The sequence below is a fragment of the Mesoplodon densirostris genome, chromosome 16, assembly GCF_025265405.1.
Source record: "Mesoplodon densirostris isolate mMesDen1 chromosome 16, mMesDen1 primary haplotype, whole genome shotgun sequence".
Lineage (NCBI taxonomy): Eukaryota > Metazoa > Chordata > Mammalia > Artiodactyla > Ziphiidae > Mesoplodon > Mesoplodon densirostris.
In genome coordinates, this window is record NC_082676.1 from 4,334,546 (window position 1) to 4,478,724 (window position 144,179).

The following is a 144,179-nucleotide window of genomic DNA, read 5'->3' on the forward strand; positions in this document are numbered from 1 at the left end:
ATGATAACACAATTTGTACTATCATTATCCTCATTTTACAGATGAAAAAATGAAGGCTCAGAGAGGTTAAAGTGAATGTTCTACAATCACAAAGCTGTTAAGTGACAGAGTCAGTATTCAACTTCAGTTCTACCCAATATCAGAGACACAGTTCATAACCATTAGGCAGCGCTGCTTCTAGACCTCATGCCCTGTGTTTATAATCACACCCATTTTCCTCTGTGTGTCATTGACGAGTCATTGCTTCTCCATTTGTCTTGTTTCTTTATTCCCATAATCTCTGATGAAAGGTCATGGGAAGGAATGGTGACCGCATGTCTCCCCCGCAGAGGACCCTAAGGAAGGGTCCTTCTCCCCTTCTCGAGTGTCCATCCCTCCTTAGTCACCCTTTGCGGTCTCTGCCATCAAATGCCCCCCTAAGAGAAGTGATATATCAGGACACTTCTACAACTCAGCCAACTGCATGGCTAGGGTCCTTCTGTTTATTTTTCATTAACATTTTCTAAGCTGGTAGATGTGTGGATGTATCTTTGAGACTGTACCTCTCGCTTAAATTTTGACTAGAAATCCAGCTGTTAAGAATATTGTGATTTATCTAGATAAGCATCCCCTCAAGATGCCTCTTCATGTGCTTTATGACTCTTTTGAAGATTGTTTTCCCTTAAAATTAGGGGATTTAAGTGAGAGTAACATAATACGTTATGTAGTTTTCCACTATCCTGGAGTTTCTTCCTCTCGCCTGGCCTCATCAGTGGAAACCCTGAACTTGCCCAGAAATCAGATAATTAAGTGCTTTTCCATGCTGCCCAGGTCTTAGCTGTGCACCTCCCCATCTTCCTGTGGTCACTGGGATCCACTGGAGGAGGTACCAGGCTCCAAATTCCTTGCTTTAAAAGCGACATAAATTTTTTATCAAGTTCTCAGTGAAATAAAATTACCACAATGCATTCCAAACTTCAGCCCTGCCAATTCCGTGTGCTCAAGGGCTAAAAGAAATTAGTCAATCCCCAAAAGAAATCTGACAGCGAGTCTAAAAAAGTTTGTTTAAAAGAGTTTTTTCCTGTGTTTTCTGTTATGGATGCTTGCTGTTGCTGCCCCTTGGGCATTCCGTTCCTCCAGCTCTGGTTTGGACTACATCTTCCCCTGGAAAACAGCTTCTCCACACACTATATGGTTTGGGTGGGGCTGTAAGACCAGGCTTGTGTCTCTGGATTATCCAATCAGAGCATCACATCATATTTGAGATAGGTAGGCCTCCAGAATTATAAGATAATAAACTTGCTTTGTTTTAAGCCACTATATTTGTGGTCATTTGTTATAGCAGCAAGAGGAAATTAACACAATCTTGAATACAGTGATTGGTTCGGATATAAGCCCGTGAGCTAAGCCCAGCCCTATCAGAGCCAATGGGATTCAGTTCTAGGACTTTGAGTGGGTCACTCTTCTCTTTTTCCATGGAGGTGCTGAGAGCACCAGAGAGAAGCTTGGAGGTGCTGGCAGCCATCTTGTCACCATGAGGGAAAAAGTCTGTCCAAGAATGGAGCCAATATGGAAAGAGCAGAAGTACAAAGTGGAAGTAGGGAGATGAGACTAAGTCTTGAGCCCCGGATCCAACATGGTACACTAAACTTTTCACCTACATCAGCCACTACTTTCCCATCTTTGTTTAAGCCAGTTCAAATTAGGTTTCTGCCACTGGCAGTCAAAATCATACTGATATATATATATATATATATATATATATATTTTTTTTTTTTTTTTCCTTTTGCGGTATGCGGGCCTCTCACTGTTGTGGCCTCCCCCGTCGCGGAGCACAGGCTCCGGACGCGCAGGCTCCGGACGCGCAGGCTCAGCGGCCATGGCTCACGGGCCCAGCCGCTCCGCGGCATATGGGATCCTCCCAGACCGGGGCACGAACCCGTATCCCCTGCATCGGCAGGCGGACTCTCAACCACTTGCGCCACCAGGGAGGCCCCATACTGATATATTTTGTCTTAACTCATTGTGAAATGGGAGTCAGTTGTCAAGACAACTGATTCAGGGGTGAGGCATCAGTGGGTAGCAACTGGCTGTAGATGTGGCTACTGGTGGTTGCCTCAAGAAAGAGTAGCAAGATGTCATGCTGGTTGACTTGGCTGGGAATGAGAAGGGCTACCAAAATAAATATTTTAAACTTTTTAGAACATCTGAGGTTCCATACTTCTAGCAGGCGAAAGACATGAGTGCCTGTTCAAAAGCCATTTCTTGTGGTAGCAGGAACTATACAGGAGGGGCTGGGAGAGCTAGCTGAACCGTGAAGCAGCATGTTATACAACCATCAAATGCAGTGCCAGCCCAGAGCCTCGTGGCTGCCTGTCACAAGCATCAAACCATAGAGAGACCATTGCCTGATGGAAGGGCACAAAGACTCCACCTTTTCCAGCTTCAGCCTTTGGCAGAAGCAGATTTAGTATGGGAATCTCTGGTCTACATTTCAGTGTCTGTTTTCCTTCAGCAATGCCTCCAACTCATACCTTTCCCACCCCCTCCTAAGAGCCTCCACCCAGACCACTGTCTCACATACCCACTCTCAACCTACCTCCAATGCTTTACCTAAAGGTGGGAATTTCAGGCATCCCATCAGATTAATGGGCGAGATACTTTTGAACAAGTTAAGTCAACATGCCACAAACACACCTGCCCCTTTTACCTGCCTTGAAGTAGCCTTGACTTTTATCAGAGGAATTTCTCACAACCTGTATCCTTCTAAAGCTCACGGAGGGGTAAGGTCCCATGTCCACCAAAGGCAACCAATCACTGCATTTGGGAAGCTTGATTCCAGCAGCTGTCAGAGGCCTTGATCTGTATGCAGAATAAAAATATTCGCAAAACTTTCCTCCATTCCCTTCACCTCACGGCACGAATCTTGCCCAAAGCCGCTTTAAAGCCCAAATGCTGCCCCTTCTAGAAAGTTCTACCTGATTTGCGTGTTTAAAGGGAATACCTTCTGAATCTCTTAGAGCTGCTGAAACATTTAGACTTGCAGTCAAGCCAAATGGTAACACTTGCGGGTCTTGGAACTGAACGGCACCTAACTGAAATCTTGACACCCCCTAACCTTGCCTAGCTGTGTGACCTTGGCCAGGTCACTCCATCTCTCTGAGTCTCAGCTTCCTCATCTTTGAAATGGGGATAATAGTAGTAGTCACCTAGTAGGGTTGCTCTATGGATTCAATGAGAGACCATAGGTAAAGCATTGAATATAGGGCCTGGCACAAAATAAATAAGCATTTCATACATGTTATCCAGCTGTAGTAGTAGTTGTAATAATTACCGTTGTGTGCAGACTTTACTGATCGATTGGAAGTCCTTTGAGGGTGGCGTTTTCATTACCTAGTGACACAATAGTATGTGTAGTAACGGTAACAATTGGTCAACAAAGCACTCATTGGCTAAGCAGCTCTTCAATCTTGCTGATCTCACTCATCTATCCGGTGGTCATCTGACTGCTGGGGAGCCAGGCTGACCTTCACTGAGACGACAAAAAATGACTCAGCTCTGCTCGCATGATTCTTACCCTCCGGCAGACCAGCCCAGCCATGTCCTTCCTATGGCAGTAGAAGGGGCTCCAGAGAGAGAAAACCCGATGCACTGACCCTTCTCAAGCCTCTGTTGTTGCCACATCTGTGGGCATCTCATTGGCCAAAGCCACTCCCTTGGCAAGCCCAAGACTGGGGAGGACACTACAAGGTTTACAGGGTCAAGGGCATGGTAAGGGAGGCATGAAGAATTGGACCCCTTAGCAACCAACCACAGGCAGGAACTTAAATCCTCCAACATGCCTAAAATGGTAGGTAAAACTGACCCTGAGAAATCTGCAAAAGTTGGCTGAGTCGGACACGACCTTGGGCTCCAAACCTAAGTTGCCAATACTGCAACATCAGAATTGGCAATTAAAAATAGAGGAATTTACAGAGTACAGGTGATTCACTGTTATTGAAGTTTGGGGTTTTTTTTCTCCTCCAAACAGCTAGCTTTACTTCCTTAAATGGAAATCTTTAAACTTTTGTTCCCAGGGTCAGAGAAAAAAAAAGATCTATTCCATTTGCCTAAGTTCCCTGGTGTGTCAAGCACTTTTCTCCTCATCCAAGTCTGTACACCTGGGGAACCGTCCAGACTTCCAAGAGAAGTAAGGAAACGAAGGGTGAGAGGGACATGAAATCAAATGGGAGGAAGAGGAAGTTTTTGCGGGGCGGGGGGGGACAGAATCCTAAGGGGCTGCCTGATTCTGGAACTTTCCAAAGTTAGAATAAAGAAGGGACTCCACGGAACTTCTCAAGTTATGACGGACGCACCCTCTTCTGAAAGAAATTTCACAATCGTGTTTTGAACGAGCTCCACATTTTCTCCTATGAAAACACTTTCCTTCTAAAAGACAAGAGAAGCCTCCGCAGCCGGACACCAGTTAAACAAAAGAGCAATGAACTGAGTCTGGAAGTCATAACTCAAGTTCAGAAATCCAGAGAGGCCAGGATTTAACCTGATACCTTCTCAGAGATGAAGAGCTCTGAGACGCAGCAAACTCTCCGGCCGGGCAGTGGTGATGAATTGGGGGAGGAAATGGAAACAGTTTGCTTTTTTTAACCTTAGGATTAAACTCTCAGTTCCCAGAGATGTCCACGGGTGTCACAGGGAAAGTGCATTTAAAAGGGTCCTAAGTGCGTTCCTTTATACATTCAACAACCGTTTGTGAAGCAACTGTCAGGAACCAGATACTATTCTAGATACTGACATTAGGACTTGAATGAGATGGTTGTTCCCCGGGGTGCCTGCAGGCTATCAGTGAGAAAGACAATAACCAATAAACACACAAATGATTAATTCAAATGGATTTGGGTTGGGATAAGTTCTATGAAGAAAAATGCATGAGGTGAAGGAGTAGCAGTGACAAAGAGGGCAGGGAGGGGCCCTGTTTCTGCCTTACAGCACAGTGACGCGGTGATACATGTGTATGTGTGTATATGTATACATATATTCTTCTTCATATTCTTTTCCATCATGGTTTATCAGAGGGGCCCCGTTTCGAACGGACTGGAGAGGGAGGTTGCTCTGAGGACGTGCCATTTGAGCAGAGACCCAGAGCTGAAGGAGAAAGCCACGCCATGCGAAGACACGGGAGAACGTTCCAGACAGACAGAACAGCACGGCGGGAATGAACTTGGCATGTTCCAGGTAGGGCAGCAGGTCCAGACTGTTAGTGACTCTCCACAGTATCACCTGATCTGCCTTCTGAGCCCGGATCGAGGGCGGCTCACTCCCCTCCCCGTTTAAGCTGAGTGCGGTCTCCCATTCTTGATGCTCCTGGGGAGACTCCCGATTTGTCCCTTATAGTGTTCTTCAGAGTTGTGACCAAATGCCCATTTCTGTGATGACCTGGTGAGTGTCCGGTGCCCCCGTGGCCTTGCTGGAAGGCATGGACCACGCATCTCCCTGTTCATTGCTGGGGCTTCACTACGTACTCCAGGGCCTGACACTTGGCAGCATCTCCCCAGATGCACTCGGCACCTTCCGTGCATTCTCTCCTTTAATCCTCATGACAACGCTGCCACGTGGGTACCACCATTTCATCTGTGAATGGTTATCCTCATTTCACAGAGGAGAAAACTGAGACAGGGTGGGGAAGTGACTGCCAAAGGTCTCATGGTTGCGGGAGAGAGGGGCGTCAGGATTTAATCCAGGCCTGTTTGCCTTTAAAACCCAACCAAGGCACCCCACCCTCCGGAGAGGCGATGTGTTCAGGGGTGGGCAGAGCCAGTGATGAATCAGGCAATACTGCTGGGGCTTCTGGGGAAGAGAAGCCACCTCCGTGGAAGATAGGATGGGGCCAATGAGAGAAGCAGGTCCACGGGGACATCTTCTGAGGCACTGGGTCAGCCTCACCTGAGTCAGACCTGCACACGGACAGCCAAGACTTCCTGTTCTAGGGTGGTGGGTCTGTGTCTTTGCCTGGAACATCAATATTTTCTAATTGATGGAGCATTCTGGCAACAGTCATCACCATCCCTACTGGGGTTAGTGTTTTATAGAAGAAACTAAGATATAAACATGTACATATTTTACCAGAGCTGGTTTACACATTGAGTTTTCTAGAAAGGTTTCATCCCCTCCCATGTTCTCTAACCTTCTCAGCAGCTCAAATTTCCCATGGTAAGCCAGCTGTCCCCATTCCCTGCTGTGGCTACCATAGCTCCAGAAGGAATGAGATGCCTGGAAAGTCTGGTGGTAAGAAAATTCTGAGCCCTGTCTGCCTTTTCCTCAATACCATGAATAAATGATTAATTCGTGTCAAATGCTGAAGTCAGGTAACGGTCATGTGATCACCGTTAAACCCAGGAGAGATGAATCCATCAACCACTGGCAACTCAGGAGCATTGTGCTTGGGGCCCAGGGGCAGGCAGAAGTGTGACCCAGTCTTTGCACTTTAAAAGCCCGTGATTTGCCAGGGAGATGAAGGGAAAGACAGGGGATTGTTCGAGCACAATGCAATCAGGGCTAAGTCGTGTCCCGCGGTCCGTGTGGGGGATGGGCGCTCAGAAGATGCAAGGCTGGTTCTCAGATGTGGTCCCTGCAGCAGGGCTGTCACACACACTCCACCACCACAATTCTTGCCCTAGCTGGGGACTCCGTCTCTTCCTTTTTCCCTGTAACTTTTTTTCCTCAAAATTTTTGCTTTAGAGAGATGGCATCAGCTACACAGACACCAGTCTCATGGGCCATAAAGAGAAAGGAACTATAAAATTAAACCTAATGAAAGCACAAAGCAGCAGCATCCGACATCTAACCAGACCTGATCTTGTGCAGAAGACTCTCAGCTCCTGGCTGGCCCTCTTTCTGCAAAAAAGGGAAGTGAGCAAGTGCTAGGGAGGTGCCCAGGCTATGCTATTGGCAAAGAGATAATGACTGTCTTGGAGGCAATCAGGATTGAAATAGAACTCGGGAGTGGCCTTATCAGGAGGCGATTAGTGTCAATGTCATGTTCCCTGCACCGTCTAAGACTATCTCACTCGCCCACTTGGGCACACCTGCAGGGTAGCTGTGGGCAAGGGCGTCAGCATCCTCAAAGTGTTGGCTCTGAGCACCAGACCTGTATCGTCCTTGGAGACATGGAGGCAAGAAGGACCCCTAACCGGCTCGCAGCAAGATCCGGAGGATTTTAAGTGAGATGACCTATGTGCAATGGTAACTCATCGTAACTCGACAACTCTAAGCTGCTTTATTTTTGCTGCAGTTATGATGGTGACGGTAACACCAAGACCCCCCCCGCCTGCCTGCTGCGGGGAGTGGCTCAAGGTTTATTTATCTGGCACTCACTATGAATGCTCCCTTGTCTCAGACACTGTCCCGTCCCTCCCGGAGTTTAGACTTCAGTGGGGCAGGAAGTATCAGTCCAACAAAAGCAAGGTGACAACTTTGACGACGGCTGCAAGGGATGAGCCCAAGCTGCTAGAACAGGGCAAGCCAGACTGGTCTGAGGAATCAGAGAAGACCTCCTGGGAAAGCGCCCAGTGCTGGTGAGGGGAGGACAGGTGAGAGGGAACATCCCTGCCATGCAAATGAGCAGGTCTGGGCAGCCAATGGGAGAGCAGCTCCAAGCACCTGGCGGAGAGAGATGGGCCCTGGGAATTTCCACCCGGTGTCCTTCTGGGCAAAGGCCAGGCAGGCCTCACAGGGAGCGGATTGATCCTGGGTGAGAGGGTGTGGCCAGGGAGGCCCACGCTGTGTTCATTCCAAAGGGCTGCCTGGGTGTTGCCTGGCCGTTGCCAGGGTGAAGTGCTGCCACCACCCTCCGTTCCCATCACCCAGGAAACCTTGCTTTCCCCGTGAGAGCGCCTTGCTGACCGCATAGCAGTGGAACCCGAGCCAGGCACACCCAGACGTTGGTGCAAAAGTAAGCCTGGGATCACTCCTTTTGCAAAGTGTAGGAATTATTTATAAAGTTGAAAACTTCGATGTGTCGTGTCTGTTTCCAGGAGACCTAAGGGCACCACAGGACACAGTCTGGAGACAACTCCAGATGGTCCATCTCAAACCCCAAAATTCTTCTTTGCTCCCAAAATGCATCTCTGGAGCAGCTTTCCATTGCAGTGATACTGAGTATGATGTAAGCACAGGAGGGGATACAGTTTACCCTCTGCGGGGCCAGATGTGAAACCCAGGAGGTGGGTTTCTGCAGAGTTGAGTACAAATCATAACTTATTATTAAGATTAAAAGCTATCATTTACTGATTCTCCGCTATGCACCAGTCACCAGGCTAAGCTCTTCCCTTATCTCATCTCATTTAATCTTCATGTCAGCCATGGGGTAGATATCCTTTTGATCCCTTCTTCGCTATCTGGGAAACTGAGGCACAGAAAGATCGAGTAACTGGCCTTAGGTCAGAAAGCTGGAAAATAAATAAATAAATAAATAAACGGAGGCACCGGAGCCAGGACTCAGGTCTGTCTGACACCAAACCCAGGCTTTTCATCAGATTCTCACACTCCCTCCTCTGCAGTAGCGGTCTTGCCCTGGCATGTCCCCGCTAATGGAAGGGGAGCTCCTTGGTGTGAGGACCGTGTCATTGTCACCTTCATGGCCTCAGCATCACACAGTACCTGGCAGGTGATGGTGCCCAACTGAAACTCATCAGGTGAGTTTGCAGAACTGAGCTGACATTGAACATATGTGAACAAGGAGTGGTTGGTGTCAAGACGTGCTCTGGTATCTGGGGTTTATGTTAAAGATAAGCCAACCCAGCCCCTCCTCTGGAGGAGAAGGCAGGAATCCCCTGGGCTTGGGGACCTGTGTGCCTGTCTCCATCCAGAACTGACTTGCCAAGGGCACCGTCTTGGGAGCAGAGGCTGGGAACATGCAAGGTGGCATCAATAGGACCCCATGGCAATGCCACCAGACCTTATGAGGGTTGCTCCAGGCACCAGCTGCCCCTCAATTTCCCAGGTCCAGTTGCTCACGAGCAAAGCAGTTGTGCAAAGACCAGCAAGGGTGGAATCAAGCCTCTTAAAAGGACACTTGTCATTGGATTCAGGGCCCAGCCTAATCCAGAATGATCTCATCTCTGAATTATACCTGCAAAGACCCTTCTTCCAAATTAGGTCACCCTCACAGTTTCCCTGGGGACATGTCTTTTGGGGAGCATTACCAGTCAACCCACCACATTCTGGCCTCTGGCTCCATCTGACGTGCAAAACATATTCACCCCAACCCCAGTTCCCCACAAATCTCAACCCATTACAGCATCAACTCTAGTCCCAGATCTCATCTAAATATCAACAACTCAAAAGTCCAGCATCTCATCATCTAAATCAGCATGGATGAGACATGGGTTATGATCCATCCCAGGGTAAAATTATTTTCCACCTGCTTACTTGTGCACTGGGAAACAAGTTATCTGCTTCCAGAATACAATGGTGGGACAGGTATAGGACAGACACTGCCATTCCGAAAAGGAGAAACTGTGGGAAATAAAGGGGTCGCTGGTCCCAAGCAACTTAGAAATCCAGCAGGGCAACTTCCATTAGGTTTCCAGGCCTGAGACTAATTCTCTGTGGCTCTTGGCCCTCTAGCAGCAGGTAAGGAATAGACTTTTGATTTCAAGGACTGAAGCACGGAGCCCAGTTAGGAGGCTTGTACAGACCGAACAGGAGAGGACGATGGCTTAATCTGAGATCATGGTGGTGGCAGTACAGAATCACGGTCAAATCAGATTCAGAAAATATTCTGGGGGCGGAGCCAACTGGATTTTGTGATATTGAACTTGGGAAGCAAGAGAACAGTGACAGAAAGGACTCAAAATGCCCTCGAGGATTTTGGCCTGAAACTCAGGAAGAAGGAATGGATGCAGATGTGTTTTGGAATGCGTGGAATTCTGAGTGAAGAGAATTTTTCATACCGTTTCAGAAACTGAAACTAAGGGGTGGGCAGCCCCTACACCCCAAGATTAGAGGGTCACACCCCGAAGTCCTTACCCTTAGCACTCAACTAGTTTCTTTCTTTTATTCCAACCCTCATCTCTACTTCAAACTCAAAGCACATTTCCTATAGACGAGTTTTTGTGGGTGAGAAAGAGAAAAAGAGTTAACTTGGAGGCCGACTCTGTAACCCAGAGTGCTGGGAGGGCCTCCCTCCAGCCCTGGGACCTCCTACCCACCCCTCTATCACTTAAGAACAGCCAGGAGATGCTAGGATCTACAATATTTTAATTCTTGCTTTCATTTTCCCCCCAAGTATTCCTTATTAGAATTGATCTTGGGGGCCTCCTATAGCTGAAATTTAATAAAGAAACTAAAAATAATGCTTGCCACTTGCTGGACACCTGCTAGGTGCTGCATATTGACACACAATATGTATAATACACAGCAGCAAGGAAGGTCATTTTATCCCTGTTTTACAGATGAGGAAACTGAGGAGCAGAAAGGTTCAGAGACTCAACTACAGTCTGAAGATTTGAATTTGGGAGTTGTCAGCAGATGGATTGCATGTAAAGCTCTCAGGATAAGCTCATCTTGGAAATAAATGTGGATCAAGAAGACACCTGGAGACTGAGACCTGGGGAGATCCAAAGTTTAGAGCTCGAAGATCCAGGGAAGAGGACAGAGAACAGAATCTAGCTGTGATTCAACCCAATGGGGCCACTTCTCCCCACTGATAAGGGCGGGAGGGTACAGACCCAGACGTCCGTGGTCACCCCCATATTCCCAACACCATTTACCCACAGCTCATCTGTTTACTCAACAAAACTTCTTGAGACGTGAGCAATGGGCAGGGTATTGCCAAGGTGCTCACTGGCTGGAGGAGAAGGCTTGTGGTACAAAATCATTCGAATTCTGCATCAGTTACCTATGAAATGCCTGCGGGTGGGGGTCAAGTTTCAAGTCAGGATCAATGTAGACCCACCCACCAGGTCACTTACGTCAATATGCGCACCTGACTACATGGGTCCGGACAATCTCCCAAATAAAAAAGAAAGCCACCAGGCGACTCAAAGAAACAAAATAATGAGAAAATCTGTTTAACTGTTGTTAAGCATTTTATAATCTAGTGGAACTACGATATAGGAACCAGGATCACACAGATGCTGTTAGAACATGGCAAATTCAAATAATGCATAAATACAGTAAAAGTTATGAATGAAAAAGCACAGAAGAAAACCCTTGCATATATATGCAAATGATTTTCAACCAGGGTGGCAAGGTCATTCAATGAGGAAGAGACAATCTTTTCAACATATGGTACCAGGAAAACTGGAAATCCACATATAAAAAAACAAAGTTGGACCCTTACCTAACACCATACACAAAAATTAACTCAAAACTGTTCAAGGACCTAAACCTAAGAGCTAAAACTATAAAACGCTTAGAAGAAAGCTAGGGGAAAAAATTCATTACATTGGATTTGGCAATGATTTCTTGGCTATGACGCCAAAGGCACAAGGAACAAAAAGAAGAAACATACTCTTCTCCACAGTGGCGGCACCAATTGCCATTCCCACCCGCAGTGCACGAGGGCTCCCTTTTCTCCACACCCTCATCAACACTGGTTGTTTCCTGTTGTTTTGGATAATTGCCATTCTGACAGGTGTGAGGTGCTTTCTCACTGTGGTTTTGACTTGCATTTCAAAGCCAAAAATTAAACTACCATATGATCCAGCAATTCTACTTCTGGGTATTTATTCAAAGAAAACAAAAACACTAATTTAAAAAGGTACACGCACCCCTGTGTTCGTTGCAGCATTATTTCCAATAGCCAAGATATGGAAGCAACCTAAGTGTCCATCCATAGATGAATGGATAAAAAGATGTGGTATATATATACACAATGGAATATTATTCAGACATAAAAAATGAAACCTTACCATTGGCGACAACATGGATGGGTCTGGATGGTGTTATGCTAAATGGAATAAGTCAGAGAAAAAACAAATACAGTATGATTTCACTTACATGTGAAATCAAAAAAACAAAACAAAGGAACAAACGAAACAAAACAGAAGAAGACTCATAATACAGAGAAGGAACTGGTGGTTGCCAGAGGGGAGGGGGAGGGGGGGGATGGACCAAAAAGGTGAAGGGGATTAAGAGGTACAGACTCCCAGCTATGAAATAAAGGGGCCATGGGGATGTAATGGACACATAGGGAATACAGTCAACAATATTGTAACAGCTTGGTATGGTGATAGATGGTCTCACTGCAGTGATCATTTCATAATGTATAAAAATATCAAATCACTATGTTGTGTACCTGAAACTAATATAATACTGTATGTCAACTATAACTCAATAAAAAAACCGAACAATTTGGATTTCATCAACATTAAAAACATTCGTGCATCAAAGGACACTATCAACAGTAAAAAGGCAACACGCAGAATGGGAGAAAATATTTGCAAAGCACATATCTGATAAGGAATTCATATGTAAAATATGTAGAGAATACTAAAACTCAACCACAAAGAAACAGATTCAAAAGTGGCCAAGGACTTGAACAGACATTTCTCCAAAAAAAAAAAAAAAAGTACAAATGATTAATAAGCACATGAAAAGAGGCTCAGCATCACTAATCATTAGAGAAATGCAAATCAAAACCACAATGAGATATCAAGTCACACCCAGTAAGATGGCTACTATTAAAAACAGAAACTAAGAATTGAGAGCAGGGATGCAGACAGATATTTGTACACCCATGTTTATAGCAGTGTTATTCACAATAGTCAAAAAGTGGAAGCAACCCAGATGCCCACTGATGGTGGAATGGATACATAAAATGTGGTACATACTGCATACAGGGGCATATTATTCAGCCTGAAGAAGGAGGGGAACTCTGACACATGCTGCAACAGGGATGAATCTTGAAAACATTTTGCTAAGTGAAATAAGCCAGTCACAGAAGGAAAATAGTGCCAGATTCTATCTATATGAAGAGAGGAGAGGAGACAAATTCCTAGAGACAGAAAGTAGAGTGGTGGGCGCCTGGGGCTGGGGCTCGAAGGAGTGGGGAGGAGAGGGGAGTTCGGATCTCGTGGGCAGAGTTTCAGTTTCGCAAGATGGAGAACGTTCCAGTGGCGTATGGCCCAGCAATCCCACGCCTGGGCATGTGTCCCGAGAAAACTCTAATTGGAAAAGTTACCTGCACCCCTATGTCTGTAACAGCACTATTTACAGTAGCCAAGACGTGGAAGTAACCTACACGCTCACTGACAGAGGAATGGTTAAAGGAGGTGTGCTATATGCACACAATGAAATATTAGCCATAAAAGAGAATGAAATAATGCCTTTTGCAGCAACATGGATTATCATAGAGATGATCATACTAAGTGAAGTAAGTCAGACAAAGGCAAATATTACATGCTATCACTTATATGTGGAATCTAAAAAATGATACAAATGAACTTATTTACAAAACAGAAGCAGACTCACAGACATAGAAAACAAACATGTTTACCGAAGGGGAAAGCGGGGGAGGGATACATTAGGAGCTTGGGATTACCTGATACACACTACTATATATAAAATAAATAAATAACAAGGGCCTACTGTATAGCACAGGGACCTATCTTCACTATCTTGTAATAACCTGTAATGGAAAAGAATCTGGAAAGAATCTAAAACGGAATCACTTTGCTATACACTAGAAACTAACACAACATTGTAAACCAATTATACTTCGATTAAAAAAAAATGGTCCAATGGTGGTGGTGATGGCTGAACGACATTGTGAATTTTACTTAATGCCACAGAACTGTACACTAAAATATAATTAAAATGGTAAATCTTATGTTATCTACATTTTACACCATTAAAAATAAATTAAAAAGCGGGGGGGAATCCTCTCCCCCCGCCCCAAAAGTTACTGATGACAACAGTAGCCAAGTAAGTTTTTTTCAGAGCCCTGTAGTCCAAGGGCAGAGGGTGACTCTTTGAAAGAGTAACTAGGGCCAATCAGTTCTCTCTCCTCCCAGCTCCTCTGCAAAGCGTAACTGGTCTGCAGTGAGCTGCTCTGCATCTTTCTCCCACCGTCTCTTGAAAGGGGAGGTGAAGCCCCCGGAAGGGGGACCCTGAAATACAATCCTTGTCTTAATGGCCGCTGTAATGCTGCCCTGCGACGCCCAGCACCGAGCGAGGCACTTGGAATGGGGTGGGTCCACACTGCTGGACGGATGTCTGGGCTTCTCTGTAGTTTTTCCAAAGGCAGTTTTAGGAAGCGGGGAGGCGGGGGTTTGAAAGATAATGCAAGTTTCAACGGGGGTTTGAAAGATAATGCAAGTTGAAAGATAATGCAAGTTTCAAGTGAAAGAGATGTTCCGAATCTCTCATTTTAAAAAAGTGTCAGGAGAAAGGCCAGGGAAGCAGGGTTACATGGAAATGAAGGAGGCGGGCGCAAATGCCAGGGGGGCTTTGATTTTTTATTTAAATCCAGTGCTGATCGCTAGCTTCTGCTTTCCATGAATGATAAGCAGAGACCGTCCAGAGGCGGCTGCGGCCTGGGGCGATCAAACCACACCATGTTGCTATAGAATACGTTTCTCTGGGTGGAGCGTTCCAACAGGTGCTGATTTCCTGGGAGGAATGACCTCTTCACCCCCAGGCGAGAAAACACCGCTTTTGCATATCCTGCCCTTCGAAGCCGGAAAAGCATCTCGGCTAATGTGTGACTGATTCCCTTGGTAGGTGTCACCTCCTTTGCTTTGGGGTCACTTGAATTATAATTTTTGAACTTGCCTGGCCTTTGGACAGACACAAGCTCTCTTTGAGCAGTTTTTCTCTCTGGAGGGGAATTTTAATTTTAAATACCAATAGCTATACAAATGAAAGCTTCCGTGCCAGCTTGGGCTTTGTTTGGAAGAGAAACGTTATTTTATGACATCTTGGAAAATATTTCAAATGAATGGATTCCTTTGATGTTCAGACATATTAAAGAGTAAATCACTCCACGAAGTTGCCAGGGACAGGAAACAAAATTACTTCCTATGTGCACGGCTTGTTTGCTTTAAATACTTACTCTGTATCAGTCCCTTAGATTTCCTTGAAAAATCAGTTTTTAAATGTACCTTGACATGGGTTCATCCAGGCAGGACCTCTGGATCATCCCTCAATTTGATCAAATCCGTGTACAAATCTGACATATTGGTCCATGGGTCTTGCTGGGGTTTTTTGTTTGTTTTTGTTTTCCGGCATTGGTTACTTAAAGTACTTTAAATTCACCCTTTTCATGTGTCATTGAGGAATATACGATTGTTTCCTTGGATTGCCTGACGTATTCTCTTGAGCACAGTCCTGCCTCCTTCTGCAAAGTGTGTGTGTGTTTGGGATGGGAAAGAGGTGGGGAAAGTCTCTGCAAAGTTGTGTCAGGGATTTAAAAAAAAAAAAAATTCCGGACAAAGCAGGGGTAATGAAATCAAAGGCTAACGTGCAAAAGAGTGCAGTCAGCTCTAAGACTTTCAGATTTGGTTTTTGCCATGGGTGCGTTCCCCGCCCTCCCGAGTCAGAAATACCGGCCCATTTTCTGGGAAACAGAGAAGCATTGCGGGGAAAGATGGGGCAAGGGGTAGTGATGCTTTTGACTTCTGAGGAGGTTCTGTAGCTGTGGTGCCTTTGTTCTGTATCACAGTAGATTATGAATAAGATTTCATGGTTAGAAGTAGCCTTAGACAGCTGGGGAAGCAAGGCAGGGGCCTCAGGAGAAAATCCTTACATCAACCAAAACGGAGGCCAGATGTTGTCTAAATAAGCTTTGAGAAATAACAATTTGGCAAAAAGCAGAGCCCAATTCTGTGGTGTAATGAACGTTCAAAGCTGTCCAGATTCAACAGAAGAGATGGCTGTGTGCAAAGGGAAATCCTCCTGACGTCAAAAGCCAGAGAAAAAACTTGTGTCCCTGCAGGGCCAGCCTACAAGGTCCCGTTCCCGCAGGCTAAAACGCATGGAAGCTTCACCTGGCAAGGCCGGTTCTGGGACTTTTCACACCTGCAAACTGAAGCAAAGGGAAGCCTGCATTCTAGTGATGGAATCCAATTAATTACACGATCCGTTCTAAACCTTCAGCTGCAGAATTTTGGCAGAAAGCACATTTGTCATCTCAAGAGGACTTCGCTGTTCTAAATAAATAAGTGCAATTAGGACGATAAGCAAACTTGCACTTATTGGAAACCCCTTCATTATTAAGAGGGAGAAAGATAGAGACAGGGCGCAAATGTGAGCTGTGCTCGGTAAGACACTAAATGACTCCAAAACAGACCAGGGGGTGAAGGGTGACTGGCAGCCTCCGATGAATGAAATCCATTTCTCTCCCAGAAGCTTCGGGAATATAAATGGCTTGGATCAGCATTGGCATATGAAGATGGCAAACCTCTTCTAAACCAGAAGGAGCACAAGAAATAAGATCTTGACCTTTCTTTCATTTCAATTCACCTTATCTCATTTTATTTTATTTTAGTTTTTGGCATTCTTATCCAGTCCATGTGGTACTTTTTATAGAAGATGTCCAATAAATTCTTCAAAATGAGGTACTGCAGGGCTTCCCTGGTGGCGCAGTGGTTGAGAGTCCGCCTGCCGATGCAGGGGACGCGGGTTCGTGTCCCGGTCCGGGAAGATCCCACATGCCGCGGAGCGGCTGGGCCCGTGAGCCGTGGCCGCTGAGCCTGCGCGTCCGGAGCCTGTGCTCCGCAACGGGAGAGGCCACAACAGTGAGAGGCCCGCGTACCGCAAAAAAAAAAAAAAAAAAAAAAAAATGAGGTACTGCAGGTTTGTTTACATCAGTGGGTCTCAACTGGGGGTGATAGGCCTGCTCCCCAGGGGACACTGGGCAGTGTCTGAAGACAGTTGTTTTTTGCTTTTTTTTTTTTTTTTTGCGGTACGCGGGCCTCTCACTGTTGTGGCCTCTCCCGTTGCGGAGCACAGGCTCCGGACGTGCAGGCTCAGCGGCCATGGCTCACGGGCCCAGCCGCTCCGCGGCACGTGGGATCTTCCCGGACCGGGGCACGAACCCATGTCCCCTGCATCAGCAGGCAGACTCTCAACCAGTGCGCCACCAGGGTAGCCCTATTTATTATTTATTTATTTATTTATTTAGACCACATCAAACGGCTTGTGGGATCTTAGTTCTCCAACCAGGGGTTAAACCTGGGCCCACGGCAGTGAAAGCCCATGTCTTAACCACTGGACCACCAGGGAATTCCCAAACTTTTATTTAGAAACCTTACATTTGTACTGCACTTTTTCTTTTAAAGTACTTTTTACATGTTTTGTACCTTTTGAGTCTCATCATATTCTAAAACTGAGCTTTTTGAGGACTGGGATTTTTTTTGTCTCTGTATCTACATGTACCCAAAGGCTAATCAACTTAAACTGGAGAAAAAGTCCACTTCACAATGACTGCCCCCATTTTTGCATACAAGGAAATCAACAATGGACATTTTGGAGGGGTGCTTCCAAGGTAGTGTGGGAAATCAATGCAAGAGACGCTGCAGGTGTTCCTCTCGGCCACTGGGTTCCTCTGAGAGCTATTTCAAAAGAATCCCCTCCTTTCTAGTGGCTCACTGTCCCCACTGCAGGCTGAGCTGTGGCTCTGTAAACCTCTATTCCTTTGTCTGCTGGGCTGTTCATCCCTGGCCAGAAATTGCTGTGTTGGTTCATGTTCCTGTTTCCCACACATCCCAGTTGCCAGCAGCTACAGCCCTGACTCTGAAGCAGCTGAAAAAAGCATCATGAACAAAGCATTATGGATTGGAAGTGGATGTGGTTGTCTACACCCGGGACTGGAGGGTCCTGGAGGGTAGGAATGGGGGCTGATTAATCTTTGTCTGAAATAGACACACAAACTGACAAAGCAAAAATCCTCAGCAATCACTTGCTCAACTGTTAATCCATTTGTCTAATCATCGTGGACCTGCTAGGGGCCAGGGGCTCTTCCAAGTGTCTTAGAAGCATGATATCACTGAATCCTCAAAATGACCCTCCAGGATCAAGCTGGAGGATGGCATGAACTCCTGACATGACGTGATGAGAAGGGCACTCCACTTTTGTGGTCCCCTCCCCAAATGGAGGGACATGCCACAAAACACCTGACCAGTGCTCCTCCAAACCGTCAAGGTCATCACGGCCCAGAGGAGCCTAAGGAGGTGTGATAACCAAATGCAATGTGGTGTCCTGGATGGGGTCTTAGACCTGCAAAGCGACATTAGGAGAAAACCAGTGAAATCTGAATAAACTGCGGAGTTTAGTTCATAGTAATATACCCATGTTGGCACTGTCATTGTCCCCAATGTACCACAGAAATGCAAGATGTGAAACATAAGGGACACTGGGTAAAGGGTGATGGGGACTCTGTACTGCCCTCGCAACTTTTCTGTAGATCTGAAACTATTTTAAAATTTAAAAAAAATTTGTTTGAATTGGAAAACTTGCTAAAAAATAGAACCCTTTAAGGTAGGCATTATTAATTGGCCCCAGTGTGATGGTGAGGGGACCATCCAGGGGAGTCAAAACTCACTGTCTCCTAACCTGCTTATCATTCTAGCAATTTCTCTGACCCTGCTCTAAGGCTCCTGTTTACATCACAGTAACCCTCCCAGGGCTCCTGAGCGCAGATCTCCAAGGGATCATTTCTCTGCTTGGAAGCCTGAGTCACCCAAGTCGCTCTGAGGGGCAGGCAGTGAGTAAGCCGACAAGGTCTGGGAGCTCGGGGCTCCCCCAGTGATGGAATCAGTCGAGCCCTCCCAGGGAAAACATGGCCAGGTTGATTTAGAGGGATGTTCAGAGACCTTCCCAGAACTCCTGGAAGTCTTGGATGTCTGAGGAGGTTGAAAAATGGTTCCAATTCCGTGGGGCTTGGGTGGCAGGAAATCATCCAGAGTAACCTCTCACACCATCGAGACACCAAACTTTCTGCCTCTCTGCAAGGTTCAACACCCACAGCTGCTTCCAATCAGGGGAAGCAAACTTTCCTTCCAGAGCATCTCTCTCTACCCGTTCCCACTGCTGGCTCTTCAAAGCACAGTTGGTTCCCTTGCCCCGGTGCAAGGAAGAAAACCCACACGCTTTCACCACCTGGGACCTGGGTTCCTTCCTCTTTCTCTCTTCACCAGTTTACTGCTTTTCTGAGCCCTCAGCAGCCTCCAGCCTTATCCACTGGCATTTCTTAGAAGGTCCCCTTGCTTTTGCTGTTTGCATCATCCCAGTGAATTTCCCCCAGTGACATTCAGGTCTATAACCTTCCAGTGCTGCAAAAATATGCCATGGACCGCACTGGACCCAGTGGATTCTGTTCTCCCAGCAGCCAGGCTCCCATTCTCCCATGACAGCTTGGGCGGTGCTGCATCCCAGCCGGCCGGCTCTCTACCCCTAGGTTCTGATGGGAGAGGCCCCACCTCCCTCGTCCAGGCCTGGTTTAATCACAGTCCCAGTGAATGAAGGGCTCAGGGACGGGGGATACGAACCAAGCGGATTTGCCTGGGATTTTGTCACCAGCAAATGTGAACCCCGAGTGCTCTTCGACGCCAAGGAAAGTCCCCTGTGGTATGCCCCAGGGGGCTTCCACTGGCCAATGAATGATATGACCATGCTACTCACGACACCACCATCCTCTGAGAAAGCAACCTCAACGGCTGTGTGATACATATTCCCGTGTATTCCACTAGTTTCCTCTCGGCTCTGCTACAACGCATTATTGCTTCTTGCTTTTTTTTTTTTTTTTTTTTTGCGATATGCGGGCCTCTCACTGTTGTGGCCTCTCCCGTTGCGGAGCACAGGCTCCGGACGCGCAGGCTCAGCGGACCAGCCGCTCCGCGGCATGTGGGATCTTCCTGGACCGGGGCACGAACCCGTGTCCCCTGCATCGGCAGGCAGACTCCCAACCACTGTGCCACCAGGGAAGCCTGCTTCTTGCTTATTTTTATAAAAATGTGGGCATCTGATAAATACTCTTAGACTCAACTCGGTGGCCATTCCCTATGATACTTACCAATCGACTCATTCTTTTGAACCCTGCAGCATATGCACTGAACAGATGTACTATGGTTTATTGAACTTTTTACTTGTGGGTGGACATTTATGCTACATTCTCCTAAAAAATGTCTTGGGGCACCTGTCAACGTGTTTTTGTAGGATAAAGGTATAGAAGTAGACATGTTACTTGAAAGTGAAAATGGGCAATGACCACACATGGATGGACCTCAAGGGCTCCGCCATCATCACCTTGACCCTGGCCCTCTGTGGCCACCACTCGGTGGTGCCTTGAGGCTTGTTCTGTGAAAACTAAGGACAGAGCTCATGCTGAATGAGAACCTTCTGTGTGTGTGTGTCGGGCTCTGAGCATTTAGAACTTTATGTGCTTTTAATCCTGTGAAGCTGGAACAATTACTACCCCCATTTTACAGATGAGAAAACTGAAGTTCAGGGAAAGTCAGTAATTTGCCCCAAATCATAGAACTGATGCATGAACAAAACAGGAATTTAGCTCCAATCTTGCCTGACTCCGGAGGCTGTGCTCGGCACCTCCCCTCCCCCTCCCGGTGGCTGTTGGTGGGTGGATAGATGGATGGATGGGTGGGTGATGGATGGATTACTTCCACAATAACTGATTAGAAATCAGAGCAATTGGTGTGGGGTTAGATACGAAGTTCTCTTCATCTGGTTTGAATTATTACAAAATCAAGATTATGTTGCTATTTTTCAGGCTACATCCTGGAGGACAGTGATTATTTTCTTTTATTCATTTATTTTCTTTTTCTATCAGCTTTAGCTGCTAAATCCTCCTCAGTATAACCTTCTGGATCTTCCCAAAATTGCACAGGAAGAGGAGGCTTTGCTGTGTTCTAAGCCTTCGGCTTCATAGGATAGGTCAGATGGCCTCACGGGCAGACGGGTACTTCCAAGGTCTTTGTCTTTGGGCTATTTTGTCCAGAGACTTCTGGCTTCTCAGGGAAAACACGTTTCTAGATGTGGAGAAAAGGGAAGCCTCGTGCACTGTGGTGGGAATGTAAATTGGTGCAGCCACTATGGAGAACAGTATGGAGGTTTCTCAAAAAACTAAAAATAGAGCTACCCTGTGACCCAGCGATCCCACTCCTGGGTAGATATCCGAGAAAAACAAAAACACTAATTCAAAAAGATCCATGCACCCCAATGTTCATAGCAGCATTATTTATGATTGCCAGGATATAGAAGCAACCTGAGTGTCCATCAACACATGAATGGATAAAGGAGATGTGGTGTGTATATACACACACACACACACACACACAAAATGGAATATTACTCAGGGGATTCCCCACAAAGAGACTGGGTGTTCCCGTGCTGGGCACCCACTGTCCCCTCACTGCTTTGACAGAGCTGGGGAGGCGAGAGAGGAGAGGAACACATCTCTGAGGCCAGTCTTGCCAGCCAGACGAAAGGCACTAGTGAAACATTAAGCTCCAAGCCAGCAGCAGCCAGAAGTAAAACTGCAGAGATGAAGGAAAGGACTATAGTGGGCACAACGTGTGTGGTATTAACAGGGTTTCTCACCCCTGATTGCTGGTAGGGTGACCAACCACCCCGGTTTGCCCAAGACTCAGGGGAATCCTGGGATGTTGGGCTTTCAGCCCTAAAACTGGGAAAGTCCCAGGCAAACTGGGACAAGCTGGTCACGGTGGCAAACATCTCTATCCCGTTAGGGATAAAAGAACGGACAGAGCTCATGAAGACTCAGACTGGACCCCTCCCCAAAGCTGGGCCCGTGGCCCTGGATTCTCAAAGGCACATTCTGAAGAAGTTTGATGCAGTTTGGGAATGCAATAAAAAATGCTAAATATTAATGACCTTTCCCCCCAGGCGCTTCTGATTAAATCTAGAGTGTTTATCCCTGATGTGGGGCTCAATGGTGATGAAGTCAAATCCCCTTGCTGTCCTGCAGTTCTACCCAGGGCAGAACTCTATTCCACGCAGCTATCAAAGCTAAACCCACAGAGTATATGGCAGGGCCTTGGAAATTGCAAAGCATTATGCAAATGTAAGTAAGATATTATTATCATCCTAGTTTGTGAAGGTCCCTTGTGGTACTGGTGACTTTTTATATGACAAAGATCTATGCTTTTTCTGAGAATTAATAATTCACTTATGCTAATAAAACAAAGAAATCCAGTTGCCAGTGTCTCAAATACAATCTCATTTCCTCCCATGAATTCTAATGTGGCTGGGTTTTTTCCTCTTCTTTTTTTCTTTTGAACTGGCAACTGGGAACAGGTGAGTTGCAAAGTCTTGGCATATTTTGAACCAAAAATGGTCCATGGATTTTTTTAAAGTGTGAGACATATTCCTGTGCTTTTGCTTGGCCTCAGAGTGTACCACCCACCCCCCGCCCCAAGCTGCAAGCCGTTTGAATTAACTACCCACGTTTTTGGTCAAAGCATGAGAGACCTGTGCTGATGGGACATTTTCACCCCTCTCCCTTAAAAGCGTGTGTCTTGTTTGTTCTCCACGAATTTACGTGGTGCGTTGGCCCCATCACAGCATAAGCCAAGGGGGGCAGAGTTGCTCTGAAGGCCGGGGGATTTCTAAAGCTTTTCGGGTGCTCAGACAGACAGACTCTTCTCTGTGAGTGACCTCTAGTCCCTGGAGGTGTTCTAGAATGCGAATTCAGTGATTAAGGAATGTTCAGATTCTTCAGGACTGTTTTCCAAAGCCTTTAATCTCCATTCCAATGGGCTGTCTTAGTCCATCTCTCCCTCCACCCATTTCTCTGAGCACCAAGATGAACTGGCCCTTGGAGGATGGGGTGGGATCATTTCCATAACAGAAGGATGTCACACTGCTTCCTGGCTGTCCCACCCGGTCTCATTTACCAAAAGCTTCCTGTGTCTGACGCTATTCTGGGTTCTCTGAATGAGAAGGGGTAGGGAGGAACACAGACCCTAGGGGCAGACAGCTGGGTTTAAATGCCAGCTCTGCTGCTCTTAACTGTGTGGCCTCAGGTGCCTCAATTTCCTCATCTGTTAAACGGGAATGAAAATAGTACTTACCTGGAGGGTTATAGTGAAGATCAAAGGACTTGCCACAGTGGTGCTGTGGTGAGACCTGGGGTCCCTTTCAAGGGGTTTGACACCATTTTCACAGAAATACTCAGATGTTATTGGCCTTTTATATTCAGATTCTCTTAGGAGCACATGGTGGAATTTTCCAGAGACCACATGGAGTGTGATACTGCAACAGACATTGAAAGAGATGTGCAAAAATGGCAAACAATGCCCCTCTTTTCACTAAATGCCTGGTTTGGAAAATGTTGCTGTTTTCTATATAAAGATATGTAATGGGTTTATTATTACTACTTTAAAATGAATTAATACATAATTTTAAATATTTTTCATGTTGATTTACAGAATGATAAATATTGATCACCATTTTGTAGTAGAGATTTTGTTATCATTTTGTAATCATTTCAGGTTTCCAGTCATTCTTAGGGTGTCGTCAAGTTCTGAGACCAGAGCTGCTGGCTAAGAGATGAAAGGCCCTCATTTAATGCAAGAAACCCAAGAGCTGGTTCTCACTGTCCCTATTTTATGGAAGGAAAAACTAAGGCACAGAGGAGACAAACCAGACAGACTCCAAGCAGAGGCAGACTCAAGCCCAGGTTTGTCTGGGTCCGAAGCATTCAACACATGCTCCTAGAAGCCTGTGTTTTATCTAGTGACTCGTGGACGCTGACTCTGAAGATTTTAGGCACTCTGGCTTGTTGGTGGCTTGTTGAATGAATGAATAACTGAATGAGCATTCCAGCTCACACTATATAATTGAACATATCTTATTCTGAGCCTTCCTGTGAGCAGAAACAGGTCTGTCTTGGTCTGGGAATCTCGGATAGCCAGCACCAGCTGGACCCACAGTGGCTACTCATATGCAAATCAGCCATCCCCGGTGATTTTGGGGGGTCTCTTCTCCATGAAAGCAAAAGACTTTCTTGTTCAAGGAAACCATCCTCCTTTCTTATAATCAACCCTATCACAAACACCTTGTCTTTTGTTTGAATGCCGGAGGAAAACTCTGGAAGCTTAACCGAAGAGGATCTTTCAAACTTGGATGGTAAAGAATGCATATTAATTCGGAAAAGCCTCCCCCAGCTGACCTTCACCTTATCTCGACATTTAGTGAACCCCTGAGAGATCATTTAAATACAGGCACAATCTGCCTTTTGTCTCTCTGACTTTCAGGGTAGAAAATGGCTGAATGCACCCAGAGGTAGTTCGTATTCAAGGCAGATCTGAAGTCTATTCAGGTCAGGGCTATGGCAAAGGGCTCTGTAGGAAGGAAGAGAGCATGTGCTTCAACAGAGCGCTGACCAGGTGGGGCCCTTATGGACTGGGGCTTTTCACCCACACCGTGCCCACCCCCAGTGCTCTGTAATTCCACCATTTTATGGGGTGGTGTAGTTCTGCTCAAGTGCGTCCAGAGATGGGTTGCGACTCCCCAGCCACACGAATTCTTCCCTCTGGTACACCAGGTGTCATTTGAAATTCATACGTATGTAACTGGAAGCTATATTTCCTCCCGGTGTGCAGGAGACCCCCAAGCAGTGACCACAGGGCTGATTAATAATATAGCTGCTCCTAGGTTTAGGGTAGAAATCAATTAGATTTCCACCTTTAAGTTCCCTGCTGCTCCAAAGCATATTATTTCATTCAATCTGTCAGTAATTTCCAACAATCTGCTTATAAAATCGAAGTACAATCCTTAGGATTTTTTCCCCTCCATCCCTCCTCCTATAAGCTCTTTCTCCCTCAGATGAAATTGTGATGAAATCTGCACGATGAGGTTCTTATCTCTCGGCGTACGGCGGCGCCCTTGCACGGTCCCACACCTGCGGGTCTTTCCGGGCAGAGAACCATTACTTCTCCAGCTCTGTTAATGTTTTGTGGCAAATGTGTAACCCCAGGAGGGGACTGCGGCTTTGCTTCCTTTGCCACCTGTGAAAATTGAGTTCTCACAGCACGGGGAGTCGATCATCATTTCTAATCCCCCCTTGGTGGGAAGCATTTAGCTTTGGGTCAGTTGCACGGGCCAAGGCAGGTACCAGGACAGCGGGGGCAACAAGCCCATCTTTGTCACCCAGGCGCTTCCTGTAGCTGTGAAGCCACCGGTGGTTTAAAATGTTAAATGTTCTTCCTTTTCAACCGTTTCCTTAATTAAAGACCAATATGCACCTTCTGTTCCCAGGTTCCCAGCCCTGAAGGGTTATGTTCTGACACTTTGAAGACAGCACATTTTGAAGTGCTTTTTCCGGATGCCTTCCTGGTCGGATGTGGACCATTTTTATAAGCATCAAATAAAAGACGACTCATCTACAATGACCCAGGAACTGTTTTTTTTTAATTGGCTGATCTCTACGGGGTGAGAGCTCAGCTACTGACTGAAAAGGTTAAGCTTTTCAAACTGTAAATCTATGTGAAATAAGAACGGAGATAGCCGAACAAAATAAAGCAGCCCCGGCGGGTGCGGTGTTCTGAGTGAACCTGGGTAAGACCACACATTAGTAGAGTCTGCTCCTCCTCAAGCCAAAAATAAGCTTGTTTTTCAAATGCTTCCCCACCATTCTCTCTCAATGAAGAGGGAATGAGAGGGAGAGAGAAGAAGGAAGACTCCAAATGCGAGTCTAAGACTCTGGAATTTTATCAGATCCAAATTCATCTCAATTCTGTCCCTCCGTAGTCAGAAGAGAAACGTCTTACTTCATGAGTCTCATAAGACGCAACCCCGGACAGCAGACCTTTGGACTCTTCTGGTTGTTACGGTGACTTATTTTCTTTCATCTTTTCATCCAGGTGACTGTAAAAACTGCAAGGCAGGGGCTTCCCTGGTGGTGCAGTGGTTGAGAATCTGCCTGCTAGTGCAGGGGACACGGGTTTGAGCCCCGGTCCGGGAAGATCCCACATGCCGCGGAGCAACTAGGCCCGTGAGCCTCAACTACTGAGCCTGCGCGTCTGGAGCCTGTGCTCCGCAACAAGAGAGGCCGCGATAGTGAGAGGCCCGCGCACCGCGATGAAGAGTGGGCCCCGCTTGCCACAACTAGAGAAAGCCCTCGCACAGAAACGAAGACCCAACACAGCAAAAATAAATAAATTAATTAATAAACTCCTACCGCCAACATCTAAAACAAAACAAAACAAAACAAAAACACCGGCAAGGCAATTCAAGCCGTCTGCTTCTTCATTAGAGGGTTTACGGACGGCAGTTCTCAAATCTTGTGGGCAACTGACCCTTTTAAGTACTGCATTTTAAAGCTTAGATTATACCATTGAGATGAGCTGCTGTGAAAATTACCATGGTCAGGGTGAACCAGATGCTGAGACGAAACCCTGAACGGCTCCGTATGGAATTTTGTGCAGCTCTGTGCAGCTCCCTCTTGGGCCCGTTGGAAGATGGTATTTTCATCTTAGGTACCTCCCATTCTCAGGAACTGTATGAACTTTGCCGACAGGAGTGTGCATTTACAATTTAAGCCAATTTCCAGGTTTCTAGTCCCAGAAGAATCTCCTTCCTAGATCCCCAAGCATGGTGTGGATTTTTTGGTCATAGCCTTTAGAATAAAAGCACACTCCTTAACTCTGCCCATAAAATCCCCCAGGTCTGGCCCTTGCCCCCTGCAGTCTCACTGTCTGCTCCCATCCCACGTGTCAGGGCCACACCACTGTCCTTTCGGTTCCTGCCACTCAAAGCTCCCTCCACCTGAAACATCAATTTTCCTCTCATCCTAAGTCAGCATTCAGGCTCAAGGTACCCCGATTCTGTCAGTTCCCCCAATTCTTTTCTCTTTTCTCACCTGGTATGGTCCCTTTTTATCATTTGACAAATTTTAAGTAAATAACGTGTACTATTTTGTTTAATGACAGCTTCTCTACCAGGCTATGCCTGGCAGACGGCAGGTGTTCAATAAATATTTGTTGGATGCATGGAAGTAAGGAAAGAAGGAAGGGAGGGGGCTTCCCTGGTGGCGCAGTGGTTGAGAGTCCGCCTGCTGATGCAGGGGACGCGGGTTCGTGCCCCAGTCCGGGAAGATCCCACATGCCGTGGAGAGGCTGGGCCCGTGAGCCATGGCCGCTGGGCCTGCACGTCCGGAGCCTGTGCTCCGCAACGGGAGAGGCCACAACAGACAGGCCCGCGTACCACAAAATACAAAACAAACAAAAAACAAAACAAACAAACAAAAAACCAAAACAAAAAAAGAAGGGAGGGAGGGAGGATGGATGTGCCCGCAGGGGAGCCTCACTGTCGTGGATACTGTGAAGTGCCACCAGAACCTCTTTAGCAAAGGATTGTTGCCCCAGGTGCCGGAAGTGCTGTCCGCAGGCACTGTTGGTCCCTCTGGCGACGGCCTCAGCTGCAGAGATCTGCCTCCCCAAGGTCATACCCCTTCTCCAGAGCAGCCCATGGGTTGGCCAAGGCTGTCATGGTCTTTATTAGAGTTCAGCTTCTCGCTCCACCCAACCTGCTTCTCTAATCTCCTTTGCACAGCTGTGGACCTCAAGGGCATCCCCTGATAGACCCCGGCACTGAACACTGTTTCAGAGCCTGCTTCCAGGAAAAGCCAACCTGAGACTCGTAAACCTCTCCTTACGAATGGATGTCCCCTAAGCCTAGATGGACCAAGCCCTAAAACACAGGTTCCCATGGGGGGTAAGGGGACAAAGTGAGATTCTCAGCTGCATCTCTAAAGTTGAACCATAACAGTTTTGGCAAAAACCTTAGAAGAATGGCCTTTCTCGAACTGTTGGAATCCAGCAATGAGGCATCTAGAAGTTCTTGACTGAAAGTAATTTTAAAAGTAGAAAAAGTCACAGAAAGTGTAGCCTGGTGCCTGGCAACATATTAATACCCAATAAATGTTTGTTGAAACAATGAAAGCTTCTTTTTCTTTTCTCTTGTTCTCTGTTTCTCCCCTAAGAATTTAAAACCAGAAAAAGATAATAAGACTAACATATTCAGTCCCATGTAGTTATTTTCTCCAAATCACTCGTTTTTAGCACAAAAGGGATAACTACTTATGATGTATTTTTCCATTATTTTCTTTGTGCAGGAGGTTTTTAAATTAATTTATTCTCTCTCTGCATCAGGTTGTCTTATAATTGAAGATGAGAAGTGTTTGTCTTCCAAAGGCTTTTTGGTGATGTCTTTTTTGCTGTTAACATCTCCTTTGTCTACGCTTGTGATCCCTGACAAATTTATTGTACTCAGGTACATAAATTAGGGGACCACATAGGCACCACTCACATCTATTTGAGTCCAGATGTCTTAGGAGAGAAGTTCTCTTTTTGCAAAACCAACAGAATCACACCTAGATTAACTAGAACATTTGGGGAACGGGTTAGTCTGGATAATTTAATTTTCTGGATGATTTCCAGTTAACCAGATCTCCATTGATATTTCCCAATCCTGATGCAGAAAACCTTTATAAAATGTATTGTTCTGGGCTTCCCTGGTGGCGCAGTGGTTGAGAGTCCGCCTGCCGATGCAGGGGACACGGGTCCATGCCCCGGTCCGGAAGATCCCACATGCCGTGGAGCAGCTGGGCCCATGAGCCATGGCTGCTGAGCCTGCGCGTCCGGAGCCTGTGCTCCGCAACAGGAGGAGCCACAGCAGTGAGAGGCCCGCGTACCGCAAAAAAAAAAAAAAAAAGTATTGTTCTATTTGACACTCTTAGCAAGGACAGCAGACATAATGGAAGATTTCAGAGGCAGGATCTGGTCATGTCATGGCAAGCATGTTGGACTTTGGGACTTTGGTATCAGTCACAGCCTTGCCTCTGACTCGAGCCAGGACCAAATCCTCTGGTTCTCAGTTTCCTCTACAAAGAAGAAGGTTCAAAGCAACCTTTCAGATTTGGTGCACCCCAACCAAATCTGAAAACTCCCCGGTTCCCAGTAGCAGTATTCATGTTCTTTCATTCCATTTGGCTGTAGAGGTCAATGGAGTAGTATGGGACTTTGGGTTGCATTTACCCTCACAGTAAAAGCTGATCTTTTGATCTGTCTTTACTGAATGTCTAGTTGATATTCACACATCTGTTCACATTGACTTAACTTCCCATGTCCTGGTTCTTTCTCCTCAAGGTGGAGTGAAGAGCGAAAGAAAAAATGAAGTTAATTGGACCATAACCCATAGATGGTGTGTAGACTCAAGACACAAGTCCTCACGCAACTTGGAAAGTTCCAGATGTGAGGCTATGGAAAGCATACTGGACTGGGATACGAAACCCTGATTCTGCTTCTGGTCCTGCCAAGGCAAGTCTTTCTCCCCGTTCTAATCTCGTCATCAGTTTGAGGACAGGGCTGTTCTAGGGTCTCTAATAGACTGTGACTTTACCTTATTAGACCAGAGTTCCTAAACCTCAGCACTACTGGCAGTGAGACTGGATACTTCTTGATGGGGACCATCCTGTGCCTCGTAGGATGTTGAGCAGCATCCCTGGCCTCCACCTCAGATGCCAGTGGCACCCCTCACCCAAGCTGTGAAATCAAAACTTCCTTTGGTCAACACTTCTCCAAAGAAGACATACAGATGGCCAACAGGCACATGAAAATATGCTCCACATTGCTAATTATTAGAGAAATGCAAATCAAAACTAAAGTGAAGTACCACCTCACACTGGTCAGAATGGTCATCATTAAAAAGTCTACAAGTAATGCTGGAGAGGGTGTAGAGAAAAGGGAACCCTCCTACACTGTTGGTGGGAATGTATAATAAATTAGTGCCACCACTATGGAAAACAGTATGGAGGTTCCTTAAAAAACTAAAAATAGAGCTACCATATGATCCAGTAATCCCACTCTTATGCATACAACTGGACAAATCTATAATTTGAAAAGATACACGCATCCCAATGTTCATAGCAGCACTATTCACAATAGCCAAGACATGGAAAACACCTAAATGTCCATTGACAGATGAATGGATAAAGAAGATGTGGTATATATATATATATATATATATATACACAATGGAATATTACTCAGCCATAAAAAAGAATGAAACAATGCCATTTTCAGCAACATTGGACCTAGATATTATCATACTAAGTGAAGTAAGTCAGAAAAAGAAAGACAAATACCATATGATATCACTTATATGTGGAATCTAAAATATGACACAAATGAACTTATCTAGGAAACAGAAACAGACTCACAGACATAGAGAACAGACTTGTGGTTACCAAGGGGGAGGTGGGGAAGGAATGGATTGGGAGTTTGGGATTAGCAGACACAAACTATTTTATATAGGATAGGTATACAGCAAGGTCCTACTGTATTGCACAGGGCACTATATTCAATATCCCATAATAAACCATAATGGAAAAGAGTATGAAAAAGAATGTATAGGTGTATAACTGAATTATTTTGTTGTACAACAGAAATTAACATAACATTGTAAATCAACTATACCTCAATAAAATCAATTTTTAAAAATAAAACATTAAAAATCTTTTTTAACTGTCTTTGGTGGGCTTCCCTAATGACACAGTGGTTGAGAGTCTGCCTGCCGATGCAGGGGACGCAGGTTCGTGCCCCGGTCCGGGAAGATCCCATATGCCGTGAAGCAGCTGGGCCCGTGAGCCATGGCCGCTGAGCCTGCGCGTCGGGAGCCTGTGCTCCGCAACGGGAGAGGCCTCAACAGTGAGAGGCCTGCGTACGGCAAATAAATAAATAAATAAATAAATAAAACTGTCTTTGGTCATTGTCTTATCTCTTCAGGGAGGTAAAACTGCTCCCTTTTGAGAACCTCTGACTTTAAGGATGCTTTCTTAACCTTTCCTGAGAAAAAGAATCCAGACTTGAGCACATCAAGTCATCAAATGTTTGATGGTTTCTCTCGAGAAAATTAGCTGCAAAATAGTGCCCACCTGGGTTTCTCTGCTACCGTGGGATCCAACAGGCGTTCATCCTCTAAGTGCTAAGGTATGTGGAATTCAGCACATTAGCACAGGTAGCCCCAAATTACCATGCTTACTGATGCTAACTGAAGCTTTTAGGAGAGTAAGAGAAATTATAAGTACAAGACTAGAGACACGTCATCCTGCAACATTCTCTGCTTCATGTGCGAAGAACTGAGGTGGTGGCATGAAACAGAAAAGGAGATAGATCTTAATGTGTAGGATGGTTTCTCTTCTACTGAGGACAACAAAAGAAAAATGTTTATTTGCATTAAACGTTTTGAATTAGGGTAAGATAAACTTTCTAACATTCCCTTTGCTTTCTTAGCCATTGGCAACATCTGGTAACACATTGCTTACATATTTGTTTGCCTGGTTGGTTCATGAATTGGCATTCTCTCCCCCAAATAAAAGCTCCACGGATCCCGTATGCCTTTTCCACCCCTATATTCTCCTGTGCCTGCTATGTACTTAAGCACTCAATAAATATTGGGCGAATGAACGGGATGGAATAGGTAATGGAAAATCATCGCTTAATTCTGAAGTTGGTGAACAGGCACTTGTCTTGATGTCTTTGTTCATCTCTGACAAGGAGGCAGGTCTCCATCAGAAAAGGGGTGTGTCAACTTACTCATCTTAGAATGCTTCTTTCCTCTCCCTGCCTGGTGAGCTATTTCCATTCATTTACTTAGCAAGTGTGCGTTAATACCTGCTCTGAGCCAGGCACTATTCCGAGATGAAGACACCATGGGCCCCGCCTCCAAGGAAGTCTCTTTGGGACTGTTTATGTGGCCATTTCCTACCTCATTGGCCCACTCCACCCAATTCTTTATTTTAACAAGAAGAGGACTTTCAGAGTAGGGTGTGGCTTACCTGCGTGTCTGTGTGTGTGCGAACGCACGTGTGCCCGCATGCGCATAAGGTGGGGTTCTTTAGACCAAACACAAGCCTAGATATCTGGCCTTTCATTACGATGGGGTCAAGGGGCTCTGTCTGAATTTCTGCTCAATTCTGCTGAATTCTACTCTATTTCACACAACATACACATCGAAGACAAACTAGATTGCCACTGAGGCCAGAGACAGGGTTGGGTCCCGTGCCCAGATGCTGCTCATACAAAACCGCCAATTCCCTATAGGAATCCGTTCACGCCTGCATTTATCCAGAAAACAATTTCTCTACTTCTGGGTAGAAATCGCCTGGATGCTCAGTTGTAAAGGGTGTTGAGTTTGCCCCCGGCAGAAGCTGAGGGAGGCTGAAAGCAGACGTCTGTCACAGCTGGAGACAAATGTCCTAGATGTTACCAAGCAATTCCTTCTGCGTTTGCAGCCCAGAGATCAACAGGCTGTCCCCAAGCAAGAGACTGGAGAATTGTTCTCCGTGGCTGTTAGTACAGCCAAATCCATTTGCTTCCAATTCAAGAGTCTGGAAGCGGGTGTTTCATCAGAACTGATGGGAGTACTGGTGGCTTAGCATGAATCCCTAGCTACGCTTTCCTGTATATCATTCTGTACTCATTAACCAACCAACCAACCAATACAATACCAAAGAAGAAAAAATATATATTGACATTATATGATTGTTCCTTTGAGACTAAAAGAAGTGAGAATCCTTTGACTTGGAATGCTAATTAATCAGCTGTAAAGTTTGACTGAAGACACTTACCTGATAAACCGGCCGCCACCAGTTCTGCTGGACTGGAGAGAGAGCTGAGCTTAACAAAAACTGGAGTAACTTGGTCTTCCCTGGTGGCGCAGTGGTTGAGAGTCCGTCTGCCGATGCAGGGGGACACGGGTTCGTGCCCTGGTCCGGGAAGACCCCACATGCCGCGGAGCAGCTAGGCCTGTGAGCCATGGCCGCTGAGCCTGCGCGTCCGGAGCCTGCGCGTCCGGGGCCGGCGCCTACGGAGCCTGCGCGTCGGGAGCCTGCGCCTACGGAGCCTGCGCGTCCGGAGCCTGTGCTCCGCAACGGGAGAGGCCACAACAGTGAGAGGCCCGCGTACCGCAAAACAAACAAACAAACAAACAACTGGAGTAACTCAAGAACTAACAACACATGTACCTTTTAGATTAGCTCCATGCTTCCCCCGAGTGTGGGGAGTGTGTCGGGTAGTACAAAGATGATATTTAACTGGTACATGGATGACCAATCTTAATACTTTTATTTTAATGCGTATCAGAAGATACACACAACTACCAAATTAAGGCTGAGATTTCACAGATATTATTACTTAGGAAAAGAATAGCTTCTTTAAGACAGAGATGATTTAAATAAAAGTATTAAGTAAATAATGTACCCACATGTGGACACATAAGGCAAAAAGCAGTAAGATGGTTCTCAAATGATGGAAATTTGGAAATAATGGATTAATTTATCACTACTAGAGTTTGATAAGTTAGCAAAAAAGCTATGAAGATCCATCAGTTGGTGTATCTGTTCCTCCCATGTTTCCATTCCCACTTTTTCTCCCAATGCATTGTGTCTTCATTGACTTCACGTGGCTTCAGGAGGTATAGACGTAGAAGAATATTGTGTTGGTATGTAAAATAAGTCGACTTATTCTTGCCAAGAGTACATGATTTATCTTCATAAGGATGCATTGTTTTGAATTACAGATTTTTTTTCTCTGTTAATGAATAATGTTAATTATCTAAGCAACATCAATTCTAAGGGGAAAACTTTGGGATTATTGCACTGTGGATAGTGCCCTCATGTGGCTTCAAATTTTAGCTACATTTAGGAATTTAAAAACACATTTCTAAGTTATGAACCATAAAATATGGCAGACAAAGACAGAAGAGACACATAGGAAAAGAAAACAGCACAAGAAAATGTGATAATTTGCCATTACCTAATTTTTTCGTTGAGTGTAATGGGATACCAATATGGCGGCCAGGACGCTTGGTCAACTATTTAGGAATAATCAGACATCCAATTTATATAGGATATTTTTTGTGGTAGTTTTGGTTAAAATGTGAACAAATCACACAAGACATTTTCATTTTGTTTTATTTTTATCAAAACAAAATAATTTAACCATATAAAGAAGGAAATACATTTAAACAAACAACCAAAAAGCCAATAGCTTCTTGATTCTGAACAATCAATAGAGTAGTAAGTTCTGAAGCATTGACTGCATATATAAGGTATTGAGTCATCCTCCAGGGCTTCAACTGACTGAGGCTATTTTCCCTGGCTTCTTTTCTTCCAGTGGTGAAGTAAAATGCTCAATGTTCTATACTTCAGATTGAATTATATGTATTCCCACATAAGTACAAAGCATGAGTGAAAAGCATTGTACAAGGTACAAATCTAGCACTGGATTTTTTGGGTCCTGACACCTATGTTTAATGAGTATCTGAAAGAGAAGGGCAAAACATTGTGCTTTATATATTGAGAAATGTAGTGTTTCAAAAGCCAAAGAGTCTCCCTCACAAGAATTATGGGAATCACAACTGAAGTGAGAAGAAATACACAAGCCCTGTTTGCTGTGTTTGTAGAAATATGATCACCATAGGGCCAGGCAGACCATTTTCTCCTCACCATATTGAATTATGTCTGGGGATTTGAGCAGTGGTACATCCCAATAACGATGAGTTTCCATAACTATAAAAATCTGCTACACCAGGCAAATTTTGTGCAAAATGCAAATTTCTATGCTGGGGGAAAAATGAATAATGTGATCATTCTAAGTAATGAATGTAAATGCAAGGAAATATGTTTTGGCATGAGGCTGCAAATTGTTCACCTGTCATGCCAAGAACTGTGGCCACGATGCGTTTTTACAAGGCCACTCTTCCCATCTGAGCTTTAGAGCAGGGATTTTAGGAAAGGGAAGTTTAACTTGCCCTCAGGTACCCATCATGCTATTGACAGGGTTTTGATTCGAATCTAGAAGCACCAATCCCGTCTTGTTTTATCTCTTGACAAATGAACCATAGGTTCTTCTGGATTGTGAAGTAAAGGATATTAGCTTCGTCCAGAATCTCAAAGGTTATATGCAACAGGAGGCATGAATTGTCTCCATCATGCTTTACAACAAGGAGGATTCAGGTTGTCCATCAAAAAGCACATGACATTAAGAGCCACACTTAACAGTATAGGTTGCCAAGGGGGAACGTGAAAGCTCTTTTTCTGTGCATCTTCAACAAGTGAGATCTGGCCAGGTGTAGGTACAGCTGGAGAAAGAAACTTGGCAGTATCTTGAGCATCATGGTTAGTGGCATTTGTATACCTTGCTCTGAGAGAAAAGGAAGGAATTCAAGGTGCCCTTTATCTTAGTCGGTGCCAGCATCCCAGGAGTTATTTTCTGTGGGAGAAGCTGAGACACCATGCGTTAAGACCCTTACCTGAAGGTACAATGAAATTAGCAGTACTGGGGAGAAAGGGGAATCCCTGATCTTTAAACTCTAGTTTGCCCTGTTCTAAAATAAATTTGTTTTCCCTGAACCACTACACAGCACACACTTGTAGAGTCACTGCAGCAATGATCAATCCATATTACTTAAGTTTTATTTTCAATAACCCAAACTGGGTTCTAGATCACCGATATTATCTTTAAAATGTATCCGTATAGTTGCATTCCACTTTAAGAAAAACCCTAGGAAAGTTAAGATTTATAAAATCAGAGATTGTTTGTTGCTTTATAAAAGAGTTTTTCATCAAAAAAAATATTTACCTTGGGATGATTTTCAATAGCCAAGTCCCCTCGGGTCATTCAAAATACATTAAAAAAATTTTTTTAAACCCAGTGAAATACAGCTTTTCACAAATTCATGTTGATATAAAGTAAGATACACTTGTAAAACATTGCCACCAAACTAGCTAAATGACCAGCTGAGACAGGAAATTTTGGTAACCTGCTCACTCTTGTATGAGAGACACGGGGAGTTCAAGATGGAATCAATGTCCCGCCATGTTTGATGGAGGTTGGGATGTGGCAGCCAGCATCCGTGGCTCGTAGAAGGATCACGTTGCCACCTAACCTGACTATCCTGAGGTCAGTGCTACTGGGAGCAGTGACTTACTGACCTCAGTCCAGTGGTCCAGCCAACAGCTCAGCAGCCGTCCAGGAGAGAAGCATCTGGATGACCAGTACCTCCCAACACAAAGTAACCAATCCAGCCCACAGACATGTTGTCTTCCACTCACACCGTAGTGTTCTGTTTTTGCTTCTAATTTTTGCATTATGAGCCACCATTTAGAAATGGGTTGATTGCACCCCCAAATCTAGAGCTCCGGAGAAAAAAAAATTAGAAGGAGCTTCCCTGAGCTCACATTCTTCAAAAAAAAAATAATTGGCTTTAGTTCCCCACAGCACCCTCCCAGACTCCTTGAGTGCAGGACCCTTTCCCATGGGGACCACCTCCAAGCCACTTGCACAAGGATCGGGGCCTGAAGTCACATTCAGCACATCTTGTCTTACTCTCTTCTTCCCAGTCGGAGAAACAGGTACTGAGAGGGCATGAGTCTTCACCAAGATTCCCCAGCCAGCTCAGGACAAGGTCACTTTCTCTCCCTCCAGGATTCAGATCATTTTCCTAGACCTCTCTCTCTCATTATAGTGGCACGGACAATCCAACAGGTAGATAATTACATCACTTTTGTTTGGTTTAGAAAGTACACGAAGTGAATGCTTAGCATCCTTTTACCACCCTTATGTTTTTCTTGGCTGGGCTTGAAATCACTTGGCTATGTATGAGTGCATCTGAAATGACCACAGACATATGCTAAGTCACCCGGGGCAGCTGGTCCCACCTTGAAGTTTCTAGAGTTACCCTAAAATTGGAAAATTCACTTGAAGATACATGAAATCGGACCATCCTTCGTCACAGGTAAGGATGTATTAAAGCATCCTGGTTCGTGGGAGATGTTCTGCATTGCTGCCCCGCCTTTGAACTACAAGATGTCATATGAACATCCTTACGTCAAAGTGAAGCCAAAAGAGCTCAGCTATAAATTTCAAATTGTACAAAACCATACCAAAAGCAAGTATAAAATTTTATTGGAATGCAGCAGTGTAAATCTCTTGAAGTTTTTCCTCTCCCATTTAAGGAGGAGGAGAAGAGTGCAGTAAATCGGAAGCTTTGCTCACTGCGTTGTCTGACGCAGATCACCCATTTTCTTCTGCACAGGGGCGCACGGGCTTGGAACACTGGCGAATTTTCTCTGTGCTGTTCTGACTTGCACAATACAGAGGCTGATTTAATTTGACAGCAAAGTAACACCAAGCCCCCAAAATAAAATTACTGAGATGTAAAACAGCGTCAAAACTCCAATTAGTTTTGTATCCTTGAAGCTTCTGGAGGAAATCTAAAAGGCTCCTATCACGAGGAGCAGGCATCAATTTAAGCTGCAGAGATTACTAAAATGTAACCCTCTAATTGAAATTGCTCAGAGCACAATATGACAGAAAGAATCAGAGGAAAATAAGTGAATTTTTTCCCCCTCAAAAATGACTCATTACAGAGACTGTTCTATTAACTTTTAACACAACGTTCCTTTTGCAAGAGCTGGAAAAACCAAGGGTTTCAGAGGTCTCCACAGAAGAGGCACCGGGCACAAGAGCTGTACATGCTTGTGTCACGGAATCATACATAAGCATTGACCATTTGTGCAACACTGAAAGATACTTAGTATTTCACCAGATCCTGGGCATTTTGAAGTATATTTACAACTTCCATTAAGGAGGCAAATTATTGGGACCAAACTTCAGCTTTTGAATGAATCTGGATTTTGTCTCCAGAATAAAGAGAAGTATCTCGATGCCCAATTCACACCCCATCTCTTTTGCAAGCTACCCCAGTTTTCCCAAGTATGCTCACTCCCTTTGAAGCCAACCTCCAGCTCACTAACAGAGGAAACCTGTCCCCTTGACTCTGGTGGGTTCACATTTGTTTGGAAACAAGTCGATCGTGGCTCTCTGGGTCAATGCCATTTTCCCAGATGAGGCAGTGAAGGACCAATGCAGAGGATCCAGCTGGGAGTCAAGCCACAGTCATTGTGTAGGTCAAGACTTCTTAGACCTTGCTTCACTGCCAGCTTTGCCCAGCCTGGTGCCTTGTGAGCAGGGCCTCTTGGGAAGGGTGAAGCTGAGTTTGGGTTTCAGAGTTGGTTGGGGAGATCAGAGAAAGACCCCCAAATGGCTTTCCTCTCTGTAGGGGCTTCATGAATAGAGTTCAGTTCTCCTGCCCGCTTGATGGCATTTACTGGGAAGCATCATCCGTCTTTGACCGTGGACGCATCTTTCTCTGGAAGCTTCAGATCTCTATCACCAACCGATCTTCATCATCGCTGCTGGTGTCGCTGAACTCCACACGAGTTTGCTTTCTCATTCCTTCCAAACTCCTCTTCCTGAGGGTTTTCGAAGGGGCTGCAGGGATCTCCGTGGGCTGCCCTGGGCTAGACGGAACCACACCATCCTTTAGAGCGATGAGTCCAGATCCTTGACATTTCCCACTGTCATTTCCCACAGGAGGGCAGGGGACCCGCACTTCTCCACACCCATATTGCCCCCCGGAAGGGAAAAATGTCTTGTGTTTCCCTTCCTCTTGGTGTGAACTAGCTGAACCTGGTCCTGAAGCTGGTATTTCAAGATGAGTGTTTCCAGTGGACCCCAGTGGAACGGAACCTGAAAGTCTCTGCCCAGATGAAGGTTTCCCTGGCAAGAGGGATGGGGACACGCCCTCTGCTATCGTTTTTCTGTGGGGGGAGCTTTGTGTCAGAGTCTCCCTTGCACCCTGGCTGTGGTCTTGTGGTTCCACACTGTGAATTCCCAGGGTTGTGTGACCTGCTCTTTCCCCCAGAGAAGGACAAAAGGCAGCCACAGAGGTAGCAAGGTCATGGCAGAGAGAGGTTCCTTTGGACTCAAAGGAAGAAGGCTCTTGAGCATCTGAGAAAATGCGTGGTGTGGAGTCTGTTGAGACTTGCTCCGGGGGGGGCGGCACGTGAGTCTCAGGCAATCCCACGTCCAGACCTTTGCCACGGGCTGGAAGTCTGTCATTAGCCACTGCCACCAAGGAGTCGGATGGCAGAGATAATCCTGACCTCACAGCTGTATTCTGAGGACGACGATCCCCATGCTCACCGGCAGATGGAGAAATCTCCTGCAGCAATGTGCAAAGGAAAATAAATGGAGGGAAAAAAGGTTAATTGGTACAAAAAAACTTGTGGTCAGAAACATGGTCCTCAATGGGAACAAGGTCTGGAGGTCTTAATGATTCTTTACAGAGCCTGAACTTCAATATAATGTTCTCATCCGTTTTCATTAATAACTAATTGAGGCATTAACTCCAGTAAAGTTCCGTGTTGACACACAATCAGCTACTGAAACAGCTCTGCATTTGTATCTGGCCTTGTGAAAACCCAGCCACTCAATTATCCAACCAGTTCTGAGCATCCGATTTAAAATCATCACTGCTCCTGCAGCGGGTGTGCTACTACCGTGCATTTGCGTTTTTCCAGATTAGCGGTTTTTCAAGGTGCGGTCTGGACTAGCATTTTCATGTTTCTCAACCCAAGGCCCCCCAGTCTGCCTGGCGTTGATTCCGCATTGCAGTGACCTCCGCAGGTGATAGGCATCTCTATTCAGGTATGAAATAATAAGGGACTTGGGATTTTTTAATCAACTGTGAGATCATCCCAAGTTCACAGCCCAAGTCACCAGCTGATTGAGCGCCATGTTTGGAGGCATCTGTTTGCCTCACGGGGTTTCTGTGCCAAGAAACCTCTAGGTGGCCCGAGGGAGTTTTGCCACACTGGGCACTAACAAGAAAAAAGAGGCATAAATCTAGAAAAGAGAGAGGTAGACCGCTCAGAACCACAGTTCCCACCTTCGAGGTTGATCTGTCTGTTTCCCTGACCGCTCTTGAACTTGGGTGAGGACAGGAGCTTCCCGAGCTGTGTCTGTTGCCCTCCTTCTTCTCCTCCTTCTCTCCGTCCCCAACACAAAGAGATGATTCTGGGGCAGCACAAGGTGGCTCCCCTGACAGATTTAGACCTAAAAAGGGGGGAGGCACACGGATATACACCTGAAGTTATAAAGTCAGCCAACAGTCATTTCCTAGGAGTTGATCTGTGTCTTCAGGACCAGCCCCGAACTGATAACCTCATCTCACACGGTGTATCTGGGAAATGGATTTACCGTGAAACAGTTCACATGGTCAAACAAAACGTCTCCACTGTTGATAAGGAAAGAAATGGCAAAACCAATTCCCAAGGCAGAAAAATCCCTTGATTACAGATATTTTAAAAGATATTTCATGTGAATCTTTTTTTCATCAAAGTCATCTTCCTGGCCACATTGGTTAATTTTGGATCGGTTTGAATTCTCTGGCCATTCAACTGAGGGTCGAGAGTAGAAATTTTCCTATCATGTAGGATGCCTTAGTCTCCATCAGAGCGCTGACAGCAGGAGGGAGGTTGGTTTTTGTGTTGCTGTTGTTCTGTGGTGGTGTTTGTGATGTGTCGGGGGAGAGGGGTGACAAAGATATGGCCTTGACAGCATCCCCCAAACAGCATCTCCCTTTCAGGGGAAGAGGTGCCCTTCCCGCGTCCTTCATCATTACTCTCTCCTCCATTTTGTCATTATTGGCCTGGGATACAAGTCAGAAGGACCACAGAGTTTCTGATCTCCTCTCATGATGGGATCAGAAAAACATTCTAGAAGAGCTGTGTCACCAGAGAAAAGCATTCAACCCACTTTTACATCTGCTTTTAGCTTGATTAACGCTACACAAGCACAGAGTTTTTAAAAGTCAAGTATTTCTGCGTATTAAGAGAAACAGCCACACCTGCCCACCCACTCATCTTTTCCCACTTTGGATTCCTTTTGTATTTATCTCCTTCTCTCCTAAGAACAAGCGTGTAGCACCCCTTCTGGATTCCCTGTTTCCGGTTTGGAGGATAGCCTATGACGTCATGAGGGCAGAGGAGGGTTTAGGACGAGCTCCCCCCACAATCCTTATCACCTGCACACCTGGGCACACCCCCCTCCCGTCTGTCCTCTCTACAGTCATACGACTATTATGTCATAATTTTGTTTAGGATATCCAACGTTTACACCACTATGTTCAGGAATACGCTCTTCACCACCAAGCCAGGTAGTGTGCTGTGATTACAATGACTTTCTTGCCAGCACTGTTTTCCCTGGAGTCTATCATTATTTTGTCTTTTTCTTTTGCTTACTTTTTTGTATGGACTTATTCCTAAAAATCATCCTCCCACCTCCTTCCCAGTGGTCTTTTATTTCATTTATTAGGTTCCATTTCATTTCCTTGGAAATCTCTCTCTCAAAGCTTTCTGACCTGCTCCCCGTGGACCACTGCTCCCTTGGCCCGATGGGGGCTGAGCCCCTGTGTCACCCTCATCCTGGCAATTTTCTGCACCTCCTTGGTTCCTGGACACCCACGCTTCTTTTTCCTGGGTTTACTCTCTTTGCATTCTTTCTTAATGCAAAACTTCCGGCAGCTTCATGAGAAAGGGTGAAATAAAACTGTTTAGACTTTAATTGGCTACTTGTCTGGGTATAGCTGTCTGAATTAAAAGTCATTTTCCTTCAGGACTGAAGACGTGGCTCCACTGAGCTCTAGTTGTTGAGAAGTCTGGAGCCAACATGATTTGTGGTTCCCGATCCTTTGGAGGAAACCTTTCGGTTCCTCTCTCTCTGGAAACTCCTAAACTCTTTTTTATGCCAGTGTTACCACGGTCCTGGGTCTATTTCCATTCATTGTCTGGACACTCAGTGGGCCCTTTCAACCTGAACCACGTCTTTCCATTTTAGAAAAATATGTTATTTCTTTGATATATTTTTTTCCTTGTGTTTTGTCTTTTCTCTTTTCCTAGAACTGCTCTTCGTAGGTTATTGGGCATCTTGATCTCATCCTCTATTTTTCTTATCTTTTCTCTCCTATTTTCTAATTCTTTGTCTTTTTCACTTGGGAGAACTCTTTCAACTTTCTATTTCAACTCAGAGGTGTCCGTGTCTGCTATCATGTTTTTAATTTCCAAGAGCCCACTCATTATTATTATTAATTATCATGATTCCTTCTTTATAGCATCCTGTTACTATTTCATGGCTCCAACATCTTCCCTTCTGTCTCAGGCAAGATTAATAATGATCTGTGGTCGTTGTTATTGCTGACGTTTGCCTCTTCCTATATTGTCTCTCTTTCTTCCAAGTTCCTTTGTTTCTGTATGTTTTTATCTCTCTCTTTCCTACTGAAGGCTTCCCTGAGATACCCGGCAATCTTAATTACCTGCTCATGTTTAGGAAATAGGCACTGAAAAACTGGTTAGAAACACTTTACAAACATAAAATGTCAATCGTGGACCTCTCTGCAGGGTTATCTGGTTGCCCTGTTGATGTGGGAAGACCTGAAGTAATCCCCGTTAGGTCTTCCACACAGGCTGGTCGGCTTCTGCCCAAGGAGTTCTCTGATCTCCTGCCTGGAAAGTGTCAGGCAGGTGCCAGCATCCTGCAGTCAGAATTGGGATTGAGAGCAGGGGCCTCAATGTGCGGTGCCAACCTTTGGTTAAACCCTCTGTTTTCAGTACAGCCCCCTTGCTCCCCAGCATTTTGTAGAGTCTCCAGAGACCAAGCCCCGAGTATTATTTGGGGGCGAGAGTGAGGGACGTGACCAGGCTCTGAGAAGCAGGGGTGGGGTGCAGATCTGGCGGGGGGGGATGAATGCTGCTGATTCTTTCAACCAACGCTCCTGTTTTCAGCCCCACCTGGTACCATGGATTTCTGAATGTCTAGGGCTTGACCACCGTTAAACGAGGATTAAGTTCACTTGGGTCTGCTAATCAGTGACCACTTAGCCTCTGCATTCCAGCCCCTACAACTGTGGCGCCATTTCTTCTCCGGTCATCTTGTCCCCTTGGGCCAGGACATTCCAAACACATTCCTTCATTAATGTCTGGGAGGAAAGTGTAGGAAGTGTATGTCCTCCACCTTGAACCCAAAAGAACAGACCTACTTCTTACACCCCCAGGGGTAGGTCACTAGATGATCGAGCACACTAATCTTGAGCAAATCAACTTTAAAAATCCATCAACGTTGCGACAATTTGGGAAAGGAAGCAATGATTTTTCCTTTAATACAAACAATCTTCACGTGAGCACCACGTTACTGAGATCACCTAAAGATGCAGCACAGGGGTCTTTGGTATTTCATTCCTCCACTCAACAGACATGTCCTGGGCTCCTTCAGGGAGCCAGGTACCATGTTCAACCCTGAGGAACTGGAGGACAAGACCAAGGTGCCCTGGCCCTCAGGAGCCTCTGTTCCAACGGGGAAGAGAAACAGAGACAGGTGAGATAATTGAGGTTGTGACAGGGGTCACGAAGGAAGTAAACAGGGGGGAACCCCAGAGAGGAACGATGCCCAGGAGACTATGACAAAGAGGCAATGAACAGGAGAGGGTGGAGTAATAACAGAAGTGATGATAAACAGGGAATATCATAGAGAGTAACAGTCCCTGAAGGGCAGATAGCAGAGAGTAACTGGCTTGCCTAGTGGAGGAAGGCATCTCTGAGAAGGTGACACCTGAAACGAGACCTTCAGGACAAGAAAGAACCAGCCCTCAAAGGCCATTCCAGACAGAGGAGGAACAGAGGCAGGGGCCCTGCAGTGGGATGGAGCTGGGAGGATTAAGGAGTCAATGGAAGGCCGTGGTGGAAAGACGGTGGGGAGCAAGGGGCAGAATGAAGCTGAGGGAGCCACTAAGGGCTCAGATCTTGTAGGGTGCAGGCAGCCCTGGGAAGGGGTTTAGATTTTATTCTTCATTCATTGTGAAGAAACCAGTGTTTCCAGCAAGAGGTCTACATCTTCTAAAGAGGCACTTGGCTACTATATGGAGGCTGAAGAAGGGAAGAGGGGAAGAGGATGGGAAAACCAGTTACAAGGTTCCCAAAGTAGTCTAGGGGGCCAGGTGAGATGACTTGGCTAGGGCAGTGGAAATAGAAATGGAGAAAATGTACGGATTTGAGATCCATTTGTATTCTCACCTATGAAAAATCACCCAAAGACCACAATGATGAAAAACGTTTCTAGAGCCCCAGAGTTTACCAAGCCCAAGCGCCTCGCTCTAAGTGGATTAAGCTGTGCTCCCACAGTGACAAAACCACCAGGCAATTCATTCAATTCAAAGAAGAAGTAAAACCAATTAGTACAGAGAAAATAATCAGATTGGCCAAGCATCTCCTCAGCAGGTCGTTTGGGTTTTTAAGCTCAACGAAAAGGCCATGCACGCCTTTGACCAATAACTTCTGACTCATCCGAGAAAGCAAGGGAAGGAAAAACATTGATTTAATTTGCTTGTGACCTAACAGTCTACAGAGAAAAGTGCGTTATCTTTAATCACTGTGAAAAATGCCCAAATAATGTCACAGAAGTGTGTTAAACGAATTGCGACTCTTGAAGAAGGAAAGCATCCTTGCTATTAGATGAATGGCCCTTTTCAAAAAGTCAGTAGGGCTCCAGTCAAGTGTTGAAGCACAGAATGGCATCCTCTTTACGTTTCGGCATCACTCTGTGAATCACTTTGTACATCTTCAGAAATTATGGATTCCACCGTCCTACCGCAATCTTTGCGAATTCGACCGCTCTTACGCTATTACCAGAATCTTACTATAGAACCCCTCTCTCGTCACAGCTCTGTGTGCTGTTCTGCCCCCCACCCCGATTAAAGGCTGCGTTTTTAATAATTTCCCTCAGAAATAATTGCCAAACCACGTGGAGAGAGGAAGAGACTGCTTAGTATTGTAGCAAATTTAAATTTAGCCATCTTGAAAAGGCGACAGGAAACTGTAAAATAATTAGAAGGAAAATGGAGTGAAGAAACAACACGATGAAACTTACAGCTTAACTGGTGACATCTTTAATGTCAAGCCTCCTGCAGGCTGTCTCATTGCAAGGCCTTGTTAAAATGCTAATAGACATATTACTCAAATATCATTATCTGAAAATGTAAGTAATTTGATGCCTTTTCATTAGTTGCCCCAATATACCCCAAACCTCCATGAATTTGGAGTCCAAAGACACTGAATTATAAGGAAGGGGTAAAAATGAGTCTATCACGTTGGCCTCATTAAGTAAGCTATAAGCATCAACACAATCCCAGGGGTAATCTCCCAGACTACTAATTTATCTGAGATGAAATTGTTTACAAGCACCCCTGCCATTGAAGGATGCAAAATGTGCTAGCAATTAAAATTTGCAATTACTTAAGGAAAGCGGGGCAGAACTCTAAGAGGAATCACTATGTGGGCAGTTATTTGCTCATATTCCAAATACTAGTTGAGCCCCTTTGAGTCCATATTTTTTGAGTCCATTTATGAGCCCATATGATTGAGCCTAAATATTTATTGAGCACTGAGCACAGTCAATGCTCTGTGCCAGGAACTGTGCTGAACACAGGCAATTTATTCAGTGACAGAGGCAGATACCCTCACAGAAATGACAGTCTAATGGGGGGAGAAATTCAGCCAGCAAATAATTATACCAAAAAAAAAAAAATCACTTACAAATAACAAATGCTAGAGAGGGAGAAAAGGGAACCCTCCTACACTGTTAGTGGGAACGTAAATTGGTGCAGCCACTATGGAGAACAATATGGAGGTTCCTCAGAAAACTAAAAATAGAGCTACCATGTGACCCAGCAATCCCACTCCTGGACATATATCCAGACAAAATTCTAATTCAGAAAGATACGTGCACCCCTATGTTCATAGCAGCACTATTCACAATAGCCAAGGCATGGAAACAACCTAAATGTCCATCAACAGACGAGTGGATAAAGAAGATGCGGTACACATGCACAATGGAATACTACTCAGCCATGAAAAAGAATGAAATAATGACTTTTGCAGCAATATGGATGGACCTAGAGACTATCATACTAAGTGAAGTAAGTCAGACAAAGACAAACATCATATATCACTTATATGTGGAATCTAAAATATGACAAATGAACTTGTCTACAAAACAGAAACAGACTCACAGACACAGAGGACAGACTTGTGGTTGCCAAAGGGAAGGGAGGGTTGGAGGAGGGATGGACTGGGAGGCTGGGGTTTTGCAGATGCAAACTATTATATATAGGATGGATAAACAACAAGGTCCTACTGTATCACATGGGGAACTATATTCAATATCCTGTAATAAACCATAATGGAAAAGAATATGAAAAAAATAAGAAAAGTCCAATTGGAAAAAAAAAAATCACCGAACATATGTAGCAAATGCTAGGAAGGGAAAAGCAGAGGGTGCAATGAGATGGTACAATGGGGCCCTGACCCCACCTGTATCCATGGAAACGAGTAAAACCATGCATACTGTAAAACTGTTCCCACAGGCCACCTGTTTGGGGCTTGTTTTCTCTCTACCGAGTCTGAATCATTCATTTGAGTAATTATTCAACCAATATTTTTTAAGGCTCTATGGCACACCAGATATCGGACTAAAATTTTTTGCAAGTAAATTCATTTGTTTCTGCAATCCTATTACAATTTTTGTTTATAAGGCCTCTGAAGAAGAAAAAAAATACGGCTGAAAATGATGGAGGGAAGAAGCTTTATCCTTCTCAGGCAAGGGCTGGGGACAGTCATTCCAATCAGAAAACGATCAGAAGTGGGTGGACTGTAGGAGGTGGGGAGCGGCCACCCACTTGAGTCCCACAGGCAGAGAGTGACTTGAGAGGGAGCCAGGAAAATATATTTATCGAGAACAGCATCGGATATTTCTGTGCTACCCTAATGCAGTCTTCGGAAAGTTCGCCTCTAAGTAATCACAAATGAATCTTTTATTTCAGAAACCACTTTCCTTCGTGGTTCTCATCTCTTTTCTATTCCTTTGATGAAAGGCAATCAGGACAAGAACTCTTCCCGCACAGAAATTCTTCACCTAGACTATGTTTAGTGCAAAGCGGTGTTTAAAATCTTGCTTTAAGTTAAAAGTTGTATCCTGTCCAGACAACAAGAGAGTGACTTTAAAATACAGAGTGAAAATAGGATGATGAAATCACGTCAGGAAATGAGATGATCAAAGAAATGCCATTTGAAACGTTAAATGCCAAGACAGAACGCAGCAGCCCATCTAGTCTATGTATCGTTATTTTAAAAGTTTCCTATGGCTAAATGAAAATTGTCTACGAGGGTCCCTTCCTGGGGACCTAATTGATACACTCACAAAAGCTTCTCCTCTTGCCTCGAGATTTACACCTTGGAAGGAAGGAGAAATTACTCTGTTTCAGCAATTCTGGAGCTCTGTGACTTAACTAATAGCTTTAGGGAAAGAATTAATACTTCTCTATTAATTCTAATGAGAAAAGATGTAGGAAAGTCATTTGCTCCTGTCAGAGAAGGAGAGAGAAGGCAAAGGGGGAGAAAAGCCCTGGAGAGACCCCTCCCCAGCCTTCCTGATTCTTCCTGATGCTCAGGAACATTCTGAGGAGAACTCTTGTGAGAACAGAAGGGTTGAGAAGGGTGCTTGCCCGAGGCCCTAAATCACAAAAAGAAACCATTGCAGAAAACCCAAGGGAACAAAGGCAATGTCTCCCTTTCTTCCAGGGACTTATTCAAGCCTCTTCATCCAGTATTTAGAAACTGTACCTTTTATGTGTGTGTAATTAGGTAAAGCTTTTACTTGAGAAACCACCTGGAATCACGGCCGTGTCTACACTTCTGTTCTGGAGATGAAAGGAAAGTGTTTTGATCACTTTCTCCTCTCAGATATTTTCTCCCAATTCGGTGAATGGGGCTGGTTTGAAATATTTCCGTGACTTTAAAGCTTGGTTGTGTACAGAATTCAACAATATTCCTTCAGAAAGCGAGACAGAGGCCTACAGGATAGAGAGAAATAATGAAAGTGGCTCAGGAACACTCTTAGAAAAGTTGATCTCAACATCTACCAAAGAAAATGGGATTTGTGGGTCTGTTTGAGCCAGTGGTTTTCAGCCGGAGGTGATGTCCGGGGACTTTCCTGGACGTGTGGTACACAGGATGGACCCACGCCCACCCTGGATGGACCCAGCTGCGAAGGTCAATAGGGCCACAGCTGGGAAACCCTGGTTGAAACCAAGAATCACAAACTCAAAAGCTACAGGGCCAGACCAATAACAGAAACAAGGGCTTCTGCCTGGGGTGAGGGCTGTGGATGGAGAAGGAGGACAGGTCCAGCCTCCAAGGGCAAGGCTGCCCCTCAGCTCCCACCTACCAAGACCACCGAGGACCAAGCATCCAGTTCGCCAGAACTATCCATTTTCGAAGAGAAACCAGAAATCTGAGTTCCATGATTCCCTTTCAAACACTGATAACGCGTTAATTTTCCAACAACAGCGCCGTGCTAGCCAACACATCTGTGGCCTGAGTGCTGCCAAGAGAGGCCAGCGTGAGACCCTCTGTCCATGAAGAGGCTCCAGGGCGCCCACGTTGGAGGCGAGGCTTTCGTCTCCGCGCAGGCTCTGGTCCTTCGCAGAAGCAGTTTCTTTTCAAAACGACTGTTAAAAAGATATTTACGGGAGAGTGACCCTGTTTTCGAAAAGTAAGTTAGTAGTATCTTATAAAATGAAATTTATAATTATAAAACACGCATTGATCCAGCAACTGCTCTTTGCGAAATGGAGCAAGAATATTTACTGCAGCAATAGCTGTGGTAGGGAAACCAACAGAACCAACAGGAACAACCATCAATACAGGAAGAGTTGAATAAATAAATATGGTACAGCTCTACTGTGGGATTTTGTGCCATTATTAAAATGATCTATCTATCCATCTGTAATATATGCCTAAAGTTATATACAAGATATATTAAGAAAAAAGAGTTGTCGATGACTATGTATGGTACGATCTACCTGTGTAAACAACAAAATGAAGTGTCCATCATGTACGTGATGGCACATCAGCCCAACCTTGGCAACCTCGGGGGGCCATGAGGCTGGGGATTGTCAAGCTTTCCTTGCATATGTCAATGTTGCTTTTTTTGTTGCAACAAGTATGGGATTGCTTTATTCGTCTGAAAGAAAAATCAGAGGCAAATAATGACACTGGCTCTAAAATTCAGACTGAAAGTCATGAAGAAAAAGCCCCAGAGTGTGCAAGGCAAGTCATTTCAATCAGAACACACATCTGACAGAGGGAGATGGACCCTCACCCCCTCATACCTAGAGTTCAGTTTCTCAGGCAGAGAAAAGGTTGAGAGACTCAAAAGGAAAAGAAAAATATATTTTCCCATCTCTAACCAAATCTGAAGTATTTCTGTTCTAGCCTCATTTTTTTGTGTGAAATTTTGCCTCTTCCGAGTAATTATTTTCCAATCTCTTTTTTCCAGAAACCACTTTTCTCTACGATTTAAATTTCTCTTCTCTTTCTCTGATGAAAGGCAATCAGTTTGAGAACACTTCACTTACCGTTTTCTCTAAAAAAATATATTTAGTGGGAAAGTATGCTTAAAATCTTTTGATAAGTTGAAACTTGAATCATCCTCAGACAATAAGAGAATGCCTTAAAATAAAGAGAGGACAAATTGTGGGGAAGAGAGAAAATGAAATGAAGAACAAAAAAAAAAAAAAAAAAAGGAAAGAAAAAAGAAGAACCCAGCTAATATTATTTGAATTATTTAGTGCCAAAATTAAATCAAGAGAACCTACTTTAAGGGATCATTACTTTCAAACTTTCTTAACTCTAAATGAAAATTGTAGCAGAAAAAAAGTTCAGGCTTTGGAATATAATTGATGTGTTTAGGCAATTGCCTCATCATTTCTTAAGATTTACACCCTGAGAAGGAGGTGTTATCCCTGTTTCAGCAATTCTGTAAGCAATATTACTTAACTAATGGCTTTAGGAAAAGAATATCTCCCCATTAAATCTGACAGGAAAAATAATGGTACGCAGCCATTAGCTCTAGTCAGAGGCGGAGAGGGAACTGGTGGGTGCGGGAACCCTGGAGTTCAGGCTGCCATTTTGTTTCTCTCAGGAAAACGTCTGGAGGTGATGTGTGACAAAGAGAGCAGGGAACGAGTGACATGAAGTAAACCTCCCCAGTCCCACCTCTCCCAGTTCACTCAACTAACAAAAGTTGAAAGGGTGAAAAAAAAAAAAAAAAACCACAACAATTCACAGCTACTTAATTTCAGAGAATTACATCACCATCCTCCCATAATATTGAACTATTCTACCTTTTCAACAGGATTAGGTAAACCTTTTATCTCAGGAAGTACCTGTCAGAGAAGTTCTCTCTACCTTTCTATTTTTTCAATGAAAGACAGCTGCTTTGATAACGTCTGCCTCAGAGGAATTTTTCCTAAACTATGTTAACGAAAAAAAAATCCAGTTAAAATATTTCAGTCCCTTAAAAGCTTAGGTATGGACAGAAAATTCAAAAGAAGAGATTCCGGTGAGAAAGAAAGTAAATGAGACCAGGAGAAAGCATAGAAGTGGTTCCTTCACCCTGGAATTAAATATGGGTTTATTGTTAATGATTTAAGAAACTCAATTTTGCCTCGCTGAGGTAGTACACACGTAGGTGAAGAGAAGAACATTAGGACATAATTATATAAGGATTGGTATTGTGGCAAATGCCACAAAGGAGATGGGTTATGAGTCATACCACAAGGACACCTCATCTGGCTTGAGAGGGAATGACCAGCCTGAGGAATCATGAAAATGTCACCTCACAAAACCATCCAAGGATTGGACTGAATCTGCAGATTGCCTTGGGTAGTATAGTCATTTTAACAATATTGCTTCTTCCGATCCAAGAACACAGTGTTATCTTTCCATCTGTTTGTGTTGTCTTCAATTTCTTTCTTCAGTGTCTTATAGTGTTCGGAGTACAGCTCTTTTTGCTTCCTTAGGTAGGTTTATTCCTAGGTATTTTATTCTTTCTGATGAGATGGTAAATGGGATTGTTACCTTCATTTCTTTCTGATCTTTTGTTGTTAGTGTCTAGAAATGCAGCAGGTTTCTGTGAATTACTTTTGTATCCTGCAACTTTACTGAATCCATTGATGAGCTCTAGTAGTTTTCTGGTAGCATCTTCAGGATAGTATCATGTCATCTGCAAACAGTGACAGTTTTACTTCTTTTCCAATTTGGATTCCTTTTATTTTTTTTCTCCTCTGATTGCCGTGGCGAAAACTTCCAAAACTATGTTGAATAAAAGTGGCAAGAGTGGACATCCTCGTCTTGTTCCTGATCTTAGAGGAACTGCTTTCAGCTTTTCGCCATTGAGTATGATGCTTGCTGTGGGTTTGTCATGTGTGACCTTTATTTTGTTGAGGTGAGTTCCCTCTATGCCCACTTTCTGGAGAGGAATAGTATGAAACCTCAACTGGGTTCTTCAGAGAGAACATAGCTGAAGGACCCACCAGAGGGACTGAAAAACACAGTTATCGAAATCTCACTACATGCCAGAGTATTTCTTTCTCCTAATGCAATTTTCTAAGCAATCATATGTTTTATTTCAGAAACTACTCTTAGTGGTACTTACTTCTCTTCTTTGATGAAAGGCAATCAGTTTAAGATTTCCCTCTCAGAGATTTTTTTTTCCCCCTGAAAGATGTTGAGTGGAAAGCCATGTTTAAAATCAATCCTGAAGTTTGTTCCCAGACCATAAGCATGTACCTAAAATTTAGAGAGCCACTCTGGGTATGAGGTGAAAGGGAAAAAATACAATTACTGAAAATACCATTTGGGGTCTATAATGCCCAGATCGAAATCAAGAGTATCTACCCTTTGAATTATGGTTTTCAATGTTTCTCATTACTTAAATGAGTTTGTAAAAGATGGTCCATTTCTCGAAATATGATTGAGATATTTGAGAGAGCTCATTTGCTCTCAAGATTTGCATCCTTAAAAAGAAGAAATTGATCCATTTCAATGGTAACAGCTGGGAAGAAAGAGCTTCCCTTTTCTCCTTCACTAATCCTGATAAGGGGGGAAAATTGACTAATTTCCAACTAGAAACAAAGACAAGAAAGAAAATATTGGCGTTGGCCTCCTCCATTTTGGTTATCCAATCACCTTAGGAAAGAAAACATTCTAAGTTCAGTCTCTGTGAAAAGATAAATGTTCAGGGGAGAAGCTAGCTCTTCCCTCAAACCTAAACTGCAGTAAAACTTAATTAGACAAGAAAACCAGGAAACAGAATGAGAGAACACTTTTCTGGTTTTGTAACATGTTTAGGTACTCCATCTCACATGGTGCTTGGGCATTTCTTTTCTTTCTTCAGAGCACCTGCCACTACAGTTCTATCTTTTCTGAGGAAAGGCAAGTGTTTGGAAAGCTGAAAACTTTCTCCCACTGAGATATTTCTCCTAAACGACATTAGTGAAGGAGTCAGGGTAAAATATTTCAATAATGTGAAATCCTGTACGCGCACAGAATTTGACAGCATTTCTTAAATACTATTGAGAAGCAAAGGGGACTGGGAGAAAGGGAAAAGAATAAAAGCAGCTCAAAAGACTCTTTGAAAACTTTTCAGACCAAAATTTACTCAAGAATGTATGCTTTCAGCCTGATTTTTTCTTAATAATGAAAGAAACTCTGCCATAACTGCCATAACTGAAGGACTTTCAACTTGGCTTCAGCTTTTCTCAAGATTTCCACCTCAAAAGAAAGAGTACTCCTGCGACTGCAATTCCGTAGCAATGCGACTCAATGAGTGTGTTTTGAGCCAAAGCCTCTATGTGGTTTCTATGGATGCTGGCAGAAAATAAAGGGGGACAGTCATGAGTTCTTTCAGCCGAAGTAGGAAATAAAATACCAAGGGTTGACTCTGCCCTGAGATAAAGAGGCTTGACTCGGAAGTGCATGTAACAAAGGGGAAAAGAGTAATAGCAGGAAGAGATGGACCCAATTCTTTCAGAATCCTATGAAGTCACTCTTTTGTCCTCCCACCAGCTTTAGAAATTCTACCTTTTATGATGGGAAACTTGAATTCAGGACTTTTTTTTTTTTTTTTTAACTTCAGAAACTCTCCTAGACTCAGGGTCACACCCGTTATCTCCCCCTACATTTAATCAGTCTGCTTAAAACACACTGGAAATGTAAAAGCTCAGTTACACAACCAAAAGCTTTCCGGGAAATACAGGTAGGACTCCCAACACAACATTAAGGAAAAAGAGAGGCTAAAAAAGAAAGAATACCGCCCCAGAAATAAATGTTAACCCTACCAAACTCATTAAGAAATTTGATTTCGGGCCTCCCTGGTGGCGCAAGTGGTTGAGAGTCCACCTGCCGATGCAGGGGATACGGGTTCGTGCCCCGGTCTGGGAGGATCCCATATGCCGCGGAGCGGCTGGGCCCGTGAGCCATGGCCGCTGAGCCTGCGCGTCCGGAGCCTGTGCTCCGCAACGGGAGAGGCCACAACAGTGAGAGGCCCGCATACCGCAAAAAAAAAAAAAAAGAAAAAAAAAAAAGAAATTTGATTTCTAGATTTTTTTTTTTTTAAGCACAGTGATTGACACATTAGGACCGTTGAGAAAGTCAACGCTTTGAGGCATTTAAGAAATCTTTACATCTTTCCTTGAAGATTTCTACTCCATCACCCATAAAGGGAGTCTGTTTTGCAAGTCAAAACCACTTTAGGAAGGAAGACCCAGATCTGACAGAAAGTGGGAGATGCCCCTTAACTCTTGTCTGGGAAAGAGTATAAATAATGTCACGCATCCAGAAAATTCCACCTGGGGAAGGAGTAGAAAATGGAGTGGAAGATGAGACTTGAGGTAGATATACAATTCTGCACAAATGATATACAGAGGCGAAGGAGGTTGTGGGAAAAACAGAATTTAAAATATGCAAATTTTGGGACTTCCCTGGTGGTCCAGTGGTTAAAAATCTGCCTTCCAATGCAGGGGACGCTGGTTCAATCCTTGGTCTGGGCACTAAGATCCCACATGCCGCGCGGGGGCTACTGAGCCCGCATGCCACAACTGGAGAGAAGCCTGCCTGCCACAACTAAGACCCGATGCAGCCAAAAATAAATAAATACTAAAAAAAAAGAAAAAAATTTTTTAAAAATGCAAATCTTGCTCCAGGGAGAGAAGACAGTCTTACAAACTCCTGCCTTCAAGCAGTTTCTGGAATCCTCACTGGGGGTGGTCCCGGGCAGGCTCGGGCTGGGGGCACCACTGCACCTGACCACACAGGTCATAACCCCTGGTTATTTTCTTGAATCAAAGACAGCTGGTTTTGATAAGACGACCCCCCACTCCAACATTTTCTCCTCATAGAAGTCCCAGGGTCTGTTTAAAATGCCTGGAGAAAGAAAGGATGACTCAATTACGAATGTAAAACTAAGGTCCAATAAAAGGACGTTAAAGAAGGGGAAAAAAAACCCAAAACCCGGAAACGTCAGCAGTTGTCATTGAAAAATTATTCAGGAAATCTTCTTGACTTCTGTTTAAAAATATGTTATTATGAAACTCAAATCAGAAAAAGAATACACGGCTTACATTATCATGGAGTAAACTAACATAATGGTTTTGAAATAAAGTAGTTTACACTGTCTCTGTGAAAGCTGAGAGAAAAATAATGAGAGAATAGTATGAACATCTACCAAAGAATGAGCGCTAGAGGCACCGAAGAGGGGCTTCTGGGAGGCTTTCTCAGTCAGACTCTCATGAAAATCTGCAAAGAAGAAAAGTCACTGTGGGGAGAGCATGAGAAAGATGGGAAGTGGGCTTGAACCCCAGAGGATGCTGGTACCCAGAGAGACAGGATGACGGCAGCCTGCCAGGGAGGGAAGTCATAAAGATGCTCACAGAAGCTTTCTGCCCTTTCAAGGAGTTTTCAACGTCTCTATGCGAAAGCAACCTTCAACACTTTGAGAAATAATTAGTCTATCTTATCTCAAGTATTTCTCTCGGACAGAGGAAAACAAGCCTGCCCATTTCCCTTGCAGAATACCCTCCAATCCTGTATATTCACCGTGAGTGTCTGCCAAGCATACTTCATGATGATGAAAGTTCTCTCAGGGAAAGAAATCCCTACCGAGCCTCTAATACATACAAGGGGGGAGGGTGAGAGGAGGTGAAATAGCAAGAGGGAGATGATAAACTTTTAAATAGGCTTTAGTGTAGAAATGTGCCCTGCCTAGAAGGTCACCCCTGATCACAGCTTCTGAGTGTGTTTTCTGAGCCAGAATGGGGCAGCTTTGTTGCTGTCCCCCGCACATATTTCAAAGAGAAGAGAAAATTAACCCCTTTCTTTCCAGGGTTTGGCTTGGCAAAGAAAAAGTGAAGGTGGCCTTTCATCACTGGTGGAGTGACAGGACTTGGAGGATGCACACCTCCCTCACCGACCTCGCTTGGGGTCTGGGTGTCCGGCTGAGCGGCCTCAGGTCACAGAAGGAAATGCCTTATCCAAGGGAAGCAACCCAGAAAGCAAAGACGGGCAGAGGGAGACACAAAGGGAAGTGGAGAGAGAGAGAGAGAGAGATCAAAATAGACCGATGACAGGCGAAACTGGGGGGGTCTGGGTGCCCAGGTGACCGGACCAGCCTCCCACCCCTCTTAAGAGGCAACCGGTTAAAAGCTGGAACAACTGACAGCCCGGGAGTCAACCCAGCTGCAAGAAGAGCCCCACGCCACGCAGACGGGGAAGAGATGAAAGAGCACCCCAGGCTGACCGGATAATGCAGACGTGAAATCAGCCATGAAAGAACATTCAGGTCCATTTTCAAGCACATGGAGTCCCCCCAGGATGGTCTGGGCCGGAAAGGGGGGTCTGAGGGCCTTAGGGAAAGGCGGCCGGATGAAACGTGGATGCCCAGTTAAATCTGAACGTCAGGTCAACAATGAATCATTTTTAGCATAATGTGTCTTATTGCCATGTTTGGGGGCATACTGCGCTAACATATATATCTGCGTATATATTATATACGTATATACGCGCGTGTATATACATGTACGTATTTACTGTTCGCGTGAGATTCGGCTTTAACTGGGTGCCTGCATTTGCACCTGCTAACTCTGGCCCCTGGCGTGAGGTGTAGGGAAGGGGAGCTGGCGGGGCTCAGAAGCATCTGCCCGGGCAGCCACCGCGTCCCCGCAGGCTCCAGGCATCGCACGCCGCCGTCAAGCCAGGGACGGATTGACTCAGGACGAGCCATGATTATCAATAAAGTCGCCTCTGTGAGGAGATGCCTTGCAAAGGTTTTGAGTGGGGACTTGGCCCCAACAGCCCTTGGTGACGAAATGACTTATGGGGTTTCCAAAAACCGTGCGGAGACGAGCCCACCAGCAAAAGACAAGAGGGGAGCAGCATTCTATGGCCCTTCTACTACGGTTAAGAAATGTTTAACACCACCACAAAGCAACAACCTTCAGAAATTCCCAGTCTCTACAATCTCAGAGTTGTTTCTCCCATCCCTGTAGATCCAAGGACCCCAGGCTATCTATGATCGTCCCCTAAGCCAGCCCCACCAGGAGAGGGCACCATGGAGAGCTCACTGTTACAAAGGGTTTTTCTGGGTGAGAAAGCTGGGCGAGTCTCTAATAAACACAAGAGGGTAAGGACGGAGCGGCAGAAATGGCACGGTGGAGATATTCACATTCAACAGAGGCGCCACGTGGAAACGCTTTCTTGAGGTCAGAGCCCAACGGCCGCATTCCAATAACTGCAGGTCTGGACACATTTGCTAGATGAGAGTTTCGTTAGGCTCATAACTTCTACCGCTACAGTCGTTTTTGTTTTGGTTTGGTTTGGTTTGGGATTGCACTGCACAGTTTGTGGGATCTTAGTTCCCCGACCAGGGATCGAACCTGGGCCCCCTGCAGTGGAAACACGGAGTCCTAACCACTGGACCACCAGGGAAGTCCCCTCCCACTAGAATGTTTAAGCAGGGGCAGGGGAGAGAAAAAGAAGAAAACCCCTTTGCTTCCCCATTTAAGCTAGGAGGGGAAAAGAGTGCAGACTTCGGCTTTGATAGTGAAACTTGTCCATGGTGTGTGCTTCACAGAAGGGAAAGGGTTGACTCTGCCATTCACCTGAGGGCACAGGGCTCGTAAGAAAATGGTACCCATCCGAAGGAGAGGACTCAGCCCACAAGACAGGGTTCCCTGAAGGGACAAACCAAGCCACCCAGGAAGACACTGTGTGTCCATCTCCGCCGCTTCACCTGGCAGAGGGGAGAGAAGAAAACGAATGGACGCATGGCAGGTCGGGTCCAAGCGGCCAGTCGGCCAGCGGGGCAAACACACACACTTCCTTTTGTGTCCGATGGAAGCAGAAAAGGTCCAGGCACGTCATGACAGTACCTTGAGTTTGGAGGGCTCTCAGGCCCAGATGGAGGAATGAATTTAGAACGACTTCAGACAGACCCAGGAGGCCACAACACAGACAGAAGGGAAAGGACTGATGGACGGTCAGGCTGTGAAAAATCGGAATCCCACACACTTCCTGTCAGTTCAAGACATTTTTAACCTCACTATGCAAAATCAGCCTTTGAAAAGTCTATTTAAAAAAAATTACTGGTCTGTTTAGCTCAGAAACATTTCTCCCCCGCAGATGAGGACTCTAGGCGATCCACTTTTTCCCACTGAAATCGCCCTCCCCTGCTACCTTGCCCTCCCTGGCAGAGAATCGGATGCGTGCTCCATTATCACGAAGGTCCTCTGAGGGCAAGGAGGCTATGCCCACCTGCTCATAAATTCAAGGAGAGGAGATGGGAATCGATGAAAGAGTACAGGGTAAATAATAAAATTCGAAATAGGTTTCAGTGTGGAAATGTACCCGGTGGTTCTTTCTTTTCTTTATATAGGTAACATCTCTCCTCTGATGATAGGTTCTGGGTCTATTTTCTCAGCAAGGATTCTCATGCACTGCCTATCAAATATTTTCAAGGAAAATAAAAGTAATTTACTTTTCCAATAATATTTTGGTTCGAGTAGAGACGACGATGAACTTGGTCACCAGTAGCGGCTCTGGGTTCTTTGTCCTAGAGATAATAATTACCTCCTGCATCACAGGAGACGAGATTGGGCGAGTGGGGAGAGTCTTCAGGGCAGAGTTTGCAACCGAAGGAGGCCAGGGGTAGAACAGGGACGCAGAGGCAGTCCTGGACACCGCTGGTGGAGAGAAGCAGAGTTCCTGTGGGTAAAATGTCTGATGGTGGGAGGAGGTGTGGGATCACTTGACAATGGAGAACCTGAGAGACCTCAGCCAGGGGATCAAGGTCAACATCAGCAGTGATAAGCCATGTTGATGGTTTATCCTTGATAGGATGTTATGAGAAGGGCACTGCACATCTGGGGTCTTGCTCCTCAGACCCATCCCCCTAGTCTAACCTTGAGAAAACCATTAGACAAACCCCAGTGGAAGGACATTCTCCACAACAACTGAGCGGGACTCCTCCCAACCGTCAAGGGCATCAAAAACAAGAAAAGTTGGAGATGCTGTCAGAGACAAGAGGCACCTAAAAACCTCCTGGAAGTCCACACTTTCTCCCTTACTCTTTAGATCTTAGGCACACGATGCAGCTCTTCTTCTGAGATGTATCATGAGAGCATTTTTCCTTCACAGATGGGTCTTGAAGTAAACATATATATATATATATATATATATATATATATATATATATATATATATATATTTTCAGTTCTCCCATTTCAAACCACTTTCTCTGACACTACCCAGGGTATTGGGCAGTCAGGACAAACTACCTAATTTGCAGGGCCGAGTGAACATGAAAATGTGGGGTCTTTATTCAAAATGATTAAGAATTTCAACTCATACAATAACCAAGATATAGAAGCATCAATAGGTGAATGGATAAAGTGCCCATCAACAGACAAAAGGATAAAGATGTGGTATATACATGCAATGGAATATTACTCAGCCATAAAAAAGAATGAAGTCTTGCCATTTGCAACAATATGGATGGACCTAGAGGGTATTGTGCTTAGTGAAATAAGTCAGACAGATAAAGACAAATACTGTATGATTTACTTATATGTGGAATCTAAAAACCAAAACATCAAACAAATATAACCAAACAGAAACAGAGTCATGGGTACAGAGAACAGACAGGGGTGAGGAGAGGAAGAAATAGGTGAGGGAGATTAAGAGGTTCAAATTTCCAGCTACAAAATAAATGAGTCACTGTATGAAATGTACAGTGTAGAGAATACAGTCAATAATTATGTGATACCTTTGTATGGTGACAGATGGTAACTAAACTTATCATGGAGAACATTTTGAAATGTATAGAAATATCGAGTTGCTGTGTTGTATAACAGGAACTAACATAGTGTTGTAGGTCAATTATACTTCAAAAATAAACTCATAGAAAAAGAGGTTAGATTTGCGGTTACCAGAGGTGGGGGCAGGGGTGGGGGAATTGGATGAAGGTGGTCAAAAGGTACAGACTTCCAGTTATAAGACAAACAAGTGCTAGGGATGTAACGTACAACAGGATAAATATTATGAGCACTGCTCTATGTTATATATGGAAGCTGTTAAGAGAGTGAATCCTAAGACCTCCCATCACAAGGAGAAAAAAGGTTTTCAATTTCTTAAATTTTGTATCTATATGAGAGGGTGGATGTTCACTAAACTTATCATGATAATCATTCCATGATGTACGTAGGTCAAATCATGATGCTGTATATCTTAAACTGATACAGTGCTGTATGTCAGTTGTATCTCAATACAGCTGGAAGGAAAGAAAGAATTTCAAGTCATCCCAGCAGACCAAGCGTGGGGCCTTCTGAGTTTGGCCCTGTGTGCTGCACGGGTCACAGGCACACCAGGATTTCCGTTAGAAGGTGTTTATTTCTTCTGATGAAACCAATCTTAACATCAACCATGACAAGAACCAACAGAACAATTCTTCAAGGACAGAACGAGCTGAAGAATGGAGCTCTTATGTGGAGCGGGGTGAGGCTGTGTCTGAAGATGAGGGGCACACCTCTGTGCTCTGTTACTCCCCAAAGGACCCCGAGACCCCCAGACCACTGGCTGACCTTTCTTCTCAGGGAGGAACCCAAAGCCCATGGTGGCAAAGCTGCCTGCGGCCAGAGGGAGGGAAAGCAGTGAGAATGAGAGGCCCATCTGGGTTGTTTTCTCTTGTATTCTTTTACAGAGGATGGGGAGGGGGCGGAGATTGTCGGGCACAGATACAGACACACGGATTAACACACACACACAGATTAACTCATCAACGCTGGACACAAGGTGAAGGCAGTTGTCAGTTTTGATCCTCAGGAAAATTAGAAAGGCCTTGAGAGAATCCTTCAAGGTCTCTCCCCAATTCCTGCCATGTGTTTGGGATAAAGCAGAGGTGGGCTTTAGGTCTGATAAATAAAACTTTCATCTGACCACAGCCCCCGTGTTTATGGAGGGAGAGGAACTTTGGATGGGGAAGAGGCATGGATGCTCTTCTTCCTCTGAAGTTATCGTTTTGAAACCCGTGGCTTTGGTAGAATTTAAGTTCTTGGCTATTTCCTGATCAGACTGGGGTCTCCTGTTTGTTTGCTTTGGAGTTTTGTGTTTCGGCCGTCCTATGGTCTAGGGTGGAAACAGACGCAGCTGAGTTTCCCTTGATTATAGTGAGGCCACCTGTGCCCCTGCTATGCAAGTTTCCCCCCCACCGCACTCAGAGGGGCTCAAAGGCAGATGTTGGGGGGAGACCATTGGCCAAAACGGCAGCCTTGTGAGGTACAAAGCCAGTCGTTTCGGGGGTGGGGGGATGGTTACTGAACCGGCCGGGAGTTGTAAAGAAATGCTCACCTCCATGCACAGATCGCACCCCTCTGTGCCTCGGTGTCCTCATCTGTGCAATGGGAGGAAACTAGCACTTCCTGCCAGGGCGCTTGAAAGAGTTATATGGGTTCATACCGCAAGCACCACTCTCAAGACCTGGGTTTTTAAAAGCTCCTGGGATAACGGCGGGGCTGTTATTCCTGCTGGCATGGCCTGTATCATCATCGCTGTGTGTTGTTGTCTTAGTCATTAATTTGTGGTTTGTGGCCCGTCTCCTTCCACCTGGAACGTCAGCCCCATGAGTGAGGGTTCATGGCCTGTCTTTATGGTCCCCATTTTTCCAGCACCTAAAGGTCTATGAGTGGACAGCACATATTAGGTGCTTGATAAATACCTGTGAAATGAGCTTAGGGAGTGAAACTAAATCGGTCTGACTCGAAAATTTGGGCCAGATGCTGCTTTTCCCCTTGATTTCTCAAAATGGCAAATATGACCCCTAAACAGAGATTTTTTTTCCCTTTTGATGTGACGGTAGGTGCACAAGCTCCAGGGGAAGTTCGTCAAGGGTTCATAAGTGTCCAGCATCTCAGCAACTCGGGTAGGGGTCCCAGGGCAGAGGCGGACCCCAGAGAGCATTCCCAGTTGGTCAGGCTTTACAGAAAACCTCCTTTTCTGATGAATTCATGGCAGTTCTTCCTTCCCACCCCCACGAGTGACATCAATAATGATTTGACTCTCCTCCACTATTCCCACTGATTATAATCATTATTTTAAAACCCTGATCATTTTTTTAAACTCCATTTACTGTCAATGTGCATTCATCCAGGATTTTTTTCTTTTCTTTAAAGGGGTAGTTCTCTTCAAAGGCTCAGTTTGAATTCTGCAGGTAACAGGCTCTATGTCCGAAGGGAATCTGAAGAAGAAGATTAAAGGTGAACACAGTTTTCAGTCCTGTTTTCCCCGTGAAGCGACGCAGAGCCTCAAAATTTACAAGCCAGCTCACACGTTTCCGGGCCCCCTACAGCTTCCATCCTCTCCGTCTCGCACCTTGTTCCGTGTGAACAGCAGCAAGGTGTTTTTACTACTGTTACTACCATAGCTCACCATCTAATTTGAGATTCCTTCAGTGGGCGATGCAGGAAAAGCAGCAAGGACGGAACGGAAGTGACCAGATGAAACCAGCCACCATCAGGTGCAGGACCTGGAATGGTGGGGACAAAGGAGGCAACCTGGTTCCTTGTTTGACAGTTGGGGGGGGGGGTGAAGCATGCCAAAGGGGTTAAAAGCAGAAGCACGTGAAAGAACTTAAGGAAGAAATGCACATCCCTGAGCTTGTCGACGTGAACAAGGGTGTTTAGTAACAAGATTCCTGAAGTGGTATCACTTGCTTTCTCCAGATAAACAAACAAAAACATGTTTTTCTCTAACTAGAATTTCAAAGTTCTGTCTGTAATTTTTTTTTAACTTGTGATGGGGAGTAGGAAAAGGAATAAGATGTTTCTACTGCCCAGAGAGACTCACGATCAAGGCACAGAGGGGAAATCTTAGCATGTACATAGTACCTGGAAAATGGCATTACTGGCATGAATATTAACTGAATTGAAAGCTTGGACTTTCACCCCGTCTACATCTCTAGCCCTAGTGGCAGAGCATGGGAGTTGTCTCCCTATTCTCTAATCCTTTTTCTTAGTAATGAGAACCCAGTTTCTGGATGGGGTGTGTTGCCACTCTGCTAAAAACTACATTTCCCAGTTTTTCTTGCAGCCAAGTATGACCAGGTAACTAGGTTTTGGCCAACGAGATGTGAGAGGATGTGATATACACAGTTTCCAAGGCATGCCCTTAAAGGGAGGGCTGGTCCCCCCTCTCATTCCTCTTTTTTCCTTTCTATTAGATGGAGTGCAGATGTGATGGCAGGAGCTGAAGCAGCCACCCTAGACCACAAAGCAGGAAACCTATGGTGAGGAGAACAGAGCAACAAGACAGGAGGAAACTGGGTTCCTACCACACCATCGAACCACCATCCTAGATCGTTCTACTTACACCCAATTGTTATTTGTGAGAGAAATAAAATTTTACAAGTATCTTTTAAAATTCACTGTTATTTTCAGTCTTCACTAGAGAAGCCAAAGCTTTATCATACTAAATACCACAGTGATGAGAAATATTTTACAGTAAGAGTCTAATAAACTTTAGACTATTACCTAAACTTTGCTTATCCCCATACAACCTTGATGAATTTGGCTTGTCTGCTGAAGCCTGCACCATTTTGTGATATCTACAAATTATCTGGACCAGGGATCAGCAAACTACAGCCTGAAGACCAAACCTGGCCCTCCACCTATTTTTATAAATAAAGTTTTATTGGAACACAGCCATGCCCATTCATTTACATATTGTCGGTGGCCGTTTTCTCCCTACAACGTCAGAGGTGAGTCTTCGCAATAGAGACTTTATGGTTGGCAAAGTAAAAAATTTACTATCTGGCCTTTTACAGAGAGAGACTATTAATTACATAAAAACACCCACCCCCCACAATCCCCTTTGGTAACCGTAAGTTTATTTTCTCTGTCTGTGAATCTGTTTCTGTTTTGTAAATAAGTTCATTTGTATCGTTTTTTTAGAGTCTACATATAAGTGATATCATATGGTATTTGTCTTTCTCAGTCTGACTTACTTCACTTAATATGATAATCTTTAGGTCCATCCATGTCACTGCAAATGGCACTATTTTGTTCTTTTTTATGGCTGAGTAATATTCCATTGTATATATGTACCACATCTTCTTTATCCATTCATCTGCTGATGGACACTTAGGTTGCTTCCATGTCTCAGCTATTGTAAATAGTGCTGCTACCAACACTGAGGTGTAGGTATCTTTTCAAATTAGAGTTTTCTTGGGATATATGCCCAGGAGTGGGATTTCAGGATCACATGGCAACTCCAGACAGCTTTTTAAAGGCACACCCCTTTGGATCTTAGGCCTTTTCCCTGCCTGAAATGCAATCATGATGCCTGGAGGGGCTGCGGTGATGATCCTGTGCACAGGATAAAGGCACAGGGTGGGGAGGGCAGGGCAAGAAAATGGAGGGGCCCTTCACTGCTGGGCTCCCTGCCCAGCTGCACTAGCCCAGAGCACGTATCCCTAGCCTACCCATTATATGAAAAGATGAACCACCTTTTTTTAAGGGCTGGTAAATATGTTCTAAGTTGCAACCACATGCACTAAATAGAAAGCAGGGTTGACTGATTACAAGAACAAAAAAACAAACAACAGTTTCCATTCTTCACCACTCCCTGTATCCACACCCTTTGCAATGTGATTTTTAAAGTCCCCCATCAGAAGGTGGAGTCAATTTCCCCCCCTTGAATCTGGGCTGGTCTGTGACTCTCCTTGGCCAGTAGAATGCATCAGGGTGATGTCATGCCAATTCCATACCTAGGTCTCAAGAGGTCTGTGAGAATCTGCCCTCTCACTGAAACCCTGGGAGGTTGGAAGACATATGCTTCATGCAACCCCACTCTCCCTGCTGACAGTCAATCAATGTCCAGGATGTAAGCGGAAGACCATCCTAGACCAGCCAGTCTCAGTCGTTTCCCCGCTGACCCCACAGATGCGTGACCAAACCCAGGAAGACCGCCAAACCTGAATGCCCTGCTAACCCAAAGACTCACAGGCAAGAATAAAGATTCATGAACCACTGAGTTTGGGGGTGTTTTGTTACATGGCAGTAGCTAACTTATATCACAGGTCAACCTATGTTTGACATAAGTTAGCTACTGCTATATGGTAAATATATGTATCATTACCTTTGATACAATGTATGTGCATATATTTATCATGACTAATATGTATATTTGGGGATGATTAAAATTCTTTCAGAATATCTGTTTATAAACCATAGACGTAAACGTACTTCATTTGGGGCTTCCACTGATAATTAGTGAGATTGGGAATGAGAAGCACAGCATTTCCGAACCTGGGTCTGGAGGCAGATTGCCTAGATTTTCAGCGCTTGCTTCTCGTGTAGCCTCCTCATTTCCTGGCTTTAAAATGAGTATAGGGGAATTCCCTGATGGTCCAGTGGTTAAGAGTCCACGCTTCCACTGCAGGGGGGCGGGGCACGGGTTTGATCCCTGGCCAGGGAACTAAGATCCTGCATGCCGCACGGCACAGCCAAAAAAAAAAAGAGAGAGTATAATTTTAGCACTTGTATTTCCGTCAAGAAGTTCACAGGGGATGATAAAAGGGCTCAGGAGAGTGACTCGCCCATGGCGTCCACCCCGTCAATATTTGCTAAGATTATTCCTCTTGTGAATCTTATTAGATAATATAAGACATTGCAAACAAATTATAATATGGCTGAACAATGAACAGAACTGAAGTTTGAGAATAAAGATGTTTATAATAAAGGAATTTGAAATGAATGACGTTTTAAAATAATACATGAGCTTCAAAAACAAACTTACCAAAGGGGGAACGGGTGTGCGGGGGCTAAGTCAGGAGTTTGGGATTAACGTACACACAGTATTGTACGTAAACTAGGTAACCAACAAGGACCTACTGTAGAGCATGGGGAACTCTACTCAGTACTCTGTAATAACTTATATGCAAAAGAATCCGAAAAAGAATGGATATATGTATGCATACAACTGAATCACTTAGCTGTACACCTGAAACTAACACGACATTGTAAATCAACTACACTCTAATATAAAATACGATTTAAATTAAAAAAATAAAAGCATAATGCTAAAACAGAAAACAATAAAATAAAACAATGCATGGGGAAACATAGCTTCTCCCAAATATCCCCATATGATTGGATCACCATTTAGATATTAGGTCTTTTTCTACCTCTGTTTGTACTAAGACAGCAAAGAAAGCATCCCTTCTCCATGTCCTCCCAAATTTCACTTTGCTTTCAAGGTGTCACATCTGAGTCAAGCAAGACCAGCTGGTCCCATTTCGGTTCCTTTGATGATCATTCAGATGATATGATATGCCCAAGTGTAAGAGAGGTCCCCCCCCTCAATTTATCCCTCAGAAAAGAAGGAGTTGCTTTATTAATCAAATCCCTACAAAGTCTCCCATTTTTCAGGAAGCTCTCTCCATGACTTCATTGTAAATGACAAAATACTATTTAGGAAGACACGTTAGCCTGAAACAATGCCAGTCAGTGCTGGTTTGGGTCCTACATAGATACCATCTGAAAAAATTGGTTTCAAAAAGTGATGGGAGGGGGGACCCTGAATATACATTTAGTCATTTTTCCTGGGTGCTTGGGACACAGTTATAAGCTTTGGGTGTTATCGTAAACAAGTCCCTTGTAGGCTGCTTTAAAAAGCGAAACAGGATGTGTTTATTTGGTGGAAATTGGGAACAGGCACCTACCTGAGAAATGAAAGTGGCCGTCCTAATATTATGTAAATGGGTGCTCAGGGCCGTGGATAAATTTCTAGGATGGCATTGCACTCTGATTCTAGAAGTACTAAATCTCAAAGAGCTGGGATGAAAGTGAAGATGCTGCCCTTGGAAATCTCTATTAGGTGACTCAAACCAGGGGCTCTAACGATGACAAAAGCCATCTCAAAGATGCATGCTACAAGTGCAGCTACAATGGCTTCGTGAAATGTGACTAGAAAACACAATGTCGCCACACCGATATTTTATGTAATGTGTGATTTAAAGGGCTATGTGCAACCAGTTGAATACATTAAATACTGTAAGTAGAAGTCTGCCTACTTCATCTCCGTCTTGATGTTGTATTTCAGGTTGGTCCAGAAACTCCTTCGGATCTTTGTGTTGAGAAAACAGGGGAGAGCCTTATACTGGGGAGTAAGTGGTGAATAGCTGTGATTCTCGATTCATAAATAACCGGTATCGGGCCTCCCTGGTGGCGCAAGTGGTTGAGAGTCCGCCTGCCGATGCAGGGGATACGGGTTCGTGCCCCGGTCTGGGAGGATCCCATATGCCGCGGAGCGGCTGGGCCCGTGAGCCATGGCCGCTGGGCCTGCGCATCCGGAGCCTGTGCTCCGCAACGGGAGAGGCCACAACAGTGAGAGGCCCACATACCGCAAAAAGAAAAAAAAAAAAAAAATAACCGGTATCTTGGGCTCTTGTGTAACTGACTTATTGAGGGGGCCCACCTGAGAGAAACTTGAGATGAGTGAGAGAAGCCAGACGAAGTTAGATAACAAGGATTTCTGGAGACGCCCACAGGGAACTCTGGAGTGTGAATTGTATCACAAAACTCATCCCACCCGGAGGCCAAAGGGCTGAGTGGTCCTATCCCTCCATCAATCAGTCAGGGGCTGTGGACCAACCCCAGGGTCTGTGTGTATGTTGGGGGCAAAGTAATTCCCATCAGCCAAGGGCCCATCCTTTGGAGAAGGGTACAGATAAGAGAGGGCAGCAGCCAGGACGTGAAGATGGGTGGGCGCCTGGCCCGAAAAGGGATCTGGGCAGGGCACCAGTGGTACTGACTACAACCGTCACCTTGTAGCCCACGGCACGCAGAGTGCAACTGGCCTGCTCTTTGCTCTCCTCTACCTAGGACGCCAAGAGTGGGTTGTTCTCTGATTTCAGCAGCCTTTCCTCCACCTTCCGGGAACATCTCTTCTCCATATGAGTTGGCTGGTTTATAATCAACACCACCCCCTCCCATCTCCAGGAGTGGGCATATTCCACTGATCCAGACAAACAGAAGGTTCAGGGCTAGGCATGAGACCCAAATCTCACTAAGTCAGAGTCAGTGCTGGACTTCACTTAGAACGCTCCCTACCGCAATTGCTAAGTGGGTAGGATGTACGCTGGGGCCTCTGGGGACCACCACGTGCCTAGGAATGAAAGCCACCCAGAAGGCGGCTAACTCAGATAGGAAGAGAGATAAACCTCTAACCCTAACTCTGGTGATACTGTTTGAGTCCCTGGGCTTTTTGTTTCATGAGGAATCACGTGCTTAAATCTTTCTGAGCTGGAGTTCGGTCCCATGCTGCCAAGAATTAGAACCCATGACAAACTGTTCTCCTGACTCTTACAGACATTGCTTACTTTCCTCTGTCCCAGAGGAGGAGGTGGGTGTGTGCCATGGATCCCCAGGATCCCCAGCCCCTTCCTAACCATGTTGAATGTGGGATTAAGGATTTACCTAACGTCACCTAGTGACAGACTTAAAATTTGAGCCCTGATTGTCTGCTCCCAGCCCCTGGAAAACCATCCAGTGTGGGCACACACCATGAGTCCAGTGAAAGGAGCCAGTTTCTTCTATTAAGAGTCCCTTCCAAAGGACAGTGATTCATCTAGTTTCCCATTCTTCTAAGCAAAATAATAGAGAAATCATCTTCTCCCTTATCTAACTACACAGATGACGGCTTCGTGACTCCTCAAATTTATTGAGTGGCAAAACTGGAAGCAAAGAAATATGTCCTCTGTCCTCAGAAGCACTGAAAGCCTCAAGCTGTCAGAACCAACGCAGGTCTTACTAAACGAGCTGCAGATAATCCAAGGAGAGATGGGGGAAGGTAAACAAAAGCAAACACAATCAAAAAGAACCTCTTCCTCTTCAAGGAAACTTCCAGACTAAACCAGGCTAAGTGGATTTTCTTAGCTTTGATGCAGCATGACTTAAAAGTCACTAAAAATGTTCCCTATTTCTTAGTTTAAAAAACAATATGTATGCATTGAATCTATAATGAAATGTTACTTAAATTAATCCAAATTAATTGGAATTAAACACAATAGAACATAGAATTTAAAAGGTAAAGCAGATAGAGATTAACAAGTGAAAAATGAAGAGCCTTTCCCCCTCCACTTAGCAACATGCAGTATTTTGCTCTGCAGAATGAAAAGGGAAAGAAAAAAAACAAAACCAAAAAAAACCCGTACAGACCCAGGAAGCAGTTTTAAAAGGAAAATAATTGCTTTCATACTAAAACACACAAAACCAATTTCTTTTGAACCACTAATGTGTGGATTTTTAAAAATCAGTAACATATTCTATTTACTCCATCTGAACAAAGATAAATGGGAATTCGTGCCTCTGGCTCTCGGTACTCTAATGCTTTTTGGAATCACTGTGCCATGTAATTTCTGGTGTTGTTTTCTCTATGACACTTGGAGAAGCTTTAAACTCTCAACATTTTTGGAGACAATGGGAGCTCAGTGAAATGGGCTTGATTTGCCCTTCAAGGAACAATGTCACAGCACAATAGATGTTCAGTAAGTGGCCTCTGAGTGCATGGAGGGCCGAGTGAAGGAAGCACCTTGCCCAGGGCTGGGCCATGTGCAAAGAGCAGCCAGAGCGATCAAAGCAGTAAGAGTAGATGGGCAGTGAGTCACGTGCTCAGGCATCAGGGCAGAAGGACATGCCAATCAGGAGGGGACACAGGAAACCCAGGAGGGGACTAAGCAGAGGCGAGGCCCCCCCATGCTCTCCTCTCCTGGTGCAGGAACTTATGAGAAGCCAGCCTGGCAGAGGATGTCACCAAACCGAAGACAGAAGCCAAGATGTGCCTTGAAACACCAAGGCTGAAAAGGCACCTGGGCTGGTGAAAAGCACACGGTTGTCAGGAGGGGCAAGCGGCGTCTCCAGGGACAAGGAGGGGAAGTCCCTCCCCCCACTCCTCCGTGGTTGCCCACATGCCAACACATTTCCATCATGGCTTCCTGGTGGGCATGGACTCAAAGTGGGTCCCCTCCCACGTTCTCGGGGGGACAGGTGGGGGGAGAGGAAAAGGGGTCATTTCCCCCAAATCCATTCACCCTGAAAGAACTGTGACGCCACTGGCTTCAGCATTTGGCTCAAGTGTCCCGGATGTGCGGGTAGTAGGTGACAGGGAGGGGTGACAGCCAGCTCCCTCCTCTATCCCCCCTCCCCTCCCATGCCTCCCGGCAGCCTGCCAAGTAAAGGTCTCAAAGTACCTGACTCTACCGGGGCTCAGACCACTGTGTATGTATGTGTTTGTTTTTTAATGTGAATTCATTCCCATCAAGTACAAATTGGGAGATTTAACTTAATGGAAAAGTCTGGGTCTCTGGCTTCTCTCTAGAGATAGATTAATAAACAGGAGCTGGCATGCTCACCGTAAAATATGATGCTAAGCCCTATTTTAAATGTGATATGTGATATGTCAACAGCCCAACAAAACGGATACTGTTATTTATCGTCTCCACGGCACAGATGGGGAAACTGAGGTGTGGAGCAGCTGAGACGCCTTGGGAGGACGCGGGACCGCAGCTCCCCTCCGAGCCCGCCCTCCTGACGCTGCCCCGCTGGTGCTCCTGCGAGGGGGGCTGCCGCAGGCTCTCTCCTCTCCCGCATCCCTAGTTTAGAATATTTGCTTTTTAATATTTTTAACGTGTGCGTCTTAAAAACACGGCCAGTTCTGAAGGAGAACCGGTGTGTTTCCAAGTTGGGAAGGATAGAAGCATCTCATCTACTTGGCACGAAAAGATCGAAAAGTCCTGTTCGGTGTGCAAAGAGCCCGGAGCCTGCGTTTGCAGCAGGATCCTGGATCCTGCATCACATACCTTGGGACAGGGAGCCCCGAAAAGGTCCGGCAGCCTGCCCTCCCGCCCCGCTGAGTCCTTTATTTTACCCCCGTCTTATCACCCTGCTCTTTTCTTCCTCTCCCCCCCACCCCCCACGCTCCCTTCTCGGCTAGGGCTTCTGCTCCTCTTAGCACCGGTTGTTATTCTTGCACATCTGGGTAGCATTTACATGAGAGCAATGAAACGACCGGAAAAAAGCCAGGGTCGCCTGTGTGCTGAGACAGTGGCCAGAGTCGCTTCTTCAGCGGGGGCCCAACCTCTTTCAAACAGCACTCGGGCTCTTGGATCAAAACTGTCCTCTCCCATCCTTGGGCTGTAGTCACCTGAATTCCAAAGAACAGAAAATAAATTCGGGCCAAGGGGTCGCCTGGTATTCAGAGCAGGTCTCCCCGAGAGCACAGCTTCCCCCGAACTTGAATCGAGGTCCTGTCCAGAGATCAGCACACCCCCCCCCACCAGAGAAGGACCCCAGAGCTGGGGTTTCAGCCGGGCTCGCGGGCGAGAGGGAGCCGCGCTGCCTGCTCCTCGCAGGCCGGCGCTAGGGGGCGCCCTTGAAGCTTGGAAGACGATTTCACATCAAATAAAAAGTCGTGCTGCTTTTTTTTTTTTTTTTTTTTCCGGGTAATAAATTCCCAGGGCTTCTTTTTTAACCCCCATCAGAGGTTAGAACAGTTTCATTTAAAAAGTTTTGGTAAATTCATGGGCAACTTTTGAGGTTATGTGAGGTTGTTGTCAAAAAAAAAAAAAAGAGAAAGAGAAAAACAGCCTTTCTCTCTGCTCATGCAAGACTCAGCATCACGGGGTGTGAGGGCGCACAGGAGGGGGTCTTCGGGCTTCTGTGTGTTTCCAGAAGGGTCCACTCAGAGATTGGGGTTCTCGAGGGTCCCTGATGCCAATCAGGGGGGCAGGGCCCCCCGGGAGCTGAGCCCGAGCTCATCCTGCACCGGCTCCGATGCCGCAGAGCTGCCCGCGGCCCCGCTGCCCATCAAAGGCTGCCTTTGCCGCCTTCTCGATTTTTCCATCGATCCCACCCGCAGTCCCGGGCGAGTGCTGGTCACGGCTTTTGCACTCATTTCTTCCCGGCAGGTAGTCAGGAACAAACAAAAAGTTCCAGCCCCTGAGTAGGGGTTAAAAAGAATAAGAACTTTATCGGATTGATAGGAAAAGAGACAAGAGGGGGCAGGAGAGAAACAGCGCGGTTAAGGGAGGGGGCGTCGCGCATTAACTATGATTCAGAGACTCAAATGCACTGCGTTCATTTTTCACTCTGCCTTTAGCGAAGGGAAAAAGTCAGGAAATTATAGAAAATTGAGAAACAAACATCTCCGGGAGTGCTTTGCACCCGGGGGTGCTTAATGAACACTTAATAATTTCAAACGCGAGTACTTAGAAAAATGGCTTTTGTCCATTCCCGGCATGCCAGGTGCCTCCTAGCAAAAAGGGAGAGCTGAAAATGACTGAAAATGATCACTAATGTCGGTATGGAGGGGGGCACGGAAATTACTTTTTCGTGTCTCTGGAAGTTAGAGAAGTAAACAAGCCAAAATTGAAAGAGTTTTAGCAAAGGAAAAACCTTGGAATGGAACTTTCATTCTTTTCCTTCATGTCTGAACTTGGGCAAGACTTCTAATTAGGATGGAGAATGGCCACGACATCCCCCTCCTGACCCCATGGGGCCATATTGAAAACGAGATGAAGAAAAACATTTGGAGGAAACTCTCCAAATGCTCAAGCAGGAAGCAATGCCTGTTGGACCAGATTCCCCAATGCTCCCTGCCAGCATCCAACGGTGGGGTGAAGGCCACCGAGAATGCATTTATTTAGAGGAAGACAGTGTCCCTAAGAAGAGCTCATCGTTGCCAGGGAGGTGTGAGATGGGATGGGGCAAGAGCAGAGGATTATTCAAATCCCTTTGTCTCCTCTACCTTTGGGGCCAGTCTCACCCCGGCAGGGAGAGCACCATCTGTATCCAAGTGCATAAATTCATGTGCCCCCAAGTGTCCGCTCAATACCACGTAGCTCCCTAGCTGAAATTCACTGTTCCTTGATTCATCGCTTTGACTTGCAGATGTCTTTCCCAGACCTGGGTGGAGATATAGCCCATGGTCCCCCACTGTGAGCCAGGATAACCAGCACACCTACAAAGTCCTTTACAGGTGAGAGAGCATCTTTCCAACTCACCATCTCACGTAGCTTGGGTGTCTCAACCGTCCTCTGGACAGATGAGTGGGATATTTCTAGACTGCTCTCATAGGCTTTTCAAGGGCCAGGTTAGTGAGTCAGCATAGGTGAATGTCTCGGACACCTGCGGACTCAGAAATGGCCCCATTTCACAGATGAGGATCTGAGGGAAAGAGAAGGGATGACCTTGGCCAAGGAAGTGGTAAGAGGAGAAGTCAGGACTCAAATGAACTCTTCTGACTCCAAAAACAAAGTTTCTTCCCCTGCCCTACTCTTGGCCTAAGGGAGGCTGAGAGAGAGGGAGAGGGAAGTATTTGGTTTTTCAAGGCCTATTGTAGGAGGAAGCTGGGTGAGATGAAGTATCTGGCCTGAGAAGGCCCCTGTCAAAATACAAACAATAAAAACAGAACTGTGTTCTCAAATTCTAGCTAGAGGTTGAAACCCAACCTTTGTCTGTTCAAAGGGAGATTAGTAAAGACTTTTAGTTGGGCAGGTGTTAAAGACATATTAGCATCAAAACAAGACTTCCTTTGTGATGTAAGCAAGAGGCTTAACAGGGAATTGAGAACGGCCTTCTCATTAGGACTCCATGTAGTTGGTCTATATAACAGTATTTCCCCTTGGTGACACCATTCTGCCTCCCCTTGCCACTAATCCCTTAGTTAGAATTAACCCTAAAGGCCACCTGTCTCCAAAACCAAAGCAGCCTTGCCCCTCCTGAAGACCAGGTCACAGTGGAGGTGGGAAGATCCAACAAGGGGAGCCCGGAACCCTTCATGACTTTGTCCCCCATCTGCAGGTCTGTTGAAATCATCACTTCTCATCTTGCTTCATCCTCTCATTCCATTTGTCTACCAGCCTTCGACATAGAAAATTCTAGAACAGGACTCCTTTTGTGGGTTTTGCTGAGAAGGGGCTCTCCCAACGCAAAGGTGAGGACAGTTTCCAGAAAGTCCTTCCAAAGCAGAGCAGTCTCCATTTCAGGTTTGGGATTGAAGGTAGGTGCCTCTTTTGTTTTTAAAAATTTTTAACATAATACACATTTATCTTTCCAATATCCAGATTTCAACCTCTTTAAATGACTCTACGGCCCTGGCCTCCCACCTCCCCAGTGGAACTGGCCATGAGTGCACTGGCCACTTTTGCCCTCCCACCTTCTGTTGGCGCAGAAATCAGAATTCAGATCCTGTCGCCCTGTTTCTTTAGGAATCTGTTAGCGATTGCCAAGGGAAACACTTAGCATTTTAGGTAAATAAGTAAATAGTAGTTAAGTGCCGTGCACCTCCATTTCCAACAGTTTAGTGTGGATGGCAAAAATCCTGTATGATGGGCCTCCCTGGTGGCGCAGTGGTTGAGAGTCCGCCTGCCGATGCAGGGGATATGGGTTCGTGCCCCGGTCTGGGAGGATCCCATATGCCGCGGAGCGACTGGGCCCGTGAGCCATGGCCGCTGGGCCTGCGCATCCGGAGCCTGTGCTCCGCAACAGGAGAGGCCACAACAGTGAGAGACCCGCATACCGCAAAAAGAAAAAAAAAAAAAAATCCTGTATGATCCAAAGAGGAGAAAAGGAATGACAAAGAGGGACAGGCTGCGGGTCTCCGTAGGGGGTCGCACTCCTCCTGCAGTGGGTGCCCCGATGGAGGGACCTTGGGGATGAGCACGGCCCCCTCCTGTTTTGTTCCTGTTTATGCTAGCCCACTCTCCCTTCCTGCTCCAGCCGGTCTTGTCAGGATCCCTCATTTGGAAGCTTAATCATATCAGCGAGCTTACCGCATTGCATGTGTAATGACTTGTTTACCAGTCTGTGCCGGCTCCCTCTGCCAGACTGGGCTCTCCCTAAGGACAGGGTAGTGTCGTGTTCTTGTCTGCCTCTCATTCTGCTCCCACACACTGCCTGGCACAGAGCGGGCCCCGCTAATTGTACAGGAACTCTCATCTATTTCACCAAGGTGTCTCAGTCCACCAACTGGTCCCCAAGCTCCTTGAGGAGAGGACTCATGGCATCTTGTGCTTCCCCCCTCTCAGGGGGAATGACTGCTCACACAGAGATGCTGAATTCCATTAAGCCATGAGTAAGAGGCGGTTTGGACATCTGGGCCCCGACTCTTTTGGGAAACTGTCTCTCCTCTACTCTTAAGGGCTGTAGCGGAGGTGGCCCCAACCCGTCCCTCCATACAAGGACAGGGGCCACTCAAATCCCCAGTGACTGGTTCAGGAGAGACGCCTACCCCCAACCAGGCCACCCGGATTCAGTTTGGGGACTTGGGTTATGGAAAGGAGTCAAGCATGTTCGGGCAGGGTAGGTACTAGAGGAGCCAGTGATACTGACCCAGAAGAGCAACCAAGAGATGGAGAGAAACTGAGTCCGAGTGACATCATTGGTACCTCTGGATCCAGCCATGCCTTAAGCCCCCTTCTCTGTCCCATGAGATGATGAATGTTTCTGTCTAGGTCAATTTCAATTCAGTCTCTTCCCCACACCCCAAAGAGTCCTTTCTGATACAGGCATGCAGAGTTGAAATTTCCACCTCTGGTAGAGCAACTTTTCAGAGCAAGATAAGCAAGGTGTCTGTTTGGGGATAATCACAGCTTGCAAAGAGAAACATTGCTATCAGATTGGCAGCTGCAGCTCCACGAGCCTTCTCATTTTATTCCAGGAGCCTGGACTGTGGCCCCAAATCCCACACTAAACCAGAAGGGGCTGAGAACTTCATCGCTCTGGCTTCTGTTTATAATGAGGAATGGAGACAACGCTCAACCTTTGACTAAAGCCTCACATATTACTGTTTGCTCTGTCGAGCTCCCGGGCGGCCTGAGCTTTCTGGGAGGTAGCTGAGTAACACTCAGTGCTGGGCAGCCTGCAAATCAATTAATCTCTTCTGCAAATTGCTCACCGGGTCTAATGAATTGGCTCGGCACAGAGGAAGTCCCGTGTGGCCTTGTGTCCTTTGCAGTGACAGACCTCTCTAGGAGCAGACTAAGACGTCGTGCCTTGGCCGAGGAACAAATCTATTAATATTTGGAGAGAACATCAAATTGTACCCAGTGGACTTAAAGTTTGGTCAAGAGAAACTCACTTCTCTGTGATTTAAAAACAAAATAGTCTACTCATCCCTCCATGTTTTTTTCCACTGGATAATGCCAGCCTTCCTCATGGTCTATCTGGGGAAGGGACCCCCCCCAGTGGGATGCAAGGCACAGGTGGAAAGGCCCTCCTGGCCATGGGCATTCGAGGTAGCATCTTTTACCCATCTTGCAGATTTTTTTTAAGTTTGATAAGATCAATGAAAGAAGTACTCTAACATGCTATTTATGGGAATGTGAAATAGAAAGCAACTTGGAAATATCTATTAAAAATATGCAATGTAACAAAACTACAATGCGGTATCACCTCACACTGGTCACAATGGCTATCATCAAAAAGTCTACAAATAATAAATGCTGGAGAGGGTGTGGAAAAAAGGGAACCCTCCTACGCTGTTGGTTGGAATGTAAATTGGTGTAGTCACTATGGAAAACACTATGTAGGTTCCTCATAAAACTAAAAATAGAGAGCTACTATATGATCCTGCAATCCCACTCCTGGGCATATATCTGGAGAAAACTCTAATTTGAAGAGATACATGCACCCCAGCGTTCACTGCAGCACTATTTACGATAGCCAAGACATGGAAGCAACCTAAATGTCCATTGACAGATGAATGGATAAAGAAGATGTGGTGTATATATATACAATGGAATATTACTCAGCCCTAAAAAAGAATGAAATAATGCCATTGGCAGCAACATGGATGGACCTAGAGATTATCATATTAAGTGAAGTAAGATAAAGACAAATATCGTATGACATCATTTATATGTGGAATCTAAAAAAAATGATACAGATGAACTTATTTACAAAACAGAAACAGACTCACAGACATAGAAAACAAACTTATGGTTACCAGAGGGGAAAGAGGGTGGGGGGAGGGATAAATTAGGAGTTTGGGATTAACATATACACACTACTATATATAAAATAGATCATCAACAAGGACCTACTATATAGCACAGGGAACTCTACTCGATACTCTGTAATAACCTATATGGGAAAAGAATCTGAAAAAGAATAGATGCATGTACATGTATAACTGAATCACTTTGCTGTACACCAGAAACTAACACAACATTGTAAATCAACTATACTCCAATATAAAATAAAAATTTTTTAAATGTGCAACGTAAGGAAGACCCAGTGATTCTTCCTCTTGGGTCTTCCCTAGAGAAGCCCCCTGCTTGGGTCAGGGAGTCATGGACAGTGGATCCAAAGAGCACGAGGCCATAGTGAAGTACTGGCAGTGAGGAACTGTCCATTACTGAGAGAACGACCAGCTAAAATTACAGCAGCCCCACCCCGAGAGACTCTGTCCCTACCTACACTGTTGAGATACGTCTATATGTACTAACAGTGTGGGAAGACCACAAAATGTTGTGGAGTTAACCAAAAGCAAGTTGCACAATGAGATGGGCAGTGTGGTACCACTCATGTTAAACACAGACATACACACACATGTGCACACGTGCACAGAAATAACGATCTGGCAGATGCCCTCCTAATTCCAAACTGTAGTTTTATCTGAGAGGGCCATTGTGAATGGGGGTGGTGGTCAAAGTGAACATGAGCCTTATTACCGTATTTTAATGTGTTAAAAGAAGCATGGTTCATGATTACATGCATAACTAAAAACTAATAAATTAACTTTTCTATTCCTCTAGGTGGAGCATCCCTTTTTTCCAAGTTCTTTTTCAATGCAAACCTGCCCAACCTGTTTCAGGAACTTTCTCATCAGTCTCCTAGGTATCCACTCTACCTACCCCAAGCCTCTCTCCACCCTGCACCTACGTTGGATGGTCTTCCCTCTGCCCTCCTCTCCTGCATCCACATCCACCAATGGCTCCCCACTCTCCTCAGGAGAAGGATGAGCCCACACCAAGGTCTCAGATGTGCCTGGTCCCTCCCACCTCCTCTCTCTGCACCCTGGGCATTTCGTACCATCCCTCCTTCAGCCACGGAAGCCTCTGGGTCAGCATCTCAGATTTTTTTTGTGTGTGTGTGTGTGGTACGCGGGCCTCTCACTGTTGTGGCCTCTCCCGTTGCGGAGCACAGGGTCCGGACGCGCAGGCTCAGCGGCCATGGCTCACGGGCCCAGCCGCTCCGTGGCATGTGGGATCTTCCCGGACCGGGGCACGAACCCATGTCCCCTGCATTGGCAGGCGGACTCTCAACCACTGCGCCACCAGGGAAGCCCCATCTCAGACTCTTACAAATGCAGAGTTTGAACCTGCCTCAGAGACCTCTGACACCCCCAAGTCCCACCCCCATGAGGCAGAAAAGGTTCGGTCTGCAAGCAGGGTCTTTGCAGAATGTTGGTCCATGGCCTCTACAGCCAACTCTGTTGAATGTAGAGTTTAAATTGATACAGGTGAAGGCCTTACAAGAGTTGAGGAAATCCCAGATAGGACCATAGAAGCCAGGGGGATCTTACTGACAGAGAAAAGCGGATATGACAGCACAAGAAAGTCCCAGGGAGGGGTTCAGACCCCCAGTGGGCGGTGAGTCACAAGCTTAGTGTTAACTAAAATGGAATCACCCAGTGAGAAAGCTATTCTCCCTACATCCCTCTGATTAGGGAAAGAAGACCATCTCAGCTGCGTGCTAATATATCTCTATCACCTCCCTAACGCTTCCAAATCTCTTTTTAAGCAAAGGGAGTGTACCTAGGGCTCTTGGTCTTCTGCCCACAACAGTCTAGCTAGAATTTATTTACCAAGAAAATATTGTTCATAGCATTTTCTTTCTGTAAAGTTCTCTTAATGGCATGTGATATTGGCTTTCCATTTTTGGTGTCAATAAACAGTTTTTTTTTTAATAAATGTATTTATGGTTTTTGTCAGTGAGCTTAAATGGATCACATAAGCAACTAATTGCACAGGTGACATGCAGATGTGACATTTCTGACAGCAGGAAACACCATGGACCCCCAGATTCATCATCTGGGTGGCCCTGGGCAAGTCACTGGATGCCTCTCTGAGTCTCAGTTTCTCTCTCTGCAAAATGAGAATGAGTCACTCATCACAAGTCTGTTGGGGTGATTAGATGTGGGTGCAGCTCCTAAACTGAAAGTGCCCTCTGAGTTTAGTTATTGGGAGATTTTTCTAAAATCTCACTTTTAAATGTAGCCCCGAATCACACGGTGTTTACTGCCAGAAGCCACGCCAGCTGCAGGAAATTGCAAACCCAGAAACTCGGTGGAGTTCTTATCGTTCAATAAAGCATCTCCCTCAATCAATATGACTTCAGATGTGTCATCTGGGCACAGGGCCACGCTGGGTTCCTCTTCAGCGTTCCAATTTTAGTCCGTGTACCGGCAGAAGCAGCACAGCTTCCAATGTGCCCGGCAAAAGCCCGAATAATTAACCTCAACCACATCAGTGTTCTCCATTCAGTTCCACAAAATGCGTTTCTAAGGAAATATATAAGAGCGCTCTTTATATCACGGAATGTTTTAATGTATCCCAGCATCGGAGTAAATAGAACAGGTCTCAGTTAATGGAGCAGGTCCTTTTACCACAAAGGATTTCAATAATAAAAAAAATAAAAGTTGATATGTCATCGGCTAGAGAGAAAGAGATGTGCACATAAACACAGAAACAGGGCAAACCTAATTATGAGATTCTTTTTTTGCAGCCCAGGGTCAATAACTGTGATATTAGGAAAAGGGTAACAGGGCTGTGGCTGCTGATGGGTTTTAAGCTCCCAGAGACTAGAATGTCCCACTTGAAATGCAAACAGAGTTGAATGACGTTGCGCTCACCACCACCCCCCGACCGCCCCCGTGCCCCACGTTCTGGAAAGAAAAGTCTTCATTTCAGAGCGGTGACCTCATCAGGAGAGATGCATCAGGAATTGTATAACCACAACAAAAGAGAATCTCAGTAGTGGCTTTTGCTCAGGTGGTGTCACCCACTTTGTACGGACGTGTGGGTTTTTCAATTGCTTTTCCTAATGGAAAAATAACACTCAAATGCGAGCACACAAATGCGCACGCGCGCACACAACACGCACTTGCAAAGCCGCCCTTCCTAAGTCCCTAAGACCCTCACTTGGTAAGTAAACAGCGGAGAGATCGTTTTCATAACAAGCTTAGTGGTGAACTTCCCCTTAAGCTACAAAAGATGGTCTTTCTCTGACCGTTAATTACACGGGCGTAATTGCCAAGTGGAGAACGGCCCCCCAATTCTTAAAGTGGCACCAGGAAGACAGGTGCTCAGGTAAGATGAGAAACCGCCCCAGCAGGGGCCCATCACACATTCAACTTAAACCCTGAGTTCTGAAACTCACTACCTCCTACACAGATCCAACATCTCAGTTAATCCCCCGGCAACAAGCCAGTCCAGGAAGACGTCATCACAGTTTCAGACACTTCATGCTGAAACAAAATCGCATACACCACACGGCCAAGCTGGGACCTTTGAGCATTCCTCACCAGAAATTGCTGTTTGTTGTCAAAGCAGCCCGGATGGACGGACTGCCTTTTTTCTTTCCTTCCTTTCCCTCAATGGTCCTCAAACATGTTATGCCTGAGTATTTCTGCTCAGAGTTGTAGACACCGTTCATACTCTTATGATGGATTTGTAGAATTTTCAAAGATAATTTTGACTACTGCTGGCTTTGGAAACACATCCCCCACTCAAGATTTGGTCCCCCTGTGGTGTAAGAGAGGACCCCAAGTTAAAAGACATCAGAGCGAACACCTGCCGGCTCAAAGCTCCCATCTTTGTCTCGCCAGAGCTCTCACCTGTAAAGCGGAGGTGGCATTAGATGATCCTTACAGGTGAAGATGGCGATTCCACAAACCTGAATCTAGCAAGGGGGTAGGGGGAGCTGGAACTTTTTTTTAGATAAGGAAGTTTCTTTTATGAGGAAAAGAACGATGAAGTTTGCTTTTATGCTGCTTAGCCCACCGCCATCCAAACTCGATACCCACTGGATTCTTCCATTGCTGACACATCCCCAAAGCACCATCAGGAACACAACCTCCAAACTGCATGCCCTTTCCTTCATTCTTAAAGATTTGGGGGCTGGTTTTGAATGTCCTTTCAACTGAAGGTGAGCTTAAAGGAAGCTTAAAATAAGGAGACTCACTTCTGCTGTTCAGTTGGTCATTCAACAAACACTACGGCTCTGCCAGGCACCTTGTGCAAAGGAGAAGATGACTTATCAGCTGGGCAAACAGGGTCCTTATTAGCTGAGATCACTGACCGGGAGGAAAGACCACGAAAAATGAATTCATTCACAATGGGGACCAAAATTTCACAGTAAACAGTGGAAAATTAAGGACTTGGAGAATTTATCTTGAGAAACCATGAAACCTAATGTTGTGAAAATAAGCAGATGAACCTACAAAAATGAAAGTAAAACAAACTTCCAGTTTGTGGGTTATAGTGACAAGCTATGAGCTAATTGTTAACATCCACAAAGGTTAATCGAATGTTGGTGGGGGCAGAGTACATTTTTCCACCAAACCATAGGGTAGAACAATGGGCTATTCTTCACTTTTACATTTACTTTCAGAGCAAGATCATCGAGAGAGACTTTTTCCCATCCAAAAAATATTCTAGACTTTCCTCAAGTTTTCTATAGGGCTTCTCTTAAGTCTTTGATGTTCCCGTCACTCTCTGGAATTAGCCTCACCTGTTTTCTCTTCTTCATTACCTGATTCTGCCAATGGGAATGAATCAACCCAGTGGTCACTCCCATCCATCTCATTAAATTCAATGTCTTGAGCATGATTTGGGGTTTCACGTGGCAATCAGTTTACATGACATTGTGAAAGTCAATCTAAAGGGCAGGGATGGAAAGTAATGGTAAGGAGAGATGGAGAGAGACAAAGAGAAGTGTTTGAATGGGGTCTAAATGTATCAGCAGTCAGTTTAGTAGGGACTGTTCTCATCCTGTGACAGTCACTGCCTCCCCAGCCAACCTCCGACTGGGAGGTGAATCCCGTGAAGAACGTCTGGATTATGAGGACTGTCCTCAAGGGGAGGTCTGCTCTCCTGGGGATGTTCAACTACTTGATATCTAAGAACCATTTTTTACCAGTCCCTTCAGTGAAGCAGCTCAAGTGTCTGAGATTAAATCCACCTAACTCCACACCTCAGCCCTGATCTGGAAGTGACCCTGGGTGAGGAAGGACGTTCTTTGAAATAGGAACAACGCTGCAGTTCTTAGTCACATTCAGCCTGGGGCGTTTGGTAAGTCAACGATACTTGATGTCTCCAAAGAAACTTCCAGCTCCCTCCACACCTTTGCTGGGAACTTGGATGGGATGGACCACTGAATTTAGGTTTTAAAAAAGTTCACTCAGTATCACTAATCATTAGAGAAATATAGATCAAAACTACAATGAGATATCACCTCACACCAGTCAGAATGGCCATAAGCAAAAAGTCTACAATTAATAAATGCTGGAGAGGGTGTGGAGAAGAGGGAGCCCTCCTGCACTGTTGGTGGGAATGTAAATTGGTGCAGCCACTACAGAGAACAGTATGGAGGTTCCTTAAAAAACTAAAAATAGAGCTACCATTTGATCCTGCAATCCCACTCCCGGGCATACATCCGGAGAAAACCATGGTTCGAAAGGATACATACACCCCAGTGTTCATCGCTGCACTATTTACAATAGCCAAGACATGGAAGCAACCTAAATGTCCATTGACAGATGAATGGATAAAGAAGATGTGGTATATATATACAATGGAATACTATTTTTTTTACTCAGCCATAAAAAAATAATGAAATAATGTCATTTGCAGCAACATGAGACCTAGACATTACCATACTAAGTGAAGTAAGTCAAAAAGAGAAAGACAGGGCCTCCCTGGTGGCGCAAGTGGTTGGGAGTCCGCCTGCCGATGCAGGGGATACGGGTTCGTGCCCCGGTCTGGGAGGATCCCATATGCCGCGGAGCGGCTGGGCCCGTGGGCCGTGGCCGCTGGGCCTGCGTGTCCGGAGCCTGTGCTCCGCAGCGGGGGAGGCCACAGCAGTGAGAGGCCCGCATACCACAAAAAAAAAAAAAAGAGAAAGACAAATACCATATGATATCACTTATATGTGGAATATAAAATATGACACAAATGAACTTATCCACGAAACAGAAACAGACTCACAGACATAGAGAACAGACTTGTGGTTGCCAAGGGGGAGAGTGGGTGGAGGAGGGATGGATTAAAAGTTTGGGATTAGCAGGTGCAAACTATTATATACAGGATGGATAAACAACAAGGTCCTACTGTATAGCACAGGGAACTATATTCAATATCCTGGGATAAACCATAATGGAAAAGAACATGAAAAAGAATATATATATGTATATATATAAAGAATATATAAATGTATATATATAAAGAATATATATATGTATAACTGAGTCACTTTGTTGTACAGCAGTAATTAACACAACACTGTAATTCAAGTATACTTCAATATAAAAATTTAAAAATAAAATAAATAAAAGGCATGTGACATTCATAACAAACAAACAAAAGAATAAAATAATGCCATTTGCAGCAACATGGATGGACCTGGAGATTATCATACTAAGTGAAGTAGGTGAGACAAAGAAAGGCAAGTATTATATGATATCGCTTATATGCGGAAGCTAAAAAAATACAATGAACTTATTTACAAAACAGAAACAGACTCACAGACATAGAAAACAAACTTATGGTTACCAAATGGGAAAGGTGGGGGGAGAGATAAATTGGGAGTTTGAGATTGACATAAACACACTACTATATTTAAAACAGGTAACCAATACGGGCCTACTGTAGAGCACAGGGAACTCTGCTCAATATTCTGTAATAACCTAAATGGGAAAAGAATTTGAAAAAGAATAGATATATATATGTAAAACTGAATCACTTTGCTGTACACCTGATACTAACACAACATTGTAAATCAGCTATAGTCCAATATAAAATAAAAATTTTTTTTAAAGAAAAATATTAAATTCAGTGGTGTTGGAAAGTCAAAAAAATAAAAATAAAAAAAATGAAAACGTTCAGTTCTAAGGAGAGTCTCAAAGATCCCAGTCACCATAAAATCTTATAAATTAGGTCTCCATCCTTCATAACTCCACTGGCCTTCTGCACGCAGATGACTTCACTACCAAGCCATCTGTTAATTCGAATGATTAGTACCAAGCTATTGGAATAGTTGAAAGTAGAGGGAAATTAAGCATCCTTTTAAAAGATATTTTTCAAAAACATCCTCTCTCTCATTTTCATAAATTATTGACAGGAAGTTTCTCCAAAAATAAAGAGGAGAAAGAATCCGTTACAATATCTTATTTCGGCCCCTGGACACAAGTATTCCTGTTTACTTATTTGAAAATGTTTTGCTGATTCTAATTGGCCTTCAAGGATCAGGACCAAAGGTTTTCCCTACCTTCGAATTGGGAAATTCCCCTGCAAAGGTTATTCTCAATTTCTTTGTTGGGTTTCATCAAGTTCCCCCAAGTTACAACCCCTCAGGTCACCCAAAACAGATCACCCTATCATTGTCCTGCTGTGGAAACCAGGTCCTCCCCCCACAAAAATATACATGTTTGCATGCATTCACAAGTATACTGACGTGCACGCACACGCGCACACACGCACGGGCGTGCGCGCGCGCGCGCACACACACACACACACACACACACACACACACCGTGAGGTCAGCTCTCTCACTGAGCAGCCAGCTCTGATCTCTCCAACCAGGACCTGCCAGGTCAAAGGAGACAAGAAATTTGTTTGTAAATGGTGGGCGACCAAGGCCCATCTTTAGGTTCCTTTGAAGTTACAGCACTCTGTCTTCAAACACCCAACACTCTGAGTGCCTGTCACTCTGCTGTGAAACATTGGCTTTGGGAGATGGTGTAAATAAACTTCCCAAGCTCCTTTGATTTCCAGGTGGTATTTATTTTAATGCACTCTACCACCTGCCCCCAACCCAGTGGTGTCCATAACAGCCCGTCCACCCCGGGCTTGCTGGTTTACCCCACCCGCCATCCCTGTTCCCTCTCTGACACTTCAATAAGGAATGGGGGTGGCGGAGTGATTAATATTCCCCGGGCGAATGCTTAGACCACACCCCACAGGCTCACATCTGCCCTGAGTGGACATTGTGGCAGGAGGGAGCCCTTTGAAAATGGGCACCAGTGACCCAGACCTCTGACTCAACTGGCTGTTCCAATAACAAACATGAAAGTGCAGACATTTGTCACCACCCTGGGCTGTTGCTGCAACATTATTACCTACATGGGGGGAGGGGCACTAGGTTCCCAGGGGGATTTGCATTACATTTGGCCTCTCAATCTTAGCTCCACATTTAGATTTCGTTTCTGATTTTTTTTCTGTTTGGGGCTGGTTTTCTCCCCCATTCACTGGAGCCCGCAGTTTGCTCTTAGGATTTTGGTCGGAAAGGCTGATGTTGAGATCAGAAGTGTACAGAAGTGGGATTCTCCCAATGTGGAGGGAGAAAGGCCATTCCTGAGGCCAAGAGAAGCTTGTAAAGGAAAGATGGCGTGGAGAGGACCATGAAAGATCAGAGGCTTTCCAGCTGGTCTCTCTGCTGGCACTGGGGCCCCCAGGGGTACCATGAGCAGATGGCGTACACATGTAAATTAGGAAGAGGCAACCACTTCCACTGCAGAATGTGTGGAAAGGTGTCCCCCACCCCCTTGGGAGAAGGAGGAAGGAGCTCCTTGCTTTGGGTTGACAGCCCCACAGTCAGAGCAAAAGGCTGCACCAACCAGTGGTGGCTGGATTTCAGCCCCTATGGGCACCATCCAAACAGCCACACTCAGAGGCCCTGCCCGCCCCCTATCCAGCCGGCCACAGGCCTTCTTCCCAAAGAGAAGCAAATAGGGCCCCTTACCCAACACACCCGTCTCACGATCGAAGCTGCCTGTAGTCACTTGGACAAGATTCCCCGCAAGTGTGAACACATCCTGCTGGGTGGGGGGCTGGGTGATCCTGTTTTAATGAATACACACTGATTTAAGCTTATAATAGAACTTTCCTGCCAAAACTGTTTGCACACCCTAAGAGCACAGATGATGGGCATTACTGTAAATTGAGTGTTCATGGGTGCTGCTGCCTTTTTCACTTAAAAACACATTTTAAGGTCCCTTCTGTCGGTTCCCAGATAGGGGGAAAGTTGTTGAAGTGGTTAGTGGTTGAATCATGCCTCCCCCTCCAAGTGCTAGGCCACAGAACCTGTGACTGTGACCTTACTTGGAAAAAGGTATTTGCTCATGAAATGAAGAATCTCAAAATAAGATCATCCTGGATTTAGAGCAAGCCCTAAAGTCAACGGCAAGTGTCCTTATAAGAGAAAGACAGAGGGAGCTTTGACCCACAGAAACACAGGAGAGAAGCCCTGTGAAGATGAAGGCAGAGATTGGAGTGATGCGGCCACAAGCCAAGGATGCCTGGAGTCCCCAGAAGCTGAGAGGCAGGGAAGGATCCTCCCTTAGAGGCTTCGGAGAGATAGCGAGACTCCTGGCCTCCAGAACTGGGAGAGAATATACCTTGGACCAAGGTGTTTTACATCTTGGACCAAGTTTGTGGCAATTTCTTCGGCTGCCATAGGCAATTTTCTTCCCCTGTCCAGAAAGCCTCTGTTCTATTCTCCCTACACCTGAATTTCCAGAAGAAGCCGTCTCCCTCCCGAGAAAACTCCCCCTTTGGGCTCCTCCTCCAACCCTGACCTTGTCCTCTGCTAAATAACAGGCACGCTGGTTACCACATGCTCCACACTCACTCGGCACTCAGCATACGCCAGATCTTAACACACGTATGCTTATTATGCTCAGGAGATAATTACAATCAACATTTATCACCTGCCTTGGAGTCTGCAAATTCCCTGCCGCACACGAGCTCGCTCTATCCTCACACTGAGCCATTGGGTGGGCAAGACCTCCAACAACGGCCTCGCTATACAGATAGAAGATTCCCAGGAGGGAGCTCACTGACCCACCAGTGTCATTCCCCACGTGATTTGAGCAAAGGATGGCCAGCAAGCCTGTCTCTGTCTTCACCCTGAACCACATTTATCCAGAGCAGGGATTGTCATCTTTTCCCTTTCAGTTTCTGGCATGGAGCTTAGCAATGGAAACATGGAAGCTGATGTGCGTTTCCAGGAGCAGCTTGATTCAGCTCTATTTAGGGTGCTGGGAAGAGAGCTGGTGGGAAAGCACTGCTATTAGGGACAACTGACAGTTCTGGTGGGTTCTGCTGTGGAGGTGGTATCGCCCGTGAACACCCCAATGGGCAGTTCCATTGGCTGCATCTACCTGACCAGGAGGAAAGCAGTGGAGTTCAAGGTGAGGACCCACAGAAAATGAAGAAAGGGCAAAGCTGGGTGCCCTGATTGCATTTTTTTTTTTTTTTTTTTTTTTGCGGTACGCGGGCCTCTCCCTATTGTGGCTTCTCCCGTTGTGGAGCACAGGCTCCGGACGCGCAGGCTCAGCGGCCATGGCTCATGGGCCCAGCCGCTCCACGGTATGTGGGATCTTCTCGGACTGGGGCACGAACCCGTGTCCCCTGCATCGGCAGGCGGACTCTCAACCACTGCGCCACCAGGGAAGCCCTCTGATTGCATTTTTGTCTACACCCACTCAGCCTCCCCCAACAAGGTCTTAACCCTTGACGTTCCATAAAAAGACAGTGCTTTTCCTTCCACAACGGGCCATCCAGTTGAGCAAATACCTACCTTGATTTAAACTCTCACTGAGCCAAAGACTAATCCTCGTCCTTGCCTGCCTACCAGAGAGGGCGTCGGGGTTGGAGGTGGGGGGGTCGAGGGGCAGCATGGAAGCACCATCTGCCCGCAGGGGGCGCTGGAGCCACACAGAGGTGGAGGAGGAGGGGCCCCAGGCAACTGTCTCCAGGGACCAAAACTGCAGCCAGCAGGCAGAGCCGAGGGTCAGCCCTTGAGCCAGACAGACAGCAATCAGCCACGAACGGATGGTAATTCAGTCACCGCTGGCCAGAGGGGACCGGCCACCTTCTCAAATACGGTCTCCATCTTCCCCAGTCAACACACTACCAGCAAGGCGAAGGCTGCACTCATGACTGCCAGGCGGAGGGGAGGAAGGGAGGGAAATTGTGGTCCAGAGAAATTACGCGATTTGCCCTCGTTGCCCAGCGATGGCACCTTAAAATAGCCCTTTTCCAGGAAGCAGCCTCCATTAGTTCATCCTTTGTTGGTTTCCGAGAATGATGGAGAGGGCCCCTCTTACCACCGCCCATGGAAGCATGTTCCCTGCAGCCCTCACATCATAACTGCTCCCTATTCTTCTATCTCACACTCATTCGAAAGCCCATCCACTGACCCACTTTAGCCTCACAATGGCCCTGTGGAAAGAATCCAGTGAACTTCCTCTTTAATCGTGGGGGAAAAGTAGAGGCACCCAGAGTTCCAGTTCAGGTTTTCCAGGTCCTGGAGGGAATCTGTACTTGGACACAGGGCTGGGCACCCGTGGCCAGTACTTGAGGACGTTTGTTGTCTTCTCAATATTGGATTCTCAATATCCTCACCCAGGACCCTCTCCCCTAGTTTAGGGTCTCGACTGTCCCACAGTGGTGACACTTTTGTCATCATCCCACATGCATCCATCTCCCTGCTGGACTTCAGGCTCCGGACAGCAAGGATGGCTGCTCTGCTCATTTCACATCCCAGCAGCCTGGTGCCCGGTTTGGATCCACCTCCAAGGAGACCCTTACCTGCCGTTTCGGAAGAAGCCTGCCCGCAGGTCCTGCGTGGGGCCAGCCCCTCGGATGCGGGTGAACGGCTGTCTTTTCTCAGCACCCAGTGTGGCTTCCTCAGTCTGCTGGCTCTCAGCTGGAAACGACTTTGCAAGAAATTCCCTTTGTACCTGGGGGACGAGAGCACATGGGCAGTGATCAGCCTTGAGAGTGTGTCCAGGAGCTCATAGGCACAAAAATCCAAGACAGGATGCCCAGAGGATAAAACCCAGGTCCGTGTGGGAAGCCTGGGAGAACACCGGGACGTGAGGTCCAGGCAGCTCATCAGCTGTCAGAAGCCCCTCTTCCCTCCAATCCTCATTCTCCTGCCAGGATGTGGGGAAGACAACAGGACACAACTCAGGCGGCCGTTGTAGGGTTGAAATGAGATAGTGCCTAGAAAATGCTTCCCACACCACTTAGCACACAACAAGCGCTTAATAAAGGTCAGTTGCTGTAATTAAATACTGAATTATATGGTCTTGACTACTTACTAAACAGGCTGTCCAGTAGAACTTTCCACAGTGATGGGCGTCTTCTATAACCTGCATGGACCAATACGGTGGCCACTAACCACAGGCAGCTCTAGAGTGAGTGAAATGTAGTTCATGTGTCCGAGGAACTGAGCTTTACATTCAATTTCATTTTAATGAGTTTAAAGAGCCACTGGTGGCTAGTGGCTACCGTTATTGGACAGGTCAGGCCTAAAGCGTCTCCTCTGAAAAAACGGGCATCACACATGTTCCCCCCCGAGAAGCTCTTCCAGATCATCTGGTCTATGTAAAATAGAAAGCTAGTGGGAAGCAGCCGCATAGCACAGGGAGACCAGCCCGGGGCTTTGTGACCATCTAGAGGGGTGGGATAGGGAGGGTGGGAGGGAGGGAGACGCAAGAGGGAGGGATATAGGGACATATGTATATGTATAGCTGATTCACTTTGTTATAAAGCAGAAACTAACACACCATTGTAAAGCAATTATACTCCAATAAAGATGTTAATAAATAAATAAAAGGTGAAATAAACATTCAAAAATAATAATAATATAATCTCTAAAACAGAGCCTTCACATCCCAGGGGGAGGGCATGACAAGGGTAGAGAAAGAAAATAGTGAGCTTCTCAACATCACTAACTTTAGAGAAATGCTCATCAAAACTACAATGAGGGGCTACCCTGGTGGCGCAGTGGTTGAGGGTCCGCCTGCCGATGCAGGGGAAACGGGTTCGTGTTCGGGAAGATCCCACATGCGGCGGAGCGGCTGGGCCCGTGAGCCATGGCCGCTGGGCCTGCGCGTCCGGAGCCTGTGCCAGCAACGGGAGAGGCCACAGCAGTGAGAGGCCCACGTACCGCAAAAAAAAAAAAAAAAAAAAAAACTACAATGAGGTAGCCCCTCACACATCAGAATCCCATCATTAAAAAGTCTACAAATAACAAATACTGGAGAGGGCGTGGAGAAATGGGAACCCTCCTACACTGTTGATGGAAATGTATATTGGTGCAGCCACTGTGGAGAACAGTATGGAGGTTCCTCTAAAAACTAAGCATAGAGTTATCATATGATCCAGCCATCCCACTCCTGGGCATACATCCAGACAACACTATAATTCAAAAAGATACATGCACCCCTGTGTTCACAGCAGCGTTATTCACAATAGCCAAGACATGGAAACAACCTAAATGTCCATTGACAGATGAATGGATAAAGAAGATGTGGTAGATATATACAATGGAATACTACTCAGCCATAAAAAAATAATGAAATAATGTCATTTGCAGCAACATGAGACCTAGACATTATCATACTAAATGAAGTAAGTCAGAAAGACAAATACCGTACGATACCACTTACATGTGGAATCTAAAATATGACACAAATGAACTTATCTACAACACAGAAACAGGCTCACATACATAGAGAACAGATGTGTGGTTGCCAAGCGGGGGTGGGGGGGGTGGAGAGAAATGGATTGGGAGTTTGGGATTAGCATATGCAAACTATTATATGGATAAATAGCAAGGTCCTACTGTATAGCACACGAAACTATATTCAATATCCTGGGATAAACCATAATGGAAAAGAATGTGTATACATATATATATATATGTGTGTGTGTGTGTGTAACTGAATCACTCTGCTGTATAGCAGAAATTAACACAACACTGTAAATCAACTATACTTTAATAAAATAAATTTTTAAAAAATACTGAGCTTCTATCTACAGTTTCTTTTTTTTTTCTTTTTTTCAGTACGCGGGCCTCTCACAGTTGTGGCCTCTCCTGTTGTGGAGCACAGGCTCCGGACGTGCACGCTCAGCGGCCATGGCTCACGGGCCCAGCCGCTCCGTGGCATGTGGGATCTTCCCGGACCGGGGCACGAACCCATGTCCCCTGCATCGGCAGGCGGACTCTCAACCACTGTGCCACCAGGGAAGCGCTATCTACAGTTATTTTTATCTAGACTTTCTTATATCTATTGTTGCAGGCCCTTTATAATGTACATAATACATTAGGGGAGTAGAACAGATGTATAACTGGTAAATGAACAGTTGTGCATTTCTTACGGTAAATGAACAGTTGTGCATTTCTTAGGGTGCAGCCAAAAGCAGACCAGCAAGCTGGTCTAACCCCCCACTTGGCAGGTGAAAGAACGGAGAGGCAGAACACCTGCAATATGCCCTAAGACTCGAAGCCCTGTAGCCAGTTGGGAGCTAAACTCTTGACTCGAGTCCCTGAACCATTTTGACCATTATCGGTGGTCAGCTCTTTGAAAAGATCTTTGCACCGCCTCTAGCTGCCTGGCTGAGCCACAGGGACTCCCTTCCCTTTGCAAGCCTCAGTTTACAAGAATTCTGTTCCCTCGATGATGCTCTTTAGAGCCACCAGGCTGGGGAGGAAGGTGAGGTAACCTGCTTGGCCATTTTTCTTTCTCATTTGTCTGAGCTGCCGCCAACATCCAGCTGCAGTCCCCTAATAATCAGGGCTGCTTGCAGAATTTAAGTAAGATCTGCAGAATTCCGTATCCTCTTGGGTGCTCATTTTCATAGCAGCAACAAGGAAAAAGTGACTTTTTCTTCATCTTTTTCATGTTTGGGAGAGGCTCCACTTACAGGCACTATGGCCTCCCGGGTCTTGGGCAGGAGCTGTCACTCCCCAGGGGTGCCTTCCTGGTTCTTTGAAGCAACCCATCCCTGCTTGTCAAGACCCCAGGTTCCTGAAAGACTATCTGAGCCCAAGTGGAGAGCAACAGGGCTGCCGTTCTGCTAATCACAACCCCCTGAACCAGTCGGGGCTCCTGCTGGGCCGGGGGAGAGTGATTTCCAAGTACAGAGACAAAGGCAGGAAGGAAGGTGGGAGGTGTGGGAGCAGTCTTCCCCTGTGTGCCGTGGGTCAACTTTGCCCTCAGTCAGTAGGTGACTGCCACAAGCTGGCAGGTGTTAAGAATGGCACAGTTTGAACTGCAGCGAGGTTTGCTTTTGGAAAACGGACAAAAGCGAGGAACTGCGCTCAATGAAAATAACTAGGAGACCGCTGAGAGAGCTCCAGCCTCTGGATTCAGATCTCATTAAGGCGGAATTTGGACCCTTTTGGCCTTGGGGGGAGCCCAAGTGGATCTTGGCATTGTCTTCAAAGCAATTTTTGTTTAGTCATGGGCAGGGTCTACTTTTTTCCCTCCTGTGTTCTCCAGAACATTCTGTGTGCAGCCCCTCCTAGAGCAGCATCACCCTGGGAAAGGACAGTCAGGGTGGGGCAGGTCCTGCACGCTCGCCGTCACCTGTCCTGCAAGGCCCCTCGCAGTTCAGCAGATGCCATTAGCGCCTGTCTCCACCGCCTTCACCGGGCTGCTTATCTGTGGCTGGCTGCTGGGACCACCTTCTCAAGAGGGCTGCCCTAGGCCAGTGGGAGCCAGCTTGCCTGGAAGGCCTGGGAGAGTGTGCACACCCCCCATGAAGGGCCCTTAGCCACTGACCGACTGTCACAGGGTGTGAGAGCCCAGTCCCTTTGCCTCTGAGCAGGACCATCTCTGGGACGCACTCCATACTCCAGAGCTCCCTGTGGGATCAGGCATGACTGGACATCCAAGCCCGCATCTTTGCTGAGTTCTTCCCTCGCCCTTGTCTGCTTCCGTCATCCCTTACAAGTCTCCTGAGAGCCCTCCCTGCGTAAGTCTCTTGTACAAGAATCCCCGTCTCAGGCTCTGCTTCTAGGCAGCCCAACCTCAGATGCAAGGTTAGAGTGTCGCCCCTGCTTCTCTTCTTCTCACTCCCATCCGCCTATTTCCCCCAGAGGCACTCGGGCATGTTTGCCAAACCTCCTTAAATAGGCATGTATGCTTATAAATATGTAGTGTCGCTTTTGTGCATGACATTGTACCACAGAGCCATTCTTATTCTCACTTTACTTTTACTCAAGGCTATGTTTTGAAGATCAGTCTAGATTTTTGTATTCATGTCTAATTTTCTGCTTTTAGCTGTCTTGTATGGTGCTTTACATTTTGTTTTAATAAGCTGCTACTTAAGGGCCAGACTTTAAATCCAACTCATACTTGACACACCCTCTGCTCTCTTGGTCTCTGTAGATCTTCCTGTAAGAGCCGACATTATCAGCACTTACATAAGAACAGCACAATATCTTTGTTTATAGACCTCATGGAAGACCAATCAGAAAAAAGCTTTCTTACCCCAGGTCAGCTCCAGCCGGGGCACTGATGACTGGTGGACCAAGGTCAAGAGCGCAGGGGACACCAGCTTTGACTGGAGTCCAGTGGGAAGCTCACAAAAGGAGGCAGGGTGAGGTTTGTCACGTATCTTGATGCCGGTTGACAGCCATTGACCGCCCTGCCTACTCCAATCCCACCCTGACCCCCATGCCCACTGTCCCTTTTATCAGCCAGGCCTTGGAAGGTAGATCCAAGGAGGCAGACTTGCAGGTTTGCGTGGCCTGCCTGACACATGCTCATCCTGGGGAAGGAATATGTGGTCTGTCCTATTATCCTCCTCACTTTCCTCTCTTGATCCCACAGGGAGTGACAAAGCAAAGAGAAGTGGAGTGGAGGTATAGCAGACCCTCAGCATCCCACCAAACCGGACTTGGGACTGGGGTCAAAGCTCTGGTGCCGTGGAGCACGTCACAGAGGGTCTCAGCCATGAGGAGTGGCAGCCACCTCGTCCCTAGGTCTGCGTCTCCATCTCACTTCAGAGTTACCTCATTGAATAAGTAAAAAGTGAGCAGACACACGCTTCAGACTATAAACATCTGCTTTATAAGGAAAAACACCATCAATTAAGAGATTTCCATCCTCTGTGTGTCCTCCTGTGCTCTCCCCTTCTGTGATGAATCTACATTTTTAGGGTTTACAAAGCACCCTTCACCCATATAACCTCCAATCTCCTCCTCACTCATCCCGATTCACTTGGGGCTTCACAATTCATTGTTCATTTGTCAGAAGCTCCCTAGAACAAGGCTCTGAGTGTTTCATGCTTCGTACAGCACTGTACACAGTTACAAACTAATCAATAAAATCCAATTCCATGGTCCAGTGCCTGCTCTGGGCACAGCCGAGACATTGTTTCTGAATGTTCTGAATCTCTAGGCCTCTAGTTAATGTCAGGGCAATTAGGTGTCCAAGTATGAATTTTCTACATTTTCCCATTTCCACTCTGAAAATGGACCCTGCCTTTTCTAACCCCTCTAACTCATGTGCTTTTATTAATGACAACACCCATTTTCATTACAGTGTGGTGTTGGGAGTTGGCAACAAAGAGTCGAATGATACAGAATGGAGGGCCCTGAAATAAACTTCAAGTACAAACGGGAAGTTAAAATACAGCAAATAAGTGAAAAAAGGGGATTGGGCCAGGGGTCTATAAGCTTTTTATATAAAGGTCCAGGTAATAAATATTTTAGACTTTACAAGCCACATACAATCTCTGCCACACATTTTTCATATACATATATATACACATATGTGTGTGTGTGTGTATATATATATATATGTATTGGGTTGGGCATAAAGTTCGTTTGGGTTTTTGGTACCATCTTACAGACAAACCTGAACGAACTTTTTGGCCAATCCAGTATACATATACACATTCTTTTTAAAATGCAAAAATCATGCCTACCTCACATACAGGTATACAGGACGTACACAGGGCATACAGAAACAAGCCAAGAGTCAAACTTGACCCAAGGTCCACTGTTTTCTATATAAACAAAAATAAAAATAAATCCTTCTTTACATTAATATATAGAGAGAAAGAACATAAGAGACTATCTTTTTGTATTTGTGTCATTGGGGGCTTGAGACAAGGAAAAATTTCTTAAGACAAGAACAAAATATAATAATCGTAAAGGAAAAGGTAACTCCATCTGACTACATCAAAATATGCACTTTCTTGATGATCAAAGAAGCATAAGCAAGGTTAAAAAATAAGAAGTCCATTTCTGACTTCTGGGGAAGATGGCGGAAGAGTAAGACGCGGAGATCACCTTCCTCCCCACAGATACACCAGAAATACATCTACACGTGGAACAACTCCTACAGAACACCTACTGAACGCTGGCAGAAGACCTCAGACCTCCCAAAAGGCAAGAAACTCCCCACGTACCTGGGTAGGGCAAAGCGGAGAGATTCCCCCACAAAGGATCGGCGCCGACCAGCACTCACCAGCCCGAGAGGCTTGTCTGCTCCGCCGCCGGGGTGGGCGGGGCTGGGAGCTGAGGTTCGGGCTTCGGTCGGAGCGCAGGGAGAAGACTGGGGTTGGCGGCGTGAACACAGCCTGAAGGGGGCTGGTGCGCCACAGCTAGCCAGGAGGGAGTCCGGGGAAAAGTCTGGACCTGCCGAAGAGGCAAGAGACTTTTTCTTTCCTCTTTGTTTCCTGCTGCGCGAGGAGAGGGGATTAAGAGCGCTGCTTAAAGGAGCTCCAGAGACAGGCGCGAGGCGCGGCTAAAAGCACGGACCCCAGAGACGGGCGTGGGACGCTGGGGCTGCTGCTGCCGCTGCCAAGAAGCCTATGTGCAAACACAGGTCACTGTCCACGCCCCCCTTCCGGGGAGCCTGTGCAGCCCGTCACTGCCAGGGTCCTGGGATCCAGGGAGAACTTCCCCGGAAGAACGCACGACGCGCGTCGCGCTGGTGCAACGTCACGCCGGCCGGCACAGGCTTGCCCCGCCTCCGCTCGCGCTGGTGCAACGTCACGCCGGCGCCGCAAGCTCGCCCCGCATCCGTGCCCCTCCCTCCCCCCAGCCTGAGTGAGCCAGAGTACCCTAAGCGGCTGCTCCTTTAACTCCGTCCTGTCTGAGGGAAGAACAGACGCCCTCCGGCGACCTACACGCAGAGGCGGGGCCAAATCCAAAGCTGAGACCCGGGAGCTGTGAGAACAAAGAAGAGAAAGGGAAATCTCTCCCAGCAGCCTCAGAAGCAGCGGATTAAAGCTCCACAATCAACTTGATGTACCCTGCATCTGTGGAATATATGAATAGACAACGAATCATCCCAAATTGACGAGGTGGACTTGGAGAGCAAGATTTATGATTTTTTCCCCTTTTCCTCTTTTTTGTGGATGAAAGGCTCTTGGTGCTGCACCCAGGAGTCAGTGCTGTGCCTCTGAGGTGGGAGAGCCAACTTCAGGACACTGGTTCACAAGAGACCTCCCAGCTCCACATAATATCAAACGGCGAAAATCTCCCAGAGATCTCCATCTCAACACCAGCACCCAGCTTCACTCAACGACCAGCAAGCTACAGTGCTGGACACCCTATGCCAAACAACTAGCAAGACAGGAACACAACCCCACCCATTAGCAGAGAGGATGCCTAAAATCATAATAAGTCCACAGACACCCCAAAACACACCACCAGACGTGGACCTGCCCACCAGAAAGACAAGATCCAGCCTCATCCACCAGAACATAGGCCCTAGTCCCCTCCACCAGGAAGCCTACACAACCCACTGAACCAACCTTAGCCACTGGGGACAGACACCAAAAACAACGGGAACTACGAACCTGCAGCCTGCAAAAAGGAGACCCCAAACACAGTAAGATAAGCAAAATGAGAAGACAGAAAAACACACAGCAGGTGAAGGAGCAAGATAAAAACCCACCAGACCTAACAAATGAAGAGGTAATAGGCAGTCTACCTGAAAAAGAATTCAGAATAATGATAGTAAAGATGATTCAAAATCTTGGAAATAGAATAGACAAAATGCAAGAAACATTTAACAAGGACCTAGAAGAACTAAAGATGAAACAAGCAACGATGAACTACACAATAAATGAAATTAAAAATACTCTAGATGGGATCAATAGCAGAATAACTAAGGCAGAAGAACGGATAAGTGACATGGAGATAAAATAGTGGAAATAACTACTGCAGAGCAGAATAAAGAAAAAAGAATGAAAAGAACTGAGGATAGTCTCAGAGACCTCTGGGACAACATTAAACGCACCAACATTCGAATTATAGGGGTACCAGAAGAAGAAGAGAAAAAGAAAGGGACTGAGAAAATATTTGAAGAGATTATAGTTGAAAACTTCCCTAATATGGGAAAGGAAATAGTTAATCAAGTCCAGGAGGCACAGAGAGTCCTATATAGAATAAATCCAAGGAGAAATATGCCAAGACACATATTAATCAAACTGTCAAAAATTAAATACAAAGAAAACATATTAAAAGCAGCAAGGGAAAAACAACAAATAACACACAAGGGCATCCCCATAAGGTTTACAGCTGATCTTTCAGCAGAAACTCTGCAAGCCAGAAGGGACTGGCAGGACATATTTAAAGTGATGAAGGAGAAAAACCTGCAACCAAGATTACTCTACCCAACAAGGATCTCATTCAGATTTGATGGAGGAATTAAAACCTTTACAGACAAGCAAAAGCTGAGAGAGTTCAGCACCACCAAACCAGCTTTACAACAAATGCTGAAGGAACTTCTCTAGGCAAGAAACACAACAGAAGGAAAAGACCTACAATAATGAACCCAAAACAATTAAGAAAATGGGAATAGGAACATACATATTGATAATTACCTTAAATGTAAATGGACTAAATGCTCCCACCAAAAGACACAGATTGGCTGAATGGATACAAAAACAAGACCCATATATATGCTGTCTACAAGAGACCCACTTCAGACCCAGAGACACATACAGACTGAAAGTAAGAGGATGGAAAAAGATATTCCATGCAAATGGAAATCAAAAGAAAGCTGGAGTAGCAATTCTCATATCAGACAAAATAGACTTTAAAATAAAGACTATTAGAAGAGACAAAGAAGGACACTACATAATGATCAAGGGATCGATCCAAGAAGAAGATATAACAATTGTAAATATTTATGCACCCAACATAGGAGCACCTCAATACATAAGGCAAATACTAACAGCCATAAAAGGGGAAATTGACAGTAACACAATCATAGTAGGGGACTTTAACACCCCACTTTCACCAATGGACAGATCATCCAAAATGAAAATAAATAAGGAAACACAAGCTTTAAATGACACATTAAACAAGATGGACTTAATTGATATTTATAGGACATTCCATCCAAAAACAACAGAATACACATTTTTCTCAAGTGCTCATGGAACATTCTCCAGGATAGATCATATCTTGGGTCACAAATCAAGCCCTGGTAAATTTAAGAAAATTGAAATTGTATCAAGTATCTTTTCTGACCACAATGCTATGAGACTAGGTATCAATTACAGGAAAAGAGCTGTAAAAAATACAAACACATGGAGGCTAAACAATACACCACTTAATAATGAAGTGATCACTGAAGAAATCAAAGAGGAAATTAAAAAATACCTAGAAACAAATGACAATGGAGACACAACGACCCAAAACCTATGGGATGCAGCAAAAGCAGTTCTAAGAGGGAAGTTTATAGCAATACAATCCCACCTTAAGAAACAAGAAATATCTTGAATAAACAACCTGACCTTGCATGTAAAGCAATTAGAGAAAGAAGAACAAAAAAACCCCAAAGTTAGCAGAAGGAAAGAAATCATAAAAATCAGATCAGAAATAAATGAAAAAGAAATGAAGGAAATGATAGCAAAGATCAATAAAACTAAAAGCTTGTTCTTTGAGAAGATAAACAAAATTGATAAACCATTAGCCAGACTCATCAAGAAAAAAAGGGAGAAGACTCAAATCAACAGAATTAGAAATGAAAAAGGAGAGGTAACAACTGACACTGCAGAAATACAAAAGATCATGAGAGATTACTACAAGCAACTCTATGCCAATAAAATGGACAACCTGGAAGAAATGGACAAATTCTTAGAAATGCACAGCCTGCCAAGACTGAATCAGGAAGAAATAGAAAATATGAACAGACCAATCACAAGCACTGAAATTGAAACTGTGATTAAAAATCTTCCAACAAAGAAAAGCTCAGGTCCAGATGGCTTCACAGGCGAATTGTATCAAACATTTAGAAAAGAGCTAACACCTATCCTTCTCAAACTCTTCCAAAATATAGCAGAGGGAGGAACACTCCCAAACTCATTCTACGAGGCCACCATCACCTTGATACCAAAGCCAGACAAGGATGTCACAAAGAAAGAAAACTATAGGCCAATATCACTGATGAACATAGATGCAAAAATCCTCAACAAAATACTAGCAAACAGAATCCAACAGCACATTAAAAGGATCATACACCATGATCAAGTGGGGTTTATTCCAGGAATGCAAGGATTCTTCAATATATACAAATCAATCAATGTGATACACCATATTAACAAATTGAAGGAGAAAAACTATATGATAATCTCAATAGATGCAGAGAAAGCTTTGGACAAAATTCAACACCCATTTATGATAAAAACCCTGTAGAAAGTAGGCATAGAGGGAACTTTCCTCAACATAATAAAGGCCATATATGACAAACCCACAGCCAGCATCGTCCTCAATGGTGAAAAACTGAAACCATTTCCACTAAGATCAGGAACAAGACAAGGTTGCCCACTGTCATCACTCTTATTCAAAATAGTTTTGGAAGTTTTAGCCACAGCAATCAGAGAAGAAAAGGAAATAAAAGGAATCCAAATTGGAAAAGAAGAAGTAAAGCTGTCACTGTTTGCAGTTTATATACTTAAAGTTTAAAAATTTAAAATTTACATAAAATTTAAATTTTATGTCAAATATTCTTATCAAAAAACAAAAAAGAGGAAGGGAAGAAACTTCTAGAGATGATGGATAGGTGTAGGAAAGTGTAGGACACTGAATGTGGTGATGGCTTCATGGTGTACATGTACCTTCAAACTTGTCAAGATACATATATTAAATATATACAGCTTTTATGTTTGTCAATCATACCTCAATTTAAAAAAAGAAGAGTAAAGAGCAAGAGACTATAAAAATGACCAGGCAGATTTGAAAAATAATTAAATGGAACTTTAAAAATAATTAAATATAATATTGTCAGGAATTAAATTTAAAACTCGACAGACATGTAAAACAGGGGACCAATTAAGAGGCCATTGCATTAGTCCAGGGACTTCTTCTGACCGAGATGATGTAGCAGTGACTAGATGTGCCCTCCCAAATAAAAAAATGGACAAATGTCTAAAACAATGATTCTCAGGACATTAGACACCAAGCAATGAAAGCAGTGGTCCCTGAGAGAAGAGGAACAGATGAGGTGAGTCTCATGATTGCCTTGGCTTCCTGGTGGGGAAACTTTCCAGGTCCAGCAACATTCGTTGAAAAGACTATACTTTTGCCATTGAATTTCCTTTGAACCTTAGTCAAAAATCAATTGACCATGTATGTGTGGTCTATTTCTGTATTCTTTATTCTGTTTCATTGATCTATTTGTCGATTTTGATGTGAATACCACACTGCCTTGAATATTTAAGTTTTAGAGTAACCCTTCAAGTCAGGCAGTGTCATCAAGATAGCGTGGCATGCGCATCAAAATAGACAAATAGATGAACAAATCATGCTGGAACAATTAGGTATCCACCTGCAAAACTAAGAACTTTTATTTATACATCACACCATATACAAAAATTTGATCCTAGGTCTGAATATTAAACCTGAAACAATAAAGCTACAGAAGAAAACTTAAGAGAAAAATCTTTGTGGCTATGACTTAGGCCAAGATTTTTTAGTTATGACAACAAAAGCACAATCCAAAGAAAGAATGATAATTGGAATTCATCAAAATTTAAAATGTCTTCCCTTTAAAAGACACTGTTAAGAGAATTAAAAACAACAAAAAACAAGGCACAGACTGGAAGGAAATATTTACCACTTGCATATCGGAAAAAGGACTTATAGCCAGAATATATAAATAATTCTCAAAATTCAATAAGAAGAAAACTAACAACCCATTTTTAGTGGGAAAAGATGCAAACAGATATTTCACCAAAAAAGATACATAAATGACAAATAAGCACATGAAAGGATAGTCAATATCATCATTTATTAGGGAAATGTAAATTCAAACTAATACAATACCATTAGACATCTATTAGAATGACAAAAATTAAAAAGAATGGCCATACTAAGTGTTGGCAAGGAGGTGGAGAAGCGGAAGCTGTCACACACTGCTCATGGAAATGTAAAATGATACAACCACTTTGGAAAACAGCTTGGCAGCATCTTAAAAAATTAATTATGCTTCTACCATATATGATCCAGACATTCCACTCTTCAGTATTTACTCAAGAGAATTTAAAGCTTATACCCATACAAAGACTTGTATATGAATATTTATAGTAATTTTTATTTATAACAGCTCAAAACTGAAACAAGCCAAATGTCTACCAACAAGTGGTTGTATAAATAAATTGTGCCATATCCACACAATGGCTTACTACTTAGGAATGAAAAGGAACAAATTACTGATACACACAACATGGATGAGCTTCAAAATAATCATATGGAGTGAAGAAAAAGCCCAGCCAAAAAAAAAAGGTGGGGGAGGGAATGTATATATTGTCTGCTTTCATTTTTATAAAATTCTAGAAAAAGTGAAATACTCTATAGTGACAGAAAGCACAGCAGTGGTTACCTGGGGGTGGGAGGGTGGCAGAGTGGGCAGGAGGAAAGAATTACAAGGAGATACATGGAAACTTTGGGGATTGTGAATACGTTTACTATCTTGATAGTGTTGTTGGTTTCACCAGTGTGAACATGTCAAAACTTATTATATTGCACACTTTAAATATGATTAACAATATTAAAATTCAATATATGTCAATAGTGCTTTGAAAAAAACACTCAGTGGATTAAGAAAATTAGTAACATTTTAAGATACATCCAAACAAAATATCTAGATTATAGCAGGGAGAGACAAAGTTGTTGAAAATAGAGGTTAAGAGACATGAAAGACAGATCTAAGATGCATATTTCAATGTTCCAAAGAGGAGGGAGACTGGGATGGAGGCAACATCTAAAGAACAATGGCTGAGAATTTTCCAGGTAGACATCAATCCAGAAATTATAGAAGCCCAATGGATTCCTAATGGAATAAATTAAAGTGACGTGTACCTGGATACATCAAAGTAAAAGTATGGAACACCAAAGAAGATCTTGAAAGTAGCCAGAGATAAGAGACCTTCAAAAGACAGATGAGTAGACTTCTAGCTGACTTCTCACCACAAGATAGGAGCCAAGTGATGATGCAATAACAACTTTGATGGACTGAGAGGAAATAACTGTCAACCCAAAACTGTGTACCCAGAAAAAATATTTTTCAACAACAAGGATGAAATACATGCACTTTCAGGCTAATAAAAACTGAGATTTTTCTTCTCTAAAGGAAATTCCAAAGAATATACTTCAGACAGAAGAAAACAATCCCAGAAGGAAGATCCGACATGCCAAAAGGAATGAAGAGGCAAGATATTTGCAATTATGCAGGTAAATATAAATGAATGGGCTTAAAAAGTCAGATAATAGACCTGGAAAAATATCTGCAGGGTTTCCCTGGTGGCACAGTGGTTGAGAGTCCGCCTGCCGATGCAGGGGACACGGGTTCGTGCCCCGGTCCGGGAAGATCCTACATGCTGCGGAGCGGCTGGGCCCGTGAGCCATGGCCACTGAGCCTGTGCGTCTGGAGCCTGTGCTCTGCAACGGGAGAGGCCACAGCAGTGAGAGGCCCGCGTACCGAAAAAAAAAAAAAAAATCTGCAATATATATAACAGGCAAAGAATATATGCAAATCTAGGATATATACACAATCCTACAAATTCTGGGTGGGCAAAACATTAAAAATCTGCTCCTAACAAACATAAGTAAGAATATGGGAGCAGGGAAAACTCTCACTGTTAGCTGGAGGAAACCTACAGTGACACAAGCACTCCAGAGAGTGATTTGGTAATAACTTGTAAAGTTGAAAATGTGATTATCTTATAACCCAGTAATTCCATTTTAGGTATATTTCTTAGAAAACTTCTCACATTGTGTCTAAGGAGGCACGTATAAGCATGTTCATTGCAAAGTTAGCACACACACAAAAAAAACTGGAAATGATTTAAATGTCCATAAATAGGGGAATGGAAAATACAGTGTGTTATTTCCATGGGATAGAATACTCTACAGCAATTAAGATGAATGAATTTTATCTGTATGTACCAAACAAGGCTAGATTTTCAAAAACACAATATGGAGTTTAAAAATCAAACTGAAGGATGATAAATTCAGTGTGAGATGTATATATATATTTTTTTTTTTCTTAACAGTGATATATATATATATATATATATATATTTAAAGACACCAAACAATATTATATATTAGTGGATACATTGATTTGTAAGGTATGAATCCATGGATGGAAACAAACACACATAGAAAACAAACGTATGGTTACCAAAGGGGAAAGGGGGGTGGCGGGGGGAGGGATAAATTAGGAGTTTGGGATCAGTAGATACAAACTACCATATATAAAATAGATAAACAACAAGGACCTACTGTAGAGCACAGGGAACCATACTCAATATTTTGTAGTAATCTATAAGGGAAAAGAGTCTGAAAAAGAATGTGTGTGTGTATAATGAATCTCTGTGCTGTACACCTGAAACTAACACAATATTGTTAATCAACTATACTTCAATTAAAAAAAAAAAACTAGGGCTTCCCTGGTGGCGCAGTGGTTGAGAATCTGCCTGCCAATGCAGGGGACACGGGTTTGAGCCCTGGTCTGGGAAGATCCCACATGCCGTGGAGCAACTAGGCCTGTGAGCCACAACTACTGAGCCTGCGCGTCTGGAGCCTGTGCTCCGCAACAAGAGAGGCCACGACAGTGAGAGGCCCGCGCACCACGATGAAGAGTGGCCCCCACTTGCCACAACTAGAGAAAGCCCATGCACAGAAATGAAGACCCAACACAGCCCCCCCCAAAAAAAAACTAAAAAGAAAAAAAAATGGGAAAAAAAGACACTAGGGAGAAGTGGGGACTGAGGCAGGCTGCAGAGCACAGGCACTGTCCACAAGCATAGCTGCTGCTCAGCCCCAGCCAGCTGCTACCCTGCAAGAAGACAGGCCCAATATCTTCAGAGCTTCAGATATTTTAAGAGAAGCCGAAATCCAGGTTTATATGTGAAATCTCCTGATATTTATTATTTGGATACTAAGCGTCAAAATTTTCAACAACGTTGCAGCCCAAATAAGATTCTTACATGGGCTGTTTGGCCCCAGGGCTGCTGATGGGTTTGCAAGGCATCCTGGAGAGACATCTCAAGGCCTCTCGGAGGACCAGCCTGGGACCATCAGCCTTATTTGGGAATGTTTCCCCAACGGCCTCCACGTGTAGACACCTGGCACCTAGCAGGTGCACAATGAATGTCTGTTGAAACAGTCAAGTTCCAGGGTTGGGAAGGAGGGAACTGTAAATGAGGCACCCCACCTTTGTCCCCCTCCCCACATCTCCCGGGACTCTGACTGAGGCCTGGAGACTTCAGGTTTGCCAGCTGTCACTCAGATGTAGTTTAGTGCTTTGTGGGAGCAAAGCCACGTGCCAGTATCCCTGAGCTCCCGGGATGTGGTTTGGGTGATGTAAAGCATTGCTCTCCAAGCTAGCTCACTGGACCAGCATCCTCAGCATCACCGGGGAGCATGTTAGAGATACAGAATCTCAGGCCCCATCCCAGACCCACTGAATTTGACCCAGCATCACAAGAAACCTCCAGAAAACCCTAGGTGACTCTCATGTCCATTACGGGCTGGGAGCACTGGGGCAAGCTGCTGTTTGGCACTTGGGCTCTGGAGTAAGGCTCGCTGGTTCAGATCCAGGTCCTTGGGGAAGTTGCCTGACTTCTCTGTGTGTCTCAGTTTCCTCGAGAGAAAAATGCTGTGCCTGGCACACAGCAAGCCCTCAGCGATGCCAGCTCTGGAAACGTGGTCCTGGCAGACAAGTGAAAGGGGGTGCAGGGGCCTCAGAGGAGGGTATGTCATCTCTGGCCAGTGAGAGCCTGAGCAGCTGTAGGCAAGCATTAGGAATTTGTGTGGCCTCTCGACAAATACCTATGTCTGGACCAAACACTGACAATAGGAGAAGGCCAGGCATTCTAGGAAGGGGAGATTGAGGGTGCAGGAGAGCCTTGGGGATCTGGGTTCAGAGTGTAAATAGAGTGTCAAATAGAGAATAGGCAAGGGCTGGGACCATATGACATCACACTGAGAGGGAGGGGGGCGACCATGGGAAAATGGGACCGAAAAGCTTTGTGGGGCGGGGGGCCGGGGTGTTGGAGGGAGGAGGGTACACAGTGGGTAACCTGAAGGGTTTTGAGCAAAGGAGCGAGACAATCAGAATGACGCGATGAAAGAGGGGTTTTAAAATCCATCTGCCCCTCCCCCCCCAACCCCGCATTTGCAGTCAGGAGATTATGTACGTGCACAGATCACGGAGAAAAGCTTAGGAGGGCATACACCTAAACGTGATTGTCTCCGAGTGGTGAGATCACTAGGATGTTTTATTGTCTTCTCCTCACTCATCTGTATTTTCTAATTTTTCTGCAAAGGACATGCATCACTTGCATAATTAAAAAAGCAATAAAAGCTGTAAATAATTAACATGCTCTCTCTTCAGGACTTAAACTGGATGGATGTGTTTTCAACTCAGTTATTTCGAATATTTGCTGGATGCCTGGCCTTAAAAAAGGCACCACGGAAAAACACACAGCCGGTAGACTGATGGGGAAACACATTGAGTCCTTCAACCATGAAACTCTAGACCCCAGTTCCTAACCAGGACTCTGTCTCTCTCTCTCCCTGGAACACAGAGATGCCTTTTGAATCCCTTGCGAAGTTTTCCTTGGGGGTTTATTGAAATCGCAGTTTGCAGTTCCTGACACTGTGGGGACACGGGGAAATGACAGAGGTGGCCACACACCCTACCTTCTGGAGCAGATGCTCAGTTGTTTCTGCTTGCTGCTCCCACGAGGCATCTTTGTCCTCCTATGAGGCCATCCTTTCTTCCGTTCTGGCTCAGACATCCAGTCCTGGGATGGCATCCCTGGGGCTGTTGGGTCGGAGAGCTGAAAATACCAGGCACGCTGGCATCACATTGCTCACAGCCCTCATGGTGGGAACAACACAGAAGGGTTCTCTCTCTGCAGACAGGATGCCTGTCTGGGGAAATCGGGCATCGAAATGCTGCATTGCCAAATGGTCTGCGCATTGCTGGGCAGAACCTTCTGGAATCCTGCCTGGGCTGGATCCACAGAAGAAAAAGCCCAGACCTTTGGTGATGACTGGAGGTCTAGGGAACACCGTGGCCAGCTCCTTTCCCTCCTCCAGGAATGCCCACACCCAGTACCTGATGGCCTTGTGGAGAAAGGAGGCTAAGCTGGGCCTTGGATTCGCCCTCTCTCAGGCCCAGCACATTCTTTCTTAACCCCCCACTCTCGGGATGAAGGCAGTGTTACCAGGAGAACAGCCTTCAAGCTCTGGGACACAGACCCTGTTGTTCCACACGATTAAGTTACAACTGAGGCTGCAGGATTCTCTTCAGTCCCCCTGGCCCAGGACATCCCAGAGCAGGACAACACCCTCAATTATACAATCCAGATGCATGGAGTCGCTCTCAAGATGGGACTACAGGGACTTCCCTGGCGGTCCAGCGGTTAAGACTCTGCGCTTCCAAGGCAGGGGGTGCAGGTTTGATTCCTGGTGGGGAAATAAGATCCCACATGCCACGAGGCACGGCCCTCCCCCCCAAAAAAAGATGGGACTATACATTTATTTAATCACCAGTGAGAACTCTTTAGAGCACCCAGCTCCTTTCCCGTTTTGCCACTGCTCCCAGGAAACTCAGGGGTAAGTTGAATCTGACCATAGCAGCTATTTTCTCTGGAGTCCCTGGTATGATAACTATCTCCTTCTAAGAGTTTTTGTCTGGAGTCTATCTCTCAAAAAGGGTTTCTGATTTATAAGCTCCCCTGACCAGCGTTTCATTTTTACTGTTTGCCTCTGCTACCAGGAAGCTCAGCGTTAAGGTTTACGTCAAGTTATGGAAAATCTCACCCGGAGTCTTGGGTACAGTCATTCTGTCCTTTGAAACTACTTTTTTCATGATTTTCTTTTGTTTTATTTTACATGTTGCACCTTTTTTTCTCTCCCTTGGGAGCAGGCTGAGAAGATGTTATAATGGACAGCAGATGCTACACAGGATGGCTTCATACTTTTCCTCCATCGCTACAAGTCCTGCCTGCCAAGCATCCTCCCTCAGCCCCCAGGGCCCTGGGACAAAGCTGGGTATTACCTTCAATGTCTGCGTCTGCCCTCCTCCTCCAGGGCTTTTCCTGGTCCATCCTCCAGACACTGCTTTGCTGGCCGGCTGGGCGTCAGGACCCTCACCCGGGAGGCTGCCAGCAGGGAAATGCAGCGCCAGGTGCACGGAAGCGTCCTTTTCCTTCTGCTCCAGCGGCAGAGGGAGGCTGCGGCTCAGGCAACACCATGTGAGCCGGGGCTCAGCCCTCAGCGAGGGGAAAGGCCCCTGGGCCCTGCAGCTCCCGGGGGTCTCCACGGGCGCACACGAGGCCAGCTCAGGCCAGCCCGGGGGTGGGAGGGCCGAGAGGGAGGGGCCGGGCTGGCGGGAGCAACCGGCACTGAGCCCAGCTAGTGGCCCTGAAGGAGGGCCCCGCGGGGCACTCTCGGGAGGCCTCCCCAGCTCCCCAGTGCATTCCCAGGGATGGAGGGCGCCCCCAGAGGGCCTGGCCCGCACCCAAGTGTTGCTGCTGCAGACTTGTGGGGTGTCATGGGTCCTACTCCTCAAAGAGTCACACGTTGGCGTGGGCGGGAAGGAGGCTGCCCCCCTGGGGACCCCAGCTTCTGGGGTGCCAGTGTCCAAGCCTCCTTTCTCCTCTCCCTGCACCCCCTTTCTCCTGTCGCACGGCGTGGACAAGCTGGGGTCCTCCCCGAAGCTGTCTGCTCCGCCAGGGGCCTGGCCTGAGGTTGGGCTGGGAAGCAGGGGTGCCTCCAGCCCTGACTCCATAAAGGATGCCCGTTCCTCAGGTCCCTCTCTCCTGCAGAGAAGGCCCCGGCCTTGGTCCGGCTTCTGGGGGACAAGCAGTGAGTGACGGGTCTCGCCCTGGGGTAACTTGAGGAGGTATTGTGGGGGGAAGGCCACGTCCACTGGGGCAGCGAGGACACTGGGGGCCTGAGGCTGCGAGACCAGCTGGGAGGGACACCCGGGGGCTGCAGCTGTAGCACGCGGCCGAGGCTCCGTGTCCCGAGGCCCTGCCCGCCTCAGGGCCCCAGCCCTGCCCCTTGCTATGCAGTTGCCACCTCCAGGCAGCCCCCCTGGCTTTTCCCCCGGGTCACTGTCCTGTTTCTGAGGGGGCGGGGAGGCAGCCTGCATGGGGCCCCCCGGGGTCTCTCCTCCTGCTCCCAGGGGCTCCTGGCAGCTTAGCGCCTCCACCTTCAGCTTCTTCCTCTCCGAGGGGAGCTTGTCCTCTGTGGGCTGGGGCTCCCCGGAGCTACCGCCCGGCCGGCTCGGGACCACGTGGACCTGCTGACAGGTCTCCTTGGCATCCCCTCCGCCACCCCGGGTGCCACCTTCCAGCTTGGGGTCCGGCAGACCCCGCCCGGGAGCCTCTAGGTCACCTCCTTTGGGAGGACTGGGTGCCGGCAGCAGCTGACACCCCAGCTCCAGCCTCCCGTCTGGGGGAAGCAGAGTGCTCTTGCTGCCCAAGCAGAGGGGTCCTCCGCAGCTGAGGGCGGGGCGTGAGGCAGCCCGGTGCACACGGGGCTGGTCCCTGCCTCCGGCTCTGGCCACCGTCTCCCTCTGCTTGGGGGGCTCAGTCACCAAGAGGCCCTCCCGGGCCGGTGGGCTTGCGCAAGGCGCTGGCCTGGCCTGCACGGCAGTGTCCTTGGGGCCCGGGGGCCTCCTCCCGTCCTGGGAGGGGGCTGCACGTCCGCCACCCGCTGCATCCTGCTGGAGAGGACGGTCCAGCTCGACCCCACCGCCCGCTGGGACCTCCCTAGCCTTCTTGCCTCCGTGGTGGCCGGCTTTCGTCTTCTGGTAGATGCTCTTGAACGTGTCCTTCCCGTACACCTGCCACTTCTCCTGGGAGAACATCTTCAGCCTCCTCTGGCCGCGTGGCTTACCAGCCGCCTGGCCCTGGCTGGCCTGTCCCTCCCCCGCAGCCAGTCTCTTTCCATCCGGGTCCTCCGCCGGGGCCGAGGCGTCTCCCGTCGGGGGACACGGCAGGTCCTCCACCGCAGCCTGTCTGACCAGGGCCCGGGGGTGACCGCCAGGGACATCGGCCAGTCGGGCGGGGGCAGGCCTAGGGCTCAGGGGCTTCTGCCTCCGGGACCAGGCGTCCCGGGGGTCCGGCGGCTCCGGCCACATCCCCGTGCCCTCGACAAAGGGCAGCGAGTTGCTCCTGGTGACAGGCACACATTCGGTGCCGGTGGAGAGCTGCGTGGGGACCGAGTGGAAGAAGAGGGGCCGCACCCTGTCCGGGGGTGCGCAGGTGGAGCGCGCGGCGCGGAGGGCGGCAGGTGTCCTCCTGGGCTCCGGCGGCCGCAGGTCGAAGTGGAAGGAGTCCTTGTAGGTGTAGGGCATGGGCAGGTCGATGCTGCCCTGCTTGGACAGGACCGTCTTGCGGGGCCGCACGTGGGCCAGCTGGGGGTCGTCCACCACGGCCTGGTTGTGAGAGATGAGCCTGGCGATGCGCTCCTCCAGCCGCCTCTTTTCCAGCTCCAGGACGGCCGCTCGCTCTGCGCGCCCGGGCCCCGGGCCTCCCTCGCCCTCAGACTCGGCGCTGTGCTCGGACAGGCTGTGCAGGGGACTGCCGGCGGCCGGCGGCTGCTCTGCGCTGTCCGAGCGGGACAGGTAGCCCGAGTCGGTGCTCTCGCACTTCCGCAGCCGACCCTCCGAGGGCTTGGCATCCCCGGGCTTCTCCACCTGCTGCTGCTGCTGCTGCAGCACGGAGCCCGGCCTGCTGGCCGTGGGGGACCGCTGCTCGGGCAGCTTCCGCCTCGACTGCGAGCTGGCCAGCGGGAGCCCGGGGGCAGAGTCTGCAGGGGCCTCCCTGACATCGAACGTGGACCCTGGACAGGCAACAGCGTCCAACTTCAGGTCCAGGTTCTTGGCAACCGGGGACAGATGTGCCTTAGGCAGCAGGCAGTGCCCAGCGGCCTGGGCGCCCAGAGAAAGGGGTCTCTCTGATCGTGCCCCGTGGGTCCCAGAAGGCACTCCGGCCTTGTCCCCTTCCTCCGAGAGGCTGCTTCCCCCGCCGTCCGACTCCAAGGACAGCCTGGAGTTGTTGAGGTGTGTCTGGGTCCGTCTGTGCTTGTACAAGTTGCTCTGGGTCTTAAAGGCGATGCCGCAGGTGGCGCACGGGAAGGGCCTCTCACCCGTGTGGGAGCGGATGTGCTTCTCCAAAACGCTGGGCTTCAGGCAGTCCCGGCTACAGTGCGGGCACAGGTACTTGCCGGCGTTGCGCACCTTGCTGGGGCTGCCCAGCGTGGGCCCCAGGCCCGGTGACAGGATGGGCAGGGCACCCACGAAGCTCACGGCGAGCGCTGGGCCCGCTGGCTTCCCCACCTGGGTGGGGCCGGGCCCTTCAGGCTGCAGCAGGGGGCTGAGAATGAAGGGCACACTGGCCCCGTCCACGCTGCCTGACACGAGGGGGGCACGCGGCTGGAGGCCCCCCGGAGGCACTGTGTGGTACAGGGGGATGGGCAAGGCCTTCAGGAAGAGGGTGGGGGCCAGGCCCTGCTCTGGGGGCAGGATGATGGGGCCCAGGGTCAGGTGAGGCGAGGCCTGCCCACCTGGGGCCCTTGCGGGGCCAGAAGCAGGAGCTGGCTGGTCCCTGGCAGGCGAGGCAGGGCAGGTGACTTCTGGCACCTCCATCCCACATCGTCTGGGTGGCCCAGGATGCCGGGCAACCTGTGAGCAACAACCAAACTTTACTATGGGTAACTCTCTTCTCTCATTATGCAGTAAACTCTTCCCTACCCCCCATCAGGCATTTTGTCACCTCCACTGAAGCCACAACAATCCCCCAAGAAAAATACCCTTATCCCCATATAAGGAAAGGGGAAACTGAGGCTCAGAGAGTGGAAGTGACTTGTCATGCAGCTGATATGTGGCAAAGAAAGGTTCAGACCCAGGTCTGTCTCAATCCTATCTCATTTAATACGCCCAAAGGGAATTCTCTTTTTTTTTTTACATCCTTATGGGAGTATAATTGCTTTACAATGTTGTGTTAGTTTCTGCTGTACAACAAAGTGAATCAGCTCTATGTTTACATATATCATCATATCCTCTCCCTCTCGAGCCTCCCTTCCACCCTCCCTATGCCACCCCTCTAGGTCATCACAAAACACCGAGCTGATCTCCCTGCGTTATGCAGCAGCTTCCCACTATCTATCTATTATTATTATTTATTTATTTTTGCTCTGTAGCTCCTTTTTTTTTAATCTTTATTGGAGTATAATCGCTTTACAATGGTGTGTTACTTTCTGCTTTATAACAAAGTGAATCAGTTATACATACACATATGTTTCCATATCTCTTCCCTCTTGCGTTTCCCTCCCTCCCACCCTCCCTCTCCCACCCCCCCTCTCCCACCCCTCTAGGTGGTCACAAACCACGGAGCTGATCTCCCTGTGCTATGCGGCGGCTTCCCACTAGCTATCTATTTTACATTTGGTAGTGTATATATGTCCATGCCACTCTCTCGCTTTGTCACAGTTTACCCTTCCCCCTCCCCATATCCTCAAGTCCATTCTCTAGTAGGTCTGTGTCTTTATTCCTGTCTTACCCCTAGGTTCTTCATGACATTTTTTTTCTCTTAAATTCCATATATATGTGTTAGCATACGGTATCTGTCTTTCTCTTTCTGACTTACTACACTCTGTATGACAGACTCTAGTAATGTATATATGTCAATGCTACTCTCTCACTTCTTCCCAGCTTCCCCTTTCCCCCCACACCGTGTCCTCAAGTCCCTTCTCTACATCTGCGTCTTTATTCCTGCCCTGCCACTAAGTTCATCAGTACCGTTTTTTTTTTTAGATTCCATATATATGTATTAGCACACGGTATTTGTTTTTCTTTCTGACTTACTTCACTCTGTATGACAGACTCTAGGTCCATCCACCTCACTACAAATAACTCAGTTTCGTTCCTTTTTATGGCTGAGAAATATTTCAAAGGGAATCCTTTTTTTGGGGGCGGGCATCTTTTTTTTAAACATCTTTATTGGAGTACACTTGCTTTACAGTGGTGTGTTAGTTTCTGCTTTATAACAAAGTGAATCAGTTATACATATACATGTGTCCCCATATCTCTTCCCTCTTGCATCTCCCTCCCTCCCACCCTCCCTATCCCACCCCTCTAGGTGGTCACAAAGCACTGAGCTGATCTCCCTGTGCTACGCGGCTGCTTCTCAAAGGGAATTCTTGATTCTTCCCCTGCACACAGGTACATGGCAGGCTTGTCACCATTGTCCCCCGACACCCAGCACAGTGCCCTGTGCAGAGGAGACACTCAGAAAATGTGCTGACTTCATGAAAAAGAAAAATCGTGTAGCTCAGCAAGGTCCTCAAAGTCCACAGTGATTCCATGAGCTGGGGCAAGTCCCTTTCCTCAGATGGGACTCAGTTTCCAGGTCTGTAAAATGGGCACCTCCCTAGGGCCCTTCCCACTCTAGAGTTCTGAGTCTCTGCTATTAGATGAGGACAATAAGGAAGAAAACTGACCTGAGGGGACACTTACTAGATTGAGCAAATGAAAATACAAGATTCCTAGATAAATTTGAATTTCAGATAAACAATGCATACTTCCTTAGTATATGTATGTCCCAATTCTTGTATGGGTCTTACTTACACTAGAAAATTATGCATTATTTACCTGGAATCAAAATGTAACTGAGGGGACTTCCCTGGTGGCACAGTGGTTAAGAATCCGCCTGCCAATGCAGGGGACACAGGTTCAATCCCTGGTCCAGGAAGATCCCATATGCACAGAGCAACTAAGCCCGTGCGCCACAACTACTGAGCCTGTGCTCTAGAGCCCATGAGCCACAACTACTGAGCCCATATGCCACAACTACTGAGGCCCACGCACCTAGAGCCTGTGCTCTGCAACAAGAGAAGCCGCTGCAATGAGAAACCCATGCAAAGCAATGAAGAGTAGCCCCCAGTTGCTGCAACTAGAGAAAGCCCACGTGCAGCAACGAAGACCCAATGCAGCCAAAAATAAATAAATAATTTTTTAAAAAATGTAACTGAGCATCCTGTATTTTATCTGGCCACCCCAGCAGGAAAAAAAAAACACTTCTTTAGCTTCAAGATCAGTCTTGGGTCTCTGCTCAAAGGTGGGGCTTCCAAAGCACCTCCAAACCCGACAGAGACACAGTTGGTTCCCTCTCAGCCAGGGGTAACAGCTGGGCAAATGCTAGGTAAGGGAACAAGAAAGACCCAGCCATGCTCTTCCAACTGTGGGAGGGAAAGCCAGATGCAATGAGAAAATGTGAACAGGCCCATGGCTACAGAATTGGGGGCCTCCAGACCCTACACCCTCAGGTGCCCATCCCCCAGGGGCTCCATTGGTTGAGTTCCACTTCAACCAATCCCCAGCTTAGCTCCTCAAGAAAAACAAATCCAAATTCCAGCCTTAGCAGCAAGGCTGTTCAAGCAGGGAAAGGTAGAAGTCATGGCAGCTCATACCAGCTCACACTGGCTCACAAGAGCTGATTGTTAACTTTTCAGAAATTTTGCAAGCTAGTTGTTAAATGTGACCATAATTAAAAGTTAAATTATATAGACTTACAATTCGATAAATTATATTAAAAACAAAGTTACTACAACTGGATATTCACATGCAAAAGAATGAAGTTGAATCCCTACCTCACACCACATACAAAACTTGACTCAAAGTTGATCAAAAACCTAAATGTAAGAGCTAAAACTACAAAACTCTTAGAAGAAAACATCGGAGTAAATCTTCATGACCTTGGATTTGACATTAGATTCTTAGATATGACACCAAAAGCAAAAGCAATTAAAAGAAAAAGATAAATTGGACTTCTTCAAAATAAAAAAACCTTTCGTGTATCAAAGGACACTATCAAGAAAGTGAAAAGACAACTCACAAAATGGGAGAAAATATTTGCAAATTGTATACATGATAAATCCAGAATATATAAAGAACACTTCTAACTCAATAACAAAAAGACAAAGAGCTCAATTAAAAAATGAGTAAAGGACTTGAATAGACATTTCTCCAAGGCAGATATACAAAGTCCAAAAACACATGTAAAGATGTTCAGTGTTATTAGTCATTAGAAAATGTAAATCAAAACCACAGTATGACTTCACATCAACTAGCATATTAATAATAATAATAATAAACTGAAAATAACCAATGTTGGTAAGGATATGGAGAAATTTGAACACTTAACCACTGCTAGTGAGAATGTAAAATGATGCAGCCACTGTGGAAAACAGTTTGGCTGTTCCTGAAAAAGTTAAACATGGAACTACCACATGACCCAGAAATTCCGCATCTATGTATATACCCAAAAGAATTGAAAATAGGTATTCAGATAAAGACATGTACATAAATGTTGATAACTGCACAATACAAAAGAGCCAAAAGGTGGAAACAACCCAGATGTCCATCAACTGATGAATGGATAAACAAATTGCAGTCTATCTGTACAATGAGAGGTTATTTAGCCATAAAAAGGAATGACGTATTTATACAGGCTACATCATGGACGAGCCTTGGAAACATGATGCTGAGTGAAAGAAGCCAGTCTCAAAAGGCCACACTGTATGATTCCTTTTACATGAAAAACCCAGAAGAGGAAAATTCATACACACGGGAAACAGATGACAGTGGTTGCCAGGGGTGGAGAGGGAGAGGGAGGCGTGAATGCCTAACTGGGAACAGAGCTTCCTTTATGAAAGGAAGTGATGAAAATGTTCTGGAACCACATGCAGTCAGTAGTTGCACAACATTATAATGTACTAAATGCCACAGAATTGTACACTTTAAAATAGTTAAAATGGTGACTTTCATGTTATGTGAATTTTATGTCAGTAATAGAAAAGGAACTAAATACACCAAGCTTATCACTTACTAATTATTTTATTACATCTTAGCATGATCAATGCTCTGGACGTGACTCACGTGGATTGCGTTGGGATGGTGGAAATACTTTGTAACACGGTGGCACTCCACGTCTCCACCTCTTGCCAATTTTAGGTTCAGTAACGTCACGTTCATAGTTTGCGATTGGCCATGGTGGGAGTATTTACACCACAGAAATTGGCAAATGCTACAGTCAGTCCTTTTTTTCTTTTTTATCCCAAGATCATCATTCCCATTCTCTGTTCCTCATAAACCTGTCTACATTAGAGATCTCACAGATTTGAGACCTTATAATTTTATAAGGAAAGATTTAAAGACAGAAATCCCTAGAGATGGGTAGGAGCTATTAGAATTCCTAAGCACTGATGTGAATGGAAGACAAGGCTTCCCTCAAGCTGAGAAAGTTCGAGATGCTTCCCAGGGGAACCATCAGACCCACCTTCCTGTCCCTGCTCACCAGGCTTGCTGGTGGACACCCCTGAGACCCAGCTGCCAGGTCACTTGGGCACAGCTCCTGGAAGGATCAGATGAAATAACGTGTGAGAAAACACCGAGGGTGGCGTCAGGCACGGAGGAAGTGCTTGGCTCAGTTGAGTTTCCAGTGATACGCCATAATATTTTGAACTATTAACTAGCGAATCCTCCCCACCCCACCTTCCCTCCTACCCCTTGTCTTTTCCCCATCAGTCAATGCAGCTGGCTCCCTTCAGTGCCTCTGGGAAGGGATGCCGTTCTCAGGTGCAATTCCCAAGAAAGAAGGTCATTATAAGGATTCTATCTGGGAGGTGATTTCAGGCAATGCTAGCAGGGGGGCGGGAAAGCTGGGGTGAAGGATGCTTTAAAGAGTGTGTCATCAAGCCAGTCCCCACCGAGGGCAGCTGGAGCTTACTAAACTCGGCTGGGGACCAAGAGATCACATAGAACACGTTACCCCACAGGGGACTGAGGGAGCAATGGTGTGCTGGCATGTCCTGCTGGCCAAGGGGACACACCCAGCGGGCTCTGTGGCCCCAGAAAGTCTCATGCCCAGCAATGCTGCCTGCAGCTTGTTCCAAAATGGTAAAATGCAGAGGGGGATTGATGGGCAGGGCCTCCACTGAACTTGCTGTGGCAGAAACAGAGTAAAGCCTTGTGAATTCCAAAGCCCTAAACCCTAAGGGGAATCTGAGGAAGACCGGCCAGTTTTCCCCATCCTCGGGTTGGGAGGAGGTGGGAGGGAAGAGAGTCGGAGGGAGGCGACGAGACCCTCCAGCTTTGGCTTCAGAGGGGACTTGGGTAGAGAGAAGACCTGGGACCCCCATTCCTCGGGGCAGTCGGGAGAGCCCCCGCCCCCGGGACTGAATAGCAATAGCCCGAAGCCCGTGTCCAGGAGGGAGGGAGGGAGGAAGCCCCCAGGGTTCTGTGCCCAGAGCCGGTGCAGCTCAGGATGAATCCCAGAGCACCCAAGAGGGGTCTGAGAGTGCCCGAGAAAATGGGTCAGACCAAGGGTAATGCTGCAGGAGGGGTGACTCAGCGTGGAGCTTGGGGAACTGGGGGCTGAGCACCACCTGTCCCCCGAAAGAAGCCCATCCTCAGGGGAGAGAGAAAAGAATCCCAGAACTGACTGCCTCAGGGTGGGAGGAGCGGGGGCTTCAAAATAGAAATTCCAGAAAAAGAGCGTTACATTTCTGACACACCTGCCACGATGATTATTTTTCTCTCTCTGCAGCCTGTTCTGTGATCACAGCAAAATCGATGCCTTTTAGCAGCAGCTGATCGCTGACTGGGAGGCAGCAAGCCCACCAGCACCTTCCTGGGGGATATGGCACTTTTCCTGGGAGAACCTCAAAGGGCTGCCACTGATGATTCTCACTCTGAACCAGGGAGGCGGCAAGTTGTCTCCTCCCCATCGAGCAGGGGGGAAAGTGAGGGCGGGCGCACCAGGGAAGCCTCTGGGAGGACCACCTGTTCAGCGAGACCCACTGCCAAGCGCTGTCCCCGCGCCCGGTCGCCATCATGAGGGTCCACCCTGCAGATAGCTCATCGGACCTCTCGCTTCCTCCCTCTGCCATGCGTGGGCTCCCCACTCCCCGACACCTCCCCCCCACAAAGCTATGTTCTTCTGAGAGAGTGTACCACCCCATGGGGAGGGAAAGTGACTATTTCCAAAGCCCCCTTTCTTCAAAGCAACCCACGAGGGGGCCTGGGCAAAAAGAGAACGTGGGAATGCCACAAATAAGTTTTAAAAACTCATGTTTTGGGCCCTGAGAGAGAAGACTATGGAGAATGGATTAAACGTATTCAGCAGATCGAACTTTCCAGAAAGAACGTGGGTGCTGAGACTGTTGTTCTAGTTGCAAGTTTCCCAAACTTCAGTCTGTCCTGCATGCCTGTCAACCACCATGCCATGTGTGGGACCACTTGCTTCCTCCCCACCCCTGGGTACCTGGACTAGCATTACGTTAAGAGGGAACTATGGGGCTTCCCTGGTGGCGCAGTGGTTGAGAGTCCGCCTGCTGATGCAGGGGACGCGGGTTTGTGCCCCGGTCTGGGAGGATCCCACATGCCACGGAGCGGCTGGGCCCGTGAGCCGTGGCCGCTGGGCCTGCACATCCGGAGCCTGTGCTCTGCAACGGGAGGGGCCCCGACAGTGAGAGGCCCGCGTACCGCAAAAAAAAAAAAAAAAAAAAAAAAAAGGGAACTATGTGCATAAGAATGTGAATGTACTTAGCACCACTGAACTGCACTTAATAATGGTTGAAATGATCAATTTTGTGTTATGCATATTTTACAACTTTTAAAAATTAAAAAATGGGGGGGCTATATCATTACCCAATTATCCAAAAACTTATTTTCATACAAAAGCCTGCAAACCTGTTTATATCAGCTTTATTCATAATTGTTAAAACTTAGAAGCAACCAAGATGTCCTTCAGTTGATGTGTGAATAAATAAACCATGGTGAACTTCCCTGGTGGCACAGTGGTTGGGAATCCACCTGCCAGTGCAGGGGACACGGGTTCTAGCCCTGGTCTGAGAAGATCTCACATGCCGCGGAGCAACTAAGCTCATGTGCCACAACTACTGAGCCTGCGAACCACAACTACTGAGCCTGCATGCCACAACTACTGAGCCCGTGCTTCACAACTACTGAGCCCGTGTGCCACAACTACTGAGCCTGTGCACCACAACGAAGAGTAGCCCCTGCTCGCCGCAACTAGAGAAAGCCTGCGCTCAGCAACAAAGACCCAAAGCAGCCAAAAATAAATAAATGAATAAATAAATTTATAAAAAATTTTAAAAAAACCATGGTGCATTCAGACAGTGGAATACTATTCAGCATTAAAAAGAAATGACTTTAATTAAAATTTAATTTTAATGACTTAAAAGACTTGGGCTATCAAGTCATGAAAAAACATGGAAGACACTTAAATGCATATTATTAAGTGAAAGAAGCCAATCTGAAAAGGCTGCATACTGTATGATTCCAACTATATAACATTCTGGAAAAGATAAAACTATGGAAACAGCAAGATCAGTGGTTTCCAGGGCTCATCAATTATAACAAAAGTACCACACTAAGAAAAGGGAACCCTCCTACACTGTTGGTGGGAATGTAAATTGGTGCAACCACTATAGAAAACAGTGTGGAGGTTCCTTAAAAAATTAAAAATACAGTTACCATGTGATCCAGCAATCCCACTCCTGGGCATATATCCAGGAAAGACAAAAGCTCTAATTCGAAAAGATACATGCACCACAATGTTCACAGCAGCATTATTTACAATAGCCAAGACATGGAAGCAACCTAAATGTCCACCAACAGATGAATGGACAAGGAAGATGTGGCACATATATACAATGGAATATTACTCAGCCATAAAAAGGAATGAAATAATGCCATTTGCAGCAACATAGATGGACCTAAAGATTATCATATTAAGTGAAGTAAGTCAGAAAGAGAGGGACAAATATCATATGATATCACTTATAAGTGGAATCTAAAAAAGAATACAAATGAATCTATACACAAAACAAAAAGACTCACAGACACAGAAAACAAACTTATGGTTACCAAAGGGGAAAGGAGGTGGGGGAGGGATAAATTAGGAGTTTGGGATTAGCAGATACAAAGTACTATATACAAAATAGATAATCAGGGCTCCCCTGGTGGCCCAGTGGTTGAGAGTCCACCTGCCAATGCAGGGGACACGGGTTTGTGCCCCGGTCTGGGAGGATCCCACATGCCGCGGAGCGGCTGGGCCCGTGAGCCATGGCCGCTGAGCCTGCGCGTCCGGAGCCTGTGCTCCACAACGGGAGAGGCCACAACAGTGAGAGGCCTACATACCGCAAAAAAAAAAAAAAAAAAGATAATCAACAAGGACCTACTGTAGAGCACAGGGAAATGTATTCAATATCTTGTAATAACCTATAATGGAAAATAATATATGTATATATCTATGAATCACTTTGCTGTACACCCAAAGCTAACACAATATTGTAAAACAATTATACTTCAATTAAAAAAAGTACCACACTAAATGTAAGATATTAATAACAGAGGAGACTGCATGAGGGGTGGAGGTAAGTGGTGTCTGGGAACTCTCTGTACTTTCCCCTCAGCTTTCTATAAACCTAAACCACTCTAAAAATTGTCTATTAATCTTTAAAATTAAAAAAATCAAAACAATTTTTTTTTAAAGACATATGTGAAAAGACATTTACTCTCACTGGCCAAGAAGTGCAAATTATATACCAAATGCCATGTTTCGCCTCTCAGAGTTAAAAAAAAAAAAAAACCCAACAAATAAATACTTGTAATAACTGGAGGGGAAAAGGGAGGAGGGCTATGTCATTACCAAAAAAAGGGAAGATTCCTATTTTTTCTAAGAATGATGAAAATAAATGTATAATGATTGATCTTTTAAGCTGTGTATCTGTCATATGATCTAGCACAGCTGAGCGGTGTGGTCCCACACTTTGGGGAAACATGCCTCTAATTTAAGATCTTGACCTGAGATACCTTCAGGCTAGACCCTCCAGACAGATCCCATCTTCCTCCCTCTGCCCTGTGTTCACAGGGTGTAGCCTCCTGTCCTGTGGTGTCTACACCCACAGGTCAGAGTGAGGAGGGAAGAGAGTCAGGCCAGGGCTGGTTCCAAGGCTGCTCTGTCCGTCTACTCAAGGCCACATTTTTGCCAGGAGACATCCCCCGGTCCCAGTTATGGTTCCCACCGTCCCCAGTCCCTGGGGTAACACCGCCGCCACCCCCCACGCCAGCCCTCACGCCCCCCCCATTAAACTCGCCCCACTTGTGCATCCCACTCGCATGTGCATCAGGCCTGCCAGGCTGCAAAGTGAAATTACCACTTAAATTACGTGCATGGGTGAATTTTCCTGGAAAGCGAGAGTATCTCTGACTTCTGTTGGATTCTCAAGGGTCTGGAAGGGTCCCTGAGAGGGGGACTACCTAGTTCGGGGCATCACATTCCTGAAAGCAGCTCTGGGACCTGACAGGCCCAAACACACATTGGTCCCCACCACTACTTCACCCAAACTCATTCCGCTTGATTTGCTTGAACAAAGTGAGATAAGGGAACGGGCCAGAGTTTACAAACAAAAACACACCGTGCAGAAGGCTTGTGCGAGTGAATGCAGAAGAGCATCCCGGGCGATGGCCTAATTTTCATACACAAATTACGGGATTTCCCTGTAGACGGTCGATAGCTTTCGGATGTTTGGAAGAAAGGGCGGCTTTGGCAGATGGGAGGCAGGAGGGACTCTGCTCTGGTCCGCTGTCCCAGGGGCTGGGGACGCCTCGGTTGAAGAAGGAAACCCCCTCCAGGTTCACCTTCCAGTTTGACCACTTACCCCTGTGTGGCTTCTGCAAGTTCTTTTAACTTCAGATTCTCATTTGTAAAGTGGGGGTGAGGGGTGGGATCAAGGAGGATTAAACGGACACCATCTACAAGCACTTGTCACAGCATCGGAGCGAAATGGGGGCAGTCGCCTGCAAAGTATTCATAGGCTTCTCTTTTTTCCTTTTCTAAGTTAATCAGTGTCACCTTGGGCAGCCCGAGGCAATTATCTGCCCAAAGAGAAACCGAGAATTTTTACAGGTTCAGAGCAGACGTGGCTGAGCCTCACATAGCGCCTACCACGTACCATGTGTCACTGTGCAGAAGGCTCGACATACACAAGTCATCTAACCCACACAGCGACCCCGTCACGTAGGCGCTGTTACTGTTCCAACGAGGGGAGGCAGGCGCTGAGAGCTGGAGAGATATGCTCAGGGTCAAGTGGTGGGGGAGGTATACCCCTTCCTAAAGAAGGAAGAGAGACACAGAGAACAAGGGAAGATTCAGCTGCCAGCATGCAGAGTAGGACTTCTGGGCAGACCGAAACCCTGAGAGCAGATATTATTGTCGAGAGTGAAACGTTTTTCAAAATCGCCTTCTCTCTTTGCTTAATGCTTCAGGCTCCAAGGCAAGACGTGTGTGGGGACTTCTCCTGCAAAACAGAGTAGATGCCCCCTCGTAACAGGGCCACAGCAGAGCTACAGGAGTAGCTGCTCAGAGGTGGAAGGAGGCTGTGATGTAAGGGAAGTGTAGTGGGTTGAATCGTGTCCCCCAAAAGCATAGGTCTATGTCCTAATCCCTTCTCCCTGTGCATGTGACCTTATTTGCAATTAGGGTCTTTGCAGAGGTCATCACATTAAAGATCTCAGAAAGAGATCATACCATATTTAGGGTGGGTTTTAAATCCAACGACCAGTGTCCTTATAAGAAGAGAGAGGACACGGACGTACAAGAGAGACGGCCATGCAAAGACCCATGTGACCATGGAGGCGGAGATTGGAGGGATGCATCCACAAGCCAAGGAACACCTGGACCCATCAGAAGCTGGAAAATGCAGGAAGGATCCTTCCCTGGAGCCTTCAGAGGGAGCATAGCTCTGCCTACACTGTGATTTTGGACTTAGAGCCTCCAAAAATGTGAGAGAGTCCATTTCTGTTGTTTTAGCCTCCCAGTTTGTGGGACTTTGTTACAGCATCCACATGACACTAATAGAGGAAATGAAAGAAAATGCTGCTATTTTTATAGCCTGGAGAGATGATGAGGAGGGGACCTGCCAGAGGAAGAAGGCAAACGGGAAGATCAGATTTCAACCAAGAAAGGAGAAGGTGTAAGTCAGGGCAACACCAGGGCTGTCCCCCACATCCACCTTGAAGTGCTGTAAAGAGATGGCTGGAGCAAGGCCAGGTCCTGCACAGAGAGACCCCCTCGGGCTGAGCTGTCCTGAGCCCCGACAGGTCCTCCCGTGGCCTGTGGGGTCTGGCTTGGAGCTCGCAGAGTGCTGGGAAGGGACACCTAGAAGGAGGAATAGCTCTGTAATGAGAGCCCCTGAGAGGACCCAGTGGACCGCCAGATGCCATCTTGAAGACATGGGGGTGGGGAGGGGGTAATCAATTTGTTGCCTGCTTCAGTAGTTCATTCCTTTTGTTGCTGAGTAGTATTCCCGAATGTGTGTGTGTGTGTGTGTGTGTGTGTGTGTGTGTGTGTACGCGCGCCGCAGTTTGTTTATTCACTTCCCTCCGTGCTGGGTGGTGTCTGATGAGGCTGCGTGGAGTGCTAGCATGTTCACCACCACTCAGCAGCAATGAGGCCAGTCCTGTCCATGGGGTCAGTGGAAGCCACGTGGGGAGAAACAACCCGGCCTCCTATTTCCCCCGGAGATACCAGTGATGGCCGAGTGGGGAGCCAGAACTACCACCACATGAAGCGGTGATGAGGAGCTCCCCCTTGGGGTCAACAGAGACCGAGTGGGCAACCTGGACTTCCATCCACCCTCTTCCCCTGCTGAGCAGCGTCAAAGGAAGCCAACAAAAACAGAAGGTTTAATCCATCCAGACTCTCATAACATAGTACCCAAAGTGTTCAAGTTTCAATCAAAACTCACTTGGGACTTCCCTGGCAGTCCTGTGGTTAAGACTCCGAGCTTCCACTGCAGGGGGCGTGGGTTCAATCCCTGGTCGGGGAACTAAGATCTTGCAGCACGGCCCAAAAAAAAAAAAAGGAAAAAGAAAAAACAACAAACAACTCACTTCTCATACCAGGAAGATGTCAAACTGAATGAAAAAAGATAATGCATAGATACCAACACCAAGATGCAAGAGGTGTTGGGATTATCTGACCAAGATTTTAGAGCAGCCGTCATAAAATTGTCGCCATGAATACTTACAAATATGCTTGAAACAAATAAAAATAGTCTCAGCAAAGAAATCAAAAGTAAAAGAACAACCAACTGGAAATTTTAGAAATGAAAAATACTGTAACCAAAATTTTTAAAACTCAGTGGATGCACTCAACAGCAGAATGGAAGGGACAGGAAAAAGAGCCCGTGAACCTGCAACTAGAGCAATAGAAATTTCCCAGTGTGAACAACAGAGAGAAAATAGGCTGAAAAAAATGAGCAGAGCCTCAGGGACCTGTGAGGTTAACAAAAGGTATAACATTCACACCATCTGGGTCCTGGAAGGAGACGAGAAAAAGGACTGGGATAAAACAATACTCAACGAAATATGGCTGAAAACTTAAATTTGGCAAAAGACATAAACCCATGGAATCAGTATGCTAGTGAACCCCAAACAGGATAAACCCAAAGAAATCCTCACCAAAACACATCGTAGTCGAACTTCCGAACTCTTAAGGCAAAGAAAAAATTCTTCAAAGCAGTGAAAGAGAAAAGACACCCTTCCTATAGGAAAAACAAATCCTAATGCCAGCAGGTTTCCCATCCAAAACTTGGGACCAGAAAGAAGTAGCACAACATTTTTCAAGGGCTTAAAGAAAAGACCTGTCAACTGCAAATTCTATATCTGGCAAAAAGATTCTTCCTGAATGAAGGGGAAATCAAGGCATTCTCAAATTAAAAAAAAAAAACAAAAAGAGAAAATTTGTCACCAGCAGGAATGGCTAAAGGAAGTTTTCTACATAGAGAGGAAATAATAAAAGAAGGGGGAATTTCCCTGGCGGTCCAGTGGTTAGGACTCTACACTTTCACTGCCGAGGATGCAGGTTCAGTCCCTGGTCAGGGAACTAAGATCCCACAAGCCACGAGGCGCAGCCAAAAAAAAAATTTTTTTTTTTTTTTTTGCGGTATGCGGGCCTCTCACTGCTGTGGCCTCTCCCGTTGCGGAGCGCAGGCTCCGGACTCCCAGGCTCAGCAGCCATGGCTCACGGGCCCAGCCGCTCCGCGGCATGTGGGATCCTCCCAGACCGGGGCACGAGCCCGTGTCCCTTGCATCGGCAGGCAGACTCTCAACCACTGTGCCACCAGGGAAGCCCCCCACATTTTTTTAAAATAAAAAATAAAATAAGAAGTCATCATAAATTAATGGTGTAATCCATTGTTGTAAAAAATAATAATAATAACAGAAGGACACTTGGAACCTCAAGAAGGAAAAGAATGATGGAAAGAGTAAAAATACAGGAAATACAACATTTCCTTTTGAATTTTCTAAATGGTGTTTGATGGTTAAAACAAAAACACTGTCTAATGTATTTAGAGAAATGTTTAAGACAATTATAAGTGGGAGAAGGTAAGAGAGGTAGTTTTTACATTTCACTTCAGTTGGTCATAAAGCAGTGACGCCAATAGACTAGGATGAGTTATGAATCTATAATGTAATACATAAAACAACCACATAATTAATACGAGGATATCCAACAGAGCCTGCCCAACCACAGGCCACAGATGTGATCTCTCTGCAGCCATAGAGCCTCGGGTTGGAGAGGTTGTGGCTGCAGCTTTCTTGACAGCGAAACTAGGACCCTGTGCAGCCAAGGCACATCCCATCTGCGGCTGGGGGCCCACATGGACTGGTTGCTCCCTCTGCAAGCCGAACTTCCCTCCACGCAGCCCATGAGCTTGGAAGGCTTCCGTCCCCACTGGCATCCGGACTCCCAAGGCATGCCCACGTCCCCTGCTGTCCATTGTCTGCTTCCTACCCCCACTCCAGAGGGTTGCCCATTGTGTGCCCAGTGATTCCAGACCAGCTCCAATCTGGCTAACCCAGCCACCCTCTCTGCTATTCGGTGACTAACCCACAGCTTCTCCAATGAAGTCTGAACCCCTTCTGAGTTTGCCGTTTCTTGGGCAGTCTCTCTCAATCCTAGGGACCATACAGAATGTTCTTATGTCTTATAGTTACTCTTTTATCACAGTTAATCAGTCTTATCCTAAACCTCCCCAGTGTAACTGACTATGTGATTTCTATCTCCTGATTAGATACAAATACTACAGAAGTAGTAATGGGAGGGGTCCCAAGAGATAGATCGGTGAATGTGGGATCTGGGGACTGATTCAGCCATACCCTCGGACTTGAGTGTGATGCTGAGATCCTTGCCAATGAGAAATGGGATGCTGGCCACCCATGACGTACAGTGGCATTGCAATTAATCAAGCCATCACCCGTGGTTTATTGCGATAAAGTGCCGATGGGAGCGCGTGCCTTGGGAACACAAGCTGCATGGCAGTAATGATGACAATCAGGGATGTGGTGTGAGATGAATTTTTTTTTTGAGGGCCCTTGAGCACTTAGAGAGAAAATGACAAACCCAGGTCCATTAATTCCCACCTCAAGTCATGATCTGAGAATCAGACAGTTTCCAGGACAGCCCTGAAAGGATTTCTTATTTCTTGTGGCCACAGGGCTGACTCGGCTGAAAATCAAACACAAAAGTTAATGGTGCAAGTTGTTGCATTTAAATGGCAGTTGAATTCATGGCCTCACCAAGTTTCTCAGGTGAAAATGAGGGCATTAATCGCATAAGAATGAGATCCTGAAACGTGGAACAAGAACACCTTATCGGATCTGGAGGAACTGGCAACATTGACCTCCAAGTCATTCTGGGCTTCCCTGACCAGCGGTGGCTGAGCAGTGGCTTCTCCTCCAGGGTCCAGGAAGACCAGTCTTCCTCAGCTCAAAAACCCCGTGATACCCTCACTTGGGGTAGATGCTTTGAAAGGGGATGCTCCCTCTTCTTAGAACCCACCACAAGCCCCCCACTTTTGCCGTTAGACCCATAACTAGAGCCAAGTGTCAGCCTCATTCAGGGGACAGGTACAGGCTCTAACTCAAGAGGGAATAGCTTATACACCAAAAGAGCTGTAGGTCCTCAATAAGACATATCACCAGGGAATGCATGTGCTGGAATGGTTTCTAAGGGCGTTATACCAGAAAAGGCAGAAAAGAACACCAGCAATCGGGCCACATTTATGGATAAGGGTGCTTATTAGACAATGTATTAGTTGAGCAATGGGGTGTGGTTTTCACAGCTTACTTGGTTGGTTAACTGAAACCTGGACCCCATAGTGACCTAGATTTAATGAGGTTAACATGCCAGCACTTCTCTGGCCTGATGTGGAGGTGAGAATTCAAAGGCTCAGATAACTAGGAAGGCTGGCCTGGATGTACCACGTGCAACATTCAGACCCACCCACCAACTCCTCAACTACAATTCTCAAGAAGACCCAGAAGGCCCTCTCCTCCCTAGGGCATTGAGAAATACTTTAGTGAGGGACACTCGCATCCCTGAAAACCTCTGTGGTTGCTCTTTTTTTCAGGCCAAGTATGACTAAGGGATGCCAGCCTTGAGATGGGCTTCCTGATTTCTGTGGGAATCCTGGGAGAGCAGAGGCCAAGAGGCAACACTTAATTGTCAAAGGAAAAGTGGGCACATCGAGCACAGGGCAATAGGAAGGTGCCAGGAGTCAGAATTCTTTGGGTCGCAGAGATCTTTAGCAGTAGCTAATTGACCATGGTGTCCCTAGGGGTAAAATAAGAGGTCACCCCACTAGGATATGGCTTGCTCTACATAACAAGAAACTCTACGTGGCCACTAGTAACCCAACTTGAGTCACCAAAAAAAAATCACAGCCCTTCATCCAGTTTTCAGACCTAAATCAGTTCACAGACCCAGAGGCCCCTGAAGGAAGGGAAGCCCAGATCCCCTTGATAAAGGTCCCTGCACTATTTCCACAAAGACACACTGTCAATCTTCCTACAGCCTTCCCCAAAGGGACCTATGTGACTGTGATTTGGGAAAAAAAGTAAATACTCAAACCCTCCAGGGATCACTAGATACTCCAAGAGGTAAAGAACCCAGAGCAGCTGAGGTTCTTCCCTAAGGGCAAGGGAAGGAGAAAGTCATGGACATGAACTAGAACCTGTGTCCACTTCCAGAGGCAAGGGCTGGGAAGGCTTTGTGTGCGATGCTACGCATGTTCCAGGAATGAGTTATTGACACGTACCAGTCATTCTCTACTTCCCTCTCCTTCTTCGTATGTTTAAACTTCTACATGAGTTATTGGGGGTTAATTTTACACCTTAGTCTTGAGAGAACAGAATTGTCAGTGAGTCATGGACAAGATTTGAGGGACCATTAATAGAGCCCATGGTGGATACAATGACTGGGGTTTCTCATTGTGAAGAAGAGTGAGAACTTCTTCATTTGTAAGGAGAGATGTATCTGGCTGGGTGGAAACACACAGTTGTTTTGTTGTTTTAAGGAAGTTCCAATGTGTATAAAAGGCTACATGCAGAAGCTGAGCAGCCAAAGGGATAGACTGTGTCAGTTATTTGTTTATTGCCTCTCAGCTCCAAATGCACCCTTCAACATACGCTGTATAATAAACAACACAGGCTTCCCTGGTGGCGCAGTGGTTGAGAGTCTGCCTGCCAATGCAGGGGACACGGGTTCGTGCCCCGGTCCGGGAAGATCCCACATGCCGCGGAGCGGCTGGGCCCATGAGCCATGGCCGCTGAGCCTGCGCGTCCGGAGCCTGTGCTCCGTGACGGGAGGGGCCACAACAGTGAGAGGCCCGTGTACCACAAAACAAAAAAATTTAATTTAATTTAAAAAATAAAAAAATAAACAATACAATTCAGTTAGGCTTTTCACCTTCAGAGTGGCCACCATGCTCAGTTTTCCCCATAGAGGATGTGGGAAGGACACTTTGGGAGGGAGAGGCTTCCTGCAATTCCCAGCAGAAGCCAGGGAGATGGTCAGTGGGATGGGTGTGAGGATGTATACTCCAGTCCTACCCCTACCAACGGCCCCAACATACTCCCTGTGCAACCTGGCGGCCTCAGCCTGGCGCTGCCCTGTCTGCCGCACCCCCCCCCCCCCAGAAACCAAAGGTCTTACCTAGACTTCACGGAGCCTGCCTGTGGCCCAGAGGGTCCACACGGCTGTGAAGCTCCTTCTGCAACTCCGTGCAGCCGGCACACAGCCCACCAGTGGTCGCGTGTGCACAGAGGGCCACTCCACAACCCAGCCATGCAGACCATGCATTCCAAAGGCCTTTGTCCCCACTTCTGTCCAGAGTCCCAATGCACACACATGTCTCCTGTGGTCAATGACACACCTCCTGACCTCCAGGCACTCCAGAACATTCCCTGTTGTTTGCCCAGCAATTCCAGACAACCTCCAGTCTGGCTAAACCAGCCAACTCTTCTGCTATCTGGTGGCCAAATCACAGCTTCTCCAATCAGGTCTGATTGTCTTCCAAGTCTTCCCTTCCTCTTAATCCTAGAATACCATGGAGAGTTCTCTTATGTCCTACAGTCACTCTTTAGAGTTAATAATTCTTATTTTAAATTTCTCTTGTTGAACCTACTACATAGCTTCCAGTTCCTGATTGGACCCAGATTGCTGCACCAACATAGCTCATATCTCATAAAACAAACCTCAGCAAATGTAAAGAACTGAAATCATACAGAGAGTGTTCTCTGACCATAACAGAATCAAACTGGAAATCAATAACAGAAAAATAACAGAAAAATCTTCAAACACTTGGAAACTAACGAGCAAACTACTAAATAACCCACAGGTCAAAGAGGAAGTGTCAAGGAGCCCAAAAATACAGAGAATGAATGAAAATGATAATGGAACATCTCAGAATTTGTGGGACACAGCTAAGGCTCTGCTGAGAGGGAATTTACAGCATTAAATGCTTGTTCCAGAAAAGACAGTCTCAAATCAATAATCCAAGCTCCTACCTCCATAACCTAGTAAAAGAAAAGCATAGTATACCCAAAGTAAGCAGAAGGAAGGAAATAATAAAGAAAAGGAAAGAAATCAATTAAATTGGAACAGAAAAATAATAAAGTCAGTGAAAGAAAAAAGAGTGTTCTTTAATAATACCAATAAAATTGATCTTTATGCAACCTATTATATAGAGAATGGACAAACAAGGTCCTACTGTATAGCACAGGGAACTATATTCAGTATCCTATAATAAACCATAATGGAAAAGAATATGAAAAAGAATATATATATATATGTATAACTGAATCACTGCTGTACAGCAGAAATTAACAAAACATTGTAAATCAAGTGTACTTCAATAAAATAAATTTTTTAAAATAAATAAATAAAACTGATCTTTAGAATCTCTACCAAGATTTAGAAAGGAAAAAGGAGAGAAGACACAAATTACCAACACCAGGAATGAAACAGAATATCATGACCGACCCTGTAAGTATCAAAAGGACAGCACAGGGATACCATGAATAACTCTATCCATATACATTCGATAACTTAAATAAAATGGACCAACTTCTCAAAAAGCACAAATTAGCAAAATTTACCAGATACGAAACAGATCATTTGAATAGCAATGTAACTATTAAGCAGACAAAATTTGTAATTTTAAAACTCCCCAAAAAGCAGTCTTCAGGTCCTAATGGACCTGAAGAATTCTGCCTAGAGTTTAAAGAAAAATTAACACCAGTTCTACAAAACTTCTTCCAGGAAACAGAAGAGGAGAGAGCATTTCCCCATTAATTTCATGAAGCTAGGTATTACCGTAACACCAAAACCAGACAAAGACATTCCAATCAAACAAACAAACAAACAAACTACAGAGTACTATCTCTTCATGAATATAGATGCAAATTCCTTCACAAAACATCAGCAAATAGATTCCACAATATAGAAAGGATTACACATCATGACCCAGGGCCCCAGGGCCACAACAGTGTAATCCACCATATTTACAGAGCAAAGAAAAAAAATCACATGATTATATCAATTGCTGGAGAAAAAGCTCTTGATAAAAGTCAACACCCATTCATGATAAAATCTCTCAGAAAATAGGAATAGGGACTTGCCTGGTGGTCCAGTGGTAAAGAATCTGCCTTACAATGCAGGGTACACGGGTTCAATCCCTGGTCAGGGAAGTAAGATCCCACATGGCGCGGGGAAACTAAACCCACGTCACAACTACTGAGCTCATGCGCCTCAACTAGAGAGCCCGTGTGCCACAAACTACAGAGCCCACGTGCTCTGGAGCCCGTGTGTCACAACTAGAGAGAGAAAACCCACATGCCACAACTAGAGAGAAGCCCATGCACCACAACAAAAGATCCCGCATGCTGCAACTGAGACCCAGCACAGCGAAAATAAATAAATAAAATAAATAAAAAATAAATTATTTTTTTTTAAAAAGGAAAAGAAAATAGAAATAGAGGGAAAGCTTCTCGGCTTGATGAAGTGCATCTAAAAACGTAACTCTTAACAGCAGAAAACTGAATACTTCCTCCCAAAGATCAGGAATGAGACAGAGATGCAACCCAGCCCTTTCATGTAACATAGATATGCAAATTCCAGCCAGTGTGACAAAGCAAGAAAGGCAATAAAGGACATACAGACACGAGAGGAGGAAATAAAACTGTCCCTAATTGCAGATGACATGACTGTCTACGTAGAAAATCCCAAGGAAAAAAATTTTTTTTCTAGAACTAATAGGCAAGTTCAGCAAAATCATAAGACACAAAAATCAATCCTACTTATATATACTAGCAATGAACAGTTGGAAACCCAAATTTTAAATGCAATACCATTTATAATCACTCAAGAAATTGAAATACTTAAGTGTAAAACTAACAAAACATACCCAGGACCTATTTACAAAACACTGATGAAAAACTCAAAGAAAATCTAAATAAATGATAGATTGTGTTCATGGATTGGAAGACTGAACATAGTAAAGATGTCAATTCTCCCCAAATTGATCTACAGGTTTAATTCAATTCCTATCAAAATCCCAGTAAGATTTTTTTGGTGGGCATAGACAAGATTATTCAAAAATTTATAGAGAAAGGAAAAGGAACTAGAATAAATCAGTTTTGAAAAAGCATAATAAAATGGGAGGCATCAGTCTAAATTTTCAATAAATTGGAAAACTTATTACAGAGCTACAGTAATGAAGACAGTGTCGTATCAGCAGAGGAACAGACACATAGATCAATGGAACAGAACTGTTTTAAAAAACAGAAAAAGACTCACACAAATAGGCCCAACAGATTTTTTTTTTTTTTTTTTTTTGGCAGTACGTGGGCCTCTCACTGTTGTGGCCTCTCCCGTTGCGGAGCACAGGCTCCGGACGCGCAGGCTCAGTGGCCATGGCTCACGGGCCCAGCCACTCTGCGGCATGTGGGATCTTCCCGGACCGGGGCACGAACCCGTGTCCCCTGCATCGGCAGGCGGACTCTCAACCACTGCGCCACCAGGGAAGCCCCCAACAGATTTTTAACAAAGGTGCAAAAGCAATTTGGTGGAGGGAGGGTAACCTTTTCAACAAATGGTGCTGGAGTAATTGACATACATAGACAGAAAGAATAACCTCAACTAAACCTCACACCTCATTTATACAAACATTAACTCTAAATTTGAAACAAGCTTAAATGGAAACTGTAAAACTACAAAGCTCTAGAAGAAAAAAATAATAGGAGAAAATCTTCAGAATCCAGGGCACAGGAAAGAGTTCTCAGACTTGATGCCGAAAGCATGAGCCATAGGAAGAAAAATTTATAAACTGGACCCCATCAAAATTAAAAATATTTGCTCTACAAGAGCCCCTGCTTTGAAAAGGATGAAAACACCAGCTACGGACCAGGAGGAAATATTCGTAAACCATATATCTGACCATGGACTCAGATCTAGAGCATGAAAACTTAACATGAAAAAAAAATTCAAACTATACTCCAATATAAAATAAAAATTAAGTTTAGGGCTTCCCTGGTGGCGCAGTGGTTGGGAGTCCGCCTGCCGATGCAGGGGACACGGGTTCGTGCCCCGGTCCGGGAAGATCCCACATGCCATGGAGCAGCTGGGCCCGTGGGCCATGGCCGATGAGTCTGCGCGTGCGCAGCCTGTGCTCCACAACGGGAGAGGCCACAACAGTGAGAGGCCCGCGTAACGAAAGAAAAAAAAAAAATTAAGTTTAAAAAATTCAACAACAATCCAATCAGAAAATGAGCAAAAACATGAAGAGACACATCGCCAAAGATACACAGATGGAAACAAGCACGTGAAAAGGCGTTTAGCACCATTAACCATCAGAGAAATGCAAATGAAAACCACAGCGATCTGTCACTGCACACCCATCCGAATGGCGGAAATGAAAAACAGTGATAACACCAAGAGCAGGTGAGGATGTGGAAATATGAGATGAATAGCTGGTGTGGATATAAAGTGGAAAGGCCATTCTGGAAAAAAGTTAGGCAGTTTCTTTAAAACAAAAAATAATTAAACATGCCACTACAATTCAACCCAGGAATTACACTCCTGGCCTTTTATTCCAGAGAAATGAAAACTTAAGTTCACACAGGAGTCTGTACACAAATGTTCATGGTAGCTTTATGTGTAATAGCTGAAAATTGGGATCAGCTCTGATGTCCTTCAACAGATAAATAGCTAAACCAGCTGTGGAACATATATATTATAGAATATACTCAGCAATCCAAAGGAGTGGACTATTACATGGAACAATTTTGATGAATCTCCAGAGAATTATGCTTCATGAAAAAATCCAGACCCAAAGGCCACACACTGTAATTTCATTTATATAACATTTTTTTCTATATTTTATTTTATTTTTTCCATTTTTTTATTGACATGTAGTTGATGTATAATCTTATATATAAATTACAGGTGTACAATACAGTGATTCACAATTTTTAAAGGTTATACTTCATTGAGTTATTATAAAATATTGGTTATATTCCACGTGTTGTACAATATATCCTTGTAGCTTATTTTATACCCAATAGTTTGTACCTCTTAATCCCCTCCCCCTATATTGCCCCTCCCCCTTCCCTCTCCCCACTGGTAACCACTAGTTTGTTCTCTGTATCTGTGAGTCTGGTTCTTTTTTGTTTTATACACTAGTTTGTTGTATTTTTTAGATTCCACATATACATGATATCATACACTATGTCTTTCTCTGTCTGACATATCACTCAGCATAATGCCCTCCAAGCCCATCCATGTTGCTGCAAATGGCAAAATTTCATTATTTTTATGGCTGAGTAATATTCCATTGTATATATATGTACCACATCTTCTTTATCCATTCATCCAATGTCCATTGATGGACATTTAGGTTGTTTCCATGTCTTGGCAATTGTAAATAACGCTGCTATGAACATTGGGGTGTGTGGATCTTTTAGAATTAGTGTTTTTGTTTCTTTCAAATATATACCCACGGGTAGAATGGCTGGGTCATATGGTAGTGCTATTTTTTCATTTATATAACATTCTTGAAATGACAAATTATGGAACTGGAGAACAGATGAAAGGTTACCAGGGGTTGAGAGGAAGAGAGAAGGAGGGAAGTGGGTGTGGCCATGAGAGATCCCTGTGGTGATGGAAATAGTTTGTATCTCGATTGTATCAATATGCAGGTTGTGATTTGCAAGATGTTACCATGGGGGGGGGGGACTGGGTAAAAGGTACATGGGCTCACTCTGGATTATTTCTTACAACTGCATGTGAATCTACAATTATCTCAAAACAAAAAAGCCTAATAAATAGTAAATAAATAAATAAAAATAAAAAGAGAGAGCACCGAAACAGGAAACAACCTTCACAGTGTGTGAGTCCATGTTATTTACTGCAGCATCTAGAGTTGACCTAAAACCACGTCCCTAGGTCTGGGCTGCCCTTGGAGAAACACTGACTCGACACACATCATTTTCCTTGGCTTTGTTTTCTTTGGGTCCACTCACGTGTCCTCAGGTACCCTTATATCAGAGGACATTTTACATCACCGCCATATATGGAGAGGCTCCGCCATTGTATGAGTGCAAATAATCATAATGAAAATACAACGATAGCAATGAAGACCCTCAAAGACCTCTCACTTGGTTGCAAGTCAAAGCAGGGAAAAGGTTGCCTACGGATGCCCCCAGCGGACTCTGCAGAGATTCCTGAACGCAACCATTCACATCACCAACGATTCAACCACCCCGGCCGAGCCACACCCAGAAGGATGGAATACCCAGACCTCGGAGACGAGACCTGTCTTTGAACCTGTGCTCTGCTCGTTTCAAACTCTATGACTTTGTAAATTATTTTTTAAGGTAATGTAAAACATCATTTGTTTTTTTTTGGCCACGCTGCGTGGCTTGCAGGATCTTCGTTCCCCAACCAGGGATTGAACCCCGGCCCACTGCAGTGAAAGCCCCGCGTCCTAACCACTGGTGCGCCAGGGAATTCCCAAACTCTATGACTTTGAATAAGTCACCTTGACTCTCAAGCCATGTTTTCCTTTAAAGGGTGGGGCTCATGTCTACTTGTTCAAAGGACTAGACAACCAGTGAATGTATGGGTGGTAGGCATTCCATGTTGGGTTTTTCCCCCTTAATCACACACAGACCTCCCCACCTCCTTCCCCTGTCTTGGTTCTCTGCATACATGCTTGTGGTTTCTACCACGAGAAAGGCCTCTGGCTGATACCCGTTTGCCCCTCCTGGTGGCCTCATTTCCTCTCGGCAACTAGGCAGTGATTATTTAGGTTTGGGGAGGTTCCCCTCCCCCGACTTCCTGGTCAAAGTAAAACTGAGGAAGCAACCCTTCATCTCTTGGCTTCTCAAAATCTTCCCACAGCCCCCAAGCCTTCTGCAGAAGCTAAACACTTGCTCTGATGAATATCAGTCTTGTGATCCTAAAAGCTTGCCCTCAGCTGGGGCAATAGAATTAGGGTAGTTAACAAGCACATTATTTTAAACCGGCCCTGACGTTGATTCTGCTTTTTCCCAGTCAGCTGATGTTATCGGTTTTCTAAGTTGCATCCTGTCTCCCCTTGCATTCTGGCAGATAACATCTCTGCTTTCATTCTTACAGAAAGATTTGCTACGGGAACAGAGGAGGCAGCCACCTCTCAGAATATGGGCTCCAGGGCTTATCTGACAGACCCTCCAGCTCTTAGCTATTTTGGATGAAGGGAAGCCAAATATATGTATAAATACGTGGTCCAGGGTCCAGGGTCCCTTGTAAATCTCGTTGAAAAATGCTGCCCTTGGGTGGTTGATCAGTAGAACTGCTAAAAATAGTGTCGCTATCAAATACCTTGATATTTAGATTATACTGTATGTTTTATTTTTCTAACCCTTGGGCTAATAGAACTGATGTTTCTAACCAATTCACACCTTCAGTTTAATTAGGTCCATCATTGAAAAAAAAAAAGAACTGTTTATAAAGCAACGAATTTCCTTATAGGTTGTCCTGTGTTCAGTAGAACACGGATTGTGGACTCAGTTTCTGACAGCCATTATGATTTGCAGTAAATATTCCGACAAAAATAACAGTTGTGATAGACACACAAGACAATTACTGAACTGGGTCAGGCCCAGTTTTACGTAGCATTTTCTTTTTAACTGCGTGCTTGAAGATAAATATATCATTAAGAGCACAACGTAAAAAAGAGTTGGCTTTTTAAAACTCGGATCTTCTATAGACTTATCTTGTGGAGTATGTTACATACCTTGATGAAGAGAGATGTACTTGCAGCCAGTGGTGCTCCGATTCAAACACGAATGACCTGGCCTGAAACTGGGGAGACATCCATAGCCCCAGAAAAGACAAGTGGGCAGGCGCCCCAGAGCAGAGAGGCACTGGCCCAGCCCTCCTCCCACTCTCTTTGCTGAGACGGCCGTCTCAGGCATCCTCTCCGGTCCCTACTCTGCGGGCAGCATCTCAGAGGACAGAGGCATCCTCCCTGCATCTTAGAAAATAAAATAAAAGAGGATGGCCTCCCATGGCTTGGCCTTTGAGTCAACGCCGGGTTTGACTGAGAAAAGCACCATTTTGAACCACCTGGAGGAGATGCAAGCAGAGACGAAACTTGGGCTGGCTCAGAAATAGGAAGTCAGTTCTTTTCTATACATCACAATGTCACAGTAGCAACGCTTAGAAAACAGGAAGAGAGAGACGCAGAGAGGGGGAAGAAAATAGAGCCTCAGCTGAGGCCTTTAGTAATTGTGACTATTGATCTAGCCACCTGTGCACCGAGCCTGCTGCTGGGAAATGAAGGTGTGGCACCCAGTGCATCAGAGATATGGTTATTCTGTGGAGGCTGCTAAGAATTAGAGCCAGTTTGGTCGTCTTCCTGGAGATGCAGTTGGAATGAGCATCAGCAGAGCCTCTCCACGTATTAACACTGGAGGTTCCCGAGGGCCCAGATTGAGCATTTCCACTGCAGGTGATGATGGTGAGAAGCCTCACAAGGACCCCTGTGATGCCGTCTTTATTTAAAATGTCAATATTTTGTTCAATATGGAATTGTTTGCATTAATTTTTATTTTCACGACATTGCACGAAAATATTGTCTTGATGACTCAGTTTGGGGTGCCCCTAAATTCTGCATCCATGGTAAGTCCTCTGTCTCCCCACCCTAGTTCCTGCCCTGCTCTCTCTGACTTTGGAAGGAGCAAACACAGGAGTGATGGAACGTGAAAAAGTACAATAAGTACAATCCATAAACATGAAAAAATACAATATATCAGAATTCAATACATAAATAAAAATAATTATTCTCAGTGGTGGAGGTTGAGAGGCAAACTGAATCTCTAAGCCACGTAGGAAACAAACTTATGGTTACCAAAGGGGGAAGGGTGAGGAGGGATAAATTAAGAGTTTGGGATTAACAGATATACACCACTATATATAAAACAAACGACAAGGACCTACTGTAGAGCACAGAGAACTATATTCAATATCTTGTAATAACCTATAACGGAAAAGAATTTGAAAAAGAATACATATATACAAACATAAATATAAGAAACGGAATCACTTGGCTATACACCTGAAACTAATGCAACATTGTAAATCAACTATACTTCAATTTTTAAATATTGCGGCTACTTATTGTGGAGATCATTATACATGTGGCAATGGATACAAATATTGAATCTTTATAAAACTAATGTAATGTTATATGTGAATTACATCTCAATAAAAAAGATAATCTGAGCTCTTAAAAATAAATAAATAAAATAAAATAAAATATGGCAGCTATTGGTATTGTCCAAAAAAAAAGGAATCTCTAAGCCAGAATATGAGAAAATGAAAAGAAATACGTTTGGGGGTGACGCAGGGCAGACCAGATGCAAAACTGGCCATGTAGACTGGTGGTGCGTTAACTTGTTTAGGCCAGTTTCCTGTTGCTTTAAAATATGCCATTTATTTTCACTGGGGAGAGGAGTGCTTCCTTACCCCACTTTGCCATCAATAACATCCAGCTGGTCATGTATCTAAGCCTCCTGTTGAGCTAGATTGGGTTTGGGGAGGAATTTTATCTGGCTGAGCGAGCTGGTCTTTGGAAGAACAAAATCATGAGGATTCACATGGCTTCCAACCCCCCATACACCCGGCATCAATGCTCAGGCACCTCCCTGGCTGTCTGAGCCACCAGGCGTGCAAGAGGTCACAGATTGTGTGCAGGTAAGAATAAGAAAGAGACAGACACAGAGCCAGAGGCAACGCCTCAACAGGGTCGCATGACCACACCTCCCATGTCCCTTCCCCTCCCCAGGGACCCTCCAACACCCCCAGAACCCAGCACCGACACCAGCATCCGTTCCAATTTATTTACCTACACCCCGCCATTGCTATCATAGAACCACGCCTGGCCATAACATAAACAAAGCATCATGGGAGTCTGGGGGAAGAGGGTCTGGGAGACTTCCTGGAGGTAATAGGTGGGCTGGCTGTTGCAGGATGCATAAGAATTTGCTGGGCAGAAGCACCAGCAAGAGGCAAGCTGGGGAGGCTTGAAAATGCACCAAGGTCAAAGGTGTGTGAGTGCTCGGCTGTCCCTGAAAGGGAGAGAGAGGGCCACAGGGCAGCCATGGACCAGCGGATGGAGAGGAGGAGACTGGAAATAGGAACTGGTACCAACTAAAGGCCAAACTCTCGTGCTGAAGAGCTGGGCCTTCCCCTGGAGTAGGGTAAAACTCCCAGGAGCAGAGAGCTATGGAAAGGAATGCAGAAAGGGCTGAGCTGGGTCACCTCTCTCCGGGACCTGGGACAGATGTTTCCCCAGGCTTAACCAAGGAAGCCCTCAGGAAAGAATCTGTCTCTATATCTGAAAAGGACTTTGATTTGCCTTTTTTGCTCTCAAGTTACAGTGTGAATGCACTTCATTAAGATAAATTAATGAGAAAGTTTTCCTGTACAAAAGCTACTTTAAAATAAAAAGGGGCTTCCCTGGTGGCGCAGTGGTTAAGAATCCGCCTGCCAATGCAGGGCACATGAGTTCGAGCCCTGGTCCGGGAAGATCCCACATGCCGCGGAACAACTAAGCCCATGTGCCACAACTACTGAGCCTGTGCTCTAGAGCCTGTGAACCACAACTACTGAGCCCAGGTGCCACAACTACTGAAGACCGTGCGCCTAGAGGATGTGCTCCGCAACAAGAGAAGCCACTGCAATGAGAAGCCTGCACACCGCAACAAAAAGTAGCCCCCGCTCGCTGCAGCAATGAAGACCCAATGCAGCCATAAATAAATAAATAAATAAATAAATCCATCCTTTGGAGTTAATTGAAAATAAATATATCAATGGATGATTATATAACAAAATGTGACATATCTATGCCCTGAATATCATCAGGCTATAAAAAGAGAATGAAGTTCTGACACCTGCTAAGATGTGGATGGACCCCAGGACTGCTATGCTGAGTGACAGAAGCCAGACACCAAAGACCACATACTGTCTGATTCCATGTATATGAAATGTGCAGAACAGGCAAATCTGTAGAGACAGACGGTAGATTTGTAGTTCCCTAGGGCTGGGGGTAGGGAGGTGAGTGACTGCTAATGGGTGCAGAGGTTATTTGGAGGGTGGTGGAATGTTCTGGAATTCGAGCATAGTGATGAGTGCACAACTTTGTGAATACACTAAAAGTCACTAACTCATAGACTTTAGAAGGAAAACTTTATGGTATGTGAATTATATCTCAAGATAATAAATAATCACTCCCCTTCCAATTTTTCTAAGCACTGTCATATAAATCAAGTCTCCAGAGTGGCCAGCAGATAACCAACCCACTGAGCATGTGACCAGAGTCAACAAAGACAGAAAAAAGTCATTTCCAAATGACTGTGAACTTGCCTTCTTGGGCCAATTTTTCCCCCAAGGAAACAAACAAAAAAGGTATTTCACTCTCTTGTTAAGGGCAAAGCTCATTTGGCAAAATTGGCAGTCTGTAATGACTGTTCTTTAAAGCAAGGCCCTTAGGTGCAGCTAAAAGAAAAGGCAGCAAAACCAGGACAGGGAGGACAGACCCTCCCTGAGGGTCTGAGGGAGACCAGGGGGGAAAAATAATGCACACAAGGGGCAATGCTGCAGGGCCCTTGCACCCCTCGACACATATTCCTGTCCAGAAGCCGGGACCAGGGGGAGCAGAATGACCCCCTGCCTTTTGGGTTCAGCCCCCAGAACCTTCCCCAGTCCCCAAATATGCAGTCACATGGCAGAAAGCCACGGGGGTGGGGCGGCTGCCCCTGGCCCCCTTCTTGTAACCCTGAGAGTGGCCACCTGCCTCACCCAGGACTCGGCACAAGCATGAGTCTGTGCAGGAAATCTGGGGCCCGGCGACCCGGCTCAGCCTCCCAGCAAGCAGGGCACTAAGAAGTGCTTCTCGGGGTCTCGGGTGAGTCAGATCAGAAGTTCCTACGAGGCGAGTCTCTCCGGGCTGGTCCCCAGGTGCGGGCTCTCTCCCCACATCCTGCTGCCTGACCTTCTCTCCCTGACCTCCGAGGGCCTCTGCAAAGCCTTGAACTGGGCCTAGAAGAGCATCAGGATCCCCAAAGCTGTGTTAAATGAATGGAAATGAACAGATGTGTTTGTTTGTTTTGTTGTTTGTTTGTTTCAACTCGTGTACATCCAGTGGGACAATTTGTGAAGAACGGAGAGCACGGAAGACCGATCAGAGCAGACAATCACCTTCTCCTCTGGACTCTCCCGAGAAGGACCCTCACAGCACATCTCTTGTCCTTCTCGGTTACCTGTCCCATGGGTCTTAAGTGATTGTTTGGGCGTTCCTCTGTGTCCTCTGCCACCCTGCACAATGTCAGCCCAAGGTCAATATCTGCTGAGTGACAAGCCCGATCAGATTTCTCTGGCTTTGAGCCAAACCCAGATCTTGCAGTGAGGGACTTAGACACCTACCAGGCAGGTGGGACCTGCCTGGCTTGGAAAACCGCAGAGGCTCCAAGCTCATCAAATGCAAAGTGTGTCACGGTGGGCTTCACGGGGGGAGGCAGGGGGACTCGGCCTGCTCTTGGGAACACACACTCGGATTTTCATTTAAGCCCCTTCCCTCTTTGGGTTCAGTACCCCATAACTCCCTCATGGTCAAAAGAGGTTTGTAATCACAATCCACGTGTAATGAGAAACAAGGTTGACCTATAGAGTCCCTGTAGAAAGGAGCGCTCCGTGGACATGTGACAATATCCCTACAGCTGTTGTTCTAATTTCTGTGCAGATAGAAAAGTGCCTCCCACCCCCAAGTGTAATCACACGAGTGGCCCATGCAATTATCTGCCTGCACGTCCTCAGGGCCACTTCAACCATGTTTTTATTTAAAACATGATGCATCAGCCGGATGTTGATTATCCATGATAATGGAGGGTCAAGGTTCAGCGGAATAATTGAAACGGAAACTTTATTCCCACAGAGAGTCTCCCTCACCTCCACCTCCACCTCCTGCCGTCCTCCCGTTGAGAAGGGAGGCGCTGTTGGATTGTGGAAGGGGTGCCGGGATGGGAGTCTCCCACTGGGCCAGTCCTCCTGCCGGAACTCTGCCACCGGCTTTCTGGGGGACCTTGCACAATGCCCCCCCTTTCAGCAGAGTGGTGAAGAGAGGGAGCTGGACCACCCCGTGCCTGAAGCTGCACCCGCAAGCTGCACATCATCTTCATTTATATGTATATCCCTTCAAATCGACCTGCTTTTCCTCATTTAATTGGTTGCAAGCTGTAATCATAGTTGATGCGGTCATGATATACTTTTTTTTTTTTTTTTTTTGCGGTACGCGGGCCTCTCACTGTTGCGGCCTCTCCCGTTGCGGAGCACAGGCTCCGGACGCGCAGGCTCAGCGGCCACGGCTCACGGGCCCAGCCGCTCCGCGGCATGTGGGATCTTCCCAGACCGGGGCACAAACCTGTGTCCCCTGCATCGGCAGGCGGACTCCCAACCACTGCACCACCAGGGAAGCCCCATGATATACTTTTGTAATATCCATTAAAATAACTACGTGGGTAGTCACTTTTGTAAAAGATATATCAGAAGATACCCCTTGACCCTCTCTTGGCTCCTAGAACAGAAATCCAGCATTCGGGGAAAGACTGGAAATCCAAATAACATCTGGAATTCAGTTACAGTCACGCATCAACGTCCCACCTTCTCCACCATGACACACGCCCCGTGTGTATGTAAGATGCTCACAGTGGGGGCAAAGGGACATGAGAACTCCCTGTGCTAATTTTGCAACTTTCCTGTAAACCGAAAATGATACCAAGATAAAAAGTTTATTTAAAAAAAATTTTAATGGTCCCACCTAAAGTTACAGAAGTTAAATTTTTTTTTTAAAAAAAGAGTACCCCCCAGGGTCTGCATGCCAATCTTGGGAAATGTCGGGTGAGACTGTGTGCCAGCCCTTCAGACTCTTCTGAGAAAAGGGCTGGGCTGGGTTTGGGTTGGTGTCTCGGGTCCAAACCCGCTCTGGGGAGGACTGAGTGAGGAAGCACAACGATGCCCCTTGCCGGGACCTGTGGCTCAGTGGGCAGGGAGCAGACGTTTGCCAAGATGATGTCCTTCTGACTCTCAAGACAGTTTCCCCCAAACTGTCCTCATCCCCTCTCCCTGGGCAGCGAAGGCTATTGGGATAAATGCCACCTCCCACCCTTTCCGGAACAGCTCCCATCTCGGTGATGGAGATGTGGCTCCATCAAGCTGGCTCCGGGCTCGCACCAGGCTGTGACTGTGCTGCATCCGGGGAAAGGCTCAAAGCCTCCCAGGGCCCATTACATGCAATGTTCCTGATGTTCTCCCGCCGTAATTGCCTGCACAGTTCATTTCCCCAGACCATCGCCCTGACTGTGCTCTCGCAGGGCCATGGAGAATGAAAGCGACTGAGTGACAGACACAAAGCCAGGGGAAGGTGGGCCTTTTTGTTTCCCTACAAGTTGTACCCCTTTTAGGAAGACGTGATGTGTCTCTTGAGCACTTGGCTTATCAGATTTTTTTTTTTTTTTTTTTTTTTTTGCGGTACGCGGACCTCTCACTGCTGTGGCCTCTCCCGCTGTGGAGCACAGGCTTCGGACGCGCAGGCTCAGTGGCCATGGCTCACGGGCCCAGCCGCTCCGCGGCATGTGGGATCCTCCCGGACCAGGGCACGAACCCGTGTCCCCTGCATCGGCAGGCGGACTCCCAACCACTGTGCCACCAGGGAAGCCCAGCTTATCAGATTTTAATCATCGAGTGTAAAAATGAAATCATTTCAGCACCTGAAGTGATTTTTGCTGGCATCACCCACTGTTTCTGTAGATTAATTTTTTAGACTAGAAAGATAAAGCCTTAGTGTTCAGCTATAGCAAGAAAAACTGGTCCCTCCTTCCACCCACCCTCAAAAGTTTCTTATGTAAGGAGTTTGTTTTCTTGTTTTTTTTTAAGGGGAAGGGTTCACTGGTCCAGATGAGGAACGAAATGGCGGGGCTGAGACCCCATTCCACCCCACCCCTTGGGAGACTGGTCGATCAGGGTCTTTTGGATGTACTTACAAAAGCAATATGTTTAAACATTTCAATACACAGATTAAAACACAGATTTGTATATTAGCCTCTGCCAGCTGCTTCTCCAAGCCCAGAATCCTTTTGTCCTCGTGAAATCAAGTGATGGCAGCTCCTCGACTCTAAGTCCTGGCCTGAGGGACCCCAGAGATTTGGTTCTCTCTTCCTCTTGGTGGCCTCTGACCTCAGGCTCTGGCTTGCTTTCTCACTGTCCCATCCTCTGGGTGCATCCTTAGTGTAAGTTCCCCCAAATCCTTTTTGGAAGGAAGCAGAGCTCAAATGGTAAGCCACCCAGTTTCCCTCCAAAGCCAGAGTTCAGAATCCCACCAGCACCCGGAGTGAAGAGCTAGCCTGACCTCAATACGTCTCTCCCTGCAGCACAGGGACCACCATCCCCAGCTCCCTGCAGGACTTAGTTTTAGTGCTAGGGACTTCAGGGTCATTGGTGGAGCATCAGGGAAACACACACTTCATCCATACATTCTCTAGGGTAACCATCGCTTCATACCCTCCCAGAGAGGTTTTCCAGCACATCTCTTGAAGGCAGATGCTAAAGATGAAGTTTCCTAGTGTAGGAACATTTGCCCCTTTAATTAAGGCTCCCAACCCATCTCTTCCCATTCCCAAAGGGATGAGATGGGATTTAGAGCCCCTGGGATTTAGAGCTAAAGGTCCATCAGGGATCATCTAGGCCAGGAATGTCAAGTTCAGATGCACCTGTCCTCTCCCCTTCTGACACCCATGGCTACTTTGTCACAGCACTCTTCACCCCAGAGCTGGGCAGCAGACGCCTCTTTACCTGGACCTCCAAGAAATCATTCCCAGTGAGATTCAGCCCCTGACCTAAAGCCATTTAGCCCCTGACCTTAAAACGCCCTCGTTTTGGGGCTTCCCTGGTGGCACAGTGGTTGAGAGTCCGCCTGCCGATGCAGGGGACACAGATTCGTGCCCCGGTCCAGGAGGATCCCACATGCCGCAGAGCGGCTGGGCCCGTGAGCCACGGCCACTGAGCCTGCGCGTCCAGAGCCTGTGCTCCGCAACGGGAGAGGCCACAACAGTGAGAGGCCCGCGTACCACAAAAAAACACACAAAAAAACAAAAAAAACACCCTCGTTTTAAAGATCATAGAGGTGGGACCAGAACCCACCTCTCACCAGAGCCCATGCCATTACCCACAACACCGATCTCTGCTTGCCACTGTGTTTATCACGGTGTTAAATGCACATACATGCAAATGTGGGCATCCGTGCAGGTGCGTGCAGACAAAAACCTTGATGCC

General features: G+C 45.9%; 1 protein-coding gene across 1 annotated transcript; it reads right to left on the reverse strand.

The window, feature by feature from the left end:
- Positions 1–38,184: 38,184 nt before the first annotated feature.
- Positions 38,185–110,524, reverse strand: ZNF831 (zinc finger protein 831). Its single transcript, XM_060078589.1, has 5 exons — positions 106,925–110,524; positions 105,559–105,698; positions 88,176–88,327; positions 39,757–39,923; positions 38,185–39,030 (listed from the first exon to the last, which is right to left on the reverse strand). The coding sequence occupies exons 1-5, from the start codon at positions 110,522–110,524 to the stop codon at positions 38,185–38,187; spliced, it is 4,905 nt and encodes a 1,634-aa protein (XP_059934572.1).
- Between the last annotated feature and the right edge of the window lie 33,655 nt (positions 110,525–144,179).

What these genes read in the sequence shown, in the direction of transcription:
- ZNF831 (XM_060078589.1), bottom strand. Translation starts at nt 110,524, where the DNA reads ATGGAGGTGCCAGAAGTCACCTGCCCTGCCTCGCCTGCCAGGGACCAG. An exon ending in GGCAGACGCAGACATTGAAG is followed by an intron (nt 105,699 to 106,924) that starts GTAATACCCAGC and finishes TGGTATTTTCAG; the next exon opens with CTCTCCGACCCAACAGCCCC. An exon ending in GGCTTCTTCCGAAACGGCAG is followed by an intron (nt 39,924 to 88,175) that starts GTAAGGGTCTCC and finishes CCCCCTTTTTAG; the next exon opens with GTCTAAATCTGTCAGGGGAG.